Source organism: Blennius ocellaris (genome assembly GCF_963422515.1).
Source record: "Blennius ocellaris genome assembly, chromosome: 10".
Lineage (NCBI taxonomy): Eukaryota > Metazoa > Chordata > Actinopteri > Blenniiformes > Blenniidae > Blennius > Blennius ocellaris.
The window spans coordinates 13,881,624-14,022,297 of record NC_137659.1 but is presented as its reverse complement, the minus strand read 5'-3'; the positions used below and the strand labels follow the sequence as shown (position 1 = coordinate 14,022,297).

At 42.0% G+C, this 140,674-nt stretch overlaps 13 protein-coding genes and 1 long non-coding RNA gene across 15 annotated transcripts; 7 read left to right on the top strand and 7 right to left on the bottom strand.

Annotated features, from left to right (window-relative positions):
• The first annotated feature begins 4,070 nt into the window (after positions 1-4,070).
• Positions 4,071-7,392, top strand: imp3 (IMP U3 small nucleolar ribonucleoprotein 3). The gene is made up of 7 exons (XM_080503709.1): positions 4,071-4,247; positions 5,212-5,319; positions 5,462-5,536; positions 6,256-6,335; positions 6,494-6,545; positions 6,640-6,712; positions 6,831-7,392. Exons 1-7 carry the CDS (start codon positions 4,111-4,113, stop codon positions 6,855-6,857), a joined length of 552 nt encoding a protein of 183 aa, XP_080359835.1. The 5' UTR covers positions 4,071-4,110; the 3' UTR covers positions 6,858-7,392.
• Positions 7,393-7,801: 409 nt separating this feature from the next.
• Positions 7,802-10,751, bottom strand: sec22ba (SEC22 homolog B, vesicle trafficking protein a). Its single transcript, XM_080503809.1, has 5 exons — positions 10,577-10,751; positions 9,471-9,580; positions 8,574-8,734; positions 8,345-8,491; positions 7,802-8,188 (listed from the first exon to the last, which is right to left on the bottom strand). Exons 1-5 carry the CDS (start codon positions 10,649-10,651, stop codon positions 8,034-8,036), a joined length of 648 nt encoding a protein of 215 aa, XP_080359935.1. The 5' UTR covers positions 10,652-10,751; the 3' UTR covers positions 7,802-8,033.
• Positions 10,752-11,027: 276 nt separating this feature from the next.
• LOC308135852 (uncharacterized protein C1orf21 homolog) lies at positions 11,028-17,358 on the top strand. The gene is made up of 6 exons (XM_080503982.1): positions 11,028-11,138; positions 12,115-12,256; positions 13,988-14,067; positions 14,315-14,385; positions 14,475-14,538; positions 16,504-17,358. The coding sequence occupies exons 2-6, from the start codon at positions 12,166-12,168 to the stop codon at positions 16,540-16,542; spliced, it is 345 nt and encodes a 114-aa protein (XP_080360108.1). The 5' UTR covers positions 11,028-11,138; positions 12,115-12,165; the 3' UTR covers positions 16,543-17,358.
• A 334-nt stretch (positions 17,359-17,692) lies between these two features.
• tsen15 (TSEN15 tRNA splicing endonuclease subunit) lies at positions 17,693-19,285 on the bottom strand. The gene is made up of 4 exons (XM_080503172.1): positions 19,150-19,285; positions 18,977-19,058; positions 18,342-18,477; positions 17,693-18,260 (listed from the first exon to the last, which is right to left on the bottom strand). The coding sequence occupies exons 1-4, from the start codon at positions 19,216-19,218 to the stop codon at positions 18,089-18,091; spliced, it is 459 nt and encodes a 152-aa protein (XP_080359298.1). The 5' UTR covers positions 19,219-19,285; the 3' UTR covers positions 17,693-18,088.
• A 1,294-nt stretch (positions 19,286-20,579) lies between these two features.
• On the top strand, positions 20,580-24,472 carry colgalt2a (collagen beta(1-O)galactosyltransferase 2a; the record flags this gene model as incomplete). Its single annotated transcript, XM_080503049.1, has 12 exons — positions 20,580-20,698; positions 20,948-21,058; positions 21,169-21,286; positions 21,376-21,510; positions 21,585-21,789; positions 22,238-22,357; positions 22,679-22,752; positions 22,848-22,954; positions 23,484-23,616; positions 23,707-23,834; positions 23,922-24,128; positions 24,244-24,472. The coding sequence occupies exons 2-12, from the start codon at positions 20,985-20,987 to the stop codon at positions 24,470-24,472; spliced, it is 1,530 nt and encodes a 509-aa protein (XP_080359175.1). The 5' UTR covers positions 20,580-20,698; positions 20,948-20,984.
• A 5,819-nt stretch (positions 24,473-30,291) lies between these two features.
• LOC308135921 (Krueppel-like factor 13) lies at positions 30,292-33,052 on the bottom strand. Its single transcript, XM_080504082.1, has 2 exons — positions 32,290-33,052; positions 30,292-30,563 (listed from the first exon to the last, which is right to left on the bottom strand). The coding sequence occupies exons 1-2, from the start codon at positions 32,786-32,788 to the stop codon at positions 30,334-30,336; spliced, it is 729 nt and encodes a 242-aa protein (XP_080360208.1). The 5' UTR covers positions 32,789-33,052; the 3' UTR covers positions 30,292-30,333.
• A 43,791-nt stretch (positions 33,053-76,843) lies between these two features.
• Positions 76,844-81,631, bottom strand: LOC308135970 (V-type proton ATPase subunit d 1-like). Its single transcript, XM_080504147.1, has 8 exons — positions 81,500-81,631; positions 79,897-80,068; positions 78,907-79,085; positions 77,850-77,929; positions 77,607-77,684; positions 77,336-77,512; positions 77,125-77,202; positions 76,844-77,012 (listed from the first exon to the last, which is right to left on the bottom strand). The coding sequence occupies exons 1-8, from the start codon at positions 81,627-81,629 to the stop codon at positions 76,848-76,850; spliced, it is 1,059 nt and encodes a 352-aa protein (XP_080360273.1). The 5' UTR covers positions 81,630-81,631; the 3' UTR covers positions 76,844-76,847.
• Positions 81,632-83,667: 2,036 nt separating this feature from the next.
• asip2b (agouti signaling protein, nonagouti homolog (mouse) 2b) lies at positions 83,668-92,731 on the bottom strand (the record flags this gene model as incomplete). Its single annotated transcript, XM_080503130.1, has 4 exons — positions 92,709-92,731; positions 92,437-92,616; positions 84,474-84,547; positions 83,668-83,835 (listed from the first exon to the last, which is right to left on the bottom strand). The coding sequence occupies exons 2-4, from the start codon at positions 92,543-92,545 to the stop codon at positions 83,668-83,670; spliced, it is 351 nt and encodes a 116-aa protein (XP_080359256.1). The 5' UTR covers positions 92,546-92,616; positions 92,709-92,731.
• Positions 92,732-106,418: 13,687 nt separating this feature from the next.
• On the top strand, positions 106,419-115,058 carry ripk2 (receptor-interacting serine-threonine kinase 2; the record flags this gene model as incomplete). The annotated part of the gene is made up of 11 exons (XM_080503860.1): positions 106,419-106,618; positions 107,492-107,645; positions 108,125-108,280; positions 108,578-108,735; positions 109,239-109,288; positions 109,391-109,552; positions 109,847-109,932; positions 111,716-111,817; positions 111,929-112,037; positions 112,116-112,328; positions 112,445-115,058. 11 exons carry the CDS (start codon positions 106,419-106,421, stop codon positions 112,906-112,908), a joined length of 1,854 nt encoding a protein of 617 aa, XP_080359986.1. The 3' UTR covers positions 112,909-115,058.
• Positions 115,059-116,690: 1,632 nt separating this feature from the next.
• Positions 116,691-122,140, top strand: LOC308135941 (Y+L amino acid transporter 2). Of its 2 annotated transcripts, XM_080504112.1 has the most exons (10): positions 116,692-116,927; positions 117,306-117,843; positions 118,760-118,885; positions 118,973-119,117; positions 119,587-119,710; positions 119,951-120,054; positions 120,149-120,245; positions 120,356-120,505; positions 120,861-121,044; positions 121,246-122,124. In XM_080504112.1, exons 2-10 carry the CDS (start codon positions 117,324-117,326, stop codon positions 121,338-121,340), a joined length of 1,545 nt encoding a protein of 514 aa, XP_080360238.1. In that variant the 5' UTR covers positions 116,692-116,927; positions 117,306-117,323; the 3' UTR covers positions 121,341-122,124. The 2 variants fall into 2 exon arrangements, with proteins under 2 accessions (XP_080360237.1, XP_080360238.1); XM_080504111.1 differs by having other exon boundaries at positions 116,691-116,927; positions 118,760-119,117; positions 121,246-122,140.
• Positions 122,141-122,250: 110 nt separating this feature from the next.
• On the bottom strand, positions 122,251-122,994 carry LOC308135942. Its single transcript, XR_013936815.1, has 4 exons — positions 122,781-122,994; positions 122,602-122,706; positions 122,445-122,521; positions 122,251-122,342 (listed from the first exon to the last, which is right to left on the bottom strand). It is a non-coding gene; the product is annotated as an uncharacterized lncRNA (long non-coding RNA).
• Positions 122,995-126,240: 3,246 nt separating this feature from the next.
• On the bottom strand, positions 126,241-129,460 carry dcun1d1 (DCN1, defective in cullin neddylation 1, domain containing 1). The gene is made up of 7 exons (XM_080503956.1): positions 129,432-129,460; positions 127,962-128,175; positions 127,677-127,845; positions 127,110-127,240; positions 126,930-127,012; positions 126,743-126,839; positions 126,241-126,655 (listed from the first exon to the last, which is right to left on the bottom strand). Exons 1-7 carry the CDS (start codon positions 129,432-129,434, stop codon positions 126,579-126,581), a joined length of 774 nt encoding a protein of 257 aa, XP_080360082.1. The 5' UTR covers positions 129,435-129,460; the 3' UTR covers positions 126,241-126,578.
• A 451-nt stretch (positions 129,461-129,911) lies between these two features.
• setd9 (SET domain containing 9) lies at positions 129,912-130,588 on the top strand. Its single transcript, XM_080503341.1, has one exon. It carries the CDS (start codon positions 130,028-130,030, stop codon positions 130,580-130,582), a length of 555 nt encoding a protein of 184 aa, XP_080359467.1. The 5' UTR covers positions 129,912-130,027; the 3' UTR covers positions 130,583-130,588.
• Positions 130,589-132,134: 1,546 nt separating this feature from the next.
• eif4a2 (eukaryotic translation initiation factor 4A2) lies at positions 132,135-137,276 on the top strand. The gene is made up of 11 exons (XM_080504105.1): positions 132,135-132,211; positions 133,062-133,119; positions 133,715-133,847; positions 134,119-134,258; positions 134,690-134,858; positions 134,929-135,038; positions 135,338-135,481; positions 135,810-135,947; positions 136,058-136,147; positions 136,372-136,451; positions 136,521-137,276. Exons 1-11 carry the CDS (start codon positions 132,183-132,185, stop codon positions 136,663-136,665), a joined length of 1,236 nt encoding a protein of 411 aa, XP_080360231.1. The 5' UTR covers positions 132,135-132,182; the 3' UTR covers positions 136,666-137,276.
• The last annotated feature ends 3,398 nt before the right edge of the window (positions 137,277-140,674 follow it).

The following is a 140,674-nucleotide window of genomic DNA, read 5'->3' as shown; positions in this document are numbered from 1 at the left end:
TGTGCTTGTCACTTATACTATCCACTGAACACGCTCTGTGTTTTCGTGACATATGAGCAGTAAATGATGATTTAACAGTGAATGTATTTTCACAACTTGTTACTGGACATGCCACAGGTCGCCCCTCCGCTATATGCTCTTTTAGGTGGGAAATAAGCTCTTTGACTGTGTGAAACTGGCACTCACACAGCGCAATAGCACACTTAAAATCTGTAAAAACAGCCCCAGCAGTAACAGAGGGTGCAGGTGCGTTGTGAACTCGATAGAAATGACCTTTGAAAGCTGCATAGGTACAAAAAGTCCGCTTGCAGTCGGTGCTAACACATTTGAAAAACGGATGGGGTTCGTTCCTATGGATTTTACAATGCAGCACGTAACCCCTCAACGTTTGTAATGTTTTGCTGCAGAAATTGCAAGTTAACATTTTTGCCAAACTTTTGAAACCACCGTTTTACAACCTCATGAAACAAGCGCAAATTCAATGTTAAGTAGTTAGCTGTGACCAAGTAATTACATGTAAAACCACCACTTTACAACAGCATGAAATGAGCGCAAATTCAATGTAAAGTAGTTAGCTGTGACCAAGTAATTACATGTAAAACCACCACTTTACAACAGCATGAAATGAGCGCAAATTCATTGTTAAGTAGTTAGCTGTGACCAAGTAATTACATGTAAAACCACCACTTTACAACAGCATGAAATGAGCGCAAATTCAATGTAAAGTAGTTAGCTGTGTCCAAGTAATTACATGTAAAACCACCGCTTCACAACACATCATACTAGTAACATTACCATAGTAAGCTAATGTTAGCTTGCCTATCGCTAACGTTAGTTCTACACGCCAAATTCCAGCTCCCACATGGCAACAATTGAAAGGAAAAAAGCGAACTGCAAGAGTTCAGTAAACCCCATAACTTGACGTTATTACTACGACTGACAAGTTCTCTCACAGACAGAAGAATCTCTTTTTTCTTATCGCACACATCATGCATTTGAAGTAAGAATCAGCTTACCTGTAAGACAGATGCTTTCACAGACTGGGCGCGCAGTCCGCAGCCTTCGCCTTAGCTGTGGTGGTCATCACGGTAACGTCAGGTAACAGCTACGTCAGAAACAAACTTTCTACTGCTCAGCGAGTGGACGACGAATGAGCACAGCTAGTTTGAAATTCAAACACAGCCGTTTGTTTTGCGGGAATGTAATTGGGCAAGCTCCTGTAACCAATCATCCTGTTGACTGAGGTTAGGACCTAATACCTCATTTACATAATAGACACAGAAATACAGAAATAAATAAATGAAATAATGAAATAATAATGATAATAAATGAAATATTTTTCTTTTATATATACTTTTATTTATTTATTCATTTGTGTATGCATTTATTTATTCTTTTTTTATACATTTATTCATGTATTTATTTATTTGTATATGCATGTATTTAAGCATTTATCTATACTTAAGTCAGGATTAGAGAGCTGCCAATCGCGGAGATTGGTTACACCTATGTGGTTTTACTGTAGGCCTATAGAAATATTCTTATCTGTAACAAATGAGTAAAATATAATATGGTTTCTTTTGGCATAATCAAAATGTACCATAGAGCCACTGACTAAAAATGTTATTCTAACACTGCTATGATGTAATTTTAGCTGTATCACATTTTTTTTTGTATTACAGTTTATCTGTGTTTAAACTACAGTAATTTGTAAATTCTCCAAAAAAATGATCTTTTCAACATATTTGTACTGTCAAATTAACAGTTGTATTTGGTTCGGAGTTTTACAACATATTAATGTAAATTACACACGGCTTCATTGTTTTTGTATGTACAGTTTTTTAATGTCATGATTTTACAGAAATTCACAGTTTATTCTACAGACTTTTTTTACAGTGTATGGGAGGAAGTGAACACATGCATGAGAAGAAAAAAACCCCATTAAAACTCAGAATGCATAGGAAAGGTTGTATTGGCCAGCAGAGATTTATGAAAATCAACGGCTTCAAGATAAAAAATAAATAAATAAAAAATAAATAATATGGTTGGAAACATTTCTAAACATTGACATCAATTGGGATAAAGCAGGAATATATGAAACTCTTCCTGGACTCAACACGTGTTAACTCTAGTATGGTGAGAACAGAAAAGGTGGACTACAGAAGTAGTATACGACTGTAAATATTAATAGTTTGTGTTGCAGCTTTAGAACATGACCCCCCCCCCCCCCCCCGTACTTCAAACACGTTTCTTCCAGCCTTTTTTTTCAAAACAATTGAGACAAAAAAGGACAAATTAAACTTTCTCAGTTTAACTCTTAAAATTGTATCTATACTCTTACATATTTAATTTGCTCCAAAGCCCAGACTGAGCAGCAAACTCATCATTTCAAAAAGAAATTCTCTACAGTAGATTTGGGGGATGTGGATGTGCCACATAAAGCCTCCTCTGTACGTTTGGGACAAGTATGCTCAGAATCCAGCGCACAGGACGAGATGAGGAAAACGGCTGAAACTGTGCCTCGGGCCAAAGATCCATTCTTCTTTACTGAACTTCGTTTGGCAGAAATATGGGAGCAGCCAGGGACGTCCGCCTCAGAGAAACACGCTCACATCCATGTGAGCAATTTATGGCAAAGGATGACCTTGGAGTGTTTCAGGAGTGTTTCAGGAGGAGCAGGACGTGAAGTGGACGCGTCCTTGCGCGTCTCGGTCACCTGGTGACGTGGATCCCTGCGTAAAACCAACTTCCCTGTTTATTGAGGGAACAGCGCGTCTCATCAGTGTGTGTCTGAAAGTTAACTGCACAAATCGAGACATCCACGAGGTGATTTCAAGTGGGTTTTTGTTGTTGTTGTTGTTGACAGTTTTAGTTTGTTCTGGCGATGAAACGAACTCTTGAACAAACTGAGCGAGGAAAAATCCTGGAAAATAGTACTTCCCTAGTTTTTCTACTTAGAAAAAGAAAACTTACTTGGAAGATGAGATCTCAGCAGCAGACGCGGATGCAGAATTTCTGTCAGCTGTTTTCAAACTGTCCTTTTCCTGGAGCTGGCATCACTCGTACCCCAAACGGTCTCAGTAAAAAAACAAACAAACAACAAAATAAAATGTAGTTTAGGTCGGATTGAGGCTCTCCTCCTCAGCTGAGCGCAATGAATGAATCTCCACGTAAGACTGAGACCACCAGACCTCAGGTTTGGTGACACCCAGTGTTGCTCGAGGGAAGCCAGCAAGAGGAAGAACAAGACACTTTCCCTGGGAAATGAATGGGAAAAATGAAATATTAATAAATAAAAATGTTCAACTACTTTTGTGGCACGTTAAAGATCTGACAATGTCAATGAAAAAAATCTGATAAAACCAACATGATCTGTTTAACTTTTGGGGCGACAATATGGTTATAGTTAAAGTCGGTTTTTAATAAAGAACAACACAAACACAGATAATCATTTAAATGCGTTAAGTCAAATTTAAAGCGAGATTTAGCCTTTTTTTTTAACCGATTTGAAGACATTATTATTATTATTATTATTATTATTATTATTATTATTATAATATATATAATAATTAATTCTAATAATTAATTATAATAATATATAAGAAATATATATATATATTTTTAAATCAATTTAAAGTATTTACAGATCAACAAGTGAAGAAAACAATAGCCATCGTGTCATTTCTTTGGTGTCCATGCATTGTGCTGTATGTGTATGCATGCAATTCACAGTGCTTTCCAGGGAAATAAAAGAAATACATTAAAACGAGGCGATTAAAAATATTAATCTTAATTGATTGCGATGAAGAAATGGCAAAGAAATCTCAGGGGACTGTCAGCTTTTCATTAACTTTAGTTGGGGAAATTATGCCTCAACTGTGCATAAACAATGCAGCAAAAATGCTGACTTGTTCAATTGAAAATAACTTCGAGTACATTGAGGTTTGCTTCTTAATCAGGTTTGACAATGAGCAGTTTGCTCTCCCCTCCAGCAGGTGGCGGTAAATCGCCGTGGCGACGCCACGTGAAGAAGACAAACACGTGTTTCCGGTTTCGCCTCCGTTCGGGATCAGGTTTAGGTAAAATAGCTCGATAACCCGTGGTCTCAACATGGTCCGTAAACTGAAGTATCACGAGCAGAAGCTGCTGAAGAAAGTGGACTTTATTAACTGGGAGGTGGACAACAACCTGCACGAGGTCAAAGTGCTGCGGCGGTATCACATCGAGAAGAGGGAAGATTACACCAAGTGAGTAGCAACATCTGGGCTTTATGTAAACATGGAGCTCAACCGCTGTCTTGGGGCAGTTCGATCACAGCTCGCAAGGGAAACACGTTTATCCGCATTTTCTATATAACGAATAACCAAATTTAAACCATGATGTAGTATTGAGAGGAAATGATCTGCGGATAATTATTTTTCTTACAGTCTCCAGGCAGAATGTGATTAGATGACAACCTCCTAAATGACCTCACTTAGCTAATTTAATCAGAATAGGTAGAGGAAGACGACCAGCTGAGTTCATGTTTACAGCACCATTTAGTCACGGTGCAAATAAATAATGGGTACATTTGATCAAAGTAATTAGGTTTGACATAAATAAGTAGTAAAATGTGTTTAAATGAAAGCCTGGTCAGATACGCCTTTTAAGGCCTGCTTAAAAGAAATTGGGATGTCCTTAGGAAGTCCGTTAAATTAAAAGCTGCTTGATCTCATTCAGAATAATGAATGACTGCCTAAAAGTGAGTTTTTCAAAGAGGTGACCGCATAAGTGGTGGAAAAAAACTCCAGCAACATCACTTTCTCAAGTCAAAAACTATGTTTTGATTAGATGCAGCAGTCTTCTAGTTGTTCTGTGTGGTATGATTGAAAAAGAAGAAGAAAACAACCAAATAATTTTTTTTGCATTTTCACAAAGACAAAATACTGTGGAACAACCAAATCTGAATGCAGGCGATGTCACAGTATCATTAAAGATGTCATATTACACTGAGGATTTTAGGACATGCAGGAAAACGTCAGAAATGCATATTAATGCTGTACTTGTGTGTTGGAACATTTCACATCTGGGCTAACTGGGAAAATTTGCAGACTTTCAAAAGTAACAATTGTATGATCATTTTGTCTATAAAGAGGAACATCATTCCCATGTACCTTTCACGCAGTGTCACCAAAAAAAACCCGGAACGTTTGTTTTTCCTGCTGTCTTTAGGTACAACAAGCTGAGTCGTAACATCCGAGATGTGGCTCAGAAAATAAGAGACCTGGACGAGAAAGACGGTTTCAGAGCTCAGAGTACACATCAACTCTTAGAAAAACTGTGAGTACGACATCATTTATTTATACCTCCACCTGAGTCAACACTTGTGTGGGCATACTGTGTTCATTTTTGTTCCGTGTCTTGAGTTGCTAATCTAATTCCTGATTGGCATGACACAGATGTTTTTTTTTCTTTATCCCAGATACAGCATCGGCCTCATCCCCACGAAACAGAATCTGTCCCTCACAGAGAAAATCACAGCGTCTTCGTTCTGCAGGTACATATTCAGGACATCGTTTGGATGAGTTGGAAGTGGGTTCGTTGGAGCTTCACGCTGTAAAACCTTGTTTTGCATTTACTTTGTACTGAAATCAACCAAACTTCAGTTAGAATGAACAGGAAACACTGGAACTCGCCGATGAAATGCATAAAGGAGTCAAAACAGAGGCAAGAATTCCTCCATTACGCACGTCAATAATAATAATAATAATAATAATAATAAGGCCTCTTAAGTTAGTAGTGTCCTGCATTTTGTCTGCAGGCCCATCAACTCTTGCCACAGTGCGTCACAGGAGACATGTTTGTTGTTTACCACACGTTAATAAGTGTATCGCACAAACGCAGCAGGTTTTATTTCCACTAGAACAAATGGACACGTTTGAACACACCCTAAAGGTCGTTGGCCACCTCGTTGAAAAAAACCCAAAACATGAGAATATTTTGACAGGCAGGTTTTGTTAATTGTGGCTTGACGTTGTGCTCGGTGAAGAAATCCAGCGCACTCTTTGACGGAAGCAGGTGCTTCTGGTTGACCACCATGTTACAGACTGCTTGGTAAAAAAAAAAAAAAAAAATCAGGACACATTCACAAAAAACGCATACAACCCAACTTGAGCGAGTCCAGGTTAACCCTTCACACACCAGCTCTTTGTGCGCCTGAAACTGTTCCATCAGCGAATTTGTCTCATTTCCCCTGCTCTCTGTGAACTCCTGCAGGAGGCGGCTGCCCAGCATCATGCTCAACCTCCGTATGGCTCAAAACCTGAAAACAGCCATTACCTTCATCGAACAAGGACGTATCCTCACGTTCGCGATACTGTGTATATATATGTACATTTTGTTTTTTTCTGTTTTAATGCCTCTGTGACCCCGATACGACCTCCATCTGCATCCAGAGGTGGATGCAAGTTTTTTTTTTCCCCCCCCCGACTTGTGTCCTTGACTCCCGTCACAGATGTGCGCGTGGGACCGGACGTCATCACCGACCCGGCGTTTCTCGTCACAAGGTCTGTCGGCGCACGTCCACAAAAATAAAAAAATACGTGGATTCAGACAAAAAAAAAAAAAAGCATTTAACGTCCGATCATTTTACCTTTTCAGAAACATGGAAGATTTTGTCACCTGGGTGGACTCCTCCAAGATCAAGCAACATGTCATGAATTATAACGAGGAGGCGAGTAAAAGAAAAGCGTATTGCTTTAAACTAAAAAGAAAAAAGCTTTAAACACGCGTCAGTTTTCGCAGGAATAAATCGTAATCGTGTTTTGCAACTCCTGACATTTCTTTCGCAGAGGGACGACTTTGATTTGGTGGCGTGAGGCAGCTTCTCCCGTCACTGGAAGAGAAGGAAGGACGAGACTCGAACTGGAGGCGCTCTTCTCTTGGCTCCACGTTGTTCGACAGGTCCTGGCAACATTTGAAACTGAACTCTTTTATCGGATCTGCAACGGAGCCTCTTCCCACACAACTTTTTAGAAGGACTGGATCACCTCGACATTTTCACAGGAGATGGTTGACGTGATATTTAACAGAACGTTTCAGGAACAGAGGAAAGTGTTGATGGTTTGAAAAGAAGAAAACAACTATTTTTGTCAGGTGATTGGTGTAATAAGTGAGTGATGCGAGGCGAACATGCTACCCACCGACTGTGTTAATTTGCGCCGTCGTCAAAGCTACGGTGGAAATATGTCGACTTGGCTTCTGATCGCCGAATCTGCAGTTCAGGATGTTGCCGACGGCTTCATATCCGGATCACCTCCTCCTGCGGATCCATAACTCTGGTCCGTTTGTCTTTAATTTGTGCTGCGTCATTACTTCCCGATCCCTCCTCCCGAATTAAAAGTGCAGCTGTGAAATGAACGGCCTGTGGTCGTGTGACTCTTTTAACCCCGCGAAGCCATCGAGCACAACCAGAATCATGTGTCCCGGCTGTTTCCTCTGGACTCGTCGCCGCCACCGTGGAGATTTGTTACTGAGTCTTTTCTCTCAACTCTGCTGCGCGATGTCACGCGTCAGTGTGTGGAACTGTAACGAAACCGGGTCAGGAGAGAGAAGCCGACCGTGTCTGAAATGCGTGTCACACGCTGTAAAATAAATACCGGTTCTCTCATTTGATAAATATTTATTCTTTTTCACTGAGACTTTCTTATCGGAGTGGAAACGACAGACACAGAATTAAGACTTTTAACATTTGCATACTCGGGTTCTCAATAAAGCTGAAACTCTTGGAAAGAAGCCCCCCCCCCCCCCCCCCCCCCCAGTGTGTAAACTTAAAGACATTTTCCAGTAAACATGTTCCAGTCACATGAAACATTGGCCTCCACGCTACAGGGGAGGGCCTTGTGGCTCAGTTACAGCTGACGCGGGCCGAAGCCAAACACGGGGGACAATTCGATTCGCATTCGACTTCCTGAAGGCACCTTTAGCGTAACGAGACGTCACGAGTCGAGTTTCGCTGCCTTCAGAAGCTCCTCTTCCGTCGGCCGCCCCGCCCATCAGAGCCACCAGAAGCGCACGTAGACGATGAGCGTGATGAAGCACACGGCCACGGCCGCCACCTTGGCGTAGGTGGAGCGGGTGTTGAGGTACTTGGCGTCGCTGCGGTATTTCTTCGACAGGGTGGACAGGTTGCTGGCTTTTGTGTCGAGAGCTGAGGGAGGAAACGTGTGGAGATGAGCGCCACTGGGTTTTTTATTTATTTATTTATTTATCGATAAGTATATAGCGAGAGCATAACAGGGAAGTAACTTTTAAGGCTTAACTTTAATAGTATCGAGTGTTTGGTCGAGGATTGAGCGAAACTCACCAGAGAGCGCCTCCCCTCTCTGCAGAACTTCTTCAATATTTGCCACCATAATCCTCTGCACATCCTGTAACTCTGTGTTGATGCTGCCCAGGTTTCTCCGGGCTCGACTGTCCACGTAGGACTTCTTTGTCTTCTGGATGAACGTGTCTTGAATTGAAACGTCGTGAGAACGGTCAACAAATTTGTCCCCGTGAGTCATCCGACACCCGACGCGTTCCCCTTGACTTACCGAACTCAATGAAAGAGTATGGTCTCGTCACTGAGGGCACCCTCCTGCCAAACTGGTCGTGGAACTCGTTGTGAAGAGCCTCCAGGTACGCAAACGCCAGCTTTTTTGGAAATGAGGCCTCGCAGAGGGTCAGGTAGCACACACCCTGCGCTATCAGATAACTGACAAAGATGCCGGGGTGAGAATGAGAGGTTGTTCACGACGACGACAAACTGTGGAATGACTGGGTGCCACTTTTTTCTTTCTAAAACAACTTCAATATCTATAAATCTGTATGTTCTTCAATTATATTCCATGTGTTTTTGAAAAGCTTGCGTTCAAACTCTTTCTGTGATCAGATGCCTTCAGGAAGTCCTCGGACCAACAACAGTGACTCATATGGGCGAAAGGTTTTCTCTCTTTCAAAAGAAAAGAAAGAAAACGAGCTTGTTTGGGAAACTATTCCTCCGCGTTCTTAACCCATCCAATTCAGGAGTTGCAGTGATTTGAAGTAGACGCCCAAGTTATTTCAGTGGCAACAGGAAGGAAAAAAAAGTTTTAAAAGACCTCACTTAAAGAAAGTGTAAAGAAGTACATTAATTTATTAATTACTTGTTAGTTAATTAAGCAACATTTATATTACCCATTCTCATTTAAGCCTTATATTAAATGGCAAGTTAATCCATTTAAATAACTTTCCTATATATTTGTCAAAGTTTGTTTGTCTTTATCCATATCAACCATATAACTTATACACATTAAAATTAATATAATTGTAAATATTTATAGTATTACATTGTGGGTTTTTTTTTTTTTTATTAAAGTAATCTGACTGAGACATCTAAAGGGATTTATGTTAAGTTTTCTCCTTGAGGCATCTATTTGAAGGTGCTGCAGTGTTGTCATGTAGCATCTTACTGAAAGTTGACTTGTCCGGCCTCCAGCGTGCAGCGGTCTGGACTCTGAGCGTTTAGTCTACGACACAGCTGCTTGGCCTGGCTCTGGTACTGCTGCAGGTCTCTTCCTGACTGCCGAAGGACACAAAGCCAGTAGCACATTAGTTAATAATGCAACACGTCTTGTCAAAGTGATACGAGGAAGGCCATAGAACTGGGGGATGCAACAGTCAGTAACGACACACCTCCTCTCAGACAAAACCTGAAAAGCATCGCCACATCATTCCTTGTAATTTGTCAAGGCCAACATTATTGAAACAGGCGAGACAGAACAGCCTGATATTCTTATTTACTTCTCAAAATGGCCTACATCAGCTATACCCAATAGATTTATTCGATCAAAACATTTGAAAAGTTAAAATGCTTTTATTATTTTTTTTTTCATCAAAGTGATGACACATCTGAGTATTCCTTATGCTGAACTACTTAGCAGAAAACCAATGTTAATTTTCAAAAATAAGAAATGGTGTCTGTGTTGTGTTCATTGCGTAAATCACCTTGTTTTTATTATTTAGGAATTTTTTTTTTTTTTTTATAAAGTGTGATTGATTGACTGATCATGAGACTAACCTGTGACGTAAATGCATCCTTTATAGTGTTTACAATTCTCTTAATCTAATAGTTGCTTTAATATAACACATGTCCCACTTATATATATATATATATATATGCTTATCCATGCTATTGTTTTATTTACAGTCATTTCTCACTCTTCTATGTGTGAGTCCTTACTTGTTTTAATTCATTCTGAATTATATGTTATCATTCTACAGGTTTGGCTTTGGCGATAAGGTTGAATAAAGACATTTAAAGTGTTGCTCAGTATCATTTCCTAAATAATAATAATAATAATAATACGAACCTTTGTGCGAAAGACAACCTTGACTCTCAATTGTTTGTTTTATCCCATTTGACAGACATTAGTTAGACATAATCTGCTCACCTTCAGACGCGATGGAGCAGTTTTGTGAAGGTTTTTTTTTGTTTTTTCATGGTATTTTCGTGATGTTGTTCCCCTTCCTTACACTCCCCCGGCTCCCCTGTCATGACGCTAGCTTTCATCCGTACCTGCTCGTCCTCCTGGATGGACGCCGCCAGCGGCAGACCGTCCGCCACCCGGGCGACCGTCGTCAGTAAAATCATCCCGCCGGAGCTCACAACCTTGCCAACTGTCCCGCTGGCCTCAAGCGACTAACTTTTAAAAACTTTCTTTGCTCGGTCTTGACGATGCCGGAGAGGTGAGTTGGGCGGAAGTTTGCGGTGCGCCGGAGAATTCCGTCCGGGTGACAACGCCGTGTTGTTATTTTTTTCGATCCGTCCGCGAGATCGTTCTCCGTCGCATTGAAGAGGTATGTCGTGCTGTTTGGAATAATAATAATAATATAAATAGAGTAGACCGGAGATAAAAAATGTTTCCCTTTGAGACTTGAGTGATTTTGTGTGTGTTTCGTGTGTTTAGCGCCCGGCCGGAGCGGAGCTACGGGAGCCGCAGCAGACAGCTGGCAGACGGACTGACTGCAGCCCCGCTGCCGCTGCATTCAGCCCAGAGACAGATGCAGTCTGGATCCAAGTGAAGCCCCCTCGACTCGACCCACAGGAAGGATCCTTCAGCCATGGATTCACCAGAAAGGTAATCCAAACCATTACCCCGTGTTTCCCCTCAGTGTGTGGGATTGTTCGGTGTGCTGTGCGGCGTCCCGCCGCTCGCCGAGCGGCCGCTCATTCCCAGTCTTTTGTTATGATTTGTGCACGGATCCTAGGATCACTAATCTCCCCTCTCCCCCGGGTGCTGACATGAGAACACGCGTTACATTTCGCAGCTCATTTCGCATCGATCGCTGTAGCTTTAAATCGCACCGTGATGTTTCGGCATTTTTTTTATTTCATTTTCTTGTAATTGAATATGGATTCAGAAATAGTCCAAGTGACAGGGTAGCGGTGCGTTTTAGGAACAGCTGACTCTGCAGCTGGACTCTGCAGTGTGTTTGGGATCATCTGCACCACCATATGGAGAGGGATCGCTCTGCGCCCCCCCCCCCCCCCCCAAAAAAAAAGCCTCATGCAAAACACTGAGGTCTCATGTTGGCCATGTTGCTGTGGCTGTAACAGCCTGATGTAACAGTGTAGATGGCAGCCGGTTTAATCCCCTCATCGCCACAGAAAACCCCCATTCACGAAAGAAAAGAAAAAAAAAACCCTGACCCGGCGGCTTGGCACGGGGACACCCCTCACACCCTGAAAGGCCTCATTGTTGCGGGGCAGCTGGCACCGACGTGCGCACGTTGTGATTGGTGTGCGTGCGCCCAGACCGGCGTGTGCGTGATGCGCCACCGAGATAAACCCACTATTTTATTGTCTCTCTCTGAGCAGAGATTGGGGAGGCCTGTCTGCTTTTAATTCCAGGGCGGGGCTCTTCATGACTAATTGATTATGGAAATAGAGATTCCCCTGGATTTATTCCTTCACCTGCAAATGTCGGAGACGCGTCTCTTCTGCTTGTTGGGATGGATGGAGTGCGTTCAGACCACTTCCCCGGGAGGCTCGTGATCGGAGGGCTTCCCGACCTGCCCCGTTTCTAAACCATCTCTTCCCTCCCTGGTCCACAGGTGTGTCTGGCCTTCTCTGGGCTGAGGAGGAGAGCAGTTGAGGAAGAGGAGATGGGCTGCACCTCTGCCAAGCAGGTGTCAGCCGTGCCCAACGGTGAGGAGGGTCAAAATAAAGCCTACAGCAACGGGGACCTCCTCTCTGGTCAGTCTGTTTCCTGTGTACACTGAGAGTTAACATACGTAACTAACAATATACTTATATTAGTTATTTCCAGATGTCAGACGATCATATTTCAATCAGACGGGAGTGATATTATTTCATGAGAATGTAAGGTAGGAAAACAAAAGAGCACAACAAAGCTGTTCACTATCTGTAAATACTCTGGTGTTGTATTTGTATACAGCTACATTTACATTGATGTTTAAAAAACTTGATTATGTATCATGCTTATTTACCAAGGTATGCTTGGCTCAATATTCCGGACATTCCTGATTCACAAAGAAAACCCTTATTTAGTCTTTATAGCCGACATTCTCTGAGGGCAGACCTCCAAGGTCGAAATATCCACTTTAAATATCCAAATAACAACCAACTTCCCTTCAATTGTCCAGTTTTAAAGAAACCCTATTTTCACCACCACTGGTGTTACTCTACACAAGCTTGTTAGCTCATGGTGTTTCTGTAGCAGTTGCCAATAAACAAATGGGTTATTGTCTGGTAATCTCACTTCTTGAGACCTTGTAATGAATAAAGTTACATAGCATATGCAATAGATAATGTAAAAAAAAAACAACCCACAATAGCTTTGAATAGGAATGTGTCTGTTTTAAAAGCACAGAGAAAGACTGTGTTGTACGTGGTGCTATATAAATAAAGGTTGAATTCAATTGAATATACTTACTCCAGGGCATTTAGGTTTAGAGGCTCATATATATTCTTTTTCAGTTTCTAAGAATTTGAACCAGCATCCTATGAAAGAGTTGTTACTCAGTTATGTGCCACATGTTTGTCTAATGTACTGATGTGATGTTTTGGACCAACAAATTAGGAGAAGAAAAGCGTTTCACCAGCAAGAGCCGGAGACTTTTAGGGGAGCAGGGGAATTGAAGTGTAATATAATAGGTATCAATACGTTTACTGAAACACTATTGAGTTTGTTGAAATTGTAATAAAAAGTAATTACAATGATACATTATTGCACTGAAGTTGAGATTGACAGTTTAAAGGCGTCAGCAGACTATTTGCGACTAAAAGCATCGACAGCAGCAGAATAGAGTCACGCTTTGTGGATCACAAAATCACTTGACAATATCATCCTTTAAGGTGAATTTTGGATATTCATCCCAAAAAAATTAATTCCCCCACAATACAAACTCCCAGATCAGTTGCTGGTTCTACCACTGATGTCTGTTAGTTGTCACAATATTCTAAGGGAGCTTTGCCTTCAAACGTTTGTTAGTATTCTTAGCTGGCTGAAACATTTCATAAATGCTTTAATTAAGGAAGTAGTTCCATAACTTGTCTCTGGAATGTCTGACAGAGCGCAGGTGAAAGATCACTCGCGTTGTGTTTGACAACACATTTCTTACAGCAAGCTGAAATAGGCAACAACTGGTAGCAGTGCAGCCTTATGCAACATCAATTTAATGTGCAGCAACTGTCATTACGACGCTTCATATCTGTGTTTTCATGTCCTCTTTTTCCTCAATGCGTGGGAGTGAGATGGAGTCGGGGGTGGGGGTGGGGGTGGAGAGGGAAAAGATGGAGGAGAATCAGGCTGACAGCTCATGTGCTTGCTGCTCGCCAGCCATTGTTGAGAGAGGATTTTAGTCTGGCGTGTGAGAATTGAAGCACATAATTACTTTGCCAAGTGTGTGCGAGCTGTTAACCTGGTCGTAATAAGAGGAGGTGTTGCTCCTTTCTCCGTCACAGACGAGTACAACATGAAAGGAGTGGAGAAAGTCAAGTACATCAGCGGAGAAGAGGCGGGAGTGGACGGCCAGGAGAGCACAGTGCGTGGATCCTATTCTTCTTTGACTTGTTTAATTCCATCTCAGTCGACCAAAATCAGATAGGAGCAAAAAAAACAAGTTATGACGTAACACTCGCTAATCCAGTTTAAATGATTGCTTGTAGTGTGGTTGGCCTCATGCAAGTGATTTATAGATTCACACTCTGCTTTTCACTCGATGAACAGAAATTAATTCCTAAAATGATTAATCGTCATCCGCCGGCTTGCGTCTTTGTGCCGTCCTGCAGGAGAAGAGTGCTCTCCTTGGTAAAGGCCAGCAGATTGATGAAACAGGGTCGAATGGAAATGGCAAGATCCTGTGAGTATTTCTGATCATTCAAAGACGTCCCATCCCTTTTTTTTTTGTCCCACGTGACGCTTTCATCGGCCCGATTGTGCTTCTTTCAGGAGCATCCACTCCTCCGAGAGCCAGCAGGAATTCTTCAGGATGTTGGATGAGAAAATTGAAAAGGTAAAGATGGACAAACCATTACTTTACAGTTCCGAGTGTGGTTTTTGCTATTTTTTTATTTTCTAGTTTTTAGGGGTTTTTTTGGGTTTTTTTTGCAAAAGCCTGCTGCTAAATGACCTGATGGAGGTTAATCCTATCAGTGCAGCAAATCTGGAGCGAGTGAGGATGCAACAGATGACACAATCATCCCGCACAAAAACTGTTTTTAGGCCACAATGCTTCCAGCAATGTGTTTATTTAAAGTCACATTAAGAACTTGATGGAGGTTTTATCTTCCCTCTGTTTCGCTGAGCTCCACTGTCCTCCACACACAGAGGTACATGACCACAATATTTCTTCACAGCTCTCGTGATGCTGCTGGAAATATCTCGTAAAGCCTCAAGTGTGTTTCCTTCTGTAGATTAATACGGAGGAGGATTCTGCCTTAAGGGACAACGTCCAATATTTCTCTCTTTTTTTTTTTTTCCTTTCCCCTGATGTAGCCAGTATATGTGTAAATAATGAGGATATGCTCACTGTGAGGCGAGTGTGCCAACCAGGAAACCACTTTGCATTACAAATTCTTGTTTGTAGCTGTTTATTTTTAGCTCAGGCTACTTAATATGGCAAATACGTGTATTGATATTTGTCAGTTGGCCACTTCAGAACTCTGACTTCCATACAAATGTTTATTTATAGTGATTTCGCTGCAGCCAGTCTGCATGTGTCTGGTTAATAACACCTAAAACACCGTCAGAATATTTTGTCCTGCTGCCTTCAGATCAGGCGGTGATGTTTAGGACTGGTGAAGAGAGATTACAAACTGTCAAGCATTTATTCCACCTGCAGTTTCAATGATAAAAGTTCCAGAGCTACACCCTCATTTAGAACAGAGCCGGTGATACAGGAGCATTTCTCGTGGTATTTTACTCTCGCGACTGGGATTGAATGACTATTGTCTTGTGCATAACGTCTTCTCTGTAAAGCTACAGCCACGTAATGTCGAGTAAACACACTGCGCTTTCTTCAAGGACAACCTTGAAAACAAGATGGTGTTGTCACTGACATTTAGCTGCCGCTCAGGATTGAATATCTACTTTTTAAAAAGACACCAAGCTGAAGCTCTTTCATCCTCGCGTTTGTCTGGGTTTTCTTTTTTTTTTTAAACGTATGGGTTTGTTTGAAGGCTTTCTTGTCCTTTATATTAAATCTCCTAAGGAGGCTGTGTCGCCAATACTTCAACTTAATCACTGCATTATGGCCACTCACCATTTGTTAGTGCCACCGGGCCAGCAAAACAAGGTTTAGCAGGGAATTCGTAAGACTTGAAGCGGCGGAGCGCACTTTGTCTTGCTCATTAATATAAACATTTCAACGTGAATATTTCTTGTTATCCTATGTATGCCCATCATGTGCCCTTTAGTACACGTGTGTGATCTGATTGAAAATTTCAATGACGTGCCATTCAGCCTTGCTCAATAGCAATGGGGGGGGGGGGGGGGGAATATATATATTTTTTTTTTTTTCTCCCCCATTTATTTCAACAATTAGGTCATGTGATTTTTCATAGCTGGGAATGTGATTCATGTCATATTGGGTTCAGTTTTGGGAACCAGGGGTCTAAATCCCCTTTAGAACCAAACGGCCACTAACAAATGTGAACTAATGTGATCCAGTGCAACAGCTCAGGCATCAATGTTTCCTTTTATAAAGCGATTGATGTTTATATTTTCTGGAGATGATAATAAAGGTGTTAATATTTTTCCGCACGTCAATTTTTCAGAGGGTTTTGACCTTGACTGCACGACAATGGCGGGTGTTTTTAATATGTTGTCCAACATCGAATCAGCATACATGCAAACTGTGTGGCTCACAGTAGAGTAGAAAACGATTTGAAGACGCTGGTTAGTGTGTGTTGGTTCTTGCAAACCGTGTTGGAGCATTTTGACTGTTCTAATCCTTGTAATCCACCGTTGTCACATTCAGGGCCGGGACTACTGCTCAGAGGAGGAGGACATGACATAGCCACGCGGCCGCGCATCCGTCAGTCCGACTACGAGTGGAAGTGGCACTCCTGGCGTTTATGGAGAATGTGACGCCGTGTCCCGGACGACTCTTGTCTTGTTGTGACTGTCCCATGTATGTACACGCCTGAGAAGACTGGATTACTGACTTCTAACAAAGCACCTTTTTTCACCGTCCTGCTCGTCCGATCTGCTCCAAGAAAGACAACCAAAATCACTTCTGAAGCTCTCCGAGGGGAGACGACGTTTACTTCCTCAATGAAGCCATTATAGGGCGACGCAACATGCTTTTCTGTCTCTGCTGGGATAACTAACCCCCCCCCCCCCCCCGAAAGGTCAGTCGACGTGAGGCTGCCACAGAGACATCGCAACACCGGACACAAGTGACCAGCTGTCAATTTACATTTCTAACAGCAGCGGAGACCAGGACTCTCACGGACACTTGACTCATCATGGAAATAATGTCTTTGCATCATTTTGAATAGTTCATCCTTGAATGCCTCCCTGACAAGCTAACGGGTTGGAAACTTCCTGCATTCCAAGACACAGTATGAACCTCTTTTCTACTGTCTGTTGGCCAGTAAAAGTCTGTCCGTCTGTCCCCCGTCTGTTTCCGTTACAATGTAGAGTATTTATGTTGAATAAGGCTCAGGGTTGAAGTGTTGTAATCGTTGTCTCATGTATTTGAGTCCTTTCTCTCATCAAGACACAGTTACACCATTTGGGGTAAAAAAAAAAAAAAAAAAAAGACACATGCACTCACACACCAGGGTCACTGACAGTCCCTGATTCAGTATCGCTCTGTACAACTCTACAAGACATCACATATAAGTCTGACTATATATATATCTCATTCACCAGTGTTATATTGTTGTATTGTTTCTATGTTGATTTTTTTTTTTTTTTTTTAGAAAAATAAAACGCATTTTCAGTAATTTACCTGCATTGTTAAAGCTATTCTGTTCTCCTGAAACAACACCGACCTCTGCACGTCGCCAATAAACTCGCATGTCAGTTATTAAGTTACTTTCAATGACAATCAAAGCCAATGAAAACTGATGAATTGATGAACTTCACAAGCTTGTTTTAAAATCCCACTTATAAATCCCCCCCATGCACCCACGGGGAGAAAACGCAAACATCATACAAAACAAGCACAACCGTGGTTTATTCTACACCTTTTTTTTCTGCATTAAAGCACATTCCTGAGCATTAGTGACAAACAACTGCTTCAAATATTTAAAAAAAAATTAAATGTCACTAAACAACAAAAAAAATCAAAAATGAAAACTGGTTATGCTTTTTTACAAAAATATTGCAAGCTTTGTTTGTATGGATATTTCCCAGACATCCGATGGTGGAGCGTTTTGATCCTTGAAACATCTTTTGAGCTCTTGTTTATCTTTTTTTTTTTTTTTAATCCCATCACATGCATTGTATAATAATAATGATAATATCGTGGAGGTTATGCAACGGGACTGGAAGATGAACCAACCGGCCGACATTCAGCCTCTCCTCATCTATTTTCCATCTCCTCGGCGAGGTGCTCAGTGCTGGCGCCTCCTCTTCCGGCTCTGCCGGCGCCCCACATCCTGAAAGGGGCCTACGGGAGGGTCCGGCGTCGCCAGACCGTCGGTCAGCCTCTGATACACCAGCGTGGAGTCGGACGCGACGGCACACAGCAGCATGGGGAAGCCACGGTCCAGGACGTGACGGATGCTGCACGGCAGAGGGGAGGAAAACCCGTCACACACGCCGACATCTCATGGAAAGCAGAGCTTCTCCCGGCGTTTTATTCACCTTTGGTGGGTGAGGGAGCGATGGGCCGGCAGGGGGAGGACGGTCTGAACGGGTGCTCCCTCCTCCTCCCTCCCTTCCAGTAAAAACAGCTTCAGTTCAGAGCTCTTCACACAACACACTTCTTTCCATCGGCGCGCTGCGGGAAGAAAGAAGATGAACTCACTCCTTCCTGTGTATCTAGTTCTCTATTGTGACACTGTAAATCTCTCTGTCTGTGAGATGAAAGCATTATCTTATCTCTTATCTTATATTATGTACTGAGCAACATTTTCATCTTGTTCAATACATTCATAATAAATTCAATGCCATTCCATATCCTTGAAATGACAGAAAGACAATTGTATGACCTGAGAATTTTAAAACACATGTCTGCAAATTTGTTGTGTTGTAACCTGCTGTAACCTACCTAAAAACACGATGCTGGTGTAAAATTACCAGCACTAACTGCTTCATGGAGGCCAGTGATGAATAACGTACACAAGTCAATAGGAGATGGTTCTTTTTTTTTTTTTTTAACTAGTTGAGGTGGAATTGGGCATCTGATTTAGAAGACACGTCGTGTAATTATGCGTTTAAACAGGTTAAATGAATCGAATGCTTCTGAATTAAATGAGGATGGATGGTCTTCACCTCACCCTCAGTCAGATCCAAGTACACGAGAAAGGCTGCGTGCATCTGAGCGCTGTCCTCGACTTGCAGACCCTCCATCTGCTGGTACTGAGCACGAGAAGAAGAAACACGGGGTAGAAACATGGTAGAGACACTCTCTCCTCCTCCTCCTCCTCCTGAGCTCGCGCTCTCCTCTCACCACTGGATGATCCACGATCCAGATGTGAGGCGCTCCTTCCTCCCCGGTCTCTTCCCGCTCAGACGACATTGCTTCACAATAACTTGGTGAATCGGGACATCTCGGAAGCCTCCACAGGCTCAACGCACCGCTCAACTCTGCTGGAGCCGCGTGTTACATCTAAAGTCGCCCGGGCGGAAACGTCACCCGTTTGTCGCCGCTCCAATGTTGGGCTTTGGAAATAAATTCTGTGACGTTGTTAAGATGTTTTATTCAGATATGTAAAGCGCAAACAATATCAGTCAACCCTGGCTGGATCTCGCTTCAAAATTTCCGTCAAGGATGCCCCATATTTGTTTATTTCAACAACACAATAACTTGCATTGGTTATTAAAAGTAACGTGTCGTTAAAATGAAATACAATATTTGATAGAGAATTTAAAATAAGTCATAAGTTTACTGATGATACGGCCATTTTTTGAACGGGAAGTCCATGGTCAGTATAGCTCTTGTTGATAATAAGATTTTCTCAAAGGCATCTGGGCTTTCCCTGAGTATTAAGAAATGTGAATTATTCCCCATTTACTCCTGTGCAGATAAAGAAATCTCTTCAATTCAAGTTAAAACAGAAGTTAAATATTTGGGGATTGTGATATCAAAAAAAATGTAAAGAAGAGAAGATTATAGTATTATTAAACGGACAGTAGAAATGAAACAATCACAGAGTCGCTGGCTGTGTAGAGATCTTACCATTCTTGGAAGAGTACTTTTATCAAAAGCAGATGGTGTTTCTAAACCAATTCATCCATGTCGTTCACTTCATGTTTCAAACAATAACATTAGAATATAAGAATAAAGGAATAAATGAATTAGACACACTATATTAAAAGATCTCAACTGGTTAAAGACTTTAAAAATTGTGGCATCAAAGCTTTTAAAATGAAATAGTTAAAAATATATATTTTAAACATCCCGACACTATGTGGTTCCATATCCTAAGATTTCTTTTTAATGAAATCGGTGGGCTTGAATTTCTGTTAAAATGTGATTTTGAAGTCAACAAGATTATAATCAAGTTGTCTAACTTGTATAAACACATTTTACTTTTGCAACAACAAGAAAAAAAAAACTGAGATAACAACAATACCAACAACAATGATAATAATTCCCTATAACATTTCTCCTAATTGTTTGCATAGAAGTGACTCTGAAGTCTCTGCTTCACTTGTTCAGGTGGTATGAAGGTGAGTTATGTATCATATGTGTGTGAGTCTATCCCTCTCCCTCAGTTTCATCAGACGGCGACTACAGTGCCATGAAGTTGCCCTGTTGGAAATATGCCTCTCAAACTTGCGAGTGTCAGAATTTATTTCCTCATGACAGTCGGGGAGCTGCTCCTGCACCGCAGTACAGAGGCTGGGCAGCTCATCCACCCAGCCCAGGAGGAGTCCCCCCTGCTGAAGCCCACCGTCCTGATCACCATCCTGGCCCGGAACGCGCAGCACAGCCTGCCTTACTTCTTGGGATGCGTCGACAGGCTGGAGTACCCAAAGGACCGCATTGCTATCTGGTAAAGATCTTTTCAAATGTTTCCGGCTTTCCAAAACATGATTCAGTTTCGAAGACTTATAGAAAACAAAAAGGCCACGGTGATCGAAGCGTGGAAAGAATTTGTTGACTGGTTGAACGGCACCGTGTGAACGTCATCTTTTACATACAACAGCACTGCTCATAAGCAAACAAGCTGTTATCAGATAAGTGAGAAGGGATACAAAGAGAGAAAGAGTTCAGTATCGTGTGTGTGTGTGTGTGATCTCAGGGCAGCTTCTGATCACAGCGTGGACAACAGCACGGCCATGCTTCAGGAGTGGCTCAGAGGAGTTCAGCACCTGTACCACTCGGTGGAATGGAGACCCGCAGAGCAGCCCAGGTTAACCTCAACTGTCAACTAAACACAAGTCTCTAAGATCTTTGCATGACCGTCTTCACACTGTCTGAGGACGATAATAAACTGGACTCACAGCCAACACTTTCTCTCAGTTCTTACGCAGATGAGGAGGGACCCAAACACTGGCCAAATTCTCGATTTACGCACGTGTTGAAATTAAAGCAGGCTGCTCTCAGATCTGCCAGACGACTCTGGGCAGACTACATACTGGTGAGCCTGAAAACAATTGAGTGTTGGTGAAATGGTGAATTTTGTCACGTCACAGCATCTCCACTCTCTCATCAGTACATGTCTGTCAGTTTTTAGATTGTGACAACATGCTGACGAACCGTCACACGCTGTCTGAGATGATAGCGGAGAACCTGACCGTGGTGGCACCCATGTTGGAATCGAAAAGTCTTTATTCCAACTTTTGGTGTGGCGTCACATCTCAGGTAAATAGACCGGTGTGTCTCGATGGCATATCCACTCTCTGAAGTGCAGGAGGCTCATTTGAATGTGCTTTCAGGGCTACTACCAACGAACACCGGAGTATATCCCCATCAGGGAGTGGAAGCGGCGCGGCTGCTTTGCTGTTCCCATGGTGCACTCCAGCTACCTGCTGGACCTGAGGCGCACAGCAAGCCAAGCACTGGCCTTCTACCCGCCTCACCCTCAGTACCCATACCACCTAGATGATATCATGGCCTTTGCTTTCTCTGCGAGGCAAGCAGGTCTGGTATTTGGCGATAATTTATTTCATTTAAGCTGTGAAATTAATATTTTAGCTTCACATATGCACAAATAATATATATATACAGTATGTATATATAAAATGTGCAGTTCACCTTTGCATTGCATGAATCTAATGAAAGAAAAAAGCACCATTACAACTAAAACTTCTTCACATCCAGGGAGCTCATTTTAACTGTACTTTGTTTAATTATCATGAGTTTCACTTATTTTAGACTAAAAGTCAACATATCATGTGAATTTACAGTATATATTAATACCATTATTAATTTTAAAAGTATTTTATTACATTTTCATCATTATCTTTGTTCCTTGAAACTTTTTGTGTCCCATGAAAAAGAAGAAGCTGTATTTGTTGTGCATACTGACATGCAAACCAGTTGAAATAACAAAGGAAAAGTTTGTGGGGCCTCATTTGCATCTCTGCAGGTGTTCAGATGTACGTGTGCAACAAAGACCATTATGGATATTTACCGGTGCCCCTGAACCAAGACCAGAGTCTGGAGGAAGAGAGGGAGAGTTTTACCCACACGCTCACAGAGGCTCTCAGTAAGCACTCTCCCACCCAGTGATTCATACACAGTGTTTGATTTTACGATTAAAGAAATGCCAGCCTCTCCATTTTCAGTTTCAGCCCTCTGATACTTTGGAGAATATTTCGTCTTTTTTTTCTTGCTCCCACAGAAGTGGCACATGCCTCACTCCAGTGTTAAAGCGTCCTGTCTCTCATTTCACCTTCTCAACTTTTTTATTTGAGAATTTCACATCAGTTGGAAGTTAAACACATCCAAAAGGTGCTTCAAGACTGCAGTGAATAAAGCCGTCATGTTTCCTGTGAAATGTGACAGGGTGACCTTTGTTTTTTTGCAGTCGACTTCACAATGGAGCCTTCGCAGCGCGTGCACACTCCCCTCAGAGGAGCAGGGAAGATGGGATTTGATGAGGTGCCGGTGCTTTAAAGTCTGTGGACATGTTTCCTTTTCTTTCTTTTTTTCATCATAAGTGCCTTTTGAGTTACTTCATTTTCTTCCACTTGCAGATCTTTCTCATCAACCTGAAGCGGCGCTCAGACCGGAGGGAGAGGATGCTCACGTCTTTGGCCCTCCTGGGTATTAATGCTACTCTGACAGAAGCGGTGGACGGCAAGTATGACAGTTGAGAACAAATTCAATAATGACTCTTTCAAGACATTTACACTGTTAATGCTCATTAAGACTTTGATGGCTAAAATGAACTTATTAGCACTACAAGGGTATCGTGTTTATTGTGCATATTACTGATTATTTTAAGCATTTAAGTAAAGAAATACAACCTGCAAGAAGAAAAATACTCTTTAAAGATGTGATTTTTCTATTAACATATAATTGTTTGTATTTAGTTTTTCTTAACTTTAACCATTGATGACTTTGCAAACCATATCTGTATTATTTTGTTGTTGCTTTTTTTTTTTTGTATACATAATGTGTGATCGAATTCAGACGTATGTGAGGTACCAGGGTTCACTTGACCCTAATAACCACTGCACCACTGCACCACAGCTGCCCGGTACTATTAAAATGATAGTGTTGTAATTTCCAGCGAAGGCCCAGCAGGAGCAATACTGAACAAGGCCCCAGATATCAAACATGTGTTACACTGATAATGAACCAAAGTGTGTTTGTTTGTCTGCTCACAGAGCCCTGAGCTCCTCTCAGCTGCTGGATATGGGCATCGACATGCTGCCCGGGTACAAAGACCCATATTCAGACCGCGTGCTGACGAGAGGGGAGATCGGCTGCTTCCTCAGCCACCATAACATCTGGAAGCAGGTAGGGGCTCATGCTGAGAAGAGAGCAGTGGACTGACAGGCAGGTTTACCTGGGTAGCTGTTTGTGGTTGCTATGTGTCGCCCTCTATAGGTGGTGCAGGGGGAACTACAACGGGTGCTTGTTCTGGAGGATGATGTGAGGTTTGAGCCCAGGTTTTCCAGCCAGTTGGTTGCCATTGTGGAGAATGTGGTGAGGGTGGGGCTTGATTGGGACCTCATGTAAGTGATTTCTTTTTTTTCGTGGCTTTTTATACATTTATACATGCATGTTGATCCACAACGGTTTCCATTTGTGTGTTTTTGTAGCTACGTAGGCCGTAAGCGACTGCAGGCGAAGGAGCCTGAGCTCTGGGTGACGGGCGTGAAGAACCTGGTCCACCCTGGCTACTCCTACTGGACACTGGGTTACATGCTGTCATTGAAGGGTGCCAAGAAGCTTTTGAGAACAAATCCCCTAAACAGAATGCTTCCCGTTGATGAGTTCCTTCCTGTCATGTTCAACAAGCATCCCAAGTATGTCTTACCCATTTGATACATGTAAATATTCTGCTTTGAATACTGTTTAACACATTGTATTCAGTTCATTTTTGTTTGCTTTTTTCTTTAAAATCTGACTTTGTCTTTTTAGAGAAGAGTACATGCAGCATTTTGAGCGCAGAGACTTGAGGGCATTTTCGGTGGAGCCTCTGCTGCTCTTCCCCACACACTACACCGGAGAGCCAGGCTACTTCAGCGACACAGAGACTTCAACCATATGGGATGATGAGACAGTAGACACAGACTGGGACAGATTGGAGGACAAACACAGGAAAGAGGAGCCCAAGGATGCCGTCAGTAGCAGCAGAGACAAGCTGTGAGGAAAAACTTACAACAGAAGTCACAAAACACACCAGATACTTTATTAAACCTGAACCAAGCTTTATTATGTGTTATTCAATGATGGAACTGTGTCTGATCTCATGAGAATACAATTAATAAACACAGATATTCAAGCATTCTGTCTCAGGTAATCTCTTTAAAAAGAAGAGGTGCATTGGTTTTATCATAAAGACTTTTATAGAAGTGTGGGGAGTCTTACAGGTTTTATGGGCTAAATCCAAAGTGAAAGAAAAATGTGTGCATATGAAACAAAATGAAACCAAAGTATAGAAAATTAGCAGAAGTCAAGGATCTCAAAATATTAAATACATAAATGTACAAATGGAAAATATAAAACCTTTATACCTTGTCCCTCGTACTGCTGTGAGGGAAAAGGGCCATTCAGGAAAAACTGCAGTACAGCAAATCAAGCAACACTTTTCAAGGAATGGCCAGAATCAAATTAAAAGCCCCAAAATATGACAGAAAAATGAGAATTACAATCAGAAAACAAGCAAATTAACACTGTTTGATAAGAAAACAACAAGATGGGGACTTGATACAACCTAAAATACTGCATCTTTTCAGTATGCACCAGATCAGCTTTTTGAAATAGCTATGCCCAGATGCATTTTTTATTTTTATAATTCAAATTCCAATATGAAAAGCCTCCTTGCACGTTGGGAAATTTCTCATATCCTGACCTTTTGAAATGGCTCGGTGGAGTTTTCTGTTGATGGAACTTATGACCAGCAGCAGGATGAACCGTTTGTCAGTTTGTGAAGGAATGCATTCACTTCTTCAACTTGGAGCTTTATCACTCAGCTAAAGTGCCTGTCAAGTCAACAAAAGTCAGGACTTGTGTAGCCCGGGGTTACGTGTCAAGAACACATCATGTTGGACTGTACGTGTGACAAAGGATTTCTGTTGTGGTCAGGTGGCATCAATAATGTAATTATGCTATTTTCAATATGGTCAATGAGGGACCTAAAATCTAAAACATTTTTGTACGTGCCGTGTGGCACAGCAGTATTTAGTGCTCCAGTCTGGTTCTCCGTGAGGGTGGAGTTTTCTTCAGGCAGTCCAGTCTAAAAACATTAGACTAATTGGGAGACTCTAAATTTACTGGAGGTCTCATTGTGTCTGTCTCTGCAATACCAAAATGTGCTTTGTTAGGGTGACTTAAAACCCTTTGTTATAACCTACATAATCATATCGTATATAAAAAAAAAAGCCTCTTAAATGGTCCAAAAATAACTAAACTAACTGATTGTTTCACCACTTTGTGTGAATCCATAAAGAGCAGAAAGAGCACAGCCCAGCATGGAGTCTCTGGGATTGAATAGTCTCCCGACAATGACACCCTCATTAAAAGTTCAGATGAAGCCCGGGGTAAATGACTGAGTCACATTTGCTTTTCAAACAGGCGGCATCATGTTGCTAAAAGCGGCATAATTATGACCCACAACTGGGATCCTGCAAAGTCACTTTGTTCTCCTCGAGCAAACTCACGACTGTTTATGCTTCATTAAGTCAGACACTTCTTTAGAAAAGCTTGCCTGTATGCATTCAAAGCGAAGAAAAGCACGCAGACACAGAGGCGATTAGCAGTAAACGTAGCAATTTTTATTATATATATATATAAAAAAAAGAAGAAAAAAAAAAAGCACTGGTCAAGCAAACGTTGGAACCATTTAATATTAGTACTGTTCCATATCACAAAATGAATTATGAAAAGAATAGTTAAACCACACAATTCATATGTTGTCTTGTTTGATACATAATAAATTAATCAGCACAACAAAAGAAATAAAAACATGCTTGTACTTCGGTGTTGCAGAGGAAAGAGTTGAAACCCCGATGCTCAAATTTTAAGACACCTGAGAATATAAATATCAAAACAGCTTGTTGTAATTATTTAGTTCCACAGCTCCTCCTATTTACCTTAACTGAAGCTTTAATAAGAGGTTAAAAAAAAAAAAAAATTACATCATGTAAGAAATTTAAACAAAAAACATCCACTTCTGTACAATGTGCATATCTGAATTAGTGTGGTGACAAGACAAATTATCGCTTTTTCTTCCTCGACAAGGCAGCGCAGAAATTAATTATGCTCGGCCGTCATCACGCACATTCAGTGATATGAACAGATCGATTTGGACTTGAGCTTTTTCAAAAACTACGTGTGTGTTCAGTGAGCTTGACAGTCTACAGATATTTTTGTACTGCTTTCCTTTTGTTTTCTTCTCCCCCCCCAATGCCCATCGGCCTTTAAAGACATCTGGTGCAGGAATCGTCCAGTCTAGAGGTTTACTACCTTCCGTGAGCAAACAGAGGTCGGTTGAGGCGAAAAGAAGAGTTCTGCCGCTGCGCAGGCAGTAGTGAGGTTGCATATAGAATCAGTAAGGACAAGGGTACATGACAAGATCAGCTACCTGATAAAGAGTCAAATTTCTGAAATCCCAAGGCTCGGTGGCTTTACATGAAATTCGGAAAAATAGGTTGGATGGATTTTGTACAGACACTGTAAAACAAAAAAAGAAAAAGAAAAAAGAAACAAAAAAGTGAGGTATGTTTTGGTCTATTTTTTTTTTGATATTATAGCACTGAGAGTCTGCAACACTTCCATCTTTGAGGAGAGACGGAAGGAAATATTTCCCATTTGAAAAAGTACATTTGTATATTTCTTTGTAAAGACAGCCCATGTGTTCGAGGCTACTGCCAGCAGCAACCGAAAACTCCCAGCAGAGACGAAATGTGTACAAAAGAAAAGCAAAGCATCGCATTCACTTTCAATGAGTACAAATCAAAATCGACAGTGAGTTTGCTTTCTGAAAGTTGCCCGACGTGAATGAGGAAGACATCTGCATTTGTTCTGTTTTGAGCTTTAGTGCAGAGATGAAGTCGGTTAACGCCCGAGTACAGTGAAAAGAAAACACATTACACGACGACAGACAACCTGGATAACTGAGAAAACATTAAACAAAAAACAAAAAACCTAAAGAAAAGCAACTAATACCAAGTTCTGTGAACACGTTTTCTAAAGCACTTAGAAAAGGCAGTTTTGTTGTTTTTTTTGTGTGTTTTTTTTTTGCAAACCATTGGTTATCAACACATCAGCAAAGTTCCACAGTGCTCCAAGTAGAGACAGAGTAACAGTGCTCGCCGTCACACTATTCAGCCAAATGCACCGGTGAGAAAAAAAGTGCGATATTGCATAATGAGTTTGTGTGTAATGCGCCAGCAGGAGGGCGCATAAATATATATATATATACATATATATATATTTATATATATACCTACGTGATGATCAACTGTAAACATGGTGCAAAATAGTTATGACATAGTTTTAAGGCTTTCAAGAGTTTCCTGAAGAGGTGTTGTTCACTGAGATAAAGGAATATGTCTGTGAGCGATACAAACAGTGTGGGAATACTACAAAAACATCAAAGGTCTCTAGAATCACACCTGGACACGGGATGTAAAAGGTCTAAAATACACAATTTACTTGAGGTTCTTTAATTTGGTTTAAAAAAAAAAAAAAGGAGGAAGTTCTTTGAGGGGCGGTTCCTGATATACAAGACCCTTTTTTTTTTTTTTTTTAAAGGATGTCTGGATATTGAAATAATGAGAAATCCTCCTTTGAGGGGAAGGCTCAGACTTCAGGCAGCAGTCAATGCTCAGCTTTCAACTGGCTCGTACGCGACCCACAAGCCGCCTGACACAGAAACAGCACGAGGCTGGAGTCAAATTACATGCACTTGACGCTGGTTGTTGAACGAGTGGCTTTTTCAAAGCAGATCAGTGATTAAAAGAATTTGTTTGCAGAGAGAGAGAGATCGAGAGAACCGGGGGGGCTACACTTTAAAGGCAGAAAAATGTTTGGTTTTGCTTTTTGTTTAGTAATTCATGCTTGTTCCAAAGATGGTTGGACGTGAAATACAGTTCACACCAACGTCACGAATGGCAAAGTCTGGTCTGGTGAGACAAAAACAGAACAGAGCCATGCTCAGAACATCTTTCTCAATGTTTCACCAACTCCTCGGGTCAAAACTATTGGGGGCTTAACGTTTAATCTACGTTTGAGAGAAATGCCAGTGGCCAAAATGTTTTCAGAATGTGCTCCGACACCTTTCTCTCCACTGCTGAGCTCAGCAGATTCTTCTCGATCAAAAAAACTAAAAACATTTAAATCCAGCTCAGCTCATGTCATCTTCCCCCAAACCCTTCAAATATTTAGATACCATTGCATACACTGTTCCCAGTTCCGTCACTAAAAAAAAAAAAAAAAAGTAAATATATGAAAATAATAATTAAAAACATACACACCAACACTCGCAGGCAATGCCATCCTATCAAGCGTATAACGTTACCCCTAATATAAGGACTACACTTCATCACGTATTAATTCTGCTGCTAGTAGCATTACCAGTTTTCTACATTAAAAGCATAAAGCTTATATACATTTGCATCAGTTTTTAGACATAATACTGTCGAGCATTATGTGTTACCATTTGATGGATTAAAAACTAAGCTTGCCTTGAGGATGGCGTGCAAACAGGTCTTCTACGGTCGAATCTGATCCATCGTCTGGCCAAATGAGGGTTTGAGCTACAGTTTAATTGGGTTTTACTGGAAAAGATATTGGGAAATTTACCATCATAGTGATGCACATGTGCTAAGGTAATAAAAATGAAGGAATGTATCACCACTAAAATGTAGAATCAGCAAAGCTAAAACAAACAAACAAAAAAAAAGGGTTAAAAAAAAAAATCCTCTAGTGACTGCATCGCTATCTTAAAAAAAAAAAAATCACAAAATTGTGCTACTTGTGGCAAATAAATGATACTGAAGGAGCACAACAATCTAGAAATTAACCGCAAGAAACCAGAGGACTTTTGGCTGATGATGACTGTGCACAGTTTTCCTTTTTCTTACAGAAAATGTGTCGAATCCCTGCAGTCTGAGAGTGTCGTCGTTCACCACCAAGAGTTTGTGTTTAAGGGTTGGGTTCATTCCATCAGACGAAATCTGCTTCATGTTTCAGGCTCCTATCCTGGTGTAAAAAGTCAATTATTCCGAGAGAAAATCAAAAAATAGAAACATCCAAAGTAACACGCGACTTTTTTTTTTTGGTTCAAGGAAAACAAGTATAGAATTGTTAACGGGCAGATAAACAATTCTAACTTGAGAAAAAGCACTTTGATTCACCAGCTATTTTAGAAATAGGCCAATCAAAAATATGATTATTATCCGAAATTGAATGTTTCAACAAGAGATTCTCACCACTATTGACACAGGAGTCGATTTACGTACTTAAAATGTGTCTTTCGTTTATTAAAGGTGATGAAAGGGAGGGACATCTCGCCAGCTCATTACTGGGTTTAGAGAAGCTTAAGGAATACGTCTTAACGTCAGGTGCTCTCGAACAAACTGTAAACGTCACACTCGTGCATCGATGCGCGCGTGCAACTTGCATTGCACGTGAAAGCACACCGGGTCCACAGTTACGCTTCCAGGAGACGATAAGCTGAATCACAAAGCACATTTCTCAGTCCAGTCTCCAATTCCTACCCATATGGATGGCCGTTTAAAAAAAAAAAACTCTACTTAAATCGAAGGGGTTATTTAGTGGCCACAAAACTCAACTGTGGATGAAAAACACCCAACCCTGTGTGTCGCTTGTGTGTGAATGCAAGTGTGCACATTTATTTTACACCGCAATGCTGAATTCTAAATCAGTGGATCTGATTGTGGCTGGTTAACTTCAGATTACCGCGACCCCCCCCAACCCCTCCTCCCCCACAGAAACCCACAGTGCAGGAAACCACAGACCCAAGTCACCCTAAACGTGTACGGCTTAGGTAGAAGAGGAGGACGTGCCCTTGTTGCGGCCCAACATCGAAGGCTGGAAATCGGGGTGGCGGCGGGCGTGCTTGATCAGGTGGTCACTGCGCATGAAGCGCTTGTCGCAGAGCGGGCACAGGAAGCGCTTCTCGCCGGTGTGAGTGCGGGTGTGGCGGGCGAGCTCGTCGGAGCGGGCGAACTTCTTCTCGCAGTCGGGCCAGGTGCACGGGAAGGGCCTCTCACCTGCAGCATGGGGGGGAACCAGAGGAAACCCGTCATCCAACCACATCAATCAGCAGCAAACACCACCAGGCTCACACAGATTTGTTTATGGCGGTCCGGCCTCACAACCCACTCTCTTCACCACAACACTTACTGCTATTGTTTTTTTTTTTTACACTCAGCAACTACACCACTACTACTACTACTACTACTACTACTACTACGAGGTGTCTGCACTGAGCCAGCATGACTGAATAACATCCATTTCACATCAGTATTGTCTTTGCTGATTAACTTGTATGATTTGAGGCCCTGAGCGACATATAAAACGTCAAAAGTGCAAAACACTATTGATTTAGTTTAATGTCGCGTAAAGAAACCATATGAATATTACATGGACTAACTAATATTATACAACTAGGTCGTGTCACAGGTTTAACATGCAAGCGTCTGTGTGTTTTGGTGCTGCAACCAGAAAATGTACAGGAATCTATTGCACGGCTTATTCAAACAATCTTTTATCCAAATATTCATTTTAATCAGGTATAGTTTCATGAATAACAGCATTTTCCTAATCCTCCCTGACCAGACCATACCTTTTGATTGAGGGCAAAATAAAGCTGCATATTAACAAACATTTGATTTCCACAATTTTATGACATTGTACCAAATCCCCATACTCTGTAAGTCAGCGCCTTCAAGCTAGCGAAGGCCATACATTTTGTATACCTGTAGCTTTCACTTTACTTTAACCTCTTAAAACACCAAAGCTGACGAGAACGTACTGCTTGCCTTGCATTTGCGGAATATGGCGTTAAAAAAAAAGGAAAGATAATCTCTGAATTGTCGATAACGTGACAAAAACCAATCGCGGATTAAGATGCACGAGATTAGTCGAGTCCTTAATCTCTGGCAGACAACACGAGTCACACCCGGGACCAGCGAGGAGGATGCTCGGTGCCATTTTCAAGATCACAAAGCAGCCTGGCCACGTTGTTGTTGCAGAAACCTCCGTGGGCGTTCCCACCACAGTTTCTCTGAGCCGTTTCCTGCCCTTAATCCATTTGCGCCTGCTCAGTGACACTGGACACTAAAGATTCCCCTCATTTTTTTTTTTTTTTTTAATAAATCAAATGCAGCACGTTCACGTAAGAACTGGCCGCTTACAAGAGTTTCTCAACATCCAATAGTTGTGAACATAATTGCAGAGGCAATGCATCCACAATCGGGACTGGCTTCTTTGTGCGAACTTATTCTATCAATTCACAGCTCGCAGGGGGGAAAAAAAAAAAAAAGGGAATAAAGTGGTTGTCAGGTGAGACAGACTGAACACTCGTTCCCTCCCTCCATGCACTTGCTCCGGCCATTAACGGTGTCCGCCTATCAACACGGTGCCCGTCGACGTTCCGGTTTCATCTTACGTTCATTTCATATGCAAATCCAGTCGGAGGAAGACTTTCGTCACAGGTTTTAACGTCCAGCCCAGTTCTTTTGTTGGTTTACTTCTTTGTCAGACTCTGAGGGGAGTTTTTTTTTCTGTCTTTTTCTCTTTGTTTGCCCACGTTATTGTATCAAAGCCGGTGGCAAAAAAAACGGAGAAAAACACCCACCGCCCCGCTACCGTTGAGTTAATTCAATAACCCCCCCCCCCACCCCCCGGTCGCCGCTCGTGTAAAAAAATAAAATAACTAAACGTTACAAAAGCTGGACATTAAAATTCCACACGACACGTGATCAAACTTGTTACCTGTGTGTGTCCGGATGTGCGCTTTCAGGTGGGATGATTTCCCGTAAACTCTGTTGCATCCGTCAAAAGTGCACTGATGTCGCTTGACCGGGGATCTGGGGGGGCCCACTCCGCCTCCTCCCCCCCGGAGCTGCTGCTGCCCGGGGATCGGGGTGGCGGAGGGGGTCATGGTTGGGGTGGTCGGGTCGGACAACGTGGTGTAGCCGCTCTCCCCGCCACACGACGAGTTGCTGCTCTCCGAGTAGGCCGACATGGGGCGGAACTTGCCGTGCAGGTCGGTGAGGATACCGGCCACCGCCATCATGCTGGCCCCCTCCAGCCTCAGCGTCTCCCGCACTTCCCTGTCCTCACTCGACCCGTCGGGCTCCCCGGGGAGCAGGCCCACCGGGGCAGGCTGGCTGGCGGGGGCGACCGGGGTGGGTCTGTGCAGGACGGGACCGCTGGATATCGAAACCAGACACTCGGCGGCGAAGTAATCAGATGAGGCAGTCAACGACATTGTTATCTAAGTTTTGTTGTGTTTAGAAAAGGGAAAAAAGAAAAGAAAAGAAAAAAAATCCACCAGGAGGGGCTAACGGCAGCCGGAGCCCGACCTCGTTTTCATCAAACTCGACGAACCGACCGTTTCCAGCTACGCCTCGTTACCGCCACACATTGTACCCGCAGTTAAAAAAAAACCCACAAAGTGAACAAAGGAAAAGGCACGGGTGAGAAGTAATACCGTGCTAAAATCGTGCTAGTACACCGGGTCCAACGTGCGTACCCCTCACTGTCTGACGGTTCATTGTGTCTGAGCCTCCGAGAAGCCGGTCAAACCTACGCCCCCTGGTCCGGACTGCAGATGCGTTCATGGTCCGCTGGTTAACTGTACCCCCCTGTCTCGTCCTTGTAAATTTAAGCAACAGACGCATTGAAAATAAAACGTTGCTTGCTAAGTTTTCCCATTTGCAACCCAATGGCCTGCACACGTGCTCACAATTTTGTTCAACAAACTGAATTCTCACAGAGACAGTCGATCCACAGCTTTAACTGTTTATAACGCAGCATGTGAGTTTTCCCTCTCTCGGTGAATTATATATAAAGTAAGCATGTGATATGTTGCATAATAAGCAAAATACATTTACTATGAGCGCTATTATCTTCACCAAAGCTTCCCTAAGGAGAGCGTCAAATGTGTTTTTTTTACAGCCAAAGTTGGTAGGTCCAGTTTTTCTACGGGCCATGAATGCACCGTGAACTCGCAGCAGGCAGTGAGTGACGCCGCAGCTCGGGCGTGGACCGCGGCGGCGCGGCGGGTGCAGCGTGGAGAGTAGGTGGCACCGGGAGGCAGCCTGCCTGCCTGGTAATGATGGGGGAAGGAGATGGAGATGGAGGGCGTGTTGTGTAATTTGGTTTTAGTTCAGCCGGAGAACGTGGCTCAGAGACAGTCTCCTTAATCGCAGCCACGGATTCCGAAAGCCCCACACTTTTCACCTGTTTTAAGACAGACACTAGGTGTCCCTCTTTTCATTTGGTTACACTTCCTCCATAGTTTGTCTTCTGAAAAGTTTACAAACCAGCTTTTAACTGACTGGAACCCACAGTGGTTGTGTGGCCCATCGATGAGTGTTTATCCTCGATTAATTCCCAAGCAAACGGTGTTTTATAACTATAACATAACAACGGCCACTGAATCAATTCTGCACTTTATTGTTGACACACTCCTAAATTAATGGATTAAGTGTATATTTTTTCAACTTTCAAAAACCTAACCACACATAGAATATTTGATATTTAAAGAGAACAACATATTTTGATTTAGACTAAATAAAGCTTCCAAAAATCACACCTTTGTCACATTATCGAAGGTAAAACAACAACATTTCTGAAAGAAAGAAAGCTTGACCAGTTAATCACAATCCCAATTAAATGCAATTCTCTGCAGATGACAACTCGTTTACCTAAATCTAGTGGTCAGTGGGATGCCTTTACCAGGAAAACGTCCTTGTAATGTTTGTGAAGACCAAAAAATGAAAAGAAAGAGTGGGTAACACTGAATTGTTATTTATGTAACACACATTTTGGGCTCGCTGTGGATCTGATGGTCAAGGTGGGCCTGTCAATGTGTCAAAGTTTCTTTCTGTTAAACACTGAACACTGAATAAATACCTCCCAGTAGAGGCAGCACCCGTTGGTGTGTGAGTTTGTGTGGGTGGAAGGGTGAATATGACTGACAGTGTAAATTGTTCCATGTTCTATATAATGTAAAAACATGCCATCTGGTTCATGACTCCCATTCTTCGAAAATCCCTGCTCTGTAGTGAACATGTGCCACCACTCCTATCTCATCCGTGTGTCAGTCTGAATGACAGCTTGTAAACTGCTTACCTTTTCTTCGAATAAGAGAATTCTGTCACTCTCATGTGGCTCATGTCCCAAGCCTGTCTAAAAAGACTGGGCGTGTAAGAACACTTTATGATGTGTGAGGCCCCACGCTATGTCAAATGATTGGCTCAGCGAATGTTTGTATCTCCAGCTTGGAAGGTATTTCCTGATTGGTTGCTGTGTGCAGTGTGGGTCACTGAGGAAGCCCACGCACAAGCCTGGTCATTCAGGGGCTGCGAACAGTGCTTGGTTTTCATCTTACTTAGATGTGGAGGCTCAGAGGCAGCCCGACCTGCGGTGACTCTTGGTGGCTATGGCTGTGCTGCGATTGCCATTTGAATGTTTACACATTATTCTAACTTTTCTGCTACTACAAGGTAAGTTTTACTGGCTTGCGTCTTGTTTAATAATTTCATCGAGTGGTGTGACTCTGGATGATCCACTGCTCATCTTACGGACATCTGCCAAACTAACTTTAATTGTAATGTTTTTGTCATCAGAGATGATATATTGTTCAATCAGATCTTTCCTTTAGTAGGTGACTGCCTTCAGGTGAAACCAAATTTCTGTGATTCAACTTGTTCAGGTGAGAATTTTCTTTGCTGTATACGTTAGTGCAAGCTTTATGACAAAATTATAAGAACATAGTAATGTGTTTGTTTTTTTCTCCTGCAAGCTATGTTACATAACTCTTCAGATATCAGGACTTTTCGGTTTTCCGACGACATGATTCTTTTGTCTGTAGGATCTTCTCCTTCTGACCTGTCCTATCAGAAAGGAGTGAGGTATACTTACAGGTACAGTACGACAATTACCACCACCCTTCAAGGCTCGAGCGCTGGTAGAAATGGCTTGGCTTTGGACTGTGTGGTTGATATCGAGGTGGTCTCCAATTGTCACTTGATGATGCAGGTAGGCTCCTTCAATTGTTTGTAAAAATCATGAAAAAAAAAAAAAACCACGAGGTTGTGATTTCAGGTCCATGTTTGTCCAATAGATTAGAAATCCACAGGTAAAGCGGCTTTCCTCGCAAAAAGAACATTCTGTGCAACGTTTAAAAAGTTTGAGGTAATACACAGAACATCTTATGCCATGCACATGTACTTTTATCTGCACTTCATTTCCACCAATAAGAGTGTACCTTCAGATCGTTCAGGAATGCTCCGACTGTTTTTTCTATGAATGTGATACTCTCTTCAGACGCTCCACTTGTCTGTGTTCCCTGGTCTCGAGGGGCTCATCTGGTGTTTTTGTTTCCCAGGGAGTCACTGGAGAGAACGCGCCTCAAGTTCTCCCTGCAAGGGGGAAAGGTCACGGCCCTCTGTCTCCAGGAGGGGGAGCAGGTGTGGGCTCTGAACATTAAAAGGGCCATACTGAGCATGCTCCAGACCTCCCCCACGACATCCAAACTGGAATTAGTAAAGGAGGTGGGTTCTTCAGTTTAATAAATCTGTGAGAAGAACGTTTAGACAATGTTGCACAACCCCCCCCCAAAGAATCAAAATGGCGGCTCTTTTGACTTTATATAAGTTACATATAGCCCAGTTTGAATTGACTAACAAATATGTGCATGTTTTCACTATACTCATTTTATTTCGTACAGAGTCACTATCAACACGAGTCCACTATATTTGGGACTGAACACTATAATCATTGAGTCATATTATTCACAGACTGATCAACAGACTTTTATATTCCCTCTTCTTCAGACCGATGTGTATGGTACCTGCACCAGCAGGTATGAGTGGAGGGGACCTCTGCTGTTCAAGTGCAGGGATATCAAGCAGTGCCAACGGTCCAGACTCGACAACCTCTGGCCTCATTCAGTAGCCTTGACTGAAGACACGGTGGGTTCAGTGCCTTTCTATCTCTTATTATCAATGACGGTAATGACATGATTTGCTATTAAAAAAAACCTCCACATTGTTTGAGCAATGACATTTGTAATAACTTTGAGATGCCTCTTACCTCGATCAAGGAGATCATACATAGCTGGGGTGACATCAGGGAAACCGTGGCATGTAAGTTAAGCCCATTGACCTTTTTTCTTTCATTTCCCATTTTCTTGCCAGTCAGTTCAGTTGGAACTGCGCTGTGTTCAACGACGTGCATCGACGGTGATGGAGGAGGTGAACTGTACTGAAGTGGTTTCTGTGGCTGCATGGTCCAGGACACCAGGGCTGGTGAAGACCCAAACAGTGTCCACCCTGTTCCTCCTGAGAGCCCAGCCGGGGCCACCTTTACAAGCAGGTCAGACTCAACATCACCGCAATAATGTCACGCTTTAAACGTGGCTAGATTCCGATGCCTGTCTGACTCATTGGTGTCTGCAGATTCAACAGGTACCGGTGTGTCTACTGATCTGCTGTTTGAGGATGAGGGGGCAGCAAGACCAGGAAAACACAGACCATCAACACCACATAAAGTTGGACAGACTGTCAGGATGTTATGCAGCCTCTCTTCTGACCTGAAGCTGGTAAACCACAGATGTGGCAGCTTCCAGTTTAATTGTAATGTTTGTTTACCAACATAAATGAGGCACTTTCACAACATGGGGTTGCCATGTTTATATTTGTAGTTCACGACTTGATTTCCCCTGTGGCTTTTCTGTGTATTTCCATTTCCTCGTTATACCAGAGGTTAGTCACAGTCAATTTGGCAACCTTCATCATCAATGGATTTCATGGGAACCTTTGAAAGAAGTATGATCTGTGTCTGATTCAGCCTTTTAAAGGCTCCATCAGACCCAGACCCATTGCTTAATATTAATAGTGTGGGGATCAAGTAATTGACAGGATTAAAATAAACAACAACAAAAAAAACCCTCTTTTTGAGTTTGTCAGCTCTGGCTGAGCACAAGTTATTGAGGAAAAATGTTGAGTATCTAATTGTTCATTGTCTATATTTCTTTTGTCGAAGGTATCAAAAGAGTTTCTCCGACTGGTATTCCAGCTGAAAGATCTGAATCTCTCTCAACTCAGGACACTTTGGCAAGAGGCTTCTTTCAAGTGCCGTAATGACTGGTCCGTATTTCACTAATACTTTGCCTTTATTTGATCATTTCTTTTGCTCTTGATTGGACAATCTCCTCAATGTCATACATCACTACACCTATACAGTTATAGGTGCATCAAATAAACTGCAGAGTTTGATCTTGACGTCATAACCCCGTTTTGAACAGGCAGCCTCTGCTGGATGCATTGCCAGCATGTGGATCTGATCACTGCATCCTACTCCTTACTGACCTGATGAGGAACAAAGAGCTCGAGGAAGCACAGGCTCAGTTTCCTCTGACCGCCATAGCCCTCACTCCTCATCCATCCCCACAGATCATTGGATCCATCAGTGTAGGAACCAAACAATGGTCTCAATCACACACCAATGTTCTCGTATTCACTCATGAGCTCTATTCACATGAACAGCATCCCGCTGTCTTTTTAAGGCCTTGCTGGAGGTTCCAGAGCTGCGGTCCGCGGCCCTGTTGGCTGGCTCAACTCTGGCCTATCGACTGTGTCGGAAGTCTCAGAGGTCCTGCAGTGAGCATCCTCAGATCCAAACCTTCATACAAACACTGGAGGACATCTTGAAGGGTGGCTGTGAAGGACAAGAGCCGGCACAAGTGAGCAAGGTACCATTCAATGATGAATTAGTGTGTGTATCATGTAACGAACATACAGTGTGACTGCAGTGTGAAGAAAATTGTTCAACCCGAATGTTGGTTATTTTGTCAACAGTTGTTTTATGCATTGAAATCGGTGGGAAATGCCGGTTTATCTGCTCCATCCTTCACTCCTCTGCTAAGTCAGTGCATCATGGAAAGCTCAAACGCTCTGGAGCTGAGGCTTGCTGCCATTCAGGCCTTCAGACGCTTTCCCTGCTCAGCGGATGTGAGTTTTCTGAACATGATATGTACATGAATTATTTGATGCTCATATGCAACTGTCTCATGAATGTTGTTCTTTTGCAGTATTTGTTGGATTTTTAGCCCATTCTGCATACTGACATAAGAATACACTAATTAACTCCAATTAAAAATCTAATCCTGGGATGTCTTCATGAACTGAGTGTCTAAATGAAGTGGTAATTGATTCACGATGCTCTGAGGTGCAGGTGAGGAGGGGAGAGCGACTCTAACATGGATTACTGACAGCGATTTCCTTCCACCAGAGGTCTGTGCTGTTGCAGCTGTACTGCTCTTCCCAGGAGGATACTGAGGTCAGAATTGCTGCATACCAGCAGCTCATGCGCTGTCCAGACTGGCAGACTTTTGAAGCGGTGAATACGATGCTGAAGAACGAGACTTCAAGCCAAGGTCTGATAAGAAGCCTCAGTGGTTGATCGATAGGAGGCCAGAAACATCTATGTTCATTGGTGGTGATTGGAATTTTGGAGGGCATCTTTATGTAAAACATAGATATGTGACTATTATTTAGACTTTTCTGAGCCTCTTTGCCTTCTTTGAAGAATACTTTCTGTATTCCTGTTTTGGTTTCCCAGTGGGCTCATTTGTGTGGAGTCATCTGACTAATGTTCTGCGGAGCGAGGACCCCATGAAGCAAACACTAATCGAGTCACTGCCTGATGACATTATCAGCAGGGATTTCGAAGCTGAGTTTCTGAAACACTCCTCCTATTCGGACTACACTGTTGCCTCAGGTAATCTTCATTTTGGGTGACTTGATGTGTATATTTCCCATAGTTGCATGTAAACACATACACTAAATACAACAAAATACAAATATTTCCAGATATATGAAGGATTCCTCTCGTGTGTACATTTTTAGTGACTGATGAGTGGCAAGATGCCGGATGCAGTATGTACTCTTGAAACTCTTTATTTATCCCCATGTGTTTCAGGCATTGGAATAACAAATTTGGAGACGTCCCTAATTTTCTCCCCGAAATCTTTTCTGCCAAGATCTGCCTCTGCCAACTTGACTGTGTATTTTCATGGTCGAGCCCACAACCTTTTGGAGGTGACTTTCACAGACACGCCATCATTCTTTGTTGGAAAAGTCTTACACACAAATTCCTACATTTATTTTTATATTCTTAGGTGGAGCTTCATGTAGAAAATGCTGAACCACTTCTGAAGAAGATTTTAGGCCATGGAATGGAGCGAGACCCCCCTGCTCGCAATGGAAAACATGAAGCAAGAAGGGGGGAAAGGAAAAGCGATGATGGCATTAAAGGAGAAAAAGAAACATGTTCGTCTGGCACCAGCATTTTCCTGAACCAGGCAAAAGCGATGGTGAGGGGTCTTAACATGATTTCCAAGAAGTCAATATTGTATTTGGGGTAAAAATCTGTAAGGAAACAACACAAAACACCAGAGTGGTTTTAAGTAATGTTTCTCATACTGTTCTCATATTTCTCATACAATACTCATATAGTTAAATACAGATGCCTAATCTTCAAGTCACTTGTTAGGATGTTAATCACATTTTTACATCTGAGAAGCTGAAGTCATCCATTTCTTGGTACTTTAAAAAGAGTGACAACATTATTGAAAAAAACATGATAGTAATTAATTCACTTCAGAACTTGAGTCTGGATGATTTTCCTTCATGCATATAATAAAAGTGTTATTGAATAATTGTTATATTAATTATCACACCAGATGGGTTTTTTTTTCTTGAACAAATCTTGTCAGTAAAATATATTACGGATTGAAGATGTAACATTCAGTCTATATCAGGGGTGAACTAATTTGGATTAGGTTTTTTTTTTTTTCCAGTGTGGTGAAGTTGAGTGCAGCAAAAGCTGCCTATAAAATTAAAAATGCAAACAGAATTTATATTTTCAATATTTATATTCATCACAAATAATCTAAAAAAAAAAAAAAGTGAATATGTTGGTCTGGCATTTTATGGCTATTTTTGGCCACATAGCAAATTTGATTAAGTGAGTTATGCAGCATCATGGATATTCTGTATATTGTGTTAACAAGAGCTGTCATAGTATTCCTTATGACCTTTGTTGTTATTTTTTCATTGTACATTTGAAGTTGTTTGGAAGAAGAAAAATGGACGAGACCATGCCCAAGTGCCGGTTTGGTCTTAAGGTTTTCGGAAATGAGCTCAGTGTGTTTACATGTGAAGACCTCTACAATCAAATCAATGGCGTGTCTCTGAGCCTCGCCGGACTTGTTGTTCAACTGCTGAAGGTATGGCAGCTCTTATTGTGTATATTGTTTTTGCCCTTTTTGTCTACCTGATATCTCCGCTGACACGTTCCTTCATCTTTTCTTACCAGGGTAATGAGGTCCAGCTGAACCACAGGGCCCTGCTCATGACTGAGGAGCTTCTTTTGCCTTCTCTGGCTGGGGTCCCCATCAAACTGGGCCTCAACCTCACCTCTCTCCTTTCCCTACATCTGAAGGGCAACGTCAACTACAGGGATACGTCTCACTTCTCTCTGAATGGATACGTTAAACCCAAGTATGTCGCGTTGCATTCAGTGCAACAAGCACTGCATCTTTGAGTTTTTATTCTGAGAATCTGTTTCTCGTCGTATTCGTCTAACTGTTCTCCTTGTTCTCAGAGCTCATGTTGGCCTGTCAGCCCGGTTTGGCGTTGACAGTGCTTTGGGGGCGGCTGCAGTGGAGTGGGCGGCCGAGCTGAACAGCTCTACCAGTCTGGACGGCGGCGTTCAGCTGCAGGAAGGACGGGAGGTCAGGGTCACACTTAACACACCAGAGGACCCCGTGGACATCATCTCTGTCGGGTATACCACCACAAATCATCCTGAAATACATGCTCGGCGTTAAATATGTGCTTGTTCACAGAAACTATGTCGAAATCTTAATGGCAAAGACTTCGAGCCTCTTTATGATATTCTGAAAGACAAAATCTCCCAAAACTGCAAAGTATAAACTCTGGTTTATCTTTTTTCCTTCTGCATGGTACGATCAGTTCTACTTCTTTTATTACAGGATAAATGTACCTACACATCGCATAAAACAATTGAAAACCTTATCGTGGGAGCAATGAATAGATTAGTTATTGTAATGAATTAAGAAAAGGTAACTTAGTGGCTTATTTTTGAGTTAATTTGATAATTTTATTTTGTTGGTGTATATTTTTCTTTGTTTATCTTAAATTAGAGTAATTAAGTTGGAGGCGAATGGATGGTGTTACCTAAAGTGATTTACACTTGTGCATTAACCTGGCAGGAAGTAATGTAGAACGAGTGAGAGCAGATGGAACGCCATGGTTTTATTGACTGCTAATGATGAAGACTGGTTATCGAAGCTGATTTAGGATTGCTGTGATAAAAGCTTTTTGTAATGTCGATGTTACAACGAGCAGTTTTTTTTTTTTTTTAATTACCGTACCTATGCAACCTACTTTTGAAAACGGCACATTTCCTTCCTCAGCGGTGACGTTTTTGTTTGTTTGTGGTTCTTGTCGGCACACACGGTATGTACATTGTTTCAGTTGTGAACTCTGACTGTTTATTCCCCAGGTCCAGAGTATTTCAGCTCAATGGAGACCACAGAGAAGAGATAAAAGGACCAAAGACTCGTGTCCAGAAGACCGCCTGCACACAAAAAGTCTGTAAGTCCTGAGATATCCATTTACTACTTTACCGCTTTATGCAGCTCGGGTTTTCAGGAGGCTTCAGTCGATCCCAGAAGAATCATGTGGAGGATCCTCATGGATAGTTCACCAGTCTGTCTCAGGTCAAACACCGAGACAGACACTCACATTTACACATTTACAGTCACCAATTAACCCAACCTTTTGGACTGTGACAGAACACCCAGAGAAAACTAAGGCGAACTTCACACAGAAAGGCTTCTATCAAGTGTTCAAACTCTCAGTAATACACAGATATTACTGGACATTTAGCACAACATCATGTGAGCTATTTTGTTCTACATGCATTAAGAAAAATGATTTGTTGTTCACTAAGTTTATATCTGTTTATTTTCTCTTAAATCATGTTCTGTGCGTGTGTGCTGGAGTCGCCACATCCATAAATGTGTCAATGTGTATTTGCTTGATGCCCTATTTCCATCCGACTGCTATAAAGGTATTGATTAAAGGTACTGATTTCTGCTTCCTCTCAGGGTCTAAAATGATTGGCTTGCAGCTGTGCTCCAACACCTCTTACCCATTACTCGCAACTGGGCAAAATTTCCCACCACCTGGACCAGTCCACCTCTCTCTCAGGCTGCTGAAGCTGGACAGAGGCCTCTCTTTCTACCTGCTGGAGGCGGCTTACTCTCTACTTTATCAGGTGCTAAATTCTATGAAGGTGTTGGAGAAACCTTTAAGTGATCTATTTTTCATTCAGATGTTCACAAATCTTTTTCACAAATCGTTTTTTTTCTCTCCTGCCAGGTGGCATTCATCTATGAGTTCTTGTAAGGTTTAGAAAAGCGGATGTTTGTGGTTGTGATGTCTTTCAGAGAAGTACCTGGCTGCCCCGTGAAGCCTCCATCCACCTCCTGCTCGCCACTCCTCAATCCTCAGTCCCCCGGGACATGTCGTTGGACCTGGCCTTAAACCCTCACAGACTGCTGCTGAGGATCAGTCACCCCCTTAAAACAATTCTCATTCAAGGTCAGCCCCACAGAAACATCCTAACCACCAACTGTCTGATGTGTTCTAATGCTCAAAGTTTGTTGTTTTCTCAGGTCAACTTGAACAAGAGAGGAATATCAAGTCTGGAAAGCTGGAATTAATGATAGATAGTCTTCATTATTACATCATGGTGAATATCGAGCTGGAGTACCAAAATATGTTCTCACTTTCTGATCTAATATCAAAACATTTCTGACCTCTTATAATTTTGTCCCCTGCAGGGGTTGGTGGACACTCACACTTTTCCATCAGAGCATAAAACACGCTACCATCTTGAAGTCAAGACGGCTGCTGATGCACATCCGATGATCCTCTCTGCTAATGTCACTCGTGGTTTGGGAAGGAAAACCGGCTTTTCGGCAACTCTGAAGAATGTGTTTCGAGAAATGGCATTATTGTCAGGTATATGACGTCGTTCTGCTTTTGTAATTTACTCTAAAAGCTACTTATGTGTTTCACCTTTTAGGAAGCAGTGAGGACGAACATGTGCTTTTAATTTGGTTTCCAGTGACTCTGGAGCGCCGACGCGACAGCAGCAGCAGGCAGTACTCTGTGGAGGTGGAGCTCCTCCTGCCTGATGTGGTCGGCGGCAGGATGCTGGGACTGATGGAGCAGAAAGGGTCGCTGTGGAACTCCGTGCTCAGACTCAAATATGGCCTAGGAGGTGAGTTACTGCGCTTATGTGCACAGGTGCAATACATACTTGATTTAGCGTGTCCAGTTTGTCAAAAACATTGGAGTGTGGATGTACTGATCTTAAAAATGAATTAACAGACAAACACACTGATTAAATCCACTTTGTGTCGTCTGGTTAATGAATGGGTGTGAAATCGGTCATGCATGCTTTATGTCATTCAGTCCTGACTGTTTTAACACTCTATGCAGTTATAAGTCAGGCATTCCTCTCTTGTTCACAACTGGTCCAAAATGCTGCAATGTCTTCCACTTTAAAAAACACAGACACTGGCACATTATTTTTCCTTTTAATGGCCGTCTTTCAATGTTTGGATTGTTTTGATAACATTTTTATTACATTTTTTTTTTTATAATGTTGCAACTTGCTCCTGCTGCAACCTCACATTTCTTCGCAGACTGTTCGGTCCACTGGCCTGCTCTTTGGTCATTCTAAACTCCAGGCTTGAACACATGGGGGTAATCAAGCTTTTGCTGTTTTAACACCCAAAGCTTTGGATGGCCCAGCCTTTGCATGCCAAGACCCGACACTGCTTATTTTTGAATAACGTTTTAAGATTCACTTCAACTCATTGCCCTTTAATTTGGTGTGAGAGATTGTTTTGTTTCACTATAGGCTGTTTTGTCATGCCTTGCTCTATTTATATCTTTGTCTTTTTCCACTTTCATCTACAGCTATTGGTTTCACATAAGCTATTTAAATAACTTTAAATAACAACTAAACTTACAAGTGAATCTGACTTTGCCAAAACAAAGCTGAGGTAAAATTCCGTGTACATTCACCATGCATGTTCGAGGGCCAACAGTAGAACAATAGCTGAGGTAATGTGATATGCTACCGCCGATTTCACACATCCTGATCTTGATTTCACACTCAGTTCACACTAACTCTATATGAATGAACTAAAAATAATCAATTTTCATGCAAGAACTTTAGAGACAATCCTTTAGCACAGCATGGTTAAGAAAACAAGCAACAATAAAAAACACCTTTTGCAGCCAAATAACTTTTTAACATTTCTTCATGTTTTATGCGTCACAAGCAGGATTTTGATTGAAGTAAATCAGTATTTTTGCTTCACTTCACCACTTCACACTTAACCAATAAGCAGAACCACCTCAGGACAATTTTAAACTAAAGTTTTAATGCAAACCTCATCATTGATTTCTGAATTAAAAAAAAAAAAAAAAAAATCCATCATCACAGGTGATGCCCGTAACCTGCGTCAAGAGTGCTACACATCTCAGAGGCTGAGAAGTGAGCGGGATTCAAACCTCACCTATGTCATGAGAGCGGATCATGAATTTTATTGCACCAGTACCGCTCCTATCAACCATAAGGTAACTGCAAACAGGAAGCTACGGTGTGAGGAAAGGATTGCATGATTGTGGTCTGTGTCAAATACTTGATGTTAGTCTTTGTGTCGCCATCTATTCCATCCCAGACATTTTTGTGGTCTAACCATAGAGCAACAGCATCAAATGGTGCGAAAATAATTGAAAGTGCTGTGGTTTGCCTGTACTGTCACAGATCCACCTCAGACATGAAGAAAGTCCCTGCCACATCAAATCAGCCCTGGACATGAGCTATGGGAAACACTGGGACGAGATAAACAACAAACATAAACTCCTCCTCAGCCAGTCCTTTAAAAACCAGTCCACGGAAAATCACACTAGTTACACACTGGAGGTAAACCAAGCGCCGACTCAACACCTATCAGAGTAAAGAGGGGCTTCATTACAAACCAGTGCACACTGTACACACCTGAACATTTATAACTTATTATCTATGGAGAGAGATCTTTCTCTGTGTTTATATTCAATGGCCAAAGTAATATACCCCTCCTTCATGTTGTCCCAGTTCAATCTACAGGTACCAGAGAAACGTTTGAACTACAGGACGCAGCTTCTGCATTCGCACATGATGCAACTCGGGTCTGAAAGCAGCACTCACTTAAAAATAAACTACAACAACCTGACGCCACTGGTGGTGGGATTACACTGGAAAAGCCCTCCAAAATACATAATGCCCCAAAAATGGGAAGGTAAATAGAGCCAAGTTTCAGATGTTTGAATTCCCTGCATAAAATGACGTGACTCGCGAATCCGTGTGATTACTCTCGTCCAGGATCTTTTAACATGGACACACCCTGGCTGTACGTTTACACCACCCACAAACTGGTCCAGCTTCAGCACCACACGCTCCAGCTCACCTCAGAACTGACCGCCACAAAGTGGCTGACCCTGCGTAACCTGGTCTTGGAGGGTTTCTACAGGGACCGGGGCAGAGAAAAGGAGGCCCGCCTGGAGCTCTACACACCAGCTGTCAAGTACCTCCAAGTGAGAAGAAGATGTAAAGTTGTTGGGGCACAAAATATGTCAGATATTTTGTTTCCTACAGAATTTTGAAGTTGTGAAGTATGTTAAAGTCCCCAAAAGTATTTATGCACTATGGTTTTGTAGATACATTTTTAATTTCTTATGAAATGATGATTTTTAAAGTGTAACTTTAACGCTGCATACGTTCACTTTCTCATCAACTCATACAATATCGAGCTTTATTTGTCCTTTACGGGAAATTGCGTTGTTTCAGCGGCTCAAAAAACAGACACCCCCACATCCATGCTGACAAACACACCCATAACAATATAGTATTAAATGTTTATAATAATATATTTAGGGAAAATAAAAAAGTCCTGCTGTTGCTTGGTGATGCGTCTGGTGACAACAGGCAGGAAAGACTTCCTGCTGCATTCTGCCCTGCACTGCTAATACCACTACTATTGCTACTCTCCCTCTATTTTTCTGCAGGCAGGGGGTTGGGGTGTGGTGGGAAAGCGAAATGTGAAAGCTTCCTGCTCCTTCGTCTCATTGTGGACTCCTCCCCTTAGAGGCGACGTCTCTCTGGAGACCTCTAAATTCAGCCACACCCTGCAGATGGCCTCCACCTATGGTCTACACAATGTCAGCTTTGCTGCAGCTCTGAACACTGTTGATAAGGTGGGTGGAGACCGAGACAGCAGCTGCGGCCACCGTTTACTCAAATGCTTGCTTGAATATAGACTGAAGTCGTCACGTGTTTTGTTGCCTGCTGACTTGTTTAAGAGTTTCAAAAAGAGACAAGCGGTTCTGAAGCTGACCCTCTCAAAACCGAGGAGTCCGTCCATTAAGGTGGAGTTTGAGGGCGTGGTGGAGGAGCTGAGGAAGGACAAGAAAATGTATCAGAAAACTGCATCTCTCCAGCTCAGGTCTGGACCCCTGGTCTAAATGGCCTGAATTAAATGGATTGGTTGAAATGTTATCTTTGAAGAGTGGCAGCAGTAACATTTCTGACTTTAACAGCATCCGTCTCGCACAGACAGCCCTTCCAGATCTTACCTCACACTCTCCTCCTGCGGGAGACTTTCACTATTGACCTCCTCAAAGGCCTTTATGTCCTGGAGTCTAAGGCTGGTTTCCAGGACAACCAAGAGGTCATCCACACCCTGACTCTCGGTTACCGACCCCCGAGTCCTTTTGTAAGTTAATGTAGTGGCTCAGCGTCTAAAGGACCTTCAGTCATTCGTAAGATTTTCTTTGATTGTCGTCATCAGGTTTGCTCTGCACTGATCCATCCATTCAGCTCGGACATTGTTCCTTCAGATTCAGAAATATGTGTGACTGTGACCAACAACCAGGTATCCCGCCAGTCTTCACTCATACTCTCTACCAGTTTGTGTCCAATAATGGGTAAAACCTGTCATTTGAATTTCTTCTTTCTCATGTCTGTGCACTCTTCTCCAGACCCTGAAGGACATCCATGGGAGGTTACGGGTCGGCAGCAAGGAGAGACTGACATTTTCTGGGCAAGTTCAGTTGAACTCGTCACATTCAAGCCGCCAAGCAATAAAAGTTAAAGCCAGCCTTCTCCATGTTCTCCAGGTAAACAAACCTCTCCACTACACAGTTTGATCCAAAGGCCCAGTCTGTAGTATTAACCCTTGTGTGGCATTGGGGGAAAAAACGTCCACTTGGAGTAATTTTTCCTCTTAATTTGACTATAACTTTCACTGTATTGGCTCAAATGGCATGATTTTTGCTGAGGAAGCTTACTTTTACATGCAATTTAAAAATTTGATTTTAAATTTTTCCCTCGGTCAATAATGCACTGTCGGCAAAAAAACTTCCTTATGTGGCGTTGGTGGCTGTTTTCATCCACTAACTTTGACCCCTGTAAAAATATATCAGATAAATATTTCTTCAAAATTTTTTCACATAAATCTGTTAATCAACTTCAGTCCTGATCAAAACTACCAAATATTAAAAAAAATAAATAAAAATGAACCCTTTAAATGCCCATTTAGAAGATGAAGGCACTGAAATGGGAAAAAATACACACAAAATGACTCATTTTCAAAATAAAATGTGATCGGATATTGGATTCTTTTTACATGTTATTACAGTCTTGGATATATCAAAGGTTAGTAATGTAATTATCTTTGAAGCATATTTAGTTTTTGTGCAAAATCAGTTTAAAAAAAAAACTCCCTGTTGTGGCGTTGGTGGCTGTTTTCATCCACTCACTTTACAGCTGTAAAAACATATCAGATAAATATTTTTTTTCCGATTTTTTTACACAAATCTGTTAATAAACCTCAGTCCTGATACCACAAAGTATTACTTTTTTTAAATTAACCTTTTAAATGCCAATTTAGAAGATAAAGTCACGGATATGGGAAAAATACACATGAAATTACCCATTTTCAATATAAAGTGATTGAACATAGGAAATTCTTTATTTTTTTTATCTTACATTACAAACATTATGAACTTTTGTGCAGCAGCAGGGATTCAGTCCTTCCAGCAGGACTTGCAGCATGTGATCTGGTGCACTTTGCATGTGTGCCCTCCACAACGGCTGCATGTGTCCACTTCTTTTTCACCCTTTGCACAAGATGCAGGCCCCCCTCTTCCCTCCTGACCTGCTGGTGGCTGCTGATGGCTCTGGCTCTTCTTCTGGTTCTGCTGGGGCAGCTGCAGCAACCTGCATTTCTCACCAGTGCGGCAGTAACTGCTGCTCGAGGAAGATGCTCTCTCCTCAACACTGCTGGAGACACCAGAGCGTTGCCCAGCTCTTCTAAGAAAAGCCTCCTCTTGTAGTGTTTTCCCTCATTCCACGAGGGATCCACCGCCAGGAAGATAACCAATGCAATAGGCTGAGACCTCAACTATGTTGAACAATGACGCCTGGGGCCACCGATTGGTCTTCCTTTTGACGCTGTAGGTGCCGACAAGCTAAAAAGATAATCGAAGAAGAAAACAATAAGTCCTGATTTCAAAACGGGAAATAGCTGCACATGGCATATGGAAACTTCATCAAAACTAAAAAATATATATCTTTTACAAGCACAGAAATTCAGTAGAAAGCTAACAGCAATAGGATGCATGTGGTAAATATGTATTGGCACATACCTTATCTTGATTGTCAACCGCGGCTTTGCAGCGGTTGTAGGCGACGACAATCTCTGGCTTCTGCTTTGAGCCCTCCGTCAGCGCTGGCTCCTGGTGTCTTGTGCTCAGCAGGATGGCATTTCTGCCTTGTTTCAGAACATAGCTCACAGCTGTGGTGTTCTTGGTGAAGCCAGACACGGAGGAGAGAGCACCTCCACCTTTCACCTGCACAAGGTTGGGTGGCAGCTCCGGCTTGTTCTTTCTCACAGTTCTAACCAAGGCCAATTTCCTCTTCAGGAGCTCCTGGGCAAGTGGGTAGGTGGTAAAAAAAGTCGAGGGTGGAGCAAAGTCAGCATCGGACTCTCCTGAGGTGGTGGTGTCTGAGGAGGATGACTCTTCACTCTCCATTATAAGATCCAGGGCCTCTCTTGCACTGAATTTCCTCTTCATGTTTCCCCTGCTCTTCTCACTAGCAAATGGCCAGCAGAACTTATGCACGCGCTGAAATAGACTTACCTTGTTTATGTTTATGTTTGGCCCAGGTCAACTCTGTGAAATCTGAGTGCCAAGGGACCTCTTCCCAAGATGAAAAGGCCACCTGGCCAGCACTTTGTTTTTGTTTACTCTATGTAGACTCTGTGTAGCTCCGAGAACTTGGGTGCATGTTTACATTTTTTAGCTATATCAAGGTCAGTGCACAAAGGTCACACACACACACACACACACACACACACACACACACACACACACACACACACACACACACACACACACACACACACACACACACACACACACACACACACACACACACACACACACAGAGACACACAGACAATGGGTGATTTTGTGTGTATTTTTCCCATATCAGTGCCTTTATCTTCTAAATTGGTATTTAAATGGTTCATTTAAAAAAACATAATTTTTGGTAGTTTTGATCAGGACTGAAGTTGATTAACAGATTTATGCAAAAAAAATGGAAAAAAAATATTTATCTGATGTATTTTTACAGCTGTAAAGTGAGTGGATGAAAACAGCCACCAACGCCACATAAGGGAGTTTTTTGGAAAATCAGATTTTGCACAAAAACTAAATATGCTTTAAAGATAATTACATTACTAATCTTTGACATAGCCAAGACTGTAATAACATGTAAAAAAGATCCAATATCCGATCACATTTTATATTGAAAATGAGTCATTTTGTGTGTATCTTTTCCCATTTCAGTGCCTTCATCTTCTAAATGGGCATTTAAAGGGTTAATTTTGAATTTATTTTTTTTAATATTTGGTAGTTTTGAGCAGGACTGAAGTTGATTAACAGATTTATGCAAAAAAATGTTGAAGAAATATTTATCTGATATATTTATATAGGGGTCAAAGTTAGTGGATGAAAACAGCCACCAACGCCACATAAGGGAGTTTTTTTGAAAATCTGATTTTGCACAAAAACTAAATATGCTTTAAAGATAATTACATTACTAATCTTTGACATAGCCAAGACTATAATAACATGTAAAAAAGATCCAATATCCGATCACATTTTATATTGAAAATGAGTCATTTTGTGTGTATTTTTTCCCATTTCAGTGCCATCATCTTCTAAATGGGCATTTAAAGGGTTAATTTTGAATTTATTTATTTTAATATTTGGTAGTTTTGAGCAGGACTGAAGTTGATTAACAGATTTATGCAAAATTTTTTTGAAGAAATATTTATCTGATATATTTATATAGGGGTCAAAGTTAGTGGATGAAAACAGCCACCAACGCCACATAAGGAAGTTTTTTTGAAAATCTGATTTTGCACAAAAACTAAATATGCTTTAAAGATAATTACATTACTAACCTTTGACATAGCCAAGACTGTAATAACATGTAAAAGAATTCCGATGTCCGATCACATTTTATATAAAAAATAGATAATAATGCGTGTATTTTTCCCATATCAGTGCCTTTCTTTTCTAAATTGGCATTTAAAGGGTTAATTTTTACTATTTTTAAAAATAAATTTGGTAGTTTTGATTAGGACTGAGGTTGATTAACAGATTTATGCAAAAAAAAATTCCAAAATTTTTTTGCCAATATATTTTTACAGCAGTCAAAGTTAGTGGATGAAAACAGCCACCAACGCCACATAAGGGAGTTTTTTTGAAAAGCTGATGCTGCACAAAAACTAAATATGCTTCAAAGTCAGTTGCATTACTAATCTTTGACATATCCAAGACCGTGATAACATGTAATACATTTCTTGTCTCTGATCATTTATTATATTGAAAAGAGGTAATTTTGTGTTTTTCCCCTCCCAAAATCAGTGACTTCATCTTCTTACTGGGCATTTAAAGGGTTAATTTTTACTATTTAAAAAAAAAAATTGGTAGTTTTGATCAGGACTGAGGTTGATTAACAGATTTATGCAAAAAAAATTTGAAAAAAATATTCTTCTGATATAATTTTACGGCTGTCAAAGTTAGTGGCTGAAAACAGCCACTAACGCCACATAAGGAAGTTTTTTTGAACGCCACACAAGGGTTAAGTGATTCAGTCCACCTCAAACTGAGTACAGTATCGTTTACATTCGAAAAGGCCAAACTTGTGACCGTTTCTTTTGTTATTGCTGTTACAGCTGCAGCTCCCCTCGTCTGCTTTATTTGAGGGAGATGTATGTTGGACCCCAAAACATAACAATGGGTTCGATTATCAGGCCAGAGGGAAGCTTAGAGTAGAGCGGCAGGAGTGTCGAGTGAGTAAAACACACAATACAAGCACTTTAAAAATTGTATTTTTGACGTTCACATTGTATATGTCTTTTTTTTAGGTGTCTGTACAGTTGAATGGGACATCAAGCAGAGTCGGTCTGCATTCATCTCTCACCCATCCCTTTAAATCAAAGATCCCCAAAACATTAGAGGTGAGCTGCTCTTGTGATGCATCTGTTTATGCCATTAAAGATGTCAGGGGGAAAAAAGAAAAGAGTCAGAGTTTGTATTTTTTTCATTTTATTCATAAAAAAAATATAAATAACTTTGTACACATTGTGTCTGTGTGCATAACAATAAAGCAGCTTCAGAGTCTCCACAGTTTATTACGTAATGTTAATTTACTTCAGCAAAAATAGCTGCACTACCCATCAACTTGAAAGATTCCTTATCAATAATTGGTTTCACTCTGGATGTAAAATTTCCCTCTGGGCAAAATGTTCAACACAAAACTCATCACAGAGCATGAATCTTGAGTTATTAGACTGTATGAACTTTCCCCCTTTTTGAAAATGGAAAAAGTGATGAAATTGGAGCGCTTTAGGCTTTTATCGGTCATGTGTTTCTCTGCGTTAAGGTGAACGCCACAGCAGACCTCTCTACAGTGCCTGGCTTAGGCAGCAGCTCAGTGTTTGTGAGGGCTGACGGGAAGGACAAAGTGATGCTGAAGGCCCAGTTGTCCCATTCATTTCGGGGAGGAGACAGAGCAGTGGGATTGACGTTGAACTTAACCCAGAGCCTGGTGCCTGCAGCCACTGAGCTGCACGTAAATATGACTGCCAACATGTCCTCAGACAGGTTTGTACATGCACAGAGGTGTCGGGGGGGGGGGGGGGGGGGGGGGGATGATCTATTTAACAATCCCTGACTGTGTTTAATTTTTTTGTACTGCAACTCTTTTTCCTCTTTGTTTTCTTTCCCCCTCCCCCAGTGTGTTTCTCCGTGTCATCTTTATGCAGGGACAGGAGACTCTGCTGGCTCAGGTCAAGGGGACCCTAAAGACATCCCAGAGTCTCCAGCTGGTGGTGTCGGGGGATTTGAGGCACTCTGTGATCATCCTCAATGCTCTGCCTCAAGTTTTGGGTTTGGATGCCGCATTAGGGCAGTCTGACAGTTTATTCGAAGGTAGAATTTTTATGTGAAAACCTTCGTCATGATAGGGTTAGGGTTATTGGCTGATTGTGATTTGCTCTGCTTCTTGGTGACGGGGACAAACTCGCCGTGTGTTGTTGCAGGACAGCTGAGAGTCAGAGTGATGGAGGTCGTGTACAGTGTGGAGCTGAGACGTCATCAGCATGAAGTTCAGGAGAGAGCCGAAGGAGACGAAAAGAAATCCCACAAGGTCCTTGACTGGCTTTGTGTTTGGTCTGGGGCCGAGCATGTGTGTGTTAACTCGAGCCGCCTGCTGGGAAACGACGGGAGAGGAGAGGTCAACATGCAACTTATTCACACCTTCCACCCGCTCGTTGCTACAGGTGATCATTTTGATATCTGGATAACGAATAAGAGTTTCTATTCCTCAGTCTCTCATCGTCCTTGTTGTGTGCGTGCAGGTGTTCCTACCAACAGTAGTGCTCAGGTGAAGTGGGTCCAGGAGGGCGGTCGGCTGTGGGCTCTGGCACAGCTGCAGGCTGGACCTGAGTATCTCACAGCCGAGTTCGACGGCGGCAAAACGGATCATGTTGTTCCCCGATGGCAATACTTTTCTCGGTTGCAGCACAAAGTCAAAGTCCTTCTGGCAAGAGGCTTCTGGAGCTCATTGGAAGGCAAAGCATATTACCAGGTGCATTTATCTGTCCTTCAGTGAAACTCAATGGAATATATCTCTGTTCACCTTTACTGTTGCTTTATGTTGGGTTTTTGTCCCCCACTCTGTTAGTTAGAAACGAATGAGCTAGACACAGGGTTGGTCCTTCATTTGGAAGACGAGAGGATGGTTGACGTCATCTTGAACGTCGGATCAAGAAACAAAACAGTTGGTTTGACCATATCTTTATGGCAACAGATGAAGCTGCTCCAGGGTCTCATCCCCACCTCACTACAGGTATTCTGCTCCCATCTAAACAGAAACAATTGCACCGACCAACAATGAAACTGTCTGTTTTTCATGGTATTTCCATAAGAACATTCAAATAAGAACTAAACTAGAAACACTTGTTGTGAAATTATGTCTGAAGTCCAAGTGTAGTTATGCTCAATAAAGTAAAAGAAACATTACATTCTCAGTGATGAGTGCACTTTTCTGTTTACTTGCATTCTGAGATGGTTCACGGGTGACTCTGCACAATTTAAATGGTGACACTGGATGCAGAAATTGTTTTGTTCTCGTCGAAATAAAGTAACTCTTCCAGTCTATCTACCAGACGGTCAGATTATCACACTGTTTCCCTGATATCTTAGGTAGTTTGTCTGAAGGTTCGGTAATTCCTCAGAGATGCCTCTTTAGCCTCCTTCAGAGGAAAACAAACTGTGCCAACAGGAGGTTTTGTTTTCACAGATGAACTGCACAGGGGACTCCACCGCAGACCGACTCACCGCTCACTGCTATGGAAATGTGGCCGACCACCCTGTGGAGGTACGAGTCTTTCGCGCCTATAGGCCACACAACAGGCTCTGCTATGGCCTGTCGCTCACTCACTTCAGCCTCAGTGCTCAAGCTAAAACCTGCTACAGCTCCAGTGGCCAGAGGGAGCTCAGAGCGAACCTCACGCACTCGTCCGCGCTCCTTTTGACGTATTTGGGACTGCCCTCTAAATCTGGTGCTAAGCTCCTGCTTCGGCCTGGGCCTCAGAGGTGGGTGCTGGGGATTGGTACGGAGGCTGGACCTTGGAGAGCAGATCTGAATGTGGGCGTGAGGTTGGAGAGGCCTGGACTGTACGGCTGGCATGGGTTGCTTGAGTACAAAACCAGCTACAGTTCACACAAGGCTACAGTGACAGGTCGGGTGAGGCTGGAAAGTTGGTGTCATATCTGGGCAGATGTGAGTGTGGAGTGGGCCTCAGTCAGCTGCAGTCTGTTGGTGTCTGTCCGGTGTGCAGGGCCCGGGAGGCTGGTGTGGGTGCAGACAGAGAGGACTGAGGGAAAAATACCACTTCAGACCTCTTTGACAGTGAATGGACATGCAGGAAGTGACGGACTCAAAGGATCAATAACCATTGAGAGGCAACAGGACTCTCTGCAGTGCCTCGTATCTGTTTTACTGAAGGAGCACAAAGCGGAGGTGAGCTGGGGTCTGCAGCACCATTGGACCGCTCTTGTCCCACTCATCCCAAAAACAGTCGACCTCCGGGGGTCAGGCGAGCTCCACGATGGCTCCTTCTCTGGAAATGCCCAAGTCTCTTCTGGCGCCTGCTCCACTCAGATGAACATCACTGCTGGTTGGGGAGCTTCCGCCTTCTTCAGAGCCACACTGAAGCAAAACCTCGACTCTGTAGGCCCGCCAGAGCTGCTCACTGTCAGCGTGTCCACCACGCCAAGGCGAGCCCAGTTTAAGGTGGAAAACAAGATGTGCGCCATGCTCCTCCTGGCAAATCGATACAGGAGGGGAACGGATGGTGGGACCAGCTGGACTCTCTTTGGCCACCAGCGATGTTTTTTACTGAAGGTTAGAGAGGAAACAAGAGACAGTGCCACAAATCTTGTTTCCCACCAAATGGAAAGCAAAAGAGGCATCTTCCCCGTGGGGATGACTGATTTTCCTTTTGTGGTTTAGTTTACACTGATATAACCAACTCTGTGTCGAACATGAGCCTGCAAGTCCACAACAGCATGACTGTCACTGCTACTAATGATTAATCACATACAACCCAAACTTATCTGGAGCTCTGCTAAACCTCAATGGGCATTAGATTAGATTGCCTTTGGACTGCTCTGTTTTCTTATTTTATCAGAAATTGCAAAAATCCTCAACTTGTGTAAAGAAGAGGTAAGACTAGAAATAGTCAGGCCATGAAATGTAATGAAATACAAAAGTAAAACCTTTTTTTTTTTTTTTAGGTTTTCTGCCTTTAAGACATGGGGAAACAGGAAAATATTGGCAATCAATCTGTTATTATTTATATAACTTGATAATTCTTAAATCTATGAATTCCTGCCGATTTGTTATGAATAACTGGCACCATCAGCTGCGTTGGTCCTTTCAATGTTACTCTGAATCTTCATTTGTACAGATTAGATGAAATAACAAGCTCGTTTCAAGAAGATAAGGACTAGAAGTCAGTGAAAGTTAAATTGTCAGAAAAATACATTTTCAACTGAAGTACAGACACCTAATACAGCAATAGAGTACAAATGATTTGATAGTTGCCACGTCTGTGTTTCACTATATTGGTATTGACAGTTATAATTGTGTTTTGCCCGCAGCTCTGAGTTCTGATTTGATGCTTTGTTTTTTTTCCCCACGACAGACTCTCCTGCCTCCGCAGTCCTCAGCGAACATCTCTATCACACATTCAGGCTGCTTAACAAACATTAGTGCTGTTCTCCAAGCTGACGGGATTCAGAAAAGCAGCCTTGATTTGTCCCTAACATGTGCACATGAGCCCGGTGTGATGGTCAGCCTGCAGCTGGGGCAGTGCAACTTCAGGGGCAGTGTGGGGAAGACGAAGGCTTTCCAGCCAGAGAGCTCTTCTTATGCTGTCAATGTGACCAGTTACTGTCCTTCACTACGGGTGAGAACATTTCATTATCCCTCTCCCAATACCAAAGTAAACTGGTTTAAATATGGTTGTTTCATCTAACAGTGATAAGATCTTTTCTAATCCCTGTTAGAATTGATGGGATTTACATTTTTTTGTGTTATGTTTGAAGTCAAGTTAAAGAAAAATGCTGCAGGAGACACAGCTTGACAGTTTTTTTTGCCCAAATCCTACAAGGCATTCCAATTCCAAATTTGACAAGTCCAAGTGTTAGGACATATAAATGGGTATTGTAAAGAAAAACAGGTAGATATATTGTATTCAAATGATAACATAGAAGATGCATCACATGTAAAAGGTGAAAAGTTCAGTGACAGTGACAGGTTTAAAAAAAAAAAAAATTAATAAAGGTTGGGACAAGACTATGTTTACTATCGAGAATCATCTCTTCTGTTTTGCCACAAACATCAGGGGAGTGTTGAGAATGTGGCAGCTCAGGGCATTTTTAAACTCCCATTTGGATTTTCTCTGTGATATAATGCTTCATCAGTGAAGGACCATATAAGACCTACGCACTCCTCACTGCCAAGGAAGTTTTAAAATGGAGCAAACTTCATTCAAATGTGTTGGTAAAAACAGCAGGTTTTTGTTTTTTTGTTGTTGTTTTTTTCAAACACGAAACATTTATTGGTTCTCCATCTATCTGTATGATGTTAGTCCCTCCTATGAAAATCAGCTCTGACCCATCATTGATTCCACTCTTCAATTATTGTCTGACCACTCATTTAGGACAAGTCCCTGGATTACTTTTTAGGACAGGGTTTTCAGTTCTTTTTCACATGTAGTCTGTTTTTTTTTTTCATGATGCAGTTTTAACTTCCATTTTTTAAATGTACCATGGACTGCTCGTGTGGATAGAGATTTCTGGAAGACCCTGCTGTGGTTTCCTGCACAGAATCTGTTTCTAAGTTGGTGATGTTGGATGTAGTTTCTTTCTCATCCAATTTTCCATTGAGAAACTTTGGAGAAAATAGTCCAGACATTGTTTTCATGGCTTGTGAGCTCCTGTTCATATTCACTTCCAAGTGACCGTCCAAAATGTTCCTTTTATGCTCAGTCATGTTTTGATCTTTTTCCTATTAAACTATTCAGCGGCATAATGCTCTGCCTGCTATTTTGTATGAGTACGACTCAATTCTCCAAGCTTTTGTTTCCCATTTCATATTTTTGAGAGGTGTCGCTGCCATTGAATTCAAAATAAGCCCAAAAATGAATGAAAATGTATAATATTTGACATTTTGCTTAGAATTTTTAAATCAATGCAACGCCTTTTTAAAAATATTTGACCTAACATTTTTGAACTTGGTCACGTCAAAGTGTTTCTAAACTAATGAACTCTCTTGCCCTGGTTTGCATTGCAGGGAACGATCCTTCCCGTGTTCTTGAATTCTCACGGCCTCCTGTCGGTGGATCCCTGCTGGCTGGCTGTGTCCTCTTCTCTGAGTGTGGACAACCAGAATCTGTCTCTGGACCTGAGCCAGTCCTGCAGGACCCCACATCTCTCTGGGATACTTACGCACTCCTTCACCGGTCTGACGAGTCAGGGTCTGCCAAAGCTCATCTCCGTACAGGTTTCAGCTCCTCGAGGCCCTGAAGAGTCTGGAGATCTGCTCATCAGGATCGAGGAGTGTAATATTAGAGCCAACAAAGTCATAGAGTCCAGAGGACGGTCAAAGTGGCTTTGGGCTCTGGAGTCAAAGTGCCCATCTTTACAGGTACGGCTTTTCTAGTGACTGCTTATCATTTAATGCATTAAAATCTGTGTTAGAATTTTCCCTTGAAAGCATGATGAAGATTTTCCCCTGAGAGGGAGATCAGAAGGTTTTCATGAATTTTGTAATGTAAAGTCTGAGTGTTTTCATAAGTGGCAGTAGAGTTACAGGTTTGAACCCGACTGTGGTCGATAAGATTCACCGAGTTGTGACTTTGAGCAAAACTCTGTTCGACTCCTTCGTCAGCTCCACTCCCTGACGTATGGGTACTTTAAATAAAGCCTCTCCTGAATGCCTCCATACATTCTTACATTGTTCTTATATTCCATAGACTCAAGTGAATGGGTCTATCTGGCAGGACCCTAGGGGGGTCTGGACTGCCATTTTGGATACTGATCTGAGAGGCAAAAGAGGCTCCCTGAAGCTCAATGCAAAGCCGTGGCCGGAGCTGAGTGTGGAGGCTGAACTCAGCCATGATCTGTTCGCTCTCCGAGGCCTGCCAAAGAAAAACAGGCTGAGAGTCACCAGTAAGTCAGGAAAACACGGATTTGAGGGCGAAGCCCTGGTTCAGATGGAGGAGTGCGCAGTCAGCACTGGTGGAGCTGTGCTAATGCAGTCTGGCCTGCAGGGGTCGCTCGTGTATCACAACAACTGCACAGTGATTCAGGTAGAAATCCTAAGCACAAACAATTGTTGCCCATCAAATGTGTAACTACTGGTGACATCGTGTCTGCGTTTCCAGGAGCTGGGCAGTCCTGACAGGATGCAGTTATCTGGGTCGGTCGCTGTCGCCACATCTTTTGTAGAATCTCATGTTTCTATGAGACTGGATGAAAGCGAGTTGCATTCCTCTGTGTCTCTCAAGAAAACTCTGGTGTGGAAATTCATCTGTACATATGCAATTTTGATTTTGTTATGTTCAAGAAATATTATTCCAAACAATAATGTTGATTATTTGCTCCAAGATGCTCCAATTGATTTTCTGTTTCTCTCATTTTGTTGCAGGATATAAATGAAGCAGCTTTTTATTTAAACCATTCTGTAACACTGTTAAACAAATTGGGTCTCCCTGCAAATGCTGCACTCAATATGAATTCTGGGAGTGATGGCAATGGTTTATACTTTCACACATTTAACTGCAGTGCAGGAAAGCAAAAGGTAAGTGCTGTATCACCACGCTGAGACTCTTTTTTTGAAGTGATGTTTGGTTAAAATCACATAATAACACACGTGCAGACTCTTTACAAGTGGCAAGGGAGGAGAGACAGGACAGGTTTGCGTGGCATTCATGTTTATCATTGTTAAAAGGAAATATAGGGTTTTAGAGCCAGCTATTTGGAATGTGAGGGTATGTTGCTATTCAACACATTAAGGTGGGAGCTATAGCTGAGTAGTCAGCCCATCACCCTCCCTGCATGCAGTTCTAAATTAGGAGAAAGCAGGTTGTAATGAAAAAGAAAATGATAGAAATAATGCACATCAACTGCTTTGTTGATGTGAATCATCACATTCATCTTACTGGGCTGATGATTTGACCTCGACGGCAAAACGATTCACACCTTGATGACGACTCAAGCAACTTGAATGACTGTTGGCATACTGATTTTTTTTCCCAGATTACTCAAGAACTGACAGTGACAAGAAAGTCTGAGACAATGAGAGTGACTGGCCACTTAAGACACGCAGTGAATTATCTGAAGAAACTTGGAATCCCCACCAACAACAGCATCCAGGTGAGAAACACAGGCGACAAACATTAAAGATTGACGAGTGACAACGCAGCGTGAACTGAGTCCCCCTGTGCAATAAAACCATGTGTGCAGGTAGAGCTGGGCTCTGCCGAGGGTAAGGCCTTCGCCTTACAGTCCCAGTTTGGAGGTCGGCAAACGGGACTGAGATTTAAGATGAAGCTGTTTCCCACGGCCAAAGATATAAGAGGGACAATGTGGCACAGCTGGTCGTGGCTACGTGACAGAGGACTCCCACTTAATATAGAGGTGATGTAATGTACTGACATGGTGTTTGGCAACTCTAATGGTCTTTTTTTTTTTTTTTTGTAAAACAAGGCATTTTATGATCTTTTTCTTCCTCTTCAAGGGTCTTTGTTCCGTCCAGGGTGTCTTATCTCAGCTCCGATCCAGAGCTCAGCTCACTGTGGACAGACACAAGCTTCTGGCCTCTGGCTTTAACGTCAGCAGTGCAGATGGACATGTGGCTGTGCTTATCTCCTACTCTCCCTCGGCTTTTAATCAAACAAGCACACGACACAGTCTGGATACTGTTCTGACTGTTCAGTTCAAAGGTCAGACTATTAATGCCGGATATAAACTTTTCTGATCTCTGCCTTATACTGTACTGTGCAAAGGACTTCAACTGTTGTAGAGCAAAGCACAACGTTATTGTTTTTGATTATTCATATTCCAAAATGAAACTATCCGGAGAGAAATTAATATTTGAAGTGTCCACTCTTTGACTACAAAGCCACTTCATTTTTTTCTCAGCACACTTGCACACAGTTTTTCAAAGAATTTGCAGGAAGGTTGTTTTTTTTTAAACATTTTGAAAATCTAAACACAGATCGTTGAACATCTGGTTCAGACTCTTCTGGTGCATAATTAACCCTTTTGCAAAAATATGGTATATATAGAACTCGAGATTAAATTATTCATTTGACCAACAATATAATCACTTAATTGTACATTTGTTGTGACCTGAAATTCCTTGAAAATTCCAGTTTGATGTTTTTGTTTCACAATAAAATACAATGTGGGTCAGTCAGTTATGCTCTATTATATCTGCAGGTCCTCTGAAGAGCGCCTCATTAGACGCTCACAGTCAGGACTGGAGGGTTCGAGTGGCGGGGGACATCGGGGGTTGGGGGACACATGGTGGGACAAAGGAGGCCAGGGTCACATTAAAGCACACCATACTAGGACAGGCGAATCCTGCATTGCAGGTAAGGTCGGCGCCTAAGTGAAATGAACGCGTCCTAATTCCTCTGGGTTGAACCACGTGTGCGGCTGCTGGTGCAGGTTGAAGCCTGGGGGAGACTGACGGACTCACAGCTGAGGTGCTCCATGGCAGTGAACCCTGAACTCAGCCACTCGCTGGCGCTCATCGCCCAGGGACACTATGTGCCTCACAGGTACTTCAAGTACACAAATACTGAAATCAACAGATATTTTTTTTTAGGGGGGGGGGGTCAGATTATTTGAGAAAACAAAATAAAATACAATTGTGTGCAGTCAAACAAGTGCATAAATATACACATATAATAAGTGACTAATGTTGTTTTGATCAGCAAGGACCTTATGGTGAAGGTGGCTCAGAATATCCCTGGCATGTTGGTCTACTTGCCCCCTCAGCTCAATGTCCACTCTCAGGTCGGTTCTTCTTCTCAAAGCAACTCTCCTTTCAAAATTCTGTTTCAACGGGAACATAAATTCATGCTCTGCAAGTGACTTTGTACCAGCGCTGACTTAAAACTGTCCAAATAGCTCGTGTAATTATTTTAACATAATGCATTTATACAAAAGGCATTATCATGTGTCTTTGCTCCTCCAGCTGAACCAGTCTGAGTCCAGCGTGGCTCTTCTGGTCGAGGCGTCGTCCGGCAGGAAGAGGCTGTGGGCTCTGGGGGAGCTGGCGTCTATCGCGAGTGGATACAGACAGACTGTCGATATCAAACACTCATACCCACAGGTACGTCCTCGGTTAGAGTTCAGTATATGAATAGCCACTGGTTAGTCCATTTATGTGTTGTTCTGATTTTGTGAAATGTTATATTTAGGACTTGGGATATTGAATATTAAAAATGAAATTCTCTGGACTCATAAGCAACCCTCAAAACGCCCGGCCTGAATCTTTTTCACCTATTTGAAGATGTCTGATTTATTTTTTTGTTCCTCATACACCTTGAATATCAACAGATTGACATATTGAATGTTTAGGCTTTTTTTTTCTTCCCGTTCACCAGTTGAAGCCGCTCCCGAGGACGGTCGCAGTGAGGACGGTGTATGAGGTCCAGAAATGGAGCTACCAAGTACATCATGCAGCCGTGTGGGGGAATCAGGAGATTAGCTTGTCTGGCCTCTACTCTGCTCCTCCATCACTGGAGCTGGACAACCAGACCGTGAAGTGTAAGTCACTAACACCCTGACTTCGCAGAGCTTCATAATGGCAATGCCTGTTAAAATAAATAGACCGGGGCGTCAAGACTGATAGCTGATCATATGTCTCCTCTTGTTCTTGACGTTAGTTCAGATTGTCTGCGTCCCCCGTTTGACCAGTTTGGACGTGACACTGCAGCGTTCACTACATGGAAGACTGGACAGTGTCTTACTGGGCTGGATGAGACATGGACAGCTGGAGCAGGTCAGACTGGACAAAAAGTGTTGTGACCCTGAAAAAATGAGGGGCTTCATTTAAGCTGCTTTTGTGGTATTGCTTTTGTTTCCGTCTTGGCCGTTTGTACGCTTCAGAATCAAAATTATGCCATTATTGTCACTGAGGTAGTGGAAGCTTTAAAAGATGAACCAAGATCTTTTTTTTTTTTAATCACTGAATAAGATTAGATGAATAAAATCGCAATAAAACCTGGAACAGAGCTCATAATGAACTTTGACAGTTGTGACAAAAACCCAAATTAAAGGACCCCCCCCTCCCTCCATCAAAGAAATTATTCACAATATTCTACAAATGGGTAGGTCAGTAACGTAAAAAGGAACATTCATTTATGCGCAACGGAAAATAAATGATCAGACAGAACAATACTAAAACAAGACTCACACACATTGGATCATGCGAAGCAACCAAAAACAAAACAAACACATCTTAAGTACACAGGCGAGGTAAATAAGTACAAATCTGGTCACAGTGAAGGCATGAAAACCTTGATGGCCTCACACTTAGAGAACACTGACGCTGGGCCATTGGTGGACACTCCTGGTTTTGGAGGGCGACGGTTCTGTACATCCTAGCTTCAACACAACTGGTGGTCATTATCAGGCTTTGCAGCTTCATAATGACACATTTATTACATTTTGGAGCGTTGGAGCAGGAAGACATTGAAAACACATGTTCTTCTGACCCTCCAGGACCACGTTACCCATATCTGCAATACATTTCCAGTCTGGCATGTCATTGCCACCTCAGCCTTCCCTCTATTGCTCACCAAACATTTCATAAAGTCACCTCTCGCATCTTTTGGAAAATTCCCAGGGTTCCACTGAATGAAGTTTTGAGCGTCTCTTTGGATTTGTTGTCTGCTCTCTGTTGTCTGAAGGTCAGCGCTGTCACCTCATGGAGTTGCTCCAAGGAGATGAATAAGACCGTGGTTGAGCTCAAGCAGCCTTTTTCCTCCACGCTCAGCCAGTTATCCCTGCACACAGTGTCACGCAACTCACAGGAAGAGCAGTGCAGCAGCCACCAGGTACAGGAAATGTTATTCCCAGATACTGTACGTTTAAAACACATTTCTCTGTTTCGTTCTTGTCTGGAGAATTGAGAGTTGGGTATCGATGTAGTTTTCACAATCACGAACTTATATAACTGAGAGCAATTGTGTGTGTGCCATAGACACATCTGTCATGGGGCCGCGGGGCCCCTGTCAATGTCTCTCTCAGCCTGGACAAGCGGTGGCAGAAGGACTCCAGCAGGGGGCAGGCGTGCGCCCTGCTGTCAGCGCAACAGGTTGCAAAAAGCTCCCACAAGTCTCTCAGCTCCTGAAGGAGGCTGCCAGTGGCATCGTTTACAGTGTGTCTGCGTTTCTGTGTGTAGATGGCAGTGTCTCCTGTTAAAGGCTGTGTGTCAGTGGGCCAGGAGGGAAACTCGTATTTACAAAATGCAGAGTTAAGATGGGACAACAGGAGTGTCACGCAAAGCATGAAATATCAGGTATCCTGTTTAATGTAAATAGGAAAGATATTCAGTAAACACAAGCGCAGGCAACTTGCTTGAAAGGGATTTTTCTTTTTTTCCATGTGTTTTCAGAAGGGAGTGCGGGGAATGCACACCATTCAGGTTAACCTCAGTCTGGACAGAGTGTCTCCTGCACCCTGTCCGTCACACACACTGCTGGCCAAAGTTCAGACCAACCTCCGTGACCGTGTGGAGCACACAATGCTACTGGGCCTTTGTCCTCCTCAGCCTGTGAGTGAACACGTTCATCCTTCGCGTGGCTGTTTTTTAATATGCACCGGCTGACACACGAAGTCTGCTCCTGCTCGCCGAGGGACGTTGTTTTGTCTATTTGGCTTTTCAAGTTGTTAAGTGTGTGTTTGTCTTTCAGAGTCTGTCATGGTCAGGTGCTCATCGCATAAACTCAGGAGAGAAGCTGTTTTACACTCGCTCTCACCTCTCAGTGACCGGCCGGCCGTCCCAGTGCAGCTTCACCCTGGCACTGACCAATTCCTCCAGCACTCAGGGCACCAACATGTCTTTGTTCTCTGAGGTAAACAAGGATCACATGGTGTCTGCCACTTTGAAAAGTTTTCCCATACTAAATATAAAAACACATAAAAATGACTAAACAATGTTATATTTTGGCAACTGTTCCTGTTTATAACAACTGATGTCTGTACAGCAAATATGAAGCTGCACCCAGAAGTTTATTAGTTTAATTCAGTATAAAAAAAAAATGGTTTTTGTCCTGCACTGTTACACAATGTGGTACAAAGGAAAGTCATACATTCGGTTGATGGTCCTCATGAAAACACAAGCGTCTGTGTTTCCACTTTATAGTCTAGGATGGGTAATTGGACTGTGGACGTGAGGGGTGATGCCCTCTCTTGGCCTCAAGGGTTCGGTGTCCAGGTGCAGGCCTCACTGGACCACAAGGACAAGATCTGGCTGAATGGGACCATTGAGGGACGATGCCTTCAGACCACAGCTGGCTATAGAAATGGTAAACACACAATAACAAGTGTTACACAAATAATACAATCTCAGAATATTGTGTGTGTGTGTGTGTGTGTGTGTGTGTGTGTGTGTGTGTGTGTGTGTGTGTGTGTGTGTGTGTGTGTGTGTGTGTGTGTGCGTGCGCGTGTGTGTCAGACGTTAATTGCACCACTGCATCTGCATATACAGTATGTATACTAAATTGAATTCTACTGTGCATAAGGATGCACAGCAGAATTTGCTTATGATTGTGGGAATACCAATAAACTGTTTGAAGGGAAAAAAATACATGCACACACATGCACGCAGAGTCAGTAACTGGTAGTAACTGGTAGTAACTGGTAGTAACTGGTAGTAATTGGTGGGCATGTCCTGCTGATAATGCCAGCAGATGTTGCAGCATTGGAAGATAATGACTCCAGTCAGCTGTAACATTGAGTAATCTCTAACTTTTTTGATCCAAGCTAGTAAAGCTAAGTGGTGTAAATTCATCACCGCAAATAATGCACGTGTGTCTGCTCATCCTCAGCTTTCCATCAAGGCATCTTTCCGATTCCTGAAAATGTGAAGAGTTTGGTTTACTTTTCCGTGTTGAGGACGACGACCTCAGCAACATCACCAACCCTGTGGCTCAGACCTTTATATAAAACAAAAAAATAAAAACATCTGAAGAGTTTTAAGGATGTTTAAAAACTACATAGAACAGTCCTAAAAGCCTGAATGTACGGTGTTCATAAATGTATGATTTCCTTTTTTGATTTAAGTATGAACCAGTAATGTGGTGTGGAAGGACCACAACATATCTTTTGGATTATGTGGTAAATCTTCACACAGTCTGAAACTTTTGTAACCATCATACTTATGGTTATGCACTTGAGCTTGTCTTACCATTTTGATTTGTCGACATTACTATTCTTAAAAGTAACAATTTTAACTTCTAGATTTTTATTTTCATAATGATGTTTTGCTCCTGCTGCGATGAGCTGAATCTCCGTACCGTGGGTGAAATAAGTGTTTTCTCATACGTGTTGCGCAGGAACTGGCGTCTGTGAGGATTTCACTGTGAAAGCATGCAGGGAAACGGATCGCAGTTTGCTGCTTGAAGCGACGAGAAGAGACGGCGGCGACGAACCTGAGCCCGTGGGCAGCGTGTTGCTGGGGGCCGTCGATGAGAAGCTGCTGCTGAAGGCGCGCGGCTGTTCGGAGGGTTTCACTGCTGCAGAGGTAGCACCACAGCCAGTGACGTATCGCATGAGTTTTTGCTCTCATAGACGAACACACGGTTTTGTTTTTGTTCCATTCACAGAAGCGAGTTCACTATTTGAGCTCTCAAATCCGGGATAAACTATTGCAGAGGCTCCAAACATTTCAAAGACTTCTCTTGAACTTTAGACATCAGGTAAATATATAGAATATAGAAAAACATGCAATGGCCTGGAGCTTCTATGGTTATGCATTAATCTGATTTATAGTCCAGTGCAGTTTTTTTTTTTTTTTTTATTCCTGTCCGTTCTTCCAGGCCAGAGGCAGTCAGCTGCTGCAGAAGTTGACAGCATTCCCTCTAGGTGTTTCACAGCGTGCCGAGGCTCTGCTGGGGAAGAGCGACGGAGGTTTGCCGGCTCTCTGGCTGTTCAGCTCGCTGCGTCACGTCTTGACCGCCAGCCTGCCACGTTGTCTGGATCTTCTGCATCACACGTCACTGCTGGGACAACAGGAGCTGAGGAGTGAGTTCAGAAATATTCAATAAGCTGCATTCCCTAGTCCGTAGGACTGTATTGCTTTAAAACCAAGGGGGGGCTGTTTAATATTCCATTTTTTCTCATACTGTATATTTAGATCTTTTTTTTTTTTTAATCCCCCATGTTTGAGAATGCATGCTTGAATTCATCTGTTATGGATGGATTTGATTTACAGTCTCCGAGGTCTGCTTTATGGTCTCCAGCAGTTAATAACTCTCAGTAATTGGTGGAAGGGAGGCCATTCATGACCTTTAAAAACTTGAGGTAATGTTTTCAAGTTATTTCTAAAACTCACAGTAAAAGGGGGGCTGAGTTAATGTGTAATAGGGGATTTTTCTGTGGACAAATCAGAAACCATGGCAGCGTATCATTTATTTTTTTAATCAATTTAGAAATTTTGTCTGCTGATGCCAAAACAAAGTGTGTTGCAATAGTTAAATCTGGAAAACATTTCTTGGTATGTATAGGAGAGGAGTAATCTATTACTACCTAATTGTCTTTGATGCACAAAGCAGGACTACACTACTTTCAGCTTTCAAATTATAAAGAAAGGGAGAAAAAAACCCAAACATTGGCATAATTTTAAGCATTTTTAAATAAATTGTTTATAATACATGGGAGGCAGTTAAGGATTGTTGCATTGCTGTATTTAAATGATCCCAGGTGTTTTATGTGCAGTCATGAGAAAAAAATATATTCTATCCCATAGACGTTTTTGACATTTTTGAACCAGCAAACATGAAATCTGCTGTTAAAAATTAACTATAAATCAACTACAGGAGTAATATGATTGTTGTAAGATTATTTATGCAACAAAAATACCAACAGATGTAGCTGTGGACGCAGAAGCCACAACTGTCCTTTCAGCGGAATCTGATTCAGAAATACGTGTTTTGAATAATTATCAGTCTTTGACATAAGCTGTTGAAAGATTTGACCATTTGCTCATGCAAAACTTCTTCAGCTGCAAAAATCTTTCATTGTTTTTTATTGTATGTAAACAGCCGGACTTTCAAATCTCCCCCACTTGAACTAGTCAAAGGGACTTAAATCTCTTCAGTTTAGTTTTTTTTCTGTTGAAGTGACTCGGTCACTTCATGACCATCCATTTCGTCTGTGGCGGATTTGTTTGTGCTATTATGATCCTTATCTTGTTGAAAGGTTCTTTCCTGGTTCAACTTGAGTTTTCAGACAGAAGGCGTCTTTATCTTCAAGCCCTCTTTGATATGATGCAGAGTTCATAATTCATGGCTGCAAGCTGCTCGGTTCCTGCGGCAGATATAAAAGCCCAAGCCAAAGCATTTCCACCACCACAGTGTGTATATGGTTCTTCCCTTGATAAGCAGTCCTTTATCTGCACCAGTTGCACTGTCACCAAACATCCCTCTTTTTATACTGTCCAGAACACGTCGCTCCTGAAGCTCTGCTCTTTCTTTACACGCTCATTTGTAAACTGGTTTATCTTTAATGTCCCCTTTGGACAGTTTTTTTTTTTTTTTAAACAAATACTTTTTCAGGACAATCTCTCTCATTTAGATTCTCAGCATGTTCATTGTGACCATTATAAAACATACTTGCAGGTTAAAGCATTTGGTTTGTCAAGACGTGTTTTGCTACAATTGATTTTATTTTACCTTTATTTTACCAGAAAAACCTTGTTGAAATGAAAAAAATCTCTTTTTTCAAGAATGTATCCCATCAAGACAGGCAGCAGTACATTTAGTTGCAGACAAAACAGGAACATAAAACACATAGAATATATAAGAAAAATATGAATACATTAAATTGCTTTAAAACAAAAATCCCTGACTTTAGGAGCAGAAAGTAAAAGAAGGTCCTGTGAGCAACGATTATATGAGTCCGTATTTCTGTGACAATGGGTCAGATGAAGAAAAATCACCATTTAAACCTATTTTACTTCATACATTACTGTTTCTCACTGTGGAATATGTCAGAAGTTTTTTTTTTGCCTCCTTCAAAACTCACATGCATCCACTCCTTTTTCTCATAAAGACTTGTGAAAGGCAACTCTGCACAGTCCATTAGCAAAGACATGTTTTAACTCTTCATTTTAATTAAAAAATATGTACTCAGGGTAGAAACCTCCAATTTAAATTTGATGGGAACGTCTGGTACTGTTTACACATTGAACCCGTTGGGTTTCTCTCTGTTAAAAGCAACTAAAAGTGACTGTATTGTTTCTTGGTTTTCTTTGACACTGTTCAGTGGATCTTATAGAGAATCTGTTGAGACGCCGAATTGATCATTTCCCAGTTTTTGCTCCACTTCAGAATGGCGCACTGCTTTTGTGTGCATGTAGTAAATGTGGTTGATGCGATTAAGGATGTGCCCTTTAGTTATTTGTCCCTGTCTTTCCTCACAGGCAGAAATCTAATTTATTCAAAATCTCAAAATCGGAAACCAACCCCTTCGTTTTTGTTTTTTATTTGATTATCTGAAACATGAAAGGGACTCCTGTGTCTCTCACGTCAGCGTTTATATATTTATATGTAATTAATCCAATTTTTTTCCCTTTTATGATCACAGAAATTTGGTTTTCAACAGGATGTTCTTGCCTCTGAATCCCACACTACTCTGTGTTCTGTAACTTTGCCGGAATACATTTTTCACTTTGAAGAGCCAATAAATGGCAGTGTTTGATGTTGTTTTGTGCGCTGACCTCAGGGCCCCTGGCCACGCTGGCAGGTGTCTATCAGGACGTGAAGGGCCAGAAGCTGGAGGCCATGTGGAGGGAGGCAGTTGTGTTGTGGACTGACCGGCTGGTGGAGGTCCTGCCTGCTCTGCTGGAAAACCCTCAGCTGCGGCCGCTGTCTCAGGCCGCCGTCACCGCTGGCAGCTATGCTCTGGATGTGGTGAGGAAACTGCAGTACCCTCTATATATATTTCCAGGATAATCTTGGCTGTGCTATTAGGGTTATCTCTGTTATATTTTGGGCAAAATATAATCAGGTTTAAAAAGATACAATGAGCTTTCATCTCAAATTTCAGAAACTTGGATATGATACAAACCAAGATACTTATCTTATTCAAAGAATATGATTATTGTCTTCATATGAAGGAGAAACTGGAAACAGTCAGAAGCGTCTTATGTAGTATTATTATTAATTGGTTCATTCTTGCCATGTGAACACAGAATTCCATTAATTTATGGAATACGTTGAAGTTTTTTTTCAAAGGTTTCCATTTGTTGTCATTTCTGCCATTAAGATTGACTAATATTTGATCATTCTCAGCCAAGATGTAATTCTGTTTTTCTTTGTTCGTCAGGCAGGTCAGCATACCTACCACTGGATGGAGAGCAGGTTGGCTGCAGCTTTGTCTGGAGTGAGGAAACAACTTGCCTCCGTCTACAAATTGTCCCCCAGGTGCTGCGCTTATCTGAGGCTTGCATGATTTTTATAAAGTCACTTGAATCGCAGAAGGAAAATATCCTTAATCATATTAAAACAAAAACAGGCACAAACTGGGTTAGATTTCGTCAATTTTTTTTTTCATGCCTACATTAGGCTTTTGTTCACCAACTGCATGTCTTTTGTTTTGTAGTTCTCAGATAAAAAAACATACTAGAATGATCAGTGAAAGTCTTATTGCGGGTGTTTGCAAATCATCCATTCATGAAGCAGGCAATTCACATTTTATTAATTTGTGACTATAAAACCAAATATTCCGATACAAAAAAAAATCCCAGTGATGAACGATTTCCTAAATCTTTTTCAGTGAGTGTTCTGTGATTGTGGCGGTGCCGCTGCCACCTCTTCCCCCATCGAGGGTCGCTGAATCTGGATTGATAGAAATCCTTCTGGAGGAGTGGATCCTGAAGCCTCTGCAGACCCTCGCGTCTCTCAGCCCCACTGCTGAACTCTATCGTCTCAAGAGGAAGCTCATGGACAGCCCATTCGCGCGTGAGGCAGAATTTAAATAGCAAAGATTTGCTTCAGTTACGTTGCCGTAATTATTCGACCTGCTCTCGATTTCCTCTGATTTTGCTAGTTTTCGCTCGATGTTGAAAGAAAGCATTGACTGGATAAAACAGATGAAGGATTTGTGTTTAAGTTGGTTTGTTTTTGTATGATTTCAAATGGAATTTACAATCTACAGAGAAAATGTACACAACTTGTACAACAGACAAAATGCTGCATAATCCCTAAAAACCTGATCTGAACAGTTGGTTATGTGTGTGATATGCCTCCAGTGGAAGTTCAGTCTCTTAACATCAAAGTGGTCCAATTTTGCATGTACTGCACGCTTGATTATTACAACATCGAAGCATTTGGTGTTTACTCTTTTTGGATCCCGCCGCAGCAGCACAGTTCCTCATTCAGAATGGCTGCATCAAATTTGAAGTTCCTCATTTGAACTCATGTTTCTATTTATTGTGCAAAGGCACCCTGAGGGCTGCACAGCGGTGCGGTGCATTGAGCACTCTCATGTCATAACAAGAAGGTTTCCAGTTTGAGTCCGGGTGGTGTGCTCCCACAGTCCAAATATGTATATTTGAGGTAAATTGGTGACTTGCTCACACGACACTACACTGCTTTCTTCATACTGGACTGTCGGCAGTGGGCTCGCTCTCTTGTTTGTTTTATATCATAAGTAAGTCAGTAGGGAGATGTTTTGCTCTGGACTCATCAAAGTGTGTTGTTGTGCGACAATGAGCTCGTTTTGACCTCGGGTCTCTCCAGTCGATGGGTAGAAGAGTCTCACTGACCGTTACCGAGATCTGCTGTACCTTGGACATCTTCCTCCAGTCTTTAGGGAATTCTGGGAGGCTGTTTCCTTCTTGGATGGAGTAACCGTTGTTTCAAATCTCCTCCATTTGTAGACATTTCTCGCTGTGGATCTGAGGAGTCCCAGAGCTTTAGAAATAGCTTCATAATCCATTCCAGACTTGTGTATTTCAACCACCTTTTTAGTCATCTTTTCCTGATTTGGAAGTTGTTGCTGAGACCTGGCATTCAAATGTTCTGGTTCAGTGAGGGCTTGATTTAGTAGAGGTGGTAATAATCTGGTTTATTGTTGTCCATCAGCAAGATGTTACATTCTGGTCATTTTCTTTGTTTTGTTTTGGGGGTTTTTATTTGTGGATTAAGTGACGTGGGGGATTGGGTAAATACTATACAATCGGAGGCTCAGTTGGTTTCAGGTAGCTTATTTGTTTAAGTAGGGACAAACATCAACCTTCTGTCCCAGGTTAAGTGGCTTCTTGGCATCATCATACTTTCTTACATTGGTGTTCTCACATTTATCTTTTTTGTTCATTGTGAGACTCAAACATTTTTTGTTTTTCACCAGTGTAATAAAAATATCTAAACAAACCTTCTAAAATCACATCATAAAATCTACTTTAGGTAAAAACATGGAAACCATATTGAGAGACATTATTTATTAAGTGTTGATGCTGCAACAAATACATGAACTCCTATCATGAGCGAAGGCTCAGTTGAGTCAGGAGTTGGCAAGCCTGCAGGCTTGTAGGTTTTGTATTGGTGATTGATTTAAAAAAAAACAAAAAAACCAAGAAAAACACGCCCATTCTGCTTTTCATGAGAAGCATGTTGCAGCTGTGAACCCCACATCTCGACAAAGTAATTCCTTCAAGACTTGTTTAAAGAGACTTGTTTTTCCCGTGGATGGAAACGATTAAAGTAATTTTCAAGAGTATATATATCTTTATCAGTTCACAAAAGGTACTTTGACACTTACAGAAGGCTACAGAGTAAATGCAGACTAATAAAACTAATATTAAACTGTTTGGTAAGAGCTGCAAACGGTGCAGAATAGATCACCTCTATGGCGAGGTGTAGGAGAGCCAGCGGCTTGACGTCTTGAGACAATATGGCACCTAAATCTAGTGGGTCACATTTCTTTGTACCTTCAGAATAAGTTACAAGTGTGTCACAGAAGTGAGAATATACAATTGTTTCTATATCTGTCTCTATATCTGAACTACTTTTTATATAAACTTCCCACTGCAGTCTGGAACTTGGACTCTACTTCCTGTTCAGTCGTCCACATTATTTTGATTTACGAGACAATCCTTCCATGTTGTGTATCAATTAAACAAGAATCCGACAGAGACATACAGTAATATGGTGAAAACCAATATTTTGAGAAGCGAAAGAAAGGAAAACTACAGAAATCTACACACTTTGTTTTCGTCTCTCTCCAAAAGACCAAGCTCTGTTGGTGGCGGATCAGTTTGTAGTGACGTTTGATGGTCACCTGTACGAGCTACCAGGTTCGTGTCCGCTGCTCCTTGCCCAGGACGTCGGCGCCTCCCCGTCCTTCACGCTGCTCCTCGGGACCGACCCCCACAGCTTCCTCCTGCTGCAAATGAGTAACGCCTCCATCCACATTCAGCGTAGCGGACAGGTACTGTATGTCGGAGGGCAGTGGAGCTTTGTGACCTCTATTGATCTGAGCGCTTTGTCCGATCGATGATGCTGAAAGAAGGAAACGCTTGTCTTGCAGGTGAAGGCCGACTGCAACAATGCCGCTGCTGCTGCACACACGTTTCACGGTGATAATGGAGTGACTGTCAGGAAACACTCCAATGTGTTGCATGTGTCGGGTCATAATGGTGGATCTGTATCATGTGACCTGTCGGCTGAAGTGTGCAGCTTTACTCTGGATGGATGGTTACATGGTAAGTCGCGTTCGCTTGTACAGTGTTTGTGTACAACCGAGACATTCGGTGATGGAAGATGAGCCTCCCCTCACTGTCATGCCACAAATACTTTGTCTTGAGTTTCGAATGTTTTTTTCCCCACCAAAGGCTCCTGTGAAAATGGAGGACCGTGCTTCATCATTCTGAACATGCATGTGTGTTTTATGTTGCATGTGCAGGTTTGTCCACTGGCCTGTTGGGGACCAATGACAACGAAGCAGGGAATGATTTTCCCTTACGTGACGGATCTCAAGCTGAAAATTTGGAGGAGTTTTTCCAAAGTTGGCAGGTGGGAGCAGACACGCAGTGTTTCTTCTGGTGTATCGCAAAAGATTTATTCATGCCCATAATTTGATCCAAGCACTCATTCCCTGTGTAACAGTTTCTATCTGTGTTCGCAATCCTTTATTAGATGGATAAAGGATTTTCACTTGTTTTGTTTGTTTTTGTTTTTGATGCACCTGTAATCTGAGGAGTTGCTGAACAAATCCAGAAGGCATCCAGCTCTCACTCACTCGTCGACCATTTGCTTTTGTCTTCAGATGAAACCAAAGTGTACGAAATCTAAAGCATCACCAGCCACAAGCCCAGTGACCTGCAACTATCTATTTTCTTCTTTGGATTCTCCTCTGAGTTCCTGTTTCAGGGTGGTAAGAAAGAAAAACACAGCTGGCATGCATCAGCAGCCTCTTTCTGAAGAGTTGTGTTTGAAATAAGAGGCGCTGAGAAATGCACAGCCGTGGTTACAGCCCCATTAGTTGAATACAGCGTGTGACTCTGCGAACACACCGGTCTGGCACACGTCACTTTTTTTTTTTTTACAAATAATCAGTGGGTTCCATTGAACAGAACAAGAAATTTGTCAGATGAGCATAATGAAGTAATTTCATGTGGTTACAAACAGGAAAGCACTTTGCGAACTTGTGGTATTGAGGCGCAATGCGAGAAACACCTCGCAGGTATAAAGTAAAGGTGACAGCCATTTCCTGCGTACAGTTTGTTCTTTCGTGCCCACAACAGCATGTGCGTGTCCGCAGGTGGATCCCATTCAGTTCTTGTCGGTGTGTGAGTCCAGCTCCTCTGCAGCGCCGTGCAGACTAGCAGCTGCTTTTGTTCACCTCTGCCAGTGGAACTACGTCCCGCTGGAAGTCCCCATCCGGTGCTGTAAGTTACAGCGTGACACTCCTGCAGTGTCTCGGTGCTTCACGCACGACACAGTATCTTAATCTCAAAGGATGCATCACGAGCAAGCTGCGTTTTCGGTCAGAGAATTATCAGGTACTCGTCAGGACTTCCTGTTTTGCTCAAAAACTGTGGGACCTCTTCAGTACTCTGCATGTTCGCCATCACATGTGATCACTGACACCCATTTAAACCCTTCAGGCTAATGACTTGTTTGAAATTCATTAGATTGTGATGCGAGTCCGCCGTTCAACTCACGATTAATACTTGTTATGACAGAAAAACACGAGTGAGCCCAATGAGTTGCAGACTGGATTCACAGTACCGAAGCGGCTGTGACCATAAATAAATTGATATTTAACGCCGTCATATATAAGTTTGTCTCACATTACTGGTAACATGCTGTAGACAACCAAAATATGGTAACGTGAGCATAATAATGTTTCGCTTTATTGGGTGTGGGTTTTCTACCCAGAACTTCTCCTTCAGGCGTCATGAAACCTTCAAACGGATTATAGAACATGATCCTGCACTACAGCTCCGCCTTAAATTCAGTTATTCAGTGATCAAAGTCAGTTTTTCCTGTGACCGAGGTTTCATTTTATCACAGTGGCATGTATTTTAACTTTTTTACAAGCTGTCCTTGACATGCGTGGCAGCAGAAGTGAACGCAGTGTCTTGTTTTTTTTATTACGTGACAACACAAAGTTTTAGGTGACTTTTCTGTTTAACTGCCAAAAACATGGACTTTAAGTTAACTATTGATGATCATTACTGTACTTTAATACAGCTCTGGGATTTTTGTTTCAATTAATGTCCGATGTATTAGTAATCACTGTTAAAAGATTCTATTTCAAAAAGAAATGTGGATGATAATTACCAATTACCTCGAGGTGTTTTTACTTTTTCACTTAACTTAATTCTGATGGGTTTTTTTTTAATGTTTTGATAAAATGTACATTCTTAGAATGAATTGACTTTTATTTGTTACATAAAAACAAACAAATCTGATGAGAGAAGAGCGTTCGGCTGCTCCTTTCAGAGGTCGCAACAACAAATTATATACATTTGAACCTGTTGTATCTCAAGAAAAAGACTTAAGTATAGTCTTTATATTGTTCATGTCTGCTTGTATTGTTCTGTTATGCTACTTTCTTTGTGTCACTTCTTCACTGATATTACCGCAGTTTGTAAAAAAAAAAAAAATGCAGCGTTCTGATTATATTGTTTGTCTTGTGAATGCTGGGGTGTTTTAAACATGGATGCATTCTTGAGATTAAGAAACACCACTGTGAAGAAATGTGTTTATCGTATGAATGCATGAAAGTATTTAACATTTTTGCTTCATGTGGTATTTCTTTTTCCTTAGTGAAAGTATAAAGGAAGGACGATCCATGGAAGAGCAAAGATGAGACATTTACCAGCTCTGCTGTGACAGCGGCTAAAATGGATACATTTGTGCTCGTATGCCACTCGTTATCTATACTGTATGTTTTATTTTATACTCTACTGAATAGTCAGACAATGTAAACCTCTGTCGTATTTAGACAAGATGACAATAATGTGAATGTGTAACTATAGCAAGTAGCTTTATGAAAAATGATGAGTTTGTGTAATTTTCTGTGGTCTGTAGTAAAAACACTGAAGATGCTGGAATCTCAATTTGATACAACGACAATAGCAAATCCTGAGCACCGCGTTTGGGTCATACATTTATTTTCCAACTCGGTTTAGCACATTAATTTCATTGCTGTTTGCCCCCCCCCCCCCCCCAAAAAAAAAAACACAGTATTGCCGAATTATTTTTCTCATTGGAAAATGGGAATGTAGTTGTGTATCTTGGACTTCTGTCTCTGTGTGACACATTCGGCGATCCAGACGATGTTGCGGCTCTCCTGCTCCTTCAGTTTAATGTAAGAGTAAAATACCCCAAGGTGGAACTGCTGCAGGAAAGCAAGTGCGTTCAGCTTGACCTGAGGAGGAAAGTTATGAACAAGTTATAAACAACAAGCGTGGAAATTTGTTCGGTTCAAAGACAGAAGTCACCAGGAAGAGACGCTGAGATACGTAAAAGTTATGCAATACCTCTTGTTCAAAGAATCTGTCCTCAAGAGTCTTGAAATCAGCTCCTCGCTCCGTATCTTCAAAAAGCCTTTTATAGTCCTGCAGGGATGTTTGGGTTAAAGTCAACCTTGTGTCTGACTTCAGTCATATTTATTAACCACACAGCAGGACTTATCAACCTGTAAGCTGATAAGTGTGATCAGCGCTTTGGTCCTCGGCAACTCCGACTCACGGGATAAGAATCGGCCACAGCTTTGACCTGTTCGTGCTCTTCTGCATTGGCGAGGAGTCGCAGTCCTTCGGGATAGAGTTTGCCACACGACGGATAGAGCGTGCTCCTGTCAGCGCCGCTGAGGTCGGTCCCAAAGGAGTTCACCGTGATGATGAAGGCGCGTCTGTCTGCCTCAAACTGCAGCACGTAAGCGAGTGTGACGTGTTTACAGCAAAGAAAAGTCTCCAAACCACAGTAAAACTGGCGAGTATGGTGAAAATGATCAGAATACCTCCAGGATGGGACACATTATGTCCTTTGTGGCACCGCCCATGTTGCTGCAGAAACTGTGAAAAGACTCTAAATATGCCTTTCGGGTGGTAAAAAAAAAAAAAGACATGAAGATGAGAACGAGTCCATTGACGTCACAGTAAAACACCCATCATCTGTGGCTGTTTAACACCTTCAACCTGATTTACAGGAAGCGTAAAGTTTCTCACACAATGACAGAGTTGCTGTGTTACGGCGGTGTCACCTTATACAGTTTGTTCCTCAGGATCTCAGCCTCCATGTCGTCCAGGCTGCACTCCGACACAGCATCCTGAAAAAACTGAGCTGTGACACACAATAGAGCCAGCATCAATTCCACCATCTGTGATCATACTTTTTTTTTTTTTTATTGATGAAGCTTTAATATGGAATCCCAAAGTCAGTTGTTATATGTAAACATAATAAATTCGATCCTGGCCGAGTGCTCACCACCTGTCTGAATTTGTTCTGAACGTATTGTTGATGGATGAAAATCCGTTTTGATCCAAGACGTTTCGCAGTTACCGACGACAATGGTGGATGACATAAGCTGTCTGAAACGACGAAGCCAGAACTGTACGAACACCACCTGGATGAAATTACGAAATCCTTCCATTCTATCTTCTACACCACTTACTTCAGCTCAGTCCCAGGGTGCTGGAGTCGATCCCAGCTGACCGATTCAAGGCAGAGTACATTGCACACCTCTTCACTCCACCACAAGACAGACACAGATGGTCATGCCTACAGACAATTTGGAGTGAATTTGGACTAAACTCTAACGCATGATTTGGGACTGTTGGAGCAAAGCAGATTATATGAGAAAACCCAGACACGCACAGGGAGAACAGTTAAACCCTAATCTCATGCTTGATATACTACACTTCACTACACCAGTGAGCAGCAGGGTGAATAAATGATGAACCCAGAAAACTCACTTAACTCATTTATGATGATTTGTATAAATTATAGTTGTTTCAATTGAGTTTTGATCCTATCTCATAACAACTGAGCAGTCTGGTCTGGTCTGCTAGCCTGGTTTCAACCTTTTCTTCCAGCAGCAGTCTTTGCTGCAATTATTTTGTTTCACAAATAGTCTATAGGCAGACAGACTATAGAAAAACAACCAGAGAAGCCTCTGTTTGCAGCAATGCTCATCTTTCCTGACTCAAACGTGGTTTGATCAGAGAAAGGCGTTCAATAATTAAAACAAATTGCCGTGTGATTATTTATTATGGAATTGGGAAAAGAACTTGATTTGGCGGAAGCAAAACAAACATTACCCAGTGGTGTGTCCACCAGGATGGCTGAATACAGCTCGGTTGGGGTGCGAGCGATGCCCACAGCTGCCATCTGGTCAAAAGCTCCCAGCGGATGACACCGTGGGAGCAGCTCTGCCACCTCTCTGTGCTTCAGGGCCCCAGAGATCAGCATCACCACATTGTCGATCATGTAGCTGTAACTATGGCAACACAGAGAGCACAGTGAGGCAGTGAATGGTGAGCATCCTTGTGCATGTGTGTGTGTGCGTGTGTGTGTGTGTGAGAGAGAGAGAGAGAGGCATTTTATATGACTCTTTCTATTAAAGGCATGTTAACATAAAACAAAAGGGGTTGAGTTTAAAATGAAAAAAAAAATACTATTGAAGCCTCATTGTGAGACAAACTGAGCATGTACCTTGTGGGCAAAAATTGCGTTCTGGGACAAATTGTGATCATTTTTTTTACCATGAACTCATGAACTATGTGATTAGCAGCTTGTCCCTTAACGTTTGTACAGTTTATATTGATGCACCTACAGTGATCTAACGTGTTTAGAGTTACGGGTGACTATGTAACATCACTCGTCTCAACCTGGTAACTGTTTATTATCACAAATTCACTAATGTAATTGCAAATACTGAAGCTGTTACCGTCACGTCAAATTGATGTCTTAACAGTTATTGTTTCACCTCATTAATTCATCTCAGTCATTGATCTGACCGTGACGCCACCATTAGCATGTACATAGCATTAACTCGACATTAACTCACTTTTACGTGAACGTTCTACATGTCTTTGGTAAAATGTTTTAGTATCCGCTTTGTCTTGGTATCATCAGTTTGACCTTCTGCTGAAAAGGTCGACTCGAGGTTTAGAGAACTACATCAGAAAGAAAGAAAGAAAGAAAGCAAGCAGACTTTATCGGTCTCTTTGGGAAAATTCATGCTGTTCTTAACAAATCCTATTCATAATTAACATGATCATTAATGTTCAGTAACTGGCTCTGCGTACGTGATGTAGTCCAGGAAGGTGGAGAGTGGCGGCAGGGCGTTGGAGCGCAGGTAGCGGAACTCAGTCAGCAGATTCTCCCTCAGTCTCACGTCGACCAGAGAAACAGTCAAGTCTTCTTCAGCCGAGGACAGCAGTTTGCCGTAGTCAGTACCCTGAAGGTGGAGCTTCATATCTGGAAGGGAGGAGAGGAAAGGCATTATCTCATGGCTTTATACTCATCTGTTGGAAAAAACAAAACAAAACAACAAAATCACAGATTCCTTTTAGTTTGTACTTCCTGAAAAACCAGAGGAAGCTGAATCACACAGAATCTCTGATTCAAAACGCTGCTTTTGTCTTTTGACCAACTTCTTAAATATATTACATTCCGTTAGTGAAAAACTCTCATTCTCATCTGTAGAAATTGTGTCAGAAGTGTCTAGTTCTGTTGTGGTCATGGCTTATTAAGGCCCACCTCTACCTACTTGGTGTTTCCTCTGCCAAGTAGATACAGTAACTATATCACTGGGCCTTCATCGTTATATTGATATAATTTATCCATGATCACCATGTCGCTAAAGACTGACTGATTTAAAATAATTTGCTATGGTGACATGTGGAGGGAAAAAACAACCTTTTCATGTAGTTTCTCTGTTTTACAAGTCTCTCTGCAAATGAATGTCACGTAAATGCATGCGCTGAGCTGTCAGTCCCTGTTTGAGCCTTCGACTGAGGTTTGGTCAGACTCAAGGATCTCGAGGCAACGAAATATGATTCACCACATGAAAAGAGGCTGAAATTCAATGCCCCAATATTTACTTGTGCATGCAGAGTAAATGTAAATGTAATGCTTGTCCACTGTGGTTGTCACATACTAGAGTTTCTGCCAAATGCTTGCAGAATGAAAAGCTGTGTTTGATGGTCACGGTTCTTTTCAGCAGCCTTTCCACTTATTCCATCCCCCAAACTGAGGCATTATGCTTTATCCACATCACAGCAAAACCTCTTACAAACAGCAGGACTGATATATTTTGTACTTTTTTTTTTCACCAGAGAATTATTTTGAAACTTATCATCCTGAGTCCAGAGCTTTAGCTGTATTTTTCATTACTGCTTCCTGTCAATAAGCGAAGGACATGCTGAATGGTACAAACCCTCACCACAGTCAGCCAAGTGTGTGTGAGCTTGATACGGTTCAAATAAGTGTTCATTGTTTACAGTATCCAGTCAGATCCAAAGACTATATATGAAATATGAAATAAGAATTGTCGTCATTACACCGTATAATTATTTATTTTACTTCTCCATATGAAGAATTCCTTTCCTGCTTCTCCACATTCTCTCTCTCTCTTTCTCTCTCTCTCCCTCTCTCTCACACACACACACACACACACACGCACGCACGCACGCACGCACGCACGCACACACACACACACACACACACGGGATCCCTAGACTCCTGGTCAAAAATGTGTCTTTGATAAATGAGATGCAGCTGAAGGAACCGGGGGCATAAGGTGATCCCTGTCATCACTCCACTTCAGCTGAAACGCCGCCGCTAAAACGGTGCAGCTGCATGTATGAAGAGCTATAAAAGGTAGATAAAGTGATGCAAAGCTCTTACCTTCAAGTGTGTCACACTGGGCCAGATTATGATAATCGGTCTGAGTCAGAATCCCACCTTTCATTCCCCGAACGAGACCCTCCAGATATCCATGATCCACGTTAAAACTGAGCTCTGGACACACTGCCATGGTGCCACAGGAGTCATCGACTGGACTGGCTGCAGTTCAAGTTGTTTTAGATATGGTTGGGGGTTTTTTTCTACTTCTGCATTCTTTGCTCTCTGACTAAAAATCACATCGTTATTTTTTCTTTCTTCCCCTTTGACACCAAGAAATTCCACTGCAGCCCTTATGCTTGTCAGGACACTCAGTCGGACTGCTTTGGCTTCACTACTCACATCTTCTGCTCAAAAACAAGAGCGAAAGAAGATTTCTCGTATAAATCAGGTTCACGTTAGAGTTGTTCTGGGCTGTAGTGTGTGACATTACTGTAAACAAACACCAACTCATCCATTGTGACTTGTACCAGATGCAGTCAGAAATCTTTCTTCCTTTTCCCCTCATGTATTAATAGAAGCAGACAGCGTCTCAGACAACATGATGCACTTATATATATATATATATATATATATATATATATATATGTATATGTATGACACATTTTGTTACGGATTCAAGGGATGCAAAATGTATTTTATTTTGTAGTTCATACAGATTAACGTCAACATGTGTCTGCACGTCTTTATTAAAAAGACTTAATATACCCCACACGAGCCTGATACTTATCATATTTCTTGTTTTTACACAACTTTCCTGGAACAAAAAACAATCTGGTTAACCCAGAGCGTAGCTGCCGGCAAACATTTTCAAAACACATCATTGCTTTGACTTTCATTTCATTCTCTTTCCCAACCTTTGTGAATAAAGTAAGCATTTCCTTGTTGTTCTACAATCAGAAACCCACTGGGGAAAAAAGGCATTGTCAATATAGGCTTGTAACATATTTCAATTCAAAAGCAAAACATGCTAACTTAGTCCAAGAAATACATCCACACAATGAAGATCGGTCATTTAAAACTTAGTTGATGGGGTGAAAATAAGCATATAAAAATGTATTTATTATACATGCCATGTCAAGGTGTAGGAGTTCAGACAAAGGATCCTATTGTCATGGCTGCCGCATGATTAACTGGAAGAAGAGCAGATAAGAATAACATTTGCATAAGCAGCAAAATACAAAGAGGCACAACACAAAGATAACACGCGATCGTTTATACGTAAAAAGGTAAACATCACTCGTCTTTTGCTTCATCAACATACTCTGCGCTGGACTTTTTTTTTTCTTTTTCTTGACCGTTTCCTCATTTGTCTGTCTGGTGTCCAGGTGTCATTGTACGGAACAAGCTTCTATCTGTGTCATCATTTTACAAATGCTTTTAAATACTCAATGGAATACCAAATGTATTTGTATAGTTTTGATTCATAGGTCTGTGTAACCTGCGCTCTAAATGAAAAAAACATTGTGTCATTTTGTGTCAAATTGTGTCGGTATTTAGTAGGTAAATACTTCCTCCAGCCCACATTTATCAAAGTTGGCAATATTTCTCCGTGTAAATTGAACACAGCACAGGCAGACAATGCTATCCTGTCTGCCAACATTGCTGCTCACCAGTTTAATTGACTTTATATTGTGGGAAATGGAGCAGAGAGAAAGGCGGTAATTCGTGAAATTTAATGTAGATCACCAGATAAGTTCTGTAATTAGATCATGGCATGTGAATCATTAGCAGCTCAGCTAAAAAATAAAGAAACTCAATAAAAGAAACCCAAAACAATATAATCCATCTTCACGAAGCTCGGCAAAGTTTGTTTTTTGTCATTGCGACTTAACTCTATCCATGTGATCACTGTTCAACATATGTAATGTATTCAGAACAAAACCTTTGTATTTGCTTCACACAGGCTTTAATATAGCATAACGTAATTCGGCAATCGCCTCACAGGCTTCAGCAACATATCGCGATACAGACGTACATTTTCAGCCTCTGAGTCCTCAAATCAAGACGAGTGTCACTTGTTTCAGTTGACTTTTTGACTTTTTGCAAGCTCAAAATATGTTTGGTAAGTTTTTTTTTGACTCTTTGCAGTGTGTGTGCTCGTACATGCGTGTAGAATGGAAACACGTGATGTGTGTGTGTGTGTGTGTATCGGGCCGTGTGCGCTCCTTCTAGGTCCGCTTCAAGCACACAGGGTTCATCCTCCAGCAGTGGCAGATGGTGTTGAAGAGTCGACAGCGGCAGGAGGCGCACGGGTCGCAGCACGGCAAGTGTGAGGCGCAGCTCTCCATCAGGCGGCTGCAGCGGCGAGCAGGAGCCAAGACGTTTGTCTTGTGTTTCTAAAACAATGTCAGCAGAGAGGAGAAGCCTTCACGCAAAAAGAAATGCACACGTCTGAGTCTTGGCGGTTTCATGCTGAAGTGTCCTTGTGCAAAACGTTGACAATGACGTTGTTTCATCCTACAGGGCAGCTCTGGAGGTGTGTCTTTGAACATAACTGATTGCCAAGGACACTTAAAGATAGATACAGATGTAGAAATGTGCATTTTTTTTTTTTTTACTGTCTCGATCACTTTCTTGAGTGTCATTTTTTAGACAGCATTGCAACCGATGTACACACCTGCTGTGCTCCACCTCCCTCAGATTAAAGGACGGGCAGACAATCTCAGCTCGGAGCTGCAGATCAGCAAAGTATATGCCAAATAATAATGGTACGGTCCAAACAATCCAAATGAATATTAAGAGTGTTCTGCATTTATCCCCTCTGCTTCACTGAGCGTAAATGTGCCACTTTCAGCATGATGCCCTCATGTGGAGTGTAACTGTTAACGCAAGCTGCAATAACTATGAAAGATTGTTTTGATGAGGTATTTGACAGCTGATTTGGATCGACTTCATTTCTTTCTGTTATAGTTTTGGAGCGCAGGAACCACATGACAATCAAACAACTGAATGGATACATGGCCTGGGGACTTACCGCTGCGTGATTCTGTGGAGGCGCAGACATTTTCTGCCTTGCAAACAGTCGTCTTGTCTTGGTTTGGCTCCAAGCTGGGATTGAAAATGACAGAAGCACATTCAATAAATAGTTCTCGATTTAACTGGTGTCTTGTAATGAGCTATGATTCACGCTACACTTTTTCTTTTTTGAAAAACAAAACAGTTTATGGTTGATTTTTGTGTGTGTGTGTGTGTGTGTGTGTGTGTGTGTGTGTGTGTGTGTGTGTGTGTGTGTGTGTGTGTGTGTGTGTGTGTGTGTGTGTGTGTGTGTGTGTGTGTGTGTGTGTGTGTGTGTGTGCGTGTGTGTGTGTGTGTAAGCATGTAGAAACTGGTTTTGTGGTTTTGTCTTAGTCCTTCTAAGTTTTCTGTTAGTAAATTTACATTTGTATAAATATTTACTGGATGTATTCTGCTTTTCATCTCATGTCAGGGTTTCAAATCCCAAGCCAAGTGAGCCAAACGTGAATAAACCAAGAATAGCAGACCGATCTAAAGATAAATAGATGGATGAATGAGGACTGTAAGGATAAATCAAGTTCAATTGCTGAGAGAAAAGGCTTCAGCATATCTGTTAATCTTGTTCTTGAAACCAGAACCCCTGCGTCATAATAATGCTCAAAATGAATTTAAGTTTATTAAAGATGCAAAGTGAAGGTTTCTCTCTGCGTGCAATCTAAACGCCAACATGGCTGATGGGATTTGCCTAAAAAAAAAAGAGAGAGAAAAAAAGAGATAAATATATTGAATACTGTAACACGGGTGTTGCTGAAATTTTCAGTGGGACACACCCAGAGAATAATCTAATAGCCACATAGACCACATAACAGATTGTCTTCTCCTTGTGATTTTCCCATGCAAACCATTTCAAGCAACCACAAATAGAATAGATTACGCCGATACCAAATTGCATAAAGAAACCCGTCCTGGAGAGACCACCCATGATGGTATGGTATTAACCTGCATACACACACACACACACACACACACACACACACACACACACACACACACACACACACACACACACACACACACACACACACACACACACACACACACACACACACACTCACACACACACACACACACACAAGTTCCCGGGCTACAGAGAACTCAGCGTTGTCAACCCGCTGATGGAAACATTTGGAACAGCAGAGTGAAAGTGACAGATGTAAAACAGGCGAGAAAACAAGGCTTCACGGGCTTGAATATTTTGCCGTCACTGCAGGCAGAGGCCTTGAGAGACTGGAATTACTCTGTCATCAGGTGGGCCAACTTTTATCTTCCTCTGACTAGAAACAAATGGGAGAACCCGAGCTCTGTCTTGGCTGAAAGGGGGACCAAAAACAAGTTTGTTGATGTTTTGGTTTTTCCGTAATTACTGGATTACGGTTTCATCTATTTTACAAAATCTGTATACTATTTTCTTCAGGATTCCATTGTCATAACGCCTTCCCTTTGTCAGGCATCAGTAAGGCCAGTTTGTAGGTAATCATCCAACATCCCTCTGCTGTGTAATTCTTCCTGGAAAAACAGTGAGTCAGTACCAGATATCCTTTGTCCTTGAAAATGACATTGTTGCGGCTTCCTTTATCCAACCCTTTTTTTTTTTTGTGACGCGCTGTGGAGGCTGTGGTGACAAGATACGCTGAGATTCTGATGCTTCTGGTGCATTTATTAAAACCACACAGAGTGGTGACAGCGCAGTACAGGTGGGTGAATGAATGGAGTGTGTAGCGTAGCTTAGCGGTGCGTAGAGTAGTTTAACGGTGTTGAGCGGTGTGTAGCGTAGCTTAGCGATCAGCAAAAATTGCGGCAACCCCCCAACCCTGACTCTCATCTGTGACAGGTGAGTGCCCACCTTTACACACACACACACACTTCCGCATGTAAACACGCCTACTCCCAAGTGAAACCCCGCCTCTCCAACACGCCCACACTCACAACACCGTCCTCCTATTCTTCATCCTACGTGTTTCCTACAGACATAACAGGGTTTTGTCAAACTGTTTTATCAAACATGGCGACTGTCAGTCTAGCCATGATAACGGCATAGTGGCATGCTTTTCATTGACCAAACGCACTCACTGTCACATCCCTGATAGATTACTGTGATGAACTCTTAACGAGGATCTCAAACTTCAGCCCATTCAGATAACTGCAGCACTTAATATAAAACAGAACAGACAAGCCGAGCATGAGAGCAGAGAAGAAAGTTGAGGCAGTACGTGGTTGTTGGTGCCAAACAGACAAACTACTTCAAAACCACTTATCCAGCAGGATTTTCACTCAAAACCACAGGAAAGGATGATCTCCAGTTCTTCTCAAATGACCAGTCGTTGCGACGCACAAGCGATGCAGTGGATCGTCGCTGCTCAAACAACATGTGGAACCTTAACGCGAATCATCCCGAACTGGTTTCTTTATCATGACGAAGAGTTCACAGGCTTCCGAGATCTCTTTCCAATTCCACACTTTAAAAAAAAAAGGGGGGGGAACAAAACATTTGCTTTGAGGAGGTGCAGTGGTGAAATCTGCAGCAGCTTTGTTTTGCTGCATAACTGGTTGTTGAATGTAATTTAGGAAATGCAGTTAGGATACATGTGGGTGCTTTTTCTTTACGTCTTTGCATGATTTAACATCCAACAGTTGCGTAATGTCTTTATTGTTTATCAGTTTTTGAAATATAAGCCTCCGGGATACATGCTTTATGGATCTCCTGAAAAAAAATAAAAAGCTTTTAACTTCTTTTTTAATCAGATTTTTATCATCCAGTCTACATTTGTATAGACGCTGTAACATTTGCTCGGCCTGCAAATGAAAAACAGACTCTTGGCTGAGCTAAATTTGTCGATGTGCACGTGCCTTGTTCGACAAATGAATGAATCAAGTCTAAATAAGACTCTATGAAAGTACTTGTCCCAATGACGGGAATAATCATTTTGAAAGCAATAGTGACGGTGGACGGTGGAGGGTGACAGCCTATTCAATGTAATTATGAAAACACCTGATTATTAAAGAGATTATTTAGTCACGTGCTTTAAATCGCAGCTGACTTGAAAACCATGTCACCTCCTGTTGATTGAGTTAAAGCCATCAACACTATGTGCAAACCTAGATTACTTGGTAAAGCTTAGAAATAGAACAGCTTGAGCTGAATATATTGGGTAGCTCATATAAATGTATATTGTTTCACCACCGTGATGATTCGTTTCACACGCTGGTCTCAAGTTTTTTTTCTTAACATGAGACATTGATCATCAGTGGTTTTGTTTCTAAAAGTCAACAGAAAATGTAAGTGAAACACAATAATTAGGATGTGTTTTTTGTTATGGTTTCTAATCATTCCACCGCGTCGTTTTCATCTCCCGACAAATGCACGTGAGGGCTTGTTGAGAAATACACACGTCCTCATAGGCTGGACACATTTCATGCCTCTTCTCTTGCCGATACGGACTTCCCTCATCCACACTTTGATATTTTCCCGTGAGATAAATCTTGAAATAGTGAATTTACTAAGGAACCCGCATCAATCTTGTCAACAGCTCCCGATGAAGCCGTCGCTCTCAAGTCAAGTCCATGTTGACGTCAGAGAGATTTCCTTACTTTATCTTTTTGATGAATAATGTTCCATATGTTTGCTGCCGTCACTGACACTGATGACAGAGCTTCAGATAAATTGTAACAGTGATGTCTACTGCATGTGTGCTTAGAGTTTGCACACACACAGACCACGTCAGCTGCAGAGGGAATATTACACCCACAAAGCCAGATATTTCAAATCATAAGCAGGTGGAGTGAATAACATCTGTTATCTTGTTACACCAGCACCTGTTAAGGGGTGAGACGCATTAGCCTTTGAGCCTACAGTCACTTCTTTAAATTATTGTGCTGGAAGCTGGAAAAACACTGCAATCTTGAAGCGTTTTAATGTGACGGCTAAATAACAGGGTTACCACCCATGAATGTGATGAGCTATGCGCCTCAGGGCTGCTCACACAAGTGCTATATGAGTGAAGTCCATTTACCATAACAGCTTGTGCGTGCAGGGTGTACCTGGGACTGTCAAAAGTGGTAACAGGCTTCAGGGAGCGGAGGCTTCCTAATGGGTGTGCGTGGACTCAACATTGGCCGATGTGGTCATGTCTCAGAGCAGAGGAAGAGGAGGTCTGCAGTTAAGCCATGAATGTTGGCGAAGATATGAGAACAAATAGTGTAATATAGTCTCTTGTGCTGTGACAGATTGGAGGCAGATCCCTGTGGCTGCACTAGCCCACTACAGAATGCACCGGCACACCACATGCCGGAGTGATAACTTGACAAACATCAGGGGCCAATAGGTTTTGTTCTTTCGCGTTGTTTCGACGCCAAGGTGCCGGGTCAAAAAATAACTAAATTATAATAATAATGTAAATGCCACTTTGACTCATCCTGTAGACGCACTGTCAAAACAGTGACCTTTCCTACCATAAGTCTCTTCTGCCCCGGGGGGAAAAAGATTTTTTTTCATCAATGATTTGAAGAGTTGCGAGAAACAAACAAAGTGCTGACATGGTCTCCACATCCTGCATCGGATATGTGAGATGTGCAGCAAAAACAAGTCTGATCCTCGGAGGCTCTAACTCACAACCAATGGGATTTAAAGGATCTTCTGCCAACATCCCCCTGCCTCATATTACAGGACATTTCAGATCACTTCACATTTCTTATGGCGTCTGTGCCTCAAGGTTCACGGTGTTACGCAGGTGGTTTTCATGTTGTAACTTATTGTAGATCAGTCCAACAACCAAGGTTATTCCCAGTGGTTGAAAAAGAAGGGAAGCAACAATGACTTCTATATTTCAGTTTCTGCAAGTTAACAAGTGTTTCACAATCTTCCTATTGGGACCCCAGTACTTTGAATATTTTCGATGCTCCAAAGCCACCATAACGCCGTTGATTTAAAGCTTCTGTGCAGCTTGATGTGTTTGTTTACATCAACAGCATATACAAAAAAAGCTCTATAAACTGGACTTTTTAAACTGGATACAAACCCTCTAACATACACAGACTTTGCAAGCTCGACTTGGAAACTTAAACTATTATGTTGAATTTTTAAACCACACCTGGACTCATCTTTCACGCTTTGTTTTAGTAAAAGAGACTCTTTTTCTACTGGATTTAAAATCTTGAACAAGAATGGAGTCTTTGACGTAAACTCACAAATATAAATAGGCTGTGTAAATTTACATAGTCGATGTACAAATTTATACTAATGCATTTTAGTGGAAAACAGCAAACCAAAATGTACTTTACCATATTACTCAGATTCAGGTTTTTTTTTAGTCATTTGTAGGACGAAAACTACATTGGAAAAAAAAAATGTGCAAGGAGCTCAAAGTGCACTGTCAACATTTAAAAAGACATTTCATGATTAAAAGAAAACAAAAAAACAACACCTCAGAATCATTAATAGGCATCTGATTTCTATTGTGATGAAGGTCGATAACAAGTTTACATATTTTTGATGTGTTCAAAAGCAAGTCGTTACTTACTTACTCCATTTAACGACATTTTCTACCTCCTCTTGATGATGGTTGTATCATCTGCATATTTAATTATCACATTACTTTCATGAGCTGCTACAAGGTCATGAGTATACAGCGGGAACAAGCAGGGGGATCAAAATACACCCCTGCGGGGAACCAGTGCTCACACTCACCTCATCAGAAATACATCCGTTGATTTTAACCCTTTGTGGTCGGCAAGTCAAATAATTAAAAATCCGTTTACAAGTGGCATCGTCAAGTCCAAGGTATTTGAGTTTGTGAATAAGATCTGTTCGAATCATTTACTTAAAAGCTGAACCGGAGCCTATGAATAGCATTTTAGCGTCTGACTTCCCATTGTCAAGATGCTTGTCGACAGAGTTCAAAGCAAAGGAAATAGTGTCCTCAACACTTCTGTTTTATCTGGAGGCGAATTGGAGCGGGTCCACGCAGACACAGGGATTCAATCTCTGATATAAGCCAGCACCAACCGCTCAAAGGTTTTTCATCAAGACAGACGTGAGGGCCACTGGCCGACCATCATTCAGACACGTCACAGGAGTCTTCTTGGGCACTGGAATTATAATTGATCTTTTAAAGCGAAGTGGGACAGTCCATTTCCTGAGTGACACGTTGAAAAGATCTGTCAGGGCAGCTGCAAGTGGCTCCGAGCACAGTTTGGTGGACACGGGGGAGGAATAGGGATCCGGACCAGGAGCTTTCCTGACTTTAGCCTTGGAGGGGACCCTCTGGACGACCTCCTCAAGGAGGGTAAAACCCTTCTGCTCATTACAGGCAGGAAAAGCAACAGACTCAACATTTACAATTTCAAAGCGACGATAAAACTAATTTAGTTCATTTGGTAGAAATGGGTCCAAATTTGTAATGGATCCTCCTTGAGGTTTGCAAGTGATGATGGAGTTTAACCCCTGCCACATGCGTCGTGGGTCTCCCTCCATGAAATGGCCATCTAGCTCGGCTCCAGAGGCTCGTTTCGCTGTTTTAATAGACCTTTCCATATAAGCTTATATTCTATATAAGCTGCAGTATTTCCAGATTTAAAAGAATCAGTCCGCTGTTGAATTCTCCTATTGACGTCTGCATTACACCACAGCTTTTGACCAGCGTGCCATTTTATTACCTTCTTTGGAACACAGCAGTCAAGCACAAAATTCAACGTACCCAGTGACTGTATCACAATACTCATCTAAATTTTAGGAATAGAATACAGACCAGTCTGTAGCATTAAAGCATCCTTGTTATTTCATTTCGCCCTGGATCGATAAGCAGACTTCACATTACTATAAAAATGATCCAGGATGTGTGCTCCCCTAGGATGGATGCTTAACAAGCTGATAGTAGTTTGGAAAAGCAGTTTTAAAATTGCATTTATTAAAATAGCCGCGGCGTCGGCATGGGAGGTTCCCAAATGTGTGTAAAATGTCTCTTAATTCACTCAAGGCAACAGAAGTGTCTGCCCGTGGGTGTATGTAAACACCTCACACAAACATCACGGGGGAGATTAAATAAAAGGGGCAGCATTTCACAATACTACATTCTAGGTTAGGGTTGCAAGTTTTGTGTACGACGGCACAATACGTGCACCAGAGTTCATTTACAAGAAAACACACGCCTCCTCGTTTTGATTTCTCCTGTGCGTTGCACAGCATGTAGGCATGCAACAAACAGGGAGTGCAATACATGTCAACATATATTGAAAAATTACAGATGAAGAGAATTTAGTGTAACATTCAGGGGTTTATTGTGAGCTTTTTTTTTTTTTGTTAATTTGATATCTTCAAACAAAGGTCACATTTTTTTAGCCTTAAATTATCCCCAATGTTCTTGTAACACATTTAATGATTTTATTTTTTTCATTTTCAAAATACTCTCTATGTAAGTGATGAAGGACATCTTCCAGTCTGTATTAAATTCAGCCCAACATGGGATGGTGGTTTTAAGGTAATCGGGGACTCAAGCAGTCTTTTATGAGGATTCATAACATGTCAAAACATGTCATTATTTCTTTCTTGAAATTATTACATGCAGAATACATACTTGTTTATGTGTTTATGTGTTAACACAATCTTATGATTCAGTAAAGTCTTCCACACCAATCCAGAATAAAACGCATGATTAGAAGTGTATGGCCAACAATTAATACATTTAGACATGAATACATTTTAAATTTTTTTATATATATTTTTTTTTTTCATCCCCAACAAAAAGGACCTCCACAAGTCTAATTGTAACAATTATATTAACCTGCAAAATTAATAGAATCAAATTTCAATTAAAGGCGTTTTTGGAATTATTATAGCTCACAGCCACACGGTTTGTTTCCGATTACAAACAGCAATATTTTTCAGAGAAAAGCGTGAGAAATTAAACAAATCCTTTCCATGTCCTCACCTGTGCCATTCTCACTTTTCCTCGCTTCTCTCTTCGTGTCCTCCGCCCAGGACAGTGGCAGCGCGAGCAGGGCGAAGCACAACAAGTGTGTACGGAGGATCTTCCTCATGATGATGATGATGATGATGATGATGATGATGATGATGATGATGATGATGAAGAAGATGACGATGATGAGATCTGTTTGATGAGAGAGGGGAAGGATGAGCCTCGTGATTGTCACAGCTCGAGGAGGGGGGGGAGAAGAAGAAGACGAGGAAGGCGTCACTTACTCGGTCCTGGGTTAAACAGTCGGTGCGCTCCTTCAGGTCCCTCCCTGGCTGTGAAGACGCGCCACTGGAGCCAAGGATGAACGACCCGCACATAAATGCGCCGCCCCCACGTGACGGGCTCGAGACACAACAGGAGACGGCACTTGGAAGATTAGGGGGCTGTAAAATTAAATTGAAAAAGTGGTGGACATATTTACTGCGTGGTGGGACCCAGGGAAAGACAACCGTGTCATTTTGTCACATTTTATTTGCACTCAAAACAACAACAACAACAACAACCCAACACTGAACATCAATAGGTTTGTGGGTTTTCCTAAATGCATTATTCAACTTTATCAGCTCTAAAGATTTGCCAGTATATTCATCAATAATGTCTGCGTCTGCACAGTAAATACCATTTTGAGTCAAATGTCCAAATGTATCCGTGTGAGATTTATTTGGCACCTAAATATGTGGAGCAGTGTCATAAACACACAAAACATGCACAGACTTATCCAAGCCAGACTAATGCATTGCCTTTTACTGCTGTTACACTTGGAAGCTTTTCTTTTTTTTTCTTTTTTTATTATTGTTATGGGGCGGAATGTCTGCTCTGTTTTGCAATTAATAACATTATTTGCTCAGTTCAAACAAGTGGATTATTGTTTTAACTGAATGCATTGTCGATTCAGGCAGCGATAAAACCTAAAATTGGTTAATGGATCGACCGGTTCAAAAGCACCGCAACAAATATGCTCTGTGTCCACATACAGACAAAGACGCTTTTCACCAAAATAACAAAGAAAACATGTCTGAATGACGAAGAGGCTCGTTTGTATTTGGGATTGTTTTGTTCCAAATTGGCCTAATTTGTCTCGAGTCTGAGCAGAAATGCAGAAAGCTCATTTGCAGATTACCAGAAAAACGTACGTCGAAGAATGAATGATTCTAAGAATGCTTTGCTCGATATTTCAGTTCATTTGTTGTTACTTCTTCCATCGTGTTTGTTCTCTGAGTCCCGTGAACAGAAACACGCTGTCCGAGGAAGACAGCACTGGTACCAGACACAGAGGAGGGAGTCACCTGCTGATGTGCAACTAAAACACTCACCCATCAGCCTTCCTTCACCTGCTTTTTCCAGCTTCGGGGTCGTGGGGGGTCTTGACAGGGATCCCTGTGGGTGACGGTCACACACACGCTGGACAGATCGTCTTTACATCACAGGACTGACACAGCAAGGCAACACACACGGGAAGATTCGGAGGGAATGAAGTAGCCAGTGCAAGTGGGCGCCTGGACATGCTTGAAAGTGTCTTAATTCAAAACTAACTATTCAGGAAACCTATGACTTGCCTCCCTTTGTACTTCCACTGAAGTCTGGTTTATGACCACTAATCTCCAAAGTCCATGCATGCTGTACTTTCCCCTTCTTGCTTGTTGCTGCGGTGTTGCCTGCATCTTGAGTAATAGTGCCATATTGTAGTCGTAAAAGCATTTTTCTATTGTTCCCTGAGACTGATCATCCTCGTTGCATTAATGGCAAAAGGAAAATGTACAGTATGGATTTATTGGTCTGACATATGTTGAATTTGACGCCACACAGTATAAGAACTGCTTTTGTTCAGATTACTTTTCTTGGCCAGTCTAAACTCTCTCCTACACACCTCTGGTTCTGCCATTGTTGGCACCATGTGCTCTCACCGAGGATGAATGGACATGCGAATGTCTCTGGTGAGGACGTGTTTGATACCGAAACAAAAACGTGGCCTCTTTTGATAAAGTGCTAATGAGCTGAGCACTCGTCAGTAATTCATTCAGCGGGACCGCGGGGTGAGTGGATATTGAATCTCTGAGAGGCTCGTCTGAGGAATCCTTTGTTAAAATCAATCAACCACAGCACAATCCCAAGAGTTGTAGATTATTGTGAACGCTTTGTTCCTTCTAGATTGAGTTTTTCTTTTTTTCTGTAAAGTTGATGAAAAAAGAGGTCACGTTGTGAATAATAACAACCCTCAGGTAAGAGATGGCATGTCCAGCACTGTAAAGATTATTTGTCAGGATTACATGGGAATGAACTCATAAAATGTGGAACTGCTGATGGGCAGAAAGAAAAAGCAATACTCATATTGAGTTTTGCTTAAAGCTGACCTTTTGTACATACCTTTAAAATTAGAAAACTAAACAGCATGGTCTGGCTCAATCAGCTTGATGCTGTGTGTAATCATACGCTCTTCCGGTCCCGTATGTATTTGAGCGCTAAAATAGGACATTTGCAATGCTTTGATATCCTGGAGATTTACGTTGATGGGCTGAATTGTAATTTGACATAACTTCATCTAATCTTCTCAAAATGACCAGATGGTGATTTTATGGGCTGAAGATACAATAACTGATTTTAACAGAGGAAACTTCTTTATGGTTCATAAAAGATCTCCTCTCAGTCGAAGCATTAACTGTGCCCAGCCAGCTGGAGTTTGGCACGGAGCCGTCTCATTCATGTTTTTGGTTATTTTTTAGTCAGACATAGAATGCTGGTTTATTTTTTTTGGCCTTTCAGAAGTTTTACTGTATCCCCAAAAAAATGGTAAATCTCTGCCTTGGATATATTTCCCTTTTACTGCTTTTATATCTGTACTTCTTGTAAATATATCTTGTAAACATGTTCAAATGAAATTGATTAACTATAGCGTTGTACTGTGAATCATGTGATTGCTCGAACACAAAAGCAAGTCGCTGCGCACGCACGCACACACACCAAAAGAAAAAAAAATGTATCAAAGGAACAAAATGTATTATTATTGAAATTTCTTCACGGATGAGAAGTTGTTAAGTTCAACCATCTGTCTCTGACTTCATCCTGGAGCAAAGAAAAAAAAGTCCAAGCATCATCTTAACGGAGTGAGTCTTCAATCAAAGCTCCTGCAGGAGTTCTGGCTGTGAAACTGAAAGATTATTAATGGTGCTTCCTGTCCCTCCGGGCTCTGCAGTGTTTTCTGTCATATTTCAACTTATTCCGACGGTCAGTTGTTCTCCCGCCTCTCATTTTCTCCCCCGAACAGCTCGACGAAAAGGTGTCTGTTCCTTTCAGACAACTCCTGTTGTTTTTGTTTGATCTCTGTTGTGATATAAGACGTTCATGTTCAGCATTAATACCTGATGGCATCCGCCTGGTTGTGACTCGTAATTTTCCTTGTCTTTGAATGTTTTCTTCTTCTTCTTCTTCTTCTTCTTCTTCTTCTTCTTCTTCTTCTTCTTCTTCTTCTTCTTCTTCTTCTTCTTCTTCTTCTTCTTCCTTTGAATGCTTCATTTGTGTCTTTTCCAGCACGCTCACTTCAGATCGATGTCTCCCTCAAACGCTGAGCCTCTGGCTCAGTTGGAAGTATTTCAATTTTTCAATCCCAAGATTGGTAGTTTCACTCCCTCATCTCCCCAGCCATGTGTCAAAGTGTCCTCAAGGCCAAGACGCTCGTGGTGTGGGAGCCGTCGCGGCGTCTGAAAATGGATGAAGTTGTTTCTCAAAGTGAAGTGATTCTGAATTCCACCTCTTGTTTGACGGATCGCTCTGTCCCCTCGCCGTGCTCATCTGGTAAACTGAATCACATCGTCCTTCAGGAAATCAACGCATTCTTTTCACCTTGCCCTGTACCGTCCATCCACAGTGGAGCTCTCTGTATGTTTTCCATCTTTCAGCAAGTCTGCAGTAACACTATGCAGTGAAACAGACTCCTGTTGTGACGTCTCAGTGGCTGAAAGGAGGTGAATGTTTATACCATCATTTGGTTCAACAGATATTTGAATCGAAAATATATTTTAATGGAGGCCTTTTGTAAATTTTTGACAAAAGAAAGTGTGCTACACCCATAATTTCAGTTATAAAGGCAGTGAAGTGGAAAAACATCAACTTAGAGAGTGTTGTTTTATAGGTTCTGTATTTATTACGTATCACACATTCAGTTCCTGGTGCTGATCAATGCTCATCCAAAAGACTAATAAAACATGACTGCTACTGAAAAGAAAAATATATCACAGACACAGCTTCAGCATTACATTCAGAATGAAATACAGTGTATGATGCACACATATCGTAAATCTCATTGATGCTAATGGAAATTTTCTTTGGTCATCTGGTGCTGGCCCGGTCAAAATTATTAATAAAAGCACCACAACGGACTGGTGTTTTCCCGTGATGAAGATACCTGGAATAGACTGAAAATAGCAGAATATTCCATCTCAAAAGAGGAACATCTCATTTTGATGCAGTGGCTTCAAATTAATATCTAACATTTGTTTGTTCTTGATTGGAGTTACGATTTCCATTACAGGACAATTCCTTTTTATGTTCATGTGCCAATTCATTTAAGCTGATCATGTTTTAACACATTTTGTTTGTGTTGTAATAGTCGTAGTAGTACTAGTAGTAGTTGTTGTTGTAGTTTTAATATCTCAGACGTATCGCAGATTTAAAAAAACAAACAAACATAGAATGCAGTTCTACACATGCAAGGAAAACCAATGAGAGAACCAAAGCAATATAACATTTCTATGCATTGCATTTTAACATATTCTCTTGTTGGGCCCTGGAGCAACTGGAAAGGTGACGCGGCCTCATATTATCCCCCAAATTCTTGAACAAATAGAGGGATGTCCAGATTGCTGCAATATTGGCAGCAGCAGAGTCAAATACTTTCTCGCAGCCTGTGTTTTCAATTGAGTATATTTGGAAATGATTTTTGTTTCAAGCTCGTGTATCAGGCACTCTCCTCCATCTCCACAGATATAACACCGTTGAAGTTGCACATGTTTAGTAGACACAGTAATGATATGACAAATGCTTCTGCTCCTGTGTTTGGGAACATGAGAAGCTCTGTGAATTCTGCAAGAAACTTTATTTCTTCAAACTTTAAAATTATTTGTCCCCCGGCTTACCTCTGGAGCAAGGTCAAGGTCCATTATTTCTATACGTTGCTTATTCTCTGTTATAAAAATGCCACTTTGGGGTAAAAATCCTGTTTTTCACTTTGCTTTGAGAAATTATCTCTGCCTTTGCTGATGAAAAACATTGACATGTACCTTTACATAGAAGAATTAAGAGGAAATATCAGCAGACGGTAAAAGATCTCGCAAAACGTTCAACTCACTTCCTCCGTTAACTTTAATATGGGTAAAAAGTACTAATAAAATCAATCATTTGGACAGAATGCAAAAAGAAAAGAAAAAAATATTACAGGAAAAGAAATTAAAATATTTGTCTGACAGGGGAAACAAGATTTGTGGCACGATATAGGAATCATAAGCAGGACGAGGTCGCTAATGTCGACCTGCTATAAATCTGTGTGTGTTGCTGGCCTACATCCAAACCTGATTGTCTGACAGGCTAGACTCACACATGATTTAAAAAAAAAAAAAAGAAGAAGATTTCACAACTATGCAAGCAAATAAAATGTCCATATTGGTATTCTCAGCCACCTCAGCGAAGCAGCTTACAAGGTTGAAATGTGGCTTAATTGTTGCCAAACTTCAATCCTGAAGTAGATTTATCCTTGGAACATGCCAAGTGAAACATCATCCAAAGATATTGGGACGTATCTCTTTGAAGTCGGCCGGGATTCAGAAGGGACTTCTAAAACAATGAGTACGTGCAAAGAAAAAAAACAAGATAATAATCATGCTTTACAAATCCCCCTAATAATACTGCTGGATGAGAGTGGGCTGGAAACATATTGGCAACAAGTGAATTTAATAAATTGCAAATTCATCTGAAAACATTTATGTGATCTGAATGAAAAAAAATGTAGACAAAAACACAGAGGTTGAGGATGTTGGATTTTCCCCGATTACATGGTCTGAAAAGAAGCCGTGTCCACATCAAGTTTTATTACTTCCATTCTTCAAACTGATACATTTTTATGGGGAATATTTCTTTAATGGAATTACTGTTACTAAAATGATGGCAGACACGAAGGATGCGGAGGGATCGCTTTCTAAAATGACGCCTTGATTGATTCCGAATATGAAAATATAACTAATATGTCTTCTATAGCACCTGGAGCTGTTGCTATGAAGAGAAGTTGAGACACAACTAGAATCAGAGACCCAGCAAAAGAAATGTGCTGGAAATAAGAAAAGCTGAAATCGCAGTGTTTTGGTCTTCGGAGCTGTTGATGTTTCTATCAACAACACAACAACGTATTCTATTTTGTAGTTCATCACACCTTTTGTCTCCTGATAAAGATGTGATTCAGTAAAGATGCAGCTCCAGGTGTCTGTGCTGCTGCTGCTGCGGCTGCTGCGGCTGCTGGTTTCATGTGCCTTGAAAAGATGCCCCACGGGCAGCGTGCCAAGTCGCGGCTCTGCTTTAAATGTCTCACGGACGATCGAGCTCCTCACTCAATCACAAAGAGTCGAGGCTTGCCACCCCTGCAGGGAAAAGTCATTTCAGCTGCTTGTGCACATGATCTCATTCTAACGATCGTGACCCAAAGGTCATTACCGGAGCCGAGGAGCGGCCAGTTAGCGGGGAGCTCTGCTCCTTCTTGGCCTCTACAGTCTGGTTCTGACACTGCATTACTTTGAATCCGTGCCCAGTCTCATGACCCCTCCTCCCATTACTCATGAGCAGAACCCCGAGACGCTCCTCCACCTGGGGGAGATTTACTGCCACCCCATCTGAACTGTTGCAGATTGAAATGTGCGTCACAGATCAGAAGCTCTTTTAACAAAACTTTACAGTCCAGCCATCTAAAGACTCCCAAGATTATTATCAGCAGTGCCATTAGTAGAATATGAGCTGCAAAGTATGCAGGGTCTTTATAGAGCGTACCCCGTGGATTCATCAGACCAGTTACCGCTGCTTGTGTTGTGTGTGCAAAGCTCGCATGGTCCTACTTCTAAGAATCAGCAAAGATTAAGTAATATATACTTTATATGCCCTGTGCCTCCATTTGGTTTCTCCTGTATTCAAAGTCTTGTTTACCTTGAATGTGTACCAATATAGGATTACCAGATGGTGGAGGCAATGAACTGAAGTTTCAAATGAAAAAAATGCATTTCTAAAGTAATGTTTCATCAAGTCCATTTTCCTCACAAAGGAAAAGTGGTCACACCAAAATTTTCTTTTTGAAGTTTTATCAGAGCGCAGAGTTTATTTTGTATGCTTCTGTAGGAGCACATTCAGTAAAATATTGGCAAACCAAATAATTAAAAAAAAAATAAATAAAATCTAATATATATTTGAGGAGTGGTAAATATTTGTCAAAGTCTAATAATACAGGAAAGGGCCCAGATTTGATGTAGCTGACCATGTCTGTTATTGGTTTCTGGGCGCAAGCTGTTTTTGATCTGACGGGGATTTTGAACTGTAATAAAGATTTTTTTATTTATTTTTTTATCATTTCTAAAAATCTGCCAATATTTACGTTCACAAGCAGCACGGTGGTGTTGTTGTCAGCTTCACAGCAATACGACGACAGTCTGAGCTTCTGGGTGGAGGAAATGGCTGTGGGCCTCCTCTGGGTGGTCTGGCCTCCTCCGACCATCCAAACATATGTTCAGTTGATTGGTGCCTCAATATTGGCTTTTTGGTGGATATTGGCTGTGATAAAAAAAAAAAAAAAACACGTTTCTGCCCGGAAGTACTTTGTATTTTTGTCCCCCGTCAGCTTTGATAAAGTGGATATAAAAGAGAAACGATTGGATTTATCTCATGGTTAATTATTACCATAGAGGAAGAGACACTATGCTTCAGGCCTGGAGGTGTCGTTATTTTGGTCGTTATAAAGCAAGAACTGAAGGAAAAGATTTACCAAAATGATAAAAGATTATATTATACAGAGCCCGACTCGGATCCGATGGAATCATTTGGGGACTTTGCATGTTCTCCCTGTGCATGCACCAATGATTCCAGTCAGCTTTTACATCAGGGCTGTCAAACTCATTTTAGTTGAAGAGACACATAAAGTCCTATAAATAATAACTTCAGCTTAGAGTAAACATAAGCCCACTAAAGAAACCTCACCATTTCAAACATTTCACAGACTTTATTATGAACATCATAAAGTTCCTCTGAAGACGAAAATAAAATTAATCTTGTTTGTCATAATGTAAGGCTGCATTTTCTTACAGACTTAAGCTCTTCAACCTTCAGCCTGTAAGTTTTCATTGAATTCACCTCCACAGTAAGGATTGGATGTGTATTCAGTTCTGTTAGAAAGAAAAAAGAAAAAAAAAGGAGCAGCTCGTGTTCTCTGAGTCATCTTGCTGCAAGCAGCTGATTAGTTTAGGTCTCATTGTTGTGTTTTTATGTCTGATTGTAATATAACAGAACTGTGCAACCCACAGTGGACATATATATAAAAAAAAAAAGACGTTTCTTTTCATTTTGACGTCATATCAGTGCAGTGTCAAAAATGAATGGCTGAATAATGTGGTGACCCTGACAAAAACCATTAATGGCACCATTTCTGGACCAAAAACCTGATGAGCAGCATGACGAATATTTCGTGGAATGAATGTGTTCATTATAAACTCCACACATGATGATGTTCAGGCACATAATGTGGAGAAACATGAATGAATAGCCTCACTTGAATGGACGAGGTCTCTCTCTCTCTCTCTCTCTCTCTCTCTCTCTCTCTCTCTCTCTCTCTCTCTCACACACACACACACACACACACACACACACACACACACACACACACACACACACACACACACACACACACACACACACCTGTATTGTGAGTGGTTATTCAGGATGAAAACATCCCTCCTGTCCCTTGAGAAAAACAAGAACAGAACATCACGTTCTCACTAAAAACCATTCATTCATAATTTTGGAACTTGCTACTGTATTGCAATGCCACCTCGTGGTCAACTGTCGTCACAGCAGAGTTGATGTACACTGAAAGAAGAAGACAAAAGAAGACAAAGGTGCTTTTAATTATTTGCAGCTGTTATGAAGAGGCTACCTGGGAAAAAATAAATGTAAATAGATAAATCACATCCAGGAGCAAAATGTCTGAGCAACATGAATCTAAAAGCTGCCCAAAAGAACATTTGTTATCTACAAATGAAGTGGATCACAAAACAAAAAGCAAAATGGAATCAAAAAGTGGGCGTTTTTCAAATGACACCATCTTCCTGTTTTCAGTCTGTAACAATAAATGCTTATTAAACAAGCAGGACAAGCTATCGCTGGACAAAAAGGTTTGAACACGAGAGAGTGTGGAAGAACAGATTAGGATTAATTATAGAGAATAAATTAAACCTACAGGTGAAGCGTTTCACAGATATAAAAAATATATTAATGTCTCTATATGATCTTTTTAATTAAATTAAATTAATTATCATCATCCATATATCCATATATATATAATATTGATTAGGAAAGGGGTTTACTTATATCACCATGTCAGAGAGTGTAAATATGTTTTTATAATCGTTGTATTGAATTCTCCTTCATTTTTACTTTATTGTATTATACTCAAGAAGGATTTTTATACATTTGGTATGAGAATATGTAATGAAAAAGTAAGTACTTTATATAATAAAGTACATACATTTTATATGTTTCCAACTGTTTTTCGAGAGTACCATTAGTTCATAGATTGAATGTTTTTAATTTATTTACTTATTTCAGTTACGAATGACATGACAACTTTTTTTTCAGTTCCTTTGTTGATCTCAGTCAAGTTTTCAACTGCACCTTTTTCCAATTACAATTTCTCTAAGGTGATGTTTCACAACTGAATGAGCAACCATGAAATGATCTTAGATAAATATAGATATATAATTATCTAATCTTAATGTGGAAAAATACACCAAGATTGAGAACATCTCAAAATGAAATGAAATGAGTAGTAATGGTTCTGGTGTAAAGCTTATCGAGCCTCTTCCATCCAAACCTTTACCTCCATCTGTGTTTTTGTTCATGTTCATTCATCTCTGTGTATTTTTCTGTGTCTTTGGCAACACTCGCCGCTCTCTTGCAGAAATCCTCAAAGTCCTCAGAAGAAAATCTGTGACAGGAAAAGCTATCACACAACATATAATTCCACTGCTGCTTTTCTAACTGTGCAAAAGTGCAGTATTTACTGTGCTTTCTTCAGCAGCAGGTTGAAGGTTTCCTCCTTTTGCTCCAGAGTGTTTTTCAACATGTCGGCTTCACTTTGTCTTTCCAGGAGTTCCCTCTGAAGATGGTGGTTCGTCTCCTCCAGGGTCTTAAAGAAAGCCTGTACTCCAAACGGCAGCCAATGGGTGTGTGTGACAGCCAGTGTTCAATAAATATAAACTAGATTAAAGTCACCTCACCCTGCTTTCTTCCAAACTGTCAAACGGACTTGGACTTGGAGGATCGACCAGACACAGAAAGCTTCTCACCACTTCACTGATACAACAAACATTCATTTAAAAGTTAAAATCACACATGGTTTGAGGATATCCCTGTGGAAATGTTAAAAAAAACAACTTAACAAAACGTACCTCCTGATGACATCTTTGTATGAGGTTAAGTCCCGCAGGAATACTTGCAGTCCGATCTGCCTCTCCTCGAGAAAATCCTTGTCATAGTTGTCCCTGAACCAACACTTGGAGGCACGAGGCAGGAACACACCAAGGCCTGGAAAGAGCTCTTTGAGCTGCACCACAGCCATCATGACCGAAACGTTCAGCAAACACACACACACACACGCACACAAAAGAGAATCGCTATGGCAACAACATCACTTCTGCCTGAGTCTAAAGTGTTTTTAAGTCACAATGCCACCGCTGAAATAATAATCAAAGCAAATTGAGTTCAGACCGAGTGTGTCCTAAATCATGTTTACTACATTAAATCAGATGCGGTGTAGAAGCGGGTTGGTTGAAACCCTGCTCACTGTGTGTTACGTCCAATGTGATACCGAATGTATTGATGAGATTCATCGCACATGTTAATATTTGTCAATTATTCAAAATAACTCATGGATATGTAACTAATTTACCCTTTAAATATGTTTTCAAGGACTCACTTTGTCGTTGAGACTGCAGAAGTCAGTGTATGTTCTGAAGACCATCCAACTGTCTCCTTGAATCCCCGTCACCAGGATCTTAAAGACCTAGAACACAAATCATTGACGTTCCAGTATATATGTATATATATATCCACTGTGTACCAATATCTACAACATAAAAGCCATCACACTGAGTATGGTAGCAGCTTAGATGTGACGCTTTGCACAGGTTTGACTTTACTGTAGAAGTGTAGGTGAATGTGCATTTCTCTGTGTTTGCCTGGTAATCAACCTGTCTGGGGTGTGTCTGGCCTCTCGCCCAGCAGAGAACATATTTAAATATCACTTTAAATGCGAATTCCCCAAATGTAACATAGCTTTCAGTAATATGTTTACCTGAAGTCAACAGTGTTTAATATCAAAACTACAGAAAACAACAGGCTCATAACAACACTGTTTCCTGAGATTGTGCCCTGGAGGAGTTACGGTGCAACTGCTGTTGTGAAAGTTGATGACGACCACACATGTGACTGTGACAGACTTTGCAAATGCAGCAGTATTATGCAATCAGCATAAACACACTGAGTTGTGTCAGTGAGGAACTTTATGATGAGTTTCATTAATTCCCCAGAGAACCACTGTCTCCTTACCAAACTTTGAATGTACCTTTATTGAATGTCTCACTTCAAATGTGATCATTAACAAAATGTATACAGATAGTTTACCTCCATAACATGTCGCTGAACAGAATGTAAGCTCATCTATTGACATCTCTTTTGTTTTGATTAGAATTGCTGGAGCTAAACTCAATCCCAGCCGGTACAAGCAGAGGGGTTGATATATTAATACCATCATAGCAACTACATTAAAAACACAAAAACACCCCGATCATATATTGTAATGTGTATCAGGATCAATTAAAAAAAATATGAAAAAGATTATTATCTAAATATATAACCTCGTTGCAAAGATTTCACAACGAACCAACATAATAAGTTATTCCTTGTTGTCTAACTTGTTTTGATTAAGTTTGGGATTCCTTCTATAGAAACAGCAGATCTCATCTGTAAATACCTACCGTGTACTTTGCCCTCTCCTCCAGAATCTCATAGCCCAGCAGTGCTGGACTGACCCAGCTTTCCCCATATTTCTCTTCCACTTGCAGGACAGTGGACGACCAATCCAGACCTTCTTTCCCCATAGATCTGCTCCAATTCTCATCCTCTGTGGGATTAAAAACAGATGAACACCAGGGCCCATTCCTTTGCACCATGGGACGATCTTCTGAAGATGAAGCTACACACTTTGTAGAAGATGACTTTGTGTATTTTTGAGACCCTCTTTCGGGAAAAGTCTTTGCTCCATAGCAGGTTATAGGAAAAGAGATCGGAACGAAAGTGGCCGCCATCTGTGGTTTTGTTCGCAGTGAGCTGTTGCCAACGTCGACGCGAAGTAAATTTCTTTTGAGCACAGAAGCAAAGACCTGAGCCATGCAGATCTTTTGAAGTCATGCTGGCTCATCAGAAATCACTGCACATCTATGTGAGCAGCAGTTAAGCTACACTGAAGCACCTGACATGTCGTGAAACGAGTTATCATAAAAACACAGTCATGCGCTTCAGTGTATGAAAATCCACCTTAGCAGGACTGCCAAGCTGTATGAATACCTAACAGGTAGGCAATACCTGCATTTGCATATTGCCCCTACTTGAAAGTGGCCCCCATGAGGGCTGGTTTCATTCCATTACAACAATATGATGGAAACACTTTACTCAGACCAGGGATGTCAAACATAAGGCCGGTGAGCCAAAAGTGGACTGCAAGAGGCTCTAATCCATCCCACAAAACATCCAAACAAATTGTAAGAATTAAAATGAAAACCATGGACTTTTTTCAACTGTCAGTTTAATCAACCATGACTAAAGAATGATACATATTATGTTTTCTACGCTCTGAATTGTCTCTCGTTCAACACTTTCCATTTCTTACATTTTATAAATCCAGACAAGTGATAAGAAATTAATATTTTGTAGTAGGTGCGTGTTAATGCTTGCACGAAGAAGGGCGGGTTTACAAGAAAGAGAAAATAAAATCCCGAGCTTTTGGGAAATCCCGCATGTTGACACTAAACCTGACTTCATGCAAAAGTGAAACAAAACACAGACATGTTCATCACAGTATAAACTCTTTGTCCTTTCCTCTCTGCTTGTATCTGTTTATGTATTTCAGGATTTTACTGTTGTCAATAAGCAGATTTGTAAAGTTTAAAATAAATCATACAGATTTAAAGGTATGTAAAAGAACAGGTAACTTGAACGTATTATAAGAAATGGAAAAAAAACAGGTGTTCATGAACGCAACACGTAGAGAAACCCGGAAGTGTGTCGTCATTAGCAACAACAAACCACCTGCCTTATATGTCGGCGGCGCTCTGCCGCGCCGCTTTGCACCGCTCTGACTCCCGGAGCTGGAGGCTTATCATGTGGAGGCGTGAACGCGAGCCCGTTTAACCGTGGCTGCCGGGTGTGGCACGTTTGTCTTCGATTAACGAGAATTCATCATCCTCCGTCTCGTTAGCTTAGCTCGCTAGCCACCGACAACAATATGGCATGCGCGTGAGCAGGGTCACGCCGTTCTCCGTCGCCTTTTGACCAGAAAGACGACACTTCTGCTTTCCGGAGGCTGCCGCTGCGTGGATCACAAACACCCGACAAACTCCCCACCACAGTCTCGCCAAGTTGCCATGGAGCCCGCCGCGGCAATGGGGTGCATGAACATCGGTAGTCTGACCAGCACCTTGCCGGTGATCCCCTACCAGAAGCTGACGGACCTGTACTACCTGAGCAGGGGCGGCTTCGGCACCGTGTTCAAGGCTCAGCACTCCGACTGGAGGACCACCGTGGCCATCAAGTGCCTCAAGCTCGACTGTCCCGTGGGAGAAAGGTACCCCGTGCACGAAACACTCGCGTCTGACGGAGATCCGAGAGACATTGTGGAAAATGTGTCAGCACGCGTGTATAATTTAAAAAGAAAAAAAGTAGGTCAAATGATTCTGCCAGTCTGAAATCAAACGCATCCTAACTTTCGAGGAGTGAACACAGATCGGTGTTCCGTCGCTTCAGTGTCTATGTGTGAAGACTATTATGGATTCCTATTATATTTGCCATTAATGTCATTGCACAAATATGTTATGTGATGAGGAGACATGGTTTCTTTTCCAATGCATGTTAGTCGTTTGCTCCACTAATATTTACTCTTTTCGTCTCCAGCTTTGTTTTTACGAATTCCGTTAAGTACTTTTTAAGACGTAGCCTGTGTCCCACTCACGCGGACAGCCGTGTTTCTCATATTTATAGGTAAAAGTTTCACACAATACCTGTTATTACATTTATATTATCTGAAGACGTAGTTGATGATGTGGATCACTAGGTCAGCTGAAAGCCCCACGGCCATAATATGTGTGCAACACGGATTAAACTTCCCTTTTTCAACAAGGACTTCTTAAAAGAGATGTGACGACTTGAAGTGTTTATCGTTATCTTTTCTGTTCTGTTGAAAGTACAGAACCCGAACACATCTTTCATTACTTTGCTCATTCAGTTATTGAAATGTTAATAAACTTGCAAATCTGGACACATCACTTCAAAATAAGTATTATGGTTTAGTTATTGTATCACGGCATGCATGTCAATTAAAATGAATCTATATCTGAATGCTTATTTAAACTATCCTTGCTTTAAGAGAGGTGAGATTCTATGATAGGTTTGTTTTTTCACATTTATGTCATTTATTCTGAAATATGTGTCTATGTTTCAGAGAGAGGAACTCTCTCCTGAAGGAAGCAGAAGTGCTTCACAAAGCCAGGTTCAACTATATCATCCAGATCTTTGGCATCTGCAACGAGCCCGAGTTCTTCTGCATCATCACAGAGTTTATGAGCAACGGCTCTCTGGACCTGCTGCTCCACGAGGTAGCTTCCTGTCAACAATGATCCTTTCAGAAACTTAATTCCCTGCTCGGATGACAGCCATGAAATATTTATAGATTGTGCTTTAAGAAAAAAAAAACCAAGACATTCCATTTGGCTGAAGGAGCTTGACTTTTGAGCTGCAGCTTAAAGTATAACGTTTATTCAGTTCCTGTTATTACACTTTTGTTTCCAAAGTATGTGATGAGCATGACTGCTTGTACACGTCATTACATTCTGGTCAGTAACATGGCAGAACAAAAGTGAAAGTCTTCACAGCCTGGAACTTTCTTCGATCCAAAAAGGGGAAAAGAGCCCCAAGGATAAATCTCTGGCTGGGAAATTCCAGGCTGATGTAGCATGGGGGGGGGGTTCCCCCCTGTTTTTTGTTTGAGCTTTTGCATTGATTTGTAATTCTGTATCTATTTCCATGTTGTTTCTTTATATTTCTGTATTTTGTTTTGTGGTCTTTTTGCCTGCAGAAGGAAATGTATCCCGTTCTTGCTTGGCCTTTGCGTCTGAGGATTTTGTACGAGATCGCCCTCGGGGTGAACTTCCTTCATAACATGAACCCGCCTCTTTTACATCATGACTTGAAGACACAGAACATCCTATTGGATGGCGAATTTCATGTGAAGGTATGTGTGATAGACACAAGAGGTTCTGGAAGAAGAGCCTCTCGTGAGAAGCTGCATTTGTATGTTATGTATTTTGAGATTAAATTAGCCTCCACTTGTTTGTTTGTTTTTTAATGAGATAAACTCAATAGTTGCAGCTTTGCCACAGATTGCCTACATTTATCCATCTTATTAGATTTGCAACTTCACTGACCGTCAAATTAGTGATTAAAAGATGACGACGCAGCTAAAATACCTCGTGCTTCACCTGCAGCTTATGCGGCATGTTGCTAATCTTTCTGGTTTCCGTCACTCCAGATTGCAGACTTTGGCCTGTCAAAGTGGCGCCAGCTGTCGGTCAGTAGAGGCTCGGGGTCCAAGCCCTCAGAGATGGGGGGCACAGTGATCTACATGCCCCCCGAGGAGTACGAACCTTCCAAAAGCCGCCGGGCCGACGTGAAACATGACATGTACAGGTGAGACGCCAAAATCTGCTGTGAACTCAGCGATTTCTCTTTCACCTTCGTGCCCTTGTCTTATTTAGGAGGTTTCACCTCAGGGTTATATTCATAATACTCTTTGAGTCTGTGTTCGATCGGCACAATCGCCATTGCTGAGAACTGATCACCTCCGACCTGCTGAGGGTCGACTTGGATAACGTGCTATTGTGAGGTGGAATTGTTGTCATCCCAGAGCTGCGCTGCAGAAAACGTCACAACTGACTGATGATATGAAAGCGTTTCAGAAAGGAACGGCCTCTCCTCCTCTCTGTGACGGAGTGCGTCTCACTCCCAGGGCTTTTCGCTGATCCGGCGTGATGTCAACTGTAGTGTTACCGCGATGTGTCCATTAGTGTTTGCGCTTCCTCAAATCAGCCTCTATTGTTAGCTCGTGGTAAAGTCCCTGAGCTCTGAAGGGGATTGCCAGTTTAAAAAAAAATAAAAAATGACGCAACTTCTTTGTTTTTTGTTCAATCTAGCTATGCCATCATTATGTGGGAGGTGCTTTCCAGGCAGATACCATTTGAAGGTAAATCAAGATTTGTACCATCAGTTTTTTTTTTGTTTTTTTTTCTGAATTTATCACTCTGACCATAACGTGATGTCATCGACGCTTGTGCCGTCTGTTTAGAGGTGACCAATCCCATGCAGATCATGTTCAGCGTGCTGCGTGGAATGCGTCCCGACGTCAGCCACGACAGCCTGTCGGCCGACATTCCCAGCAGAGCCACTCTTATCAGCTTAATGACCAGCGGCTGGACTGCGAACCCCGACGAGCGGCCTTCATTTCTCAGTGAGCTCACGCAAATCAATAGACACTGTACAGCAGAAAGACTTTCAAAACTTTTCACAGAAATGATTAATGGAACTTTTTGGAGCAAGATAAGAAATCCTAACAGGAACGTTTCCTTATCTGATGTGACTGAATCAAATCAAAAGCATTGTCGTATGTGTGAAATTGTGGAAAATAAAGTAAATAGTGAGCAGAGGAAAGAAGCTGAACGAGCCTGGGCAGGATAATGGAGGGGTTGTTTTCACTGCCCCCCCCTCCTCCACTGGCTTAGCGACACTTTGACTGTCTCCTCAGAGTGTTTGATCGAGCTGGAGCCCATGGTGAGGAAGTTTGATGAAATCGACTTCCTCGAGGCGGTGCTGGAGATCAAGAGGTCGAAGGTCAGTCACGGCTCCATTTCTCTTTTGTGTGCCAAAAGCCGGCAGCTTAAAAAGTCTCCGCCTCTGCTAAATGTAAGACAGTTTCCTCAGTTTAGACCACGGCCGTCTGTGACGGTGAACCGTCTTCTGTCTCTGCAAAGTCTCACCTGTTGAGAAAACCAAAAGTGGCGGAGCTGGTTGGACACAGGCGATGCATCACGTTATAACCACATGACAGGCCCATCGCTGTTTGCTTTGGCTCGAAGTATTTATGGCAGTGACGCATCCGTTTAATTGGGCTGAATTCCTACGAGCAGGTGTGCGTCCACATATGTGCATGATGAAATTACTCCTGTACACTGGTCCTCGTTTTCATTCTATCATCGGTAATCTGGGTTTAAATTTGAATTGGCCCATCATCTATTATTTCTGTAACGTCAACTCGTCATTTCAGCCTTTGAAATCAGTGTTTGAAAGCTGCAGAAGACGTTGTGCGAGGGAGCTAAAAATCCTAATAAAGGTAATCATTGTTTGAGCAGTATCGGTGATAAGACACAGACTTCCATAAATAGAATGTTTATTGATTTCAAATCAGTGTTGCCGAGCTTTTAATGACTATTTCCAGGACTGGTTCCAACTTTATGATCACTTCCTGGTAATACTGTACCATAGCTATCATTGCATGACTTTTTGTAGAATAGAAACTTTTATGTCACACTGACTGTGCGTGTGTGTGTGTGTGTGTGTGTGTGTGTGTGTGTGTGTGTGTGTGAGACTGTTATTACAGGAACACACACAAATGAAAGCTGAATCGTTAAATGTTTCTCTGCTTGCAATTTTGGGCAGCTCGAACTGTAAATGACAAAAAGCGGATGACACGCGTTACCACATGACTGCCATGGAACAATCTCCTTCCTCCTTCTCATTCACTTCAAAAAAAAGTGAAACTATTGTTGGGTGTTAAAGAAACGGTTAGAACTCTTGTTTAAAAATGCAGTCTGATGAATTAACTGCATTAATTCATCAGAATTAATGCAGTTAAGACTGAAATGATTCTATATGTCTGATAGACATCGAGAAGACGCATAGAAAAAACTGAAATTGATGTTGATGCTGTATTAATGATTTCCTGTCTGTTTTAAATTAAACAGGCAGATGATTTGTTCTTAGTGTTGTGCTGATAAACTAATAAAGAAAAAGCTTTCATCACGTCTCAAAAGCATTTCAGCATTTGTAGTTGTCATTGTGTGACACGTGTCATTATTTAAATCAAAAACACTTTCATAGAAAACTTGCTTGACAAGAAATTCCAAAGTCGTTCACTTTTGAACCTCAATATTTAATTCCCGAATCATAGAGTGTGTGTTGGGTGTGTTTGTGGCACCACCGTGTTGTCGCGTCCTGACTCCTCCTCCGTCCCGGTCTTGGAACCCCGAACTGGATCAAAGAGGCGGTTGTGGCATTTGCGCTATGTTCTACATGCAGAACACTGTGTTCTCGTGTCTATAAATAAAAACTCTTCATGGGAAATCGTAGCTGCTGGTGAAGTGAAAAAGTCTTGTTTGGTCGGACGCGGCATCACTTCTGCTCTACAAGCTGTGAAATCCACTTTTAGTTTTATTTACGTCACGTTTCTGCAAATCGTATGTTCCCATCTGTGTTGTGTTCTCATGTTTATCACACTTTCGTTTATGCGAACATGGGGGGGGGGGGGGGGGTTCCTTCATTTTTTTTTTTTTGTTGGTATAGTTCGTTTGTGGCATTTTTGACAGTTCCTATCTTCTTCTCTGCCTCTCTTCCACAGCGGATGCAGAGATCATGCGTTTGTTCGGCTCAGCCGGTGGTTGAGAAGAGAAACGAGGATGCTGCTCTGAACATCCTGGATTACAGAAGCAGCCCGTGGCCCGTCAGTATTCACTCCCTCCCACTGACGCGCGTGTGATTGAATGCCGCGGTCGCCGTTGGATTGATCGGGTTCGTACTTTTAACCGTGGGTCTCCCGTGTCTGCCGCTGTAGGAGAGCTCCACCTCCGGCTCGGGGTCGTGCTCCTCCCAGGACACGGACATTTCCCTGCCAGGCGTCCTCACCAGCAGCAACGCCGGCCCGTCCAAACGCAACGACGAAGGTAAAACGGCCGCTTCGGCGCCTGTCGCCGCCGAGACTGTGACGTTCAGCCGACCGAGCGCTTCCTCTGCTCCCCCAGATGTGGAGTGTCCGCCGCCGTCGTTTGTCGCTCCAACGCTGGAGCCGCCGAAGTCCCTGAAGGAGGACAACTGTGCAGTCAACAATCTCAACAGCTACCAGAGTGCCAGACCCATCAACAATCTGAACATACCAATCAAAACTGGCCCACCCGTCTCCGAGCACGAGACGCGGGTGGATAACTGCCCCCTCAAGCCCCCGCCCCCGCAGCGAGGTACGGCTCTGTCAATAGAGCTTTATTGTCGATCTTTAATATTGCCAAATTTAGTGTGATTTTTGAAAATCGCGCGAGAAGGTTGAAGTCGTTTCTCTGTCTTGGTTCTTCCGCAGACCACTCTCCTCCGCTACACCACTCTCCTCCGCTACACCACTCTCCTCCGCTGCACCACTCTCCTCCGCTGCACCACTCTCCTCCGCTACACCACTCTCCTCCGCTACATCACTCTCTCCCTTCGCGAGGCCCCGTCGCCCTGTGGATCGAGACGCGGCGGGAGGCCATCGTGGCCCAGATGACGGAGGCGTGTCTGAATCAGTGCTTGGACGCCCTGCTGGCGAGGTCCATGCTGATGCGCGAGGACTACGAGCTGGTGGTCAACAAGCCCACGCGGTCCGCCAAAGTCCGCGAGCTGGTGGACCACTGCCACGGACAAAACGAAGACTTTTGCCACGTGGTCGCGCGCAAGTTGTACGAAAACAAGCACATGCGGCTGCTGCCGTACCCGCCCGAGATCGGCTCGCCCGCCGCCGGCGCCCCGTCTCTGTCCATGTCCTACAACATCCCCCGGAACATGTAGCAACCGTGGAAACGATCCAGACTGTGCCAACCTCAGACTTTGGCCGCGCCGCTCCAAGAGACGCCTGCTGAGGTTTTCTGTCCAGCCTTCCTGCAAAGACACTGAAGAGCCGGTCTGATAGGGGGAAAACAACTCACAGGTACAAGACAAGGTCAATTTTAATTAGTTTTCTTCTGTGTGAGCAAAATCAAAAGGTTTTGACTGAATCCATGATTTCTTTTATAGCGACTAGATTATATTGAGCAAATGTGTTTATTTATGATCCCCTCATTCTGGATGTGTTTGTCACTTTGGTACCGCACACTTTTTCTCTTCAGTATTTTTGGGTGTAAATGTTCATTTTATGTGAAAATACTGGGAAACCTTCAATAAGGGGTCTCTAATCCTGTGTTTAAGGACCATTTGTGGTGTACTCTCCACATTATTGCAGCTTTACAGCCTTTAATAGATCCCAAAGTCTACATGAAATCAAACTATGGCCGAGACAAAGTGTAAATTTCATATAATTCCTGTACCTTTTCTGAAGCACTACACTGAGTTGAGATGTTGTCAAAACTGTCGTCTTGTGACTAAATGGATAGTTTTTGTATCTCTGGGCTTCTTCTTCCCTCTTTTTAATCGTCCTGTTAAAGAGAGCTGCTGAGTCATGGAGAAAGCAGGAAGTCGAGATACGAACACAAAGACCGCGGTGAAAGAGTTGCATGTCTTTGCATGTTTGTTTGTTTTGTTTTTTTAAGTGGACCAAGCTGACCTGGCTCCTTCTAGGTTTTTTTTTTTTAGATTTTTTTTTTTTTCTCAAAGTTTACTTAAGAGGCTTTATATGTTGCTGGATATTTGCAGAATTACTGTTCTTCCACGGACTCCACGCTCAGGCTTTTGATCTTACTGGGCTGCAGAATCAAACTGCAACATGTGACTGGAGGTTAAAACACACTTTCTTTGTAGCAAATCTTAAGTTTCCCTCCAGCAAAGAGGAAGTACATTAAGCTATCCATCTCGTCGGTTCATTCTCAATCTCGTATCTTTTTTTTCAACTGTAGTTTTAGTGTCATTTCTTCTCCAAAATGACAGCAATACGCTAAGAAAGTGTATTTCCACTCAGTGATCATCCTCCAAGGCTTAATACTGTTAAAGTAGGACAGTAGTGTCACTTCCAGCATATAAAGGAGTAAAAACAGTTTGTCAGGTTCACTATTATTACATCCACTCATGTAGAACTGTGATTTATTCGTAAGTGAAGAATTTCTTTATTTCCTCATGTATGTGTGCATATACTGTATGTGTAGCAGTGCTGGAATTAATGATTGTTGGTCAATTGACTCGCCCATAAACCTGGATAAAATGTTTAACCAACTAATCAATTGATCAACTGATCATTAGTTTCAGCCCGAGTGTGCAGAGTTTGTCTGCTGCTTCTTCTTTTTTTTTTATATATATATATATATAAAAGGCCTTAATGTCGTCATCACTGCCTTCACTTTCCACAAATAGGTGCTTGAATTGCAATATAATAGTTAGCATTTGTACCATAAATACAGAAAAAAAAAATTCTTGTCTGGTTCAAATTGTACAAATATAAATGAAGGAAAATTAGTTTCCGCTGCTGTGAGGATGCACATGTTGCACAGTCCTGCGTCTCTCACTCCAAACCAAATTACACACCAGTGAAAAAAACGGTGTAAAACGAGCTGCAGCAGGCCCACGCTTGATATCACAAGGTAATTTAAATAATAGAGTTGAGCAAAGGTCAATATGCTTCCATCCGTTGGACTTGTATTGTCTTTTGAATACTGTGCCTCATTTTCAGGTTCTGGTTTGAATTCCTGTGACGTGCAAAAGCCTTTAACACATATCAGAAAGAGAGGAAGGGGAGAAAAATTGAAAGCCTAAATATGTCGTGACATATTTGTACTGTAGATGATGGTTTCATCTTTTTTTATATTTGTATATATTTTGTTTTCATCTGTGATCTTGGTAAAATGTCACGCATTGTTTCTGTGATGTTTATTTTATATCCGGTCTAGTTTGGAGCCCGTGTCGATATCTGTGTCCTGATCCACATTTATAATGCGTTGCAGTTGTATAGCTGTGGGTTCAACTGGAGGATTCTTTTTTTTTAATTGTATCAGTTTCATAATTAAAATTGGTTTCCTGTTTTTACCTGTGCCTGCTTTGTATGCAACAAGCGTGTCAAATTATACGAGAATACACAGTGTGTCGGGTCCACTCCCAGGTTTTTGATCCACGTTGCTTCCAAAAGAAAAGTTTGTGATGTGATGTCATGATATTCTGAATAAGGAAAAGTTCACATTTAAAAACCTTGGATTTCATGAAAACCCTTAAGCAAAAGATCTCAAACGATATGGCTTGGAAGTGCATGGATGAAATTGTTACTTTAATTATCAAGTGTATACATTTAAAAAGTATAAACTTGATAATTAAGGTTCAAAGCTCCTAAACCTAAAGCGTATCTTCTCTGTGACCCATGTAGTGACCATACCCTACCGCTGGGGGGTAGCACTTCCGTATGCAGTACTGCATATAAAGTTCATGAGCACGTAATTAAAGTGAAAATGCACAATTGTTCATATTTAAGAAAGGGAGAGCTTGGTGCAAACTGAAACACGAGGAGCTGGAAACATGCACAGGCGGCATGTGGATGAAAGTTGGACGAAGGTATACAAGTATAAGTTTTATGTTAATTTTGTTTTTTACAGTTCATACACTATGCATTTACTTCTTTGTGGCTACATACTTCAATTATTGAAGTTCAATATAAAGAGCTCATGTCACTTGTTAAACAATAGCTGCACATTGACGTCCGTCATATTGCAAATTGTTTTGATAAACATTACCATTAGATGCTGGTGCTGTATTTTACCCCTTGCTTTGGTAATACAAATATGTCTTCACTTCATCTCATGGATGCATTTAACTTAAAGAAAATCAGTGCGTAAACAAATCATTAAAACAATCTCGGCAGTACACCTAAAACTAACCCAATTGTTCATATGTGATATGTCCAATGATTTTAGTGAACCATATTTAGGACACGTTCTGCCAATAACACATTCTGCAATTGGACAGTGTAATGTTCAATAGCATGGAGCCAGCCTTTTACACACATCCAGTGAGGATTTGATCCAAATTTGAGAATTTATGAGCAAGAAATGATGACATATGTGTGCATGTGGTCAGATGAATGCTTTCCAGGATGTTTCATCATGTTCAAATGGCACATGAGGATATTCAAATATCTTTCAATTAATAATAATTAATAAATACAATTCCTAAAAACCTCTAAAACATTCCATTTTGAACTTGTTTGAATCAACAGTATTGTTTTATATACAATTTGTCATTTTCAGTTTGTCCAGGTGTTAAAAAAAAGAGTAAGATGATGCTGACCGGTTGTTTTCCCCTCATATTATCAATTAAGTTATCAACTGCTCCCAACATTGCATTTTCCAACAAAAGATCACATGGAAACTCTCACTTGTGACAAGTGTCCAAGTGATGATGAGCTTCTCACTCCACGTGTTCTGGACTCAGAAGGAAATCCTTCCACTCACAGCCTCACAATGTGTGCATGCTTGACTGACTGACAGATAGTGACAGCTGCAGGGACAATCCCACCATGTGAACATCCAGAAGTACAGTACACATCAAATTACTTCCGAGAGCAGACTTTTGACCCTATAGCCTGTAAATGAGACCAGAAGTAGCTTGGCTGTCTCAGTATTCGCCGTTAAAGTCTCTCTCTCTCTCTCTCGAGGGCAGAAACCAGGTCTGCTCAGCTCTGAAAATAGCCCAGCGGGAACACGAGAGAGCGGCCCGTCTGCAGGCACTGGAAAAACACAAGTGGTCGTCGTCGTCGTGCTGGCCTGCCGGGGATTGCAACATCGACCGACTGTTGCTACCTGTCATGAGCTCTCCACTGCCTGAGGGCTGGTTTTGAGGAGAAGCACGGACCCTGTATGTTCAGCTGGACTGAGAATCGCTGATCCTCTTGAAACAAGGCAAGTTTACTTTTTGTTCCGAATATGTACACGTGCCAATCTCTTTATGCTGACTTACAGATAGAAACTGTGAACTGCGTTGAATGTGTGTTGTCATATAGGATTTTGTGCTATTGTTGGTGCTTTTGGGTGATGGGTGTCATGTACAGGGATGAGTGTTGGGAATAGGGTGAGATTTAAGGGTTCATTTTAAGATTATGGGATTGGGGTTAGGGTTACGTATTAGGGATTGACTTTTGGGTTAAGGAAGGGGGGTTTGGGTTTGGGTTAGGGATGGATGTGGGTTAGGGTTAGGGCTTTTTACAGCATTATACAATCCGGTGGTAATTAAGTGTGTTAAATTGAAGTTATATCTAATCATTGTCTAATAACTTTCAGATCAGCACTACTGGATTAATGGAGGATCTCCGGCAGAAGATTGGGGCGGTGTCACACACAATATGTCCAAGTCCACAAGCTCCATCCGAGGAGGACTTAAAGGTCCCAAATGGTGGGAAAGACGAGAAAATGCAAATGAAGAGGGAAATTTCCCTCATCAATGGGATCTGCCTCATTGTGGGAAACATGATTGGCTCTGGGATTTTTGTTTCACCAAAGGGTGTCCTCATGCACTGCTCCTCTTACGGGCTCTCGCTGCTGATCTGGGCTCTTGGAGGCATCTTCTCTGTGTTCGGGGCTTTGTGCTACGCCGAGCTCGGCACCACCATCACTAAATCGGGAGCCAGCTACGCCTACATCCTGGAATCGTTTGGCGGCTTCCTGGCTTTCATTCGCCTGTGGACGTCCATCCTGCTGATCGAGCCCGCCAGCCAGGCTGTGATTTCCCTGACATTCGCCAGCTATTTGGTGGAGTCTTTCTACCCCACCTGTCAGCCTCCATACGACGCCGTGCGTCTCATCGCTGCAGCCTGCCTCTGTGAGAAACCCTCCTGTGTGTCGGTGCACTTCAGCATCTCACTATAACAATCACCACCCCGGGTCTTTAAATAAGAGTGATGCCAGATCATATTTCTGGGTTGTTTACTCTAAAATATTGTAGTTTCTTATTTTTGCTTTCAAGGGTTAGTAAAGACATAACAGTTCTAATATTAATGCTGGAATTCCAAGATATACTGAGCATTTCCTGTTAGACTCTTCATGGCTTACAAAACTTTAATTAGAACTTTTTTTTAAGAATTTTCTATTTGCATCCAGTAATTCTCCTCTCATTTTGATTACTAGTCTCTAATTTGAAGGCTGATTTCAAGCTCAAAGGGATACTATGTATAAAATCCAGTGTTTTAACTTGAAGTTATGACATCAGCCTCCAGGTTTTCTTTTCAAATTGACCACCTAACATTTTAAATGTTGAGCTCAGCAAACACAGTCAGACAGAAACCAGTTTAAAGTGTATAAGTGTATATATTATTTATAATTCATGAGCTCTGGTACAGCTGGTTTGGGAGAAAAATATTAAGCATAAAGGAGAAATTATCCCAATATCCTAAATTAATTCACTCAGTGTCCATTGAGGATGGTATCAACCATGAAAGCAATAGGCGGACGAGACATCGGCTATAGTTAGACACAGTCTGTCTGGTAAAAATACCAGTGTGGTTTACAGCCTGTCTTTGTGCACGGAAGACTGTTAGAAAGCAGAAGTGGTATTTGGGTGAGAGAGCAATGATGACACGAGTCCTGACTCCGCTCTACCACGAAGATAGTTTATGTCTGTGCGTGCACAAGATAATATGTGGTCCATGTGACAAGAGGAGAGCGGCGGCCTGGAGGGGGAATGTTCTGAAAGTTCAAGTGCGAGTTCATTCACGGCTTTTCTTCTCCGGTCTGTCCAGGTATCCTCATCTTCATTAACTGTGCCTATGTGAAGTGGGGGACTCTGGTCCAGGACATCTTCACATATGCCAAACTCATGTCATTATGTCTCATTATCACTGTTGGAATCCTGAAAATGTCAACAAGTAAGTCAAAAGATGAATGCGCAAATTCTTTGTCGGAACACAGGATGAGACAGTCACCGCGTGCTTTAATCTCTGACGTGAACTCAGGAGAAACCGAGAGCTTTGACAACGTGTTTGAGGACTCGTCCAACGACCCCGGAGCCATAGCTTTGGCCCTCTACTCGGCGCTCTTCTCCTACTCCGGCTGGGACACGCTCAACTTTGTAACGGAGGAGATTCAGAATCCAGAGAGGTGATGCAGACGTGCGAGCAGGAACACGCGGTGCACAGTACGCTCCAGGCTCTGCACATGTGCCCACTGATGAGATGTCAGTTATTCTCTCGCCAATTACTGAAAGTGAAACCGTTGTTGATTGCACGTCCATAAACAAACTGAATGACATAATGAGAATTGTTTAAATGAAATCCTAAGTCTTGTACTGAAACCCGACCCTTGACTGAGAGCCTGTAACTTGTTAAATAGTCAATGTGCTTCACGAATAATGTTACATAACTGTCAGACTTATTGACTTTTGATCTTCAAGCAAAGTAAAAAGTTGCAAGAGTTGGACTGACGCTAGAAGCTCACACTTGATTACACTTGATCACTTGGGTTTCGATTTTCAAGATGAGTTAAACTCACTTTTGTGATCACATCAATTTTCTGTAGTTCCTGCAGCTTTCTTTTTTTGAGTGGCTAACTGTGTCTTTTGTTCTTGCAGAAATCTGCCCCTGGCCATTGCCATCTCCATGCCCATAGTGACGATCATCTACCTGCTGGTCAACGTGGCGTACTACGCCGTTTTGGATAAACCCGCTCTGTTAGCCAGTGACGCTGTTGCTGTGGTGAGTCACAAACATCGGCCAGAGAGAGGTGATTTACTCCCCAGCTAAATATAGGTTTGTTCTACTTAAGAATAGTTGACCTGGCGTTTTGCCCTACGAGGTCAAAACAAGACTCCCGAAGTTTAAAAGGAATGTAGCTGATGAGTGATGGCGAATGTCAAAACTGAACAGATTGCTCTCAGTCAAGGTACCGTTTGGCTCGGTTGGTCAGTGACAAGCCTTTAAATTATGACCTCACAGACCTTTGGGAATGCGGTGCTGGGGCCGTTCAAGTGGATCATCCCTGTCTCAGTGGCCATGTCCTGCTACGGTGGACTCAACGCCTCCATCATCGCTGCTTCTCGGTAAAAGGAAATTGCTGAGCTGTGGTAATGTTGTAATAAAACCTGAAGATGTTTTTCTCAGTAACCCCCCCCCAATGCCTCACTGCACGTGCAGGTTGTTTTACGTTGGAGCGAGAGAGGGTCACCTCCCCAACAGCCTGAGCCTGATTCACTCGAAGCGCTACACGCCCATACCTGCACTGCTGTTCAACGTAAGAAACCCTGAACATGAGAATGATTGTACACAGGCGTGAACTAAAGAAAGAGTTCATGCTTTGTTTTGGTATGCGGCGTCGTGATTCTCTGATTTTCTGGGCCACAGGGATTGATGGGGCTGATCTTTCTGTGCGTGGAGGACGTCTTTCAGCTCATCAACTATTTCAGCTTCAGCTACTGGTTCTACGTGGGTCTCTCTGTGGTCGGCCTGATATACCTGCGTTTCACCCAGCCGGACAGACACAGGCCTGTCAAGGTACATCACTTTTTATTGTCCCATTTGATAATATTAACATGTATACAGTGCATTTCTTTCTTTTTTTTTGCTTTGTGCAATATTCTCAATATGTTTTAAGGTATGATTTGCTTCTCTAGGATGTGTCAAAAAGCTCAAATGATAACTATTATCGTCATTATCTACTATGTATTAATGTGGAAAAACTTTAGGGAGTCTCCTTTGATTAAAAGCTCAGACTTGGCATGAGACAAAGTGTGTGCAGTGTGAGCGTCGTGGGGGTTGAGGAGGCGCAGTGAAAGCTGAAACTCTGTGAAGGTGTCGGGAAAATCTCCTTTGTGTTTAATCCAACATCTTTGTATTCTTCTTTTCTCAGCTGTCCCTCTTCTTCCCATTCATCTACTGTCTGTGCAGCCTGTTCTTACTGATCGTCCCTCTGTATGAAGACACCAGTAACTCTTTCACAGGGATTGGGATTGCACTGTCTGGAGTGCCGGTTTACTATGTGACCATTTATATGCCTCCGGAGCGCAGGCCCAGATTCGTACATAAGCTAAACGGTAAGATTTACTCAATTAACTAAATCATACGTTTGAGCTCAGTTTAATGACGTTCAAAAGTAGTTACAATCCAGTTTGCCATGTTTTTCTTCTCGGACTCTCAAGTGGTCATGTATCTCAAATGATCTTATCATAAACATCTGACACCACTCCTCTTCCTTTCACACACCTTCTCTTCTTTCATGTCTTTTCCACCCCCAGCCTTCGCCACCAAATACACCCAGATCCTGCTCTACTGCTGCCTGACTGAGTTTGACACTGAAGCGGAAACACAAGTAAACAGTAAAGGACAGTAAGACACAGGCAGAGACCGTTGTTTGTCGGTTCGCGGCTGACCTGAAGACTTTTCCCTGGAGTACGAGACCCGGGCAGAGCGGCGAGGTGCCGGCTCGCGCTGTGTTTCGGAGGATTACCCCTGCAGGTCGACTCAAATGAGGCCCGCGACTCAATTGACTCACCAACAGGGAGCAATTGTTTACGATGCTGCAAAACTGCGAATGCGGGTGACTTTCCTTTGGAGATCGAGCAGTGTCGTCCACGAGGATTAAAGCAAAACTAATGCAAAAATAAAGTTGAAAGCATATTTTTATTTTTCATGTTTGTGTCAGGATGTATTTTGTGCAGGTTTTTATCACTCATTATTGAAGATGATGTAAAAATGAACCATGTGGCAGTCTGAAGTTTTTACTAAATATGTCACACTTTACTATTTGTATTGAATAAATGTGTCAATACCATAAATTGTGTTTTCCTCAACAGTCACTTCACCTTGAAGCTGTTGAAGCTACTCTTCTTTCTGTAGGCATATTTGTATTTTCTCTAAACTGTATTTCAAACAGTATTTTAAACAGTTTTCAATCACTGACACTCCACTCACACATTCGGTGTCTGATATGATCAGACCAGCATTTTGTTTGCGCCACATTGCCCTTTTCAGAGCAACGGAGAAACACATTGAGGAGAAACACGTTGAGATTAATCATCTCTTTTGCAAGCGTGTCCTGGACAGTTGGACTTAACAGCTCGTGACCTTTCAACTGATTCTGGGTGTCTTATATGTCCATAATATTTCTAATGTCCATCATTTTTATGCCATTTGTAAACTAGTTCTGGCTGTCAGATAGACGTCCAGACTACGGCCTGTTAAAACGCCTCGTTTCCACATCCAGATTACGGCCTGGATGGACGGACGTGTTTTGGACGTCTGTGGACGTTGCCTGCTCAGTGGGTCTGCTGATGTTCTTCAGTGTCAGAGTGAATTTCACATCTGGGTCCAACTGCTGGATGATTGCATGAAGCTGAAAGACAGAAGCCATTTGTTACACTTCGTATTCGATCTACACAGAATCGATGATAAACATTTGTTGAAGTGAAACTCATGTTTGTGCACAAAGAATTACCTGATTTAAAACTGAAGTAAAAGTTGCTTCATTGAGCTCATGAGCCGACTGAACAGTTGCCCGAAGGATTGCCACAACTACACAACAAATATAGGATCAAAAACTATTAAAGTCCTATTTAAGTGATTCAATTATGATTGTAAAATGCTCTTCTCACTGTTTGCTGAATGAGGCCCGGGCAGGACAGCGGTTGGCTTTAGGGGCTGTGAAAGAGGAGTAAAGTCCATTGTTGTGGTATCCGTGGTCGAAAAGGGAACGTATGCTGCGGAAATACACCAAATATCAATTAAAGTACTCACTCGGGTTCTCCTTTAAATTTTCTGAATGTGTACTCACTGGTCTGTGCAGCACATGAAGACAAACATCCGGCAAACAGGATCAGCTGCAGCAGCATGGTCAGATTTTACTCCCAAAATAATGAAACTGGTTTAAAATATGATGTTGAAAAAATGTCCCATCTGCTTCCAAAGAGTTTCTGGCTACTTTTGTTGAAAACTCAGAAGAGACTCCTTTTCTAGAGGGTGTGGCGTGACAGCAACAATACAGTGGCCTGGAAGAATTATCTGAGGCAGAACAAAAGGAGGGAGGGAGGGAGGCCACATAAAGCCTTCAATGTTAAATGAAATACCAGGAACTGATGAGCATTTCTTAATGCTATCAAACACAAATTCTAATATTTAATAGTGTGTCTTCCTATGTTTGATTAGAGTAAGGTAAACAAACAAAATAATCTCTTTTTTGATGAGTTTTTGCTTTTGGCCTTAAGCACAAAACCAGATTATGTAAGATTCAAGTCCATCAGAGGACAAACACAGAAAGACAGGCACAACATGCAAACTCCACTCAGAAAAGCTCCCAAACTGTGAACTGGAGACATTCTCACTCTAAAGTAAGCGCTAACCACGACTCCACCTTGTGGCTAACTCGAAGTAATGAGGGCCAGAAGATGGAGTTCAGGTCAATTGAATGCTGTCTATTATAAAAAGCTGAAATATTTATTTGCTCCTTTTATCAGAGGTTTATGTCATACATTAAAGACAGGAATATGAAGAAAAGGCCAATCTGTGTCATTTTAGGACATCAAGCTTTCACTGCAGTCGGCCCATAAACTCAGATTATATCATTTGTATTATAGGCACATTTAATAAACACAAACCCAGATTTGACCCATTTTTAAAAGTCCAAAACATTTTTTTTTTAATTTTAATAAACAAGTTAAAATCCAGAGCAACACAAGGCCACACCACAAATAATCCCCAACACACTATAAATGGCATCACAGCTCTTCTGTGCACCTTAGACGACGCTTTGTTTCATTCTTGAATGCGATGATAAAGAATAATTGTAATAAAACAATCAGGGAACTGAACTCCTTCTGGATTTGCTTCTGCTACTTGCTGAGCCGGGACATTTGGAGCTCCGAGGCAAAGATCAACCACATTAACACGGCGCGAGGGTGCAGTGGATCTGCAGGTGCTGCAGGCGGAGGACACGGTCGACCTATAATGTGGAGGCAGTAAAGTCACAGTAAAGTCAAGACACTGACACCTGCAGTCTGGAGTGAACAACTTACACAGATGAAGATCAATGTGAGCTCATCTGGTTTGTCATTCCAATAGGCAAATGTTCTTCTTTAGTGGAGATCATGATTGAATAACCACAGGCACTCATCAGGCTGTTCAGAGTGGGAGGGAGGAGCGGGAGGCGAGAGGCCGGCCTGAAGGAAGCATGGAGTAAATGTCAAAGGTGAGTCACAAGACAAGTCCTGTCTCAGTGCTTCCTCGTGAAGAAATGCCGTGTCAGACATGGATACCTGCTGGAAATATATCCCTCCGGCACCGGCTCCAGGTCGGGCTGTTGCTCCATGGTCTCGCCCAGCATCCTGCCGAAACTCCTCAACTCCTTCAGCATAATGTCCTCCTCCTCCAGCGTCTCGGTCTTCGTGTTTTTTTTCCCGCTGAGCGAATCTGTTTGATCAGCTGTGAGCACTGGCGCAAAGAGAGACGGCGCAGGACTGGTTTATGTGATCCAGTCAAGCGTCAAACCTGTTTTGTGGCTCTGTCAAATCTCTCTCGCTGGGAGGGGATTCCTTTATTCGACTTTGCGATGGGCTGCCGATTGTCTTTTACCTTTTCTTTCTCCTCCTGCTCTTTCCGGAGCCAATCGTGTTAAGTGTATTTCGTCCATCACCCTATAAAATGTTGATTTATTTCAGCAATATCTGTCACAATGGAGGAAAAGACATTCTGTACTCCATTTGAATTAATGTGTAATTTTTCATACTGTTCTCTTTATAAAATGTGGCTGCTCAATCGATGTATTCCGCTTAATATAGAATATAAAATGTCAAAAACCCACAGGTCCTTTTGGAGTTCCTTGACCAGTTTTCCCTTGTTTATCAGCTTCGCTTTCGCCGCCTTCAACTCCTCTTGCAGCCACAGTTTATCCTTTAACTCCGGACCTTAAAAAGGCGATCAGTGAAAGGAGCTCGTCTCAACATTCAAAGCGGTCAACATGAATACTGACAACGTTGCTTACTGGATTCATCAACTTCTAGTGCACTCCATGTCAGAGTCTCCTTGAGCAAGACACTGAGCACCAAATTGCACCCACACCTCCATTGGTGCGTGAATGAATGGGTGGATGTAATGACTAGTGTGCAGTGCTTTGGGACTGCTCGAGCGACGGAAAGGCTGAAATCTATTTACTCTATCATGTACGGTGGAGCAATGGCGAGTGCTTCTGCCTCACAGCAAAAAAAAGCATAAATTCAAATGCAAAAATGCAAATTCCAGCCAAGCCTTTCTGTGTGAAGTTTATATGTGCTTCCCCACCTCCATCTTTCCTCCAGGTACTCTCGTTTCCTCACGCAGTCCAAAAATATGCCCGTGAGATGGACCATAAAATTGCCCCGAGGATTGAATGTGTGGTTTGTGTCTCTGTTTGTCCTGTGATGGACAGTGACAGTGCAAAGTGTGTCCTGCCATCATCCAACACTGACTCCAGAGGATGAATTAGCATAGAGGATGGATGGACCTTCTCATTTTCATTCTTTTTTCCTCCTTCACATTTGGAAATGTCTGAGTTTGAGCTGTTGAATGCAAAACAAAAAATAAAACCTGTGTTTTTTTCGCTTGTCTTATTACAAGGCCATATTATTCATGTTTTCAATTCCCACCAGCAGCAGAGCAGTTCCTTCACCTCATTGTTGTGGTCATTTTTCCTACATTCTATTCAATTTTGCTCCATTTTCGTCAGATTTGAAAAATTTTGAGTTGAATCAATTAAAATGTTTAGTTATTGCCACATTTGCATAAATGTAAATTGCATAGAAATCCTGGATCAAAGAGGTTCCGTTAAATTAATGTATGAGATAATTCATACTTGAAATGCTTCAGTTTTGATCCATACACTTCACACTATATACCGCCGGTCTGCATCTTTTTGCAATAAACCCGAGAAAGGTGATTTCGTTTGTCTGTTTTTTGGTTTTTTTTAATTTCAGATTGAATTCAACTCTTTTAAGGCTCAAAAGCAGATGGCCAATTTAAAGATACCAAATCAGAACATTTATTTCATAACAACATTTGTTTAAACAAACACCAATAAGCTTAAAAAAATTACAATCAAAGTTTTATATCAAGTCGTCACTCAAATGTTTCGTAAAACAGAAATAAATCAGGAATGCACGCTAGTATTAAAACTCGATAGCTGGAGAACACCCCCTCCCCCCGCCCCTTTGTGAACCCTCAAGTTTACATTATTTTCAAATGAGTTTATCTATCTGCTTTTGGGTCCAAACACATCAAAGAATCGCATGGTATGTCGTGATAGAGACTCCTCTCTGTTTTGGCTTGAACGCACACAAAAAAAAAAAAGCCCAATACTTAAAAGTTCCATACAATCACAAGCTGACCAACAAAGAGATATGCCTTTTTTTTTTCTTTTCTTTTTTATATATGTACATTCAGTATATATATAAAGTCTCTGCTGTGAAAAATATTTCAGTCCTGAGGGTTGAAAAGGCAACATAGTTCTCAGCTTGGTGTGGTCCTGTTGGGCTCCGGTCACCGCGGTCCCTAATATAGTGACGACCTCACAGATGTTTCTTCAGAGGGAGAGAGAGAGCAACTGTTAAACTGCCGTGCTTTTGGTCCCGATGTGCGGCCGTGCAAACTCCACAAAGTCGTCAATGAGGACAGGCCATGCACCTGTTGATGAAACAAGACGTCGTGGGGCACGGTCATGGGAAAAAGACGGGACAGCTCAGAAAATGGTTCTCACACAGGCGGACAAACCTTCTTCATCGTAATTCGACATGTCGTCTGTGATCATTGTGCTGAAGTCCAGCAAGAGATTCCAAGTGTCCTTAGGAATCGATCTTTTGTGGTGCTCCTAAAGACGGTGGAGAACAAAGTTCAAGAAGGGGAAACGGTGAAGACAGCTGCATGTTAACGGTCACTGTGAAGGTGCATCATAACTCACGACGAGAAATCTGTTCCACAGGGCCAAGAACTTGAACCTTCCAGCCAGTACTAAATTCCAATACGCAATTGCCATTTCTAAATCTGGAAAATAAATAAATAAAAAGGCAAAGCAGGTTGAGATAAGTGCAACCAATAAAGGGGGGAAAAAGCGATCTGATGAGCATTAAAAGATACTGACCCAAACCTTTCTGACCAGGATTCTTTGCAAAATTAAATGTAAACTGATAAAAGTCCTTAAACTTCCCCTGGTCCTTCAGCTCTTGCTCCATCTTTGGCAGCTGAGCTTTTAGCTTCTCTATATTGTCACACCTGCAGAATCAGAAAACACACTTTCGTTGTCTGGTGCACAAACACAAACAGCGCAATGTGAATCGAATCGTGGATTAATTTCAATAAATTCTGAATGAATAAAGTGCAGATATACTGGGTTGATTTACCCAATTTACAAAGATGAAATGCTCGACATGTTGACAATGGCTTTACAAGACAAATCCACATTTAAAGCAGAGACTCTTCAACCACGTCGTTATTATTTTACAGACACACCAAAGAGAGGACGCAAATGAGGACAAGCCGTATCCGACAGTTTGCGTTCTGTAAGCTTCTAGCCTGACATCTCTAACTCTTGAAAATTTTTCACCTTCAGGAGTCCATTTACTTGCTTTTTCTCAAAGTTTCATTGTTAAAGCCTGGGACGTACAGGTTCCTCTTATTTGTTTGTGACATACAAAAAGTACATCCTCACCCCTGTTCTGCCATGCCATCGATGAACTCCTGTTTTGAGAACTCGCATTGTGTTGCTGCCCTGAACTTCCAGGCTATAAGGAGGACGCTTATGCTGGCCGGGTCCAAACCCAGGTCATCACAGAACAGTTGGATCCCATCGATGCCTATCTTGTTGTCATCATGAGGATCTGCGTACAAGAGAACACCACAATTCAATAACAAATAATTATTCCTCTATTATGTATGACATTCTTTGGAAAGCGTTTTTTTTGTTGTTTTTTTTGTTTTTTAACCATTTCAATACCTCTGTATCTGTTGTACAGCTGGTCAAGCTTCTTCTTGTCTAAAGCACCTTTAAGATTTGAAACATAGAGCTCTGGACTTTGAAAAAACTTGTCTGTGGCAACATCTAGTTTCCAGTCATTCTGCGACAGGCAGGTCACGGCAGTCTTCTCATTGGATTGTGTGAATATCATGAACTGACGAACCTTATCCTTCTGTGAGGACTTCAGCTTGTTCTGGAAAACACAGAAACAGAGCAAAATGAAACGCGTGCAATAAATCAAGAACTCAAGTTACTCTAATTCAGCTTATATAAAAAATAAAATGGATGAACCAACTATGAAACTACCCTCCAGTTCTGCTCTGTGGAAAGAAAGACGAAGCCAATATTATATGAAAATTGGATTCGGAAAAGATCTAAGTAGCTTTAAGTTTATAATAGGAACACATGTGGGTGTATCTTCAGTTCCCCAGGCCCTGAAACCTCTGTTTTTAGGATTTATAAAAAATTATTCAGTTATGATGAAAAAGAAAAGAGCAACACCTTCTTGACACTTTGGCCAATGTTGCAAAAAAAACCATATGAACACACTGGCCTACAAAGCAGATAAAACCAGATGATTACACATGCTATATAAGTTTTCAGCAACCAGTGCCAATGACACAGGCCTGAATAGATGAGCCCGATAGAGGAGGGATCAGCTGACTGAAGGGCATTTTGCTGTAATGATTTGAGTTACCTTGTTCTGGAAAATGGGTCACAGCAATTCAATTTAAAGTTGTCATGGAAGATAACATGTATCATCCGTAGATCAATAGCATATCTGTGAATGTGGTATGTTGTGTCCAACAAGGCCTTTCAGCCAATAGATTACAACATCTTAGGGAGATTTTGGACTCGTGTGTTCAACCTGACACCACATGAATAAATACATTTATATAAAACCGAACAGACTTGGAGAATCGACGCCACTACTGTGCTGTACGTTTACTTGACGCTCTGAAGACAACATTTAAAGTCAGATTACTGCGGGGACAAGAATCCAAACACTAAGAAGAAGGCACTTTGGATAAGCTGTCAGATCTGTAAACACGTTAACACTGAAGGACTAGCAACACTATGCTACCCTGACTGCTATCACCGACCTGCTGCGTTAACTCGCAGCTATATTAACACCGAGAACACCAAACGAGAAAATGTAGTCACAGAACAAGCCTGGGAGCATACTCCTGATGTCTCAGTGAAGTATGTAAGCTTGACTTCAGTTGGCTTCATGGTTCGCGAAACCAACCTAGTTGGCTAACCACACCGTGCGCTAGTTAGCTCGAGGCTAACACGGAGAGCAACATTTGTTTTCGAAGAGTTGTGGCGATTTGAGGATCATCAGCGCGACTATTCGACCCGATTAATAACTAAGTTAGTGACATGTGGTGCGTAGTGGTGCTCTGCGTGTTTCGCGGTGAACAACACTTCTGATGAAGGCTTTCTTACCATGTTTGTGTTTGCCGGACTCCCTCTTCTCCCATCAAGCTCGCTAATGTTAGCCCGGCGCTCAAGCTTCCGGTTGAAGCTTCGATTTTCAGAACAAATTTCAACAAACGCTCGCTGCTGAGCCATAACAATTTAAAAAGTGTCAAAATAATAAAGGTGACATTTAGTATGTATTTTTTTATTATAAGATAACTCGAAATTGTATCGGTATTGAAATCTGCAATGCCACATAAAACGCATCATGACACTTTCAGTAAGTACTTGATTTTATTTTGAAACGGCTCACAGGAAATTTCTGTCTTGTTAAAAATATTCTTCTGCGTTAGAACTGTCACCAGCTCTGCATGTTCTCCTTCACCTTTAAGAGATTCTGGAACAAATGGAAGTCGTACAGACACAGGTTTGTGCCCTGGATCGCGTTGAACTTGTCTAAAAATGAGAAAACCCTGCGGCAGGTGTCGGAGCCCTCCAAAGACAAACTGGTCCCGGATGAGGAGGTCTCGCGGACTCTGCTGAAGCTCTTCCGAGTCCTGCTCCGGAGCCGCGGGGTGAACCGGGAGGTCTGTGCTGGACATCCGGTGTGTGCACAAGATGTCATGCTGCAGTGTCTGAGGTTCTGCATTGACCGCAGACCCAGCTCAGTGCCTTCCGCAGGGACGGGAGTGTTTGTCACCAAAGGTTTTGTGCCCAAAGGAGTGACAGTCGCCATGTACCCTGGCACTGTCTACCAGCCCTACGAGCCCATTCTGCTTCAGTCCATCAGAAACCCCTTCGTGTTCAGGTGCATCGATGGCATCTTGGTGGACGGAAGTGACAAGGGACTCTCCAAAGTGTTGTTCAGGTCCTGCAGTGGCAGGGACAGGGTGGGCCCTTTCCTCATGAGTGACACCAGCTGGCTGACGGACTGCCCACTGAACCCGCTGGCTGTGGGTCAGTACGTGAACAACTGCTCCAACAACAGACCGGCCAATGTCTGCTACCAAGAGTACGACGTGCCGGACAAGTTTCCCATGGAGCTCCACCAATATCTGCCCAATGTCAACTACAGCCAGGATGCGGGGAGGACCGTACGCTGTGTTGTTCTTGTGTCCCTCAGAGACATCAGTGCAGGGGAGGAACTCTTCTCCAACTATTACACCATTGTGCATTAAAACCTTCACTCCGACTCTAAATATATCCCCATTGTTCCTCATCTGAGGGTGACGATACACACATGCTCTTTTGTACAACCAGCAATAAACTAGAATAAATGCAAAACATTCCTTGTACTGTCTACTCACTGTTGTTCACCACAGCATGGATTGTACAATCCTATTGAGAATGAATCCACGTTCATGTGAATCTGGGGGATCCGAGGCTTTATCATAGTTAAAGCAGTAGCCTCTGATCTAAGTCATTCTCCTGGAACTATTGTGTGTCAGAAGGCAGCTTTGAGCTTTTGCAGTTTCTAGTGATAATGGTTGAGTTGCCAAAACTCTACGTAGATTTAGCTGTCAGTCTATGTGACTGAGGGTTGATGACGTCTGTCTTTTGAAAGTGACATCTCCCATTTTTAGAACTTGAAAACATCCCTATGTTGCCAACAACGAAATCCTCCCTTAAGAATTGTCCTTTTCAGTATTTGAATGTATAATGATTTGCAAAGATCCTTACATTTTTATTTTCAACCTGGGCAAGAACATACTTACATGGTTCAAGTTCTGGTTCAAGTCCAGACAGGGACTTAGAGTTTGCATGATGTTTGCAGCTGTATTGAGCATACATCTAGTTGAAAGTATCAGCCCCTCCATTTATTTATTTGTAAAATCCCGTAACTTCAAACATATCAGATTTGACATTCAGTTGTGTGACAATGAAGGGCAAGAAGAACATTGTTGCTTTAAAAAAAATATGCTGATTCACCCTGAAATTATTTTACTTCAAAAATATGTCCTCTGTAATCATAAAAAAATGAAAAGAAATGGGGCCCTTGGTGACATGCAGTGAACAGACTGAAGTAAGCACATATATCACTCAGATATATGTGCTTACTTCAGCAACACAATGAAAATCAATAGATGATAATTGCCACTGTTTATGTTCTAATATGAGTGATTGTTATTTAGTTGTATAACCTTTATGGAGGTCTCCAGTTGGAATAGTGGTGATATTCCCACTGTACATCTTTGTGTTACAAATGGAGCCTTGCCCAGAGTTCCCTCCCACAATAAGGATTTCGATACATTTTGACAGCAGCTGACAAACCTGTAATGCGACTGTTTTGTTTTTTTGTTGTTGTTTTTTTCTTTTTCATTTGGCTGGAGTCTTCCCAAATTATTTGTCTAATTTTTGCCATTTTGTATCTCTTCAAGGCCAGTTTGTGTTTCACTTCTGGAGAAAATACAAACAAGACTCATTCTAAATCCCGAATAATAATGATATGAATTATTGTATCTTCACGTCGGGTGGAGTTTTGACCTGTTGGAGACGCTGAAGCAGCCTGCGCACCCTCCGATACTGCAATATCCCTCCGCCGGTCGCTATAGTCTGCGATACTTTTCAAATTTTAAACGTTAATAGAGGACGCCCCTCCTAAATTTAATAACAGGATTGTAGTGCGGTGCGATTCGATAATTAATTTGGCCGCTAGAGATTCGGTTGCCACCTGAAGTGAGCATAGAGTTCCTCAGAGAAAATAGTCCGGCCGCATAAAGGCGGTTGGCGTCGCCGTCACCGATCTTTCCAGTCGCATGCCTAAGTTGGGTACGGACCATGTCGAGCGAGTCTGCTGATTTCAACTGGTAAATATTCCCTATTATATGATTTTTTTTTTTTTTTAACAGCAGTGTGCGATACTTCACTATGAGTACGTGCAGAATATCGATGTACCTCCATTAATTGTTAAATTGAGTAGTTTTCCACCTACAATGGGGCTGAACTAACGGCGTTAGTAACGTGGTTGCTAACGATTAGCTTGATGACCAGCTCAACAATATAACTTGTTGTTAATAGAATCTGCATCGAATGTGGTCTTTGCTTCACACCATAGTTCTCTAGTAAAGCGAACGAGAAGAGGTTGCAGCTGCTGGTCGTCACGTCGAGTGGTTTTGTATGGACCTTCGGCCAGCCTCGGCCTGGTCCGCCACTGAAGCCCGAGTTGGAGGCGTAGGCCCGACACGGTCCGACATATTGGCGAGCAGAGCTCCATGTTTGGCGTGTCTTTTGTTGTTTAGGTTAACTCGCAGTTAGACTGAAGCAGTCGGGTGTGTGGAACCTGATTACGTTACGCAAGACTGTGCAGGGAGTGGAGCTCGTGGAATTTGACACGCGCGCGCCCAGCGGAGCTCTGCATGGTGAAAGGGGGGGGCGGCATCAGGGCGTGACCCGGTCCGCTGGAGTCGAGACTGCGTCCCGATTCGAGTCTTAATGTCTCGGGAGTGCAGGAGGGGTACTGTTTTTTTTTTTTTTTTTATGTATAGGAACCGTTCCACGAGCAGCTCTGCACATGATCGAACACGTGGCCGGAAGGCGACGTGGTTCTGGCTGCCCGCGTTCTCTTATCCGTCTTCCAACGCTTTCATCAAGTTTTGTTGTTGACAAATTCAAGTTGATTTGCAACTAAAAATGTTCTCCCCCTCCCTATTCGAACAGCTCAAGAGATAGAGACCATGGGAGACCAGAGGGAATGGAGCCTGATGGCGTCATCGAGGTAAAAAGAAAAGAGGCACTTGAGTTGAATAACTAGGCTAAAGTACAGGAGACAGCCTGGTAATGTCACAGATGGATCTAGGCTGATAGAGATTCTTAAAGTATTCATCAGAAATGATTAAATATTTAGTTTGCATAAAATCTCTAAAGACAGTACTTTTATATGCAGGTTTGCAGTAATGCAATATTCAATCTAAATCTTGCTGTCTCACTTGAGCTTCACTTAATTTTTCTACTATTGAAATATTTTTGCAGTCTGAAACAAGTAACTGTTGTTAGAAGTTACACAAACAATCAATGCTCAAACCTGGCTGTTGACACACAGTAGCTTTGCTTCTTATCAGTAATGCCTTTGATTATGAATAAAATTGTGTTTTGGCCTCAGAGAGAAGCCTGATTTATTCTATCTTTTGCAAATATGATTATATTAAGAGGTGCTCTGAGCCAAGCCAGTTGTACACATGCAGCCATGTCATGCCAACCATGTATTGATAGTGTAACATGGATTTAATCGCATCAATTCATACCACTGTCGGCTGTTAAAACACCACGATTCAGCACATTCACTGACAATCTACTGTATTTTGGCCACTCAGAGCAACTGGACCGAGATTACGGACAACTTTGATGACATGAACCTGAAGGAGACTCTTCTCAGAGGAATATATGCGTATGGTTTTGAAAAGCCATCAGCTATTCAACAGAGGGCAATCATTCCTTGCATCAAAGGTATTGATGTGACATTTTGTCAGGGCTGGATATTGTATATTTGAGTGAAATGATGCTTTACCATCTTTCGGGGCTTACCCAATAATGGGGATAACCTTCTTTTACACTGATCACTCAATACTGTCAGTTTATCATCCAGGTCTGCATTGCTTATTCTGCATAAAGGCCAACTTGGGATAGCTTAGAGATCATAGTTTTGTGGTCCAGCGTTAAGTTTCAGCCTTTTTAAACTGTCAATTGTGTTGATGTTTTTCTTCTCCATCGCGTTCAGGCTATGATGTTATTGCCCAGGCCCAATCAGGCACTGGTAAGACGGCCACGTTTGCCATCTCAATCTTGCAGCAGCTGGAGATTGATCAGAAGGACACTCAGGCTCTGGTTTTGGCTCCCACGAGAGAGCTGGCTCAGCAGGTATGCTGTTCCTGAGGTCTCGTAACCTCAACAGTGTCTCAGACCTAGGCAGCATACTGAGGACACTGATTCCAACCATAAGGTACCATCTTTTAAAAGTTCTCAAAATTCTACAAATTTGAAAGAATGAGGATTCCTCTTATGATTGGTGTAGTCTCTGTCCATGGCTGCATCGATCTAAAAGGTGATCTGGCTTGATTGATCTGACTTTTTTTTTAAATTTTTTTTTTTTTTTATTATATACATTTCTGTGGAAAACTGTGTGACATGATGGCATACCATCTTTCGGGACTGACTCTTGCTGTGGAGAGTTTCTTTTGTTTCACTGATCACATTGAACAGTTGTTCTGCACTTTGTGTTTGGTCTGCCTCGTTTAATCCTTAACTGTACTGAAGTTCTTTTCTCTTTTTGTTTGCTCCTCCACTCGTAGATTCAGAAGGTAATTCTGGCTCTGGGTGACTACATGGGAGCGACGTGTCATGCCTGTATTGGAGGGACTAATCTCCGACAGGAAATCTCCAAGTTCCAGCACGAGTCCCCTCACATAGTGGTGGGCACGCCTGGGCGTGTATTTGACATGCTCAACAGGAGACATCTGTGTAAGTGGTGTTCCTGTTGCTCAGAAGGTCTGTTGACTTTAGCTGAGCTTGACTGTAAATTTCTCTGCAGGTGCAAAATGGATCAAGATGTTTGTTCTGGATGAAGCTGATGAGATGCTCAGCCGGGGGTTCAAGGATCAGATCTATGACATCTTTAAGAAGCTGAACACCGACATCCAGGTGAGTGTCTTTTTAATGCGCGCTGCGTCTGACTTGACGTCGTCCTTCTGCATCAACAGAAGTCTGCTATAATTGTATGATTCAGAGTTTCTGTTTCACGCAATGATGCTAGCAGAGCTCTACGTGGAAGAAGATCGGTGTGCACTGTAACTGAAATTGAGATGCGGTCGAACCTCTTTCTTAATGTTCATTGGCTGTTGTCTCAAGGTTCAGTGCTACAATTAGCATTTGGAGTGTATTTCACTGCATTGTTTAAACTTTTTGCTCTGTTGTTGAGAACTTCGTTTCTGCATTTTCAGGTGGTCCTGCTCTCTGCTACCATGCCGGCAGATGTGTTGGAGGTGACCAAGAAGTTCATGCGAGATCCCATCTGCATCTTGGTGAAGAAGGAGGAGCTCACCCTCGAGGGTATCAAGCAGTTCTACATAAACGTGGAGCGAGAGGTTTGTGTTCAGCATCTGCAACGTTCCAGAGTTCACTTCTCTTCAAAGCACCCTGCTTGAACTGCACGAGCCAGACCTTTCAGGTTTAGCTCGTGTGGCCGTGTGAGTGCGGGTACACCTGGGAAGGAGATGAAACCCTCAGTGTTGGAAATGAGGCGAGGAGGGACCTCTTTCTTAATGTCCACTGTCCTTGGTCTCGAGACGCTGCGTTACATGTGAAAAGCTCACTTTGGTGTATATGTTGACACGCGTTCTCGTCTGTGAACTCGTTCACTTGACTCGTTTTCTCCAGCTTAACTTTTTGCGTTTTGTTGACTGTCCCCCGCAGGAGTGGAAGCTGGACACTCTGTGTGATCTGTATGAGACGCTCACCATCACCCAGGCAGTCATCTTCTTGAACACCAGGAGAAAAGTCGACTGGTTGACTGAGAAAATGCACGGGAGGGACTTCACCGTCTCTGCTCTGGTACGACTCTTTCTCATCCCGACCAGCGCTTGATTCTATGACTGGCAGCTTGGCTGCTGCTGTTGCTGCTCCACCCCGTCTCCGTTTCAAGTGGTTCCCTTCACTTGCAGCATGGCGACATGGACCAGAAGGAGCGTGACGTCATCATGAGGGAGTTCAGGTCTGGCTCAAGCAGAGTCTTGATCACCACTGACCTTCTGGTAAGAAACTTAAACTCTTATCGGTTTAAACCCAAAACGTTCTGAGTCCTGCGACAGTCCCTCAATGACCGAGCAGTCCGAACTTTTGGGACATTAAGGCTCGCTCTCCACAATGGGTTCTTCTCCTGTAGGAATCTGTTACTTAAATGCGGGCGACATTTGCATCACTGAGGAAATATGCCTCTTGACTTGTCACTTCACTGAATCGTCTTTCCTGCCCTCAGGCTCGTGGGATCGACGTGCAGCAGGTTTCCCTGGTCATAAACTATGACCTTCCTACAAACCGTGAGAACTACATTCACAGGTGAGCAGAGTGGCGTTGCGTCGCCCCTCGGGTTTCCCCACACGCCTCTAATGTGACTCTCCTCTGCAGAATTGGTCGCGGCGGCCGTTTCGGCAGAAAAGGAGTTGCTATCAACTTCGTCACTGAGGAGGACAAGAGGATTCTTCGAGACATCGAGACGTTTTACAATACAACTGTGGAGGAGATGCCCATGAATGTGGCCGACCTGATTTGAGCCCCGAGATTCTCTTTTTGTTTTTTAAACACAGTGATAGCGATCGTCCACTTGCATTGTGCTTCTATTACTCGAGGGGGGGAAAAAACTTCTCAATGCTAAACTTTGGATCAGGATTTTGGTGTGTTAAAAGCGGGGTGACTTCTCTATGGTGGTCTCCTCTTGGACAGTTGTAGATTCTAACCTCGACGGCCGGCTGGTTGGAGCTGCAAAGCCATGGGTTCTGTAAACATTGAGGTCTTTAGCAGGCATTTTTTTCCATGTTCAATTAAAATGTGTGTATTTGATGTTCTCCACCATTTAGTAACTTACTTGTGGACTAAAAGGTATAAGTGCTGTATAAAGTCTGCAAACTATGTTATGCTAACATGTGTGCAGTGTTTGTGGGCCTGCTTGATAGAGGTGCATGTCGTATACTGTAGTTTATCTTGCTTTTTTGGTTTTGTGATTAAATGCCATATTTTTTATCCCACTTGCTATATATCCGAATTACTCACTGGTTGGCTGTGTTTTGCTGACGTGATTTTACCTTCCCAGAGTATATTGCTATTGCCTTGACTACTTTTCGGATTTCTTCGTCCTTTGAATTGTATCTTAATAAACAGTTATTGCTGTAAGTAAACTTGCTTCAAGTCCTTCCAAATATGTTGCTACTGAACACAACACAACCAACAGTAGTGTTGATATCGGAGGCAGGAAGAGCCTTACATTTACTTGCGTGACTAATTTGTTGCTCACTTGTACTTAAATGTTTTGACACCTTCACTTATGTTTTTATAAAAGTACTGTTTTAGTGATTACAGAGAACAGATTTAATCTAATGCATTTCGAGAGTTGCTAAATGGATATTACCAAACGGCTGAGGTTCTATTTTGACATCCCCAAATAGGAAAGCTGGCGGCATTGCAGCAACACCACTTTTCATTCACTACAGAACCTCTGAATCTAATTCTTAACACGGGAACAGGCACTGAAACACACAAAATACTTGGGCTAGAGCCAATTATGTAAATATTCGGTCATTGAGATATTGGATATTAACTTTGAGATGTGATTAATCACTGCCTCAGTGCTGTGACTCCTCTCAGCTTAACTTTCACCTTATTTGAGCTACTTTTTACTTTTACTTGAGTATTTCTCGACTAGTACTTTTAATTGTACTTCATATTTCATCAAAACAACTACTTTTACTTGAGTAGAATATATTGGCGCTCTTTCCACCTCTGATGTCTAAAGTGTCTTCATCCTATGAACTGCAGGAGAATTCAAATGTACTGTTTAAGCGTTGGGACGTGGCGTCATCTGCTGGCGAAGGTGTGGAAGTCTTGAACGTGAAAATGTAGGACAGTTCCTGCGGTTATATATGAATCGACAGTAAAACACCTGACGTCTTATTCGTTGTTGGAAGATTGAATCCCAGCACTCACAGCTGATTTCTATTGTGACGTTTCATCATCCTGCTCCTGGTGGGTGAAGATGAAGGGGAAAAGATTTCGATCATTACACGACCCGATGAGTCCGCACTTTGGTCTTTAGTGGTTTTATACTTGAACTCAAGGGGTGTCAAACATGAGTCCCGTGGGCTAAAACCAATCCAGCCCAACCAAACCAGGGGGTTTCATTCAAATTAGCTTGAAGTTGAGATTGTAAGTAAATGTTTGGTTTTTGTGGAAAATATAGACCATTTCATCACGCATACTCGGTGTCACAATAATGACACTATTGGACTGAGTCTAGGTGAAATGTATTTGGCCCCTGAACTAAAATGTGGTTTAATGTGGTTCTAATTTAACCCTTTATCCATGCTTGTGCAACAGAAAAATGGTCAAACAGGGTTCTTTAAGTGGGTTACAACCACAGACGATACAATATTTGTGTGATTTGGCAAGAGATTCACGAGTACAACTGGCAGATTATCTTTATATTGACTTAAAAATGTTGAAAAGTAAGAAACAACACCTTGGAAGTTTTCAATTCATAAATGAATAAGTGCCCCGTGAAGGTATTCAGGCAGTTTGTGTGAATATTTCTGTGGATTCAAGGCCACAAGACTGTGTCTTTTTAATTATTAATTAAACAAAACAAAAACTAAACTTGATAAGGCCTCAACCTTGAAATACTTCCTTTATGGTTAACATCCAATTAAAAACAGAGAAGTCAGGCATCCTTACTGTTGAGTGGTAAAGAGTTGGGTCACTCTTGGTTAATGAGTAAAGCTTTTAAACCCTACAAGTCTCCCAGGGCGCTGCACAGACGCTGTCCACTGCTCCTTAGGAATGTGATAAATGCAGGGAAACAGTTTCCTTATATGTGTCATATACAGGCTTCATACTCTCGCCCACACGCTTCATTATGGCAGCAGGTTTATCAGCTGGTCATGGCTTTGGGTTCAAATAAGAAAAGTTCTGATTTTTAAAAAAAAGAAGGCTTTTCAGGCTGATACAAGAAACTTGACTGGCAAAAAAAAACAAAAAGCCATGAAGAATAATAGCTACACGTCTAGTGGATCAGTACAGAGGCTCTCATCATCTTAAGGCCCCTCTAAGCTCTTCGTCAGTCAAATTTAACTTGTTTAAATGTGGGTTTCTGTGCTCGACGGTCTGTCGCATCTGTCCTGAGTGCTTCGTAAACATAAGGTTCGTTTGCTCCCCCTTTAGAGTGTCACTTCAGAGGGTCAATAATGAGTTTTAGTCAGAGCCTGTCCATTGTGTGAAGCTGTTTAACTGACCGGCGCAACTATTCGTGGCATGCCTCCTCGGGTCAACACAATTAGTATTTAGCTTGCTCAATGGATGAGCTCCATTGTCCTGATGAGACTAAAGTCACTAATGTTCACCGGGGTAAGTCTAAAAATCAGAAAAAAAAACCTCCAGCGGCAGCTCAAACAGAACATGATTGCACATTTTCGCGTCACCTAAAAGTCCACACAGTTTGTGTTTGGTGGACAGACGGACGGAGCAGCCTGTGTTGTCGTTAAAGTCCCCCCGACAGTCTGTTTCTCCTTTATGTGTTGCCATGGAAACAGTACAGCTGTTTAAAGAACAAGTTATCCTGACAACTCCACATTTCAGGCGCCATAAATAAACATGTGGACGACTCACAATGAGTTGAGGTGAAGTCAGGAGGCATTTTCAAGACCTCACAAGAGGAAGAAGGCAGGATTTGCTGTTTTCTTTTTGGGTTGTTTTTTTTTTTGCCAGGAAAGAAACTTGGCAGCTGCATGAACACAGATGAAAACACACTTACAGTCGAAGGAACGACAATACATATTGCACTTTCATTGGCGCTGTATTAAAATGTCAGCTCATCAGCACTGACTTTTTTTTTTTGCAGCTTTGCAGAAGTTTTGTTAAGTGTGGGAGGAGAAGCCCCAGTCTGAGAACTCACACCACATTTCAGTTCTCAATTATATATATATATATATATATATATATATATATATATATAAAAACACTTCTTGTTTGTCAAAGTAAATCTTCTGCATAACAGGCAAAATTCCTGTAATTCCAAATCAGCTTTATGCAGGTCTAACGTTCTACATATGAGTGATTTGTGTTACGTAGGAAACCATGTGAATCACTTCTCTAAAGATCAGCCTGAGTGTCAAAGTGAACACGTTTTTTTTCCAATCGTGTGGCTGTGGGTTAAAGTGAGCCTCAGGGCTCAGTGGTCTCTGATGTACTAAATGCTATTCCAGTTGGAATATTTAAAAGTTGCACTGAATAAATGGTTTATAATCCAACTGGTCATTTGTTCTCGCACGTGCAAAACTGTTAAAACAGTTTCTGAGGACAACAAGCTCAGGTTTACGTTTTAAAACTTTTATCAGATTTGTCAGTTTACTCTCAGATGGCTCGACTTAGTTAAGCCACAGGAGCACCTTTTTTTTTGTTTTTTTGGACATGTCATTATTTTGAGCATCTTTGTCAGAGATGCATTCTGATCATTTCATCCAATAGCAGACATCCTGGAATAAAGGTATTTGTTTTCTTTCTGTTTCTGTGTAATC

Excerpts from the sequence above, each read along its gene's own strand:
- setd9 (XM_080503341.1), top strand. The coding sequence starts at position 130,028 with ATGCTGCAGTGTCTGAGGTTCTGCATTGACCGCAGACCCAGCTCAGTG.
- dcun1d1 (XM_080503956.1), bottom strand. Across the intron at positions 127,241-127,676 it reads GATGGCATGGCAGAACAGGG|GTGTGACAATATAGAGAAGC; the intron begins GTGAGGATGTAC and ends CTGATTCTGCAG. Across the intron at positions 127,013-127,109 it reads TCCTGGTCAGAAAGGTTTGG|ATTTAGAAATGGCAATTGCG; the intron begins GTCAGTATCTTT and ends TTTATTTTCCAG.
- tsen15 (XM_080503172.1), bottom strand. The coding sequence starts at position 19,218 with ATGTCGTCTGAGCGGGAAGAGACCGGGGAGGAAGGAGCGCCTCACATC. Across the intron at positions 18,478-18,976 it reads GTACTTGGATCTGACTGAGG|CGCGCCGATGGAAAGAAGTG; the intron begins GTGAGGTGAAGA and ends TTCTTCCCGCAG. Across the intron at positions 18,261-18,341 it reads CGCTCCCTCACCCACCAAAG|CATCCGTCACGTCCTGGACC; the intron begins GTGAATAAAACG and ends TCTGCCGTGCAG.
- LOC308135921 (XM_080504082.1), bottom strand. The coding sequence starts at position 32,788 with ATGTCGTTGACTGCCTCATCTGATTACTTCGCCGCCGAGTGTCTGGTT. Across the intron at positions 30,564-32,289 it reads GCACATCCGGACACACACAG|GTGAGAGGCCCTTCCCGTGC; the intron begins GTAACAAGTTTG and ends CCCATGCTGCAG.
- LOC308135852 (XM_080503982.1), top strand. The coding sequence starts at position 12,166 with ATGGGCTGCACCTCTGCCAAGCAGGTGTCAGCCGTGCCCAACGGTGAG. Across the intron at positions 12,257-13,987 it reads CAACGGGGACCTCCTCTCTG|ACGAGTACAACATGAAAGGA; the intron begins GTCAGTCTGTTT and ends TCTCCGTCACAG. Across the intron at positions 14,386-14,474 it reads AATGGAAATGGCAAGATCCT|GAGCATCCACTCCTCCGAGA; the intron begins GTGAGTATTTCT and ends TGCTTCTTTCAG.
- imp3 (XM_080503709.1), top strand. The coding sequence starts at position 4,111 with ATGGTCCGTAAACTGAAGTATCACGAGCAGAAGCTGCTGAAGAAAGTG. Across the intron at positions 5,320-5,461 it reads CATCAACTCTTAGAAAAACT|ATACAGCATCGGCCTCATCC; the intron begins GTGAGTACGACA and ends TCTTTATCCCAG. Across the intron at positions 6,546-6,639 it reads CCGGCGTTTCTCGTCACAAG|AAACATGGAAGATTTTGTCA; the intron begins GTCTGTCGGCGC and ends TTACCTTTTCAG.
- LOC308135941 (XM_080504111.1), top strand. The coding sequence starts at position 117,324 with ATGGAGGATCTCCGGCAGAAGATTGGGGCGGTGTCACACACAATATGT. Across the intron at positions 119,711-119,950 it reads CCAGTGACGCTGTTGCTGTG|ACCTTTGGGAATGCGGTGCT; the intron begins GTGAGTCACAAA and ends ATGACCTCACAG. Across the intron at positions 120,506-120,860 it reads ACAGACACAGGCCTGTCAAG|CTGTCCCTCTTCTTCCCATT; the intron begins GTACATCACTTT and ends TTCTTTTCTCAG.
- LOC308135970 (XM_080504147.1), bottom strand. The coding sequence starts at position 81,629 with ATGGCAGTGTGTCCAGAGCTCAGTTTTAACGTGGATCATGGATATCTG. Across the intron at positions 80,069-81,499 it reads CCAGTGTGACACACTTGAAG|ATATGAAGCTCCACCTTCAG; the intron begins GTAAGAGCTTTG and ends CCTCCCTTCCAG. Across the intron at positions 77,685-77,849 it reads TGAGGAACAAACTGTATAAG|GCATATTTAGAGTCTTTTCA; the intron begins GTGACACCGCCG and ends ACCACCCGAAAG.
- sec22ba (XM_080503809.1), bottom strand. The coding sequence starts at position 10,651 with ATGATTTTACTGACGACGGTCGCCCGGGTGGCGGACGGTCTGCCGCTG. Across the intron at positions 8,735-9,470 it reads GCCGGACAAGTCAACTTTCA|TTATCTGATAGCGCAGGGTG; the intron begins GTAAGATGCTAC and ends CATCTTTGTCAG. Across the intron at positions 8,492-8,573 it reads ATACTCTTTCATTGAGTTCG|ACACGTTCATCCAGAAGACA; the intron begins GTAAGTCAAGGG and ends TTTCAATTCAAG.
- eif4a2 (XM_080504105.1), top strand. The coding sequence starts at position 132,183 with ATGTCGAGCGAGTCTGCTGATTTCAACTG. Across the intron at positions 132,212-133,061 it reads GAGTCTGCTGATTTCAACTG|CTCAAGAGATAGAGACCATG; the intron begins GTAAATATTCCC and ends CTATTCGAACAG. Across the intron at positions 136,148-136,371 it reads TGATCACCACTGACCTTCTG|GCTCGTGGGATCGACGTGCA; the intron begins GTAAGAAACTTA and ends TCCTGCCCTCAG.